The sequence below is a fragment of the Medicago sativa genome, chromosome 2, assembly GCF_051527215.1.
Source record: "Medicago sativa cultivar Bolivia chromosome 2, Bolivia_mono, whole genome shotgun sequence".
Taxonomy (NCBI): Eukaryota; Viridiplantae; Streptophyta; class Magnoliopsida; order Fabales; family Fabaceae; genus Medicago; species Medicago sativa.
The window spans coordinates 61,575,331-61,719,509 of record NC_140750.1 but is presented as its reverse complement, the minus strand read 5'-3'; the positions used below and the strand labels follow the sequence as shown (position 1 = coordinate 61,719,509).

General features: G+C 32.5%; 5 protein-coding genes, 4 long non-coding RNA genes and 3 pseudogenes across 10 annotated transcripts; 4 read left to right on the top strand and 8 right to left on the bottom strand.

Moving 5' to 3' along the window:
- Nucleotides 1-18,431: 18,431 nt before the first annotated feature.
- LOC146949429 (uncharacterized) lies at nt 18,432-19,775 on the bottom strand (annotated as a pseudogene).
- Nucleotides 19,776-33,328: 13,553 nt separating this feature from the next.
- Nucleotides 33,329-36,104, bottom strand: LOC146949428 (geraniol 8-hydroxylase-like). The gene is made up of 2 exons (XM_085745445.1): nt 35,136-36,104; nt 33,329-34,050 (listed from the first exon to the last, which is right to left on the bottom strand). Exons 1-2 carry the CDS (start codon nt 36,054-36,056, stop codon nt 33,469-33,471), a joined length of 1,503 nt encoding a protein of 500 aa, XP_085601571.1. The 5' UTR covers nt 36,057-36,104; the 3' UTR covers nt 33,329-33,468.
- Nucleotides 36,105-54,576: 18,472 nt separating this feature from the next.
- On the bottom strand, nt 54,577-58,199 carry LOC146949427 (uncharacterized; annotated as a pseudogene).
- Nucleotides 58,200-68,243: 10,044 nt separating this feature from the next.
- LOC146949426 (pectinesterase PPME1-like) lies at nt 68,244-70,588 on the top strand. The gene is made up of 4 exons (XM_085745444.1): nt 68,244-68,866; nt 69,394-69,600; nt 69,768-70,009; nt 70,221-70,588. Exons 1-4 carry the CDS (start codon nt 68,372-68,374, stop codon nt 70,378-70,380), a joined length of 1,104 nt encoding a protein of 367 aa, XP_085601570.1. The 5' UTR covers nt 68,244-68,371; the 3' UTR covers nt 70,381-70,588.
- Nucleotides 70,589-72,933: 2,345 nt separating this feature from the next.
- LOC146949424 (uncharacterized) lies at nt 72,934-78,371 on the top strand. The gene is made up of 6 exons (XR_015027259.1): nt 72,934-73,469; nt 73,800-74,795; nt 76,243-76,305; nt 77,080-77,173; nt 77,580-77,755; nt 77,931-78,371. It is a non-coding gene; the product is annotated as an uncharacterized LOC146949424 (long non-coding RNA).
- On the bottom strand, nt 73,956-78,205 carry LOC146949425 (uncharacterized). Of its 2 annotated transcripts, XR_015027258.1 has the most exons (5): nt 78,065-78,205; nt 77,911-77,940; nt 77,491-77,777; nt 77,247-77,404; nt 73,956-73,975 (listed from the first exon to the last, which is right to left on the bottom strand). It is a non-coding gene; the product is annotated as an uncharacterized LOC146949425 (long non-coding RNA). The 2 variants fall into 2 exon arrangements; XR_015027257.1 differs by lacking the exon at nt 73,956-73,975 and having other exon boundaries at nt 77,216-77,404.
- A 3,074-nt stretch (nt 78,372-81,445) lies between the features above and the next one.
- On the top strand, nt 81,446-88,989 carry LOC146949423 (integral membrane protein (Protein of unknown function DUF92, transmembrane)). Its single transcript, XM_085745443.1, has 5 exons — nt 81,446-81,975; nt 82,646-82,899; nt 83,147-83,270; nt 88,006-88,110; nt 88,641-88,989. Exons 1-5 carry the CDS (start codon nt 81,580-81,582, stop codon nt 88,731-88,733), a joined length of 972 nt encoding a protein of 323 aa, XP_085601569.1. The 5' UTR covers nt 81,446-81,579; the 3' UTR covers nt 88,734-88,989.
- A 5,557-nt stretch (nt 88,990-94,546) lies between these two features.
- LOC146949422 (uncharacterized) lies at nt 94,547-98,352 on the bottom strand. The gene is made up of 5 exons (XR_015027256.1): nt 98,085-98,352; nt 97,533-97,601; nt 95,932-97,065; nt 95,220-95,307; nt 94,547-94,948 (listed from the first exon to the last, which is right to left on the bottom strand). It is a non-coding gene; the product is annotated as an uncharacterized LOC146949422 (long non-coding RNA).
- Nucleotides 98,353-100,742: 2,390 nt separating this feature from the next.
- Nucleotides 100,743-103,930, bottom strand: LZF1 (light-regulated zinc finger protein 1). The gene is made up of 3 exons (XM_085745442.1): nt 103,614-103,930; nt 102,101-102,532; nt 100,743-101,367 (listed from the first exon to the last, which is right to left on the bottom strand). Exons 1-3 carry the CDS (start codon nt 103,794-103,796, stop codon nt 101,098-101,100), a joined length of 885 nt encoding a protein of 294 aa, XP_085601568.1. The 5' UTR covers nt 103,797-103,930; the 3' UTR covers nt 100,743-101,097.
- A 7,895-nt stretch (nt 103,931-111,825) lies between these two features.
- NADK3 (NAD(H) kinase 3) lies at nt 111,826-116,263 on the bottom strand. Its single transcript, XM_085745441.1, has 5 exons — nt 115,802-116,263; nt 114,250-114,495; nt 114,079-114,159; nt 112,867-113,018; nt 111,826-112,458 (listed from the first exon to the last, which is right to left on the bottom strand). The coding sequence occupies exons 1-5, from the start codon at nt 115,874-115,876 to the stop codon at nt 112,083-112,085; spliced, it is 930 nt and encodes a 309-aa protein (XP_085601567.1). The 5' UTR covers nt 115,877-116,263; the 3' UTR covers nt 111,826-112,082.
- An 853-nt stretch (nt 116,264-117,116) lies between these two features.
- Nucleotides 117,117-122,323, top strand: LOC146949419 (uncharacterized; annotated as a pseudogene).
- A 2,063-nt stretch (nt 122,324-124,386) lies between these two features.
- LOC146949418 (uncharacterized) lies at nt 124,387-125,335 on the bottom strand. The gene is made up of 2 exons (XR_015025412.1): nt 125,057-125,335; nt 124,387-124,958 (listed from the first exon to the last, which is right to left on the bottom strand). It is a non-coding gene; the product is annotated as an uncharacterized LOC146949418 (long non-coding RNA).
- Between the last annotated feature and the right edge of the window lie 18,844 nt (nt 125,336-144,179).

The window sequence follows — 144,179 nt, the reverse complement described above, 5'->3', positions numbered from 1 at the left end:
ATCTACATACATATATGCAAAGTCCCTGATATGAATTCAAATGAAGGTGTCCAGCATAACAATACTATTATTATTAATTGAGTTAGATTTTACATTATTTTTTTATATATTAAATGTCATTTAAGTTCATTTCACGCATTTTAAAAATATAAATAAAAGAAAGTGTCCAACAATTTTACAAAACTAATTTTTTTATTTTTTACAAAATATATTAATTAGCGAGTGTTAACCATTGTCATAAATAAATATAGAGTATAATATATGCAAGGTCCGGGGTTCAAACCCCGGCCACCACAAAAAAAAAATTAGAGTATAATGAACTTTTGATGTTGTCCATAATAAAGATTTGAAGTAGAGTTAAAATAAAAGGAAATGATAACGTCTTGGAACAAATGTTATGGTACGGAAGATATTATCTATTGAAAATTGTGCTAATTTATTTTTTAGAAGATTGAATTTTATTTTATTTAACCTTTTAAAAAATAAATTAATACAATTTTCAATGTATAATTTTTACTTTTGAAACCTTATCAATGATAAGGTTTTTAAGATACATGTTAACATTTTCTAGTAACGAAAGTTCATTAAAAACATAAAGGCCAGGATAGATGCACATGCATTATATTAGAAGCAGCCGCCACCACAATTTTTTTTTAGGGAATATTTTTATATTTTTTTAATTAGTCATTGAACAGTCGTTTTTTCTATTAAGAAATTACATGTTGTCAACCACTAAAAAGTATTGGATAGTTTTCTTTGTAAACAACCGAATTCATTTTAGATAAATTATTGAATCCATATTCTTTATTAAAATTTTGAATGTTTGTTTGGTCACATACATATTGGTAATGTTGAACAAATATGAATCTGTTTTAGAATAAAAAGAAAAATTTACTAAAAAAAATATACAAAGATACATCGAGAATTAGTATACATGCTTTGTAGATGTTGAGGAATTATCAATTTTCAATATACAATGATATTTTGTAATCTCACTTTTTTTTTTGATAGAATTTTGTAATCTCACTATACAATTATTTTAAAACATTTTTTCTTTCTTATAATGCGACAATCAATATGTACCGATTAAGGAAAAATTAAATAATAATCTATTGGATGCCCCTAAAAAAAATATATCTATAGGATGAACATCAACCTACTTTTAAGAAATATCAATCGGATGTACCATAATCTGCCACCTGTCCTGCTTTCAATTTTATTTTTTTACATTAAAGCCTAGATATGTATTGTAGTTTGAACGATTCATTCCCTAATTTTTATTTCTTTTTGACGTGATTTCATTCACTAAGTTAAGATTCGTTCATTGGGTTAAAAAAAAAAAGAAAAAAAAGAACGATTCAAGCTTCAAACACCACCACCGTTGTCTTCTGTTGGAATATATTCGCTCTTCTCTCGGTCAAAAAGGTATCAATGGTTAACAGTCAATATTGATATATTTGGAATAAAAAATATATATTTAGGCTTTGTTTGGGAGTTTGGAGGGGAAAGGAGGGGAGGGCTTTGGGGGGTTGAAAATATATAGAAAAATGGACAAAAAATTCACATTTTTTGAAAGAACAATTTTTTTGAGAATGATAAACTAATCCTTATGATTAGTATACTTTTAATTTTAATAATATAATAACAACATAGATTGGATTTGAAAAATTCAAATAAACCCTTCATAACCCCACAAAACCCTCCCCCAATACAATTTTTGAGTTCCCCCAAATGAGGGGGATTTTTTATTATGAGTAAAAAATTAACCTCCAAAGCCCTCTCATCCCAATGTCTTCTATTTCTTCCACTTGCTCCTTCCTTTTTTGCAAAACCCTCCCCTCCCCTCCCCTCCAAACTCCCAAACAAAGCCTTAGCTTTGTAAATGGTACAATTTCATTTATTTATACTCGATCCATCCTTATATCTAAGTACCATTTTGACTAAAAATTACCATTTTGACTAAAAATTTTGTGTTAAAATAAAAACTCTTTTTTAAATTATTAGATGTATTTATTATTTTTTCCTAAACATACCCCTAATTAGTACTATTAACTTGTCTTGAAATATAAAAGTTAAATTTAATACACATACAAATAAAGAACAATTTGGTAATATTAACACACAAAATAGACACATTAGTTGTACAAACAACTTTTTTTTTTAAATATGAAAAATACAAAGAGTGCTTACATACAAGGGCGTATAGGGAGTATGTTTTAAATGTGTGAAATGAACTTAAGTGACATTTAATATATGAAAGAATATGTTTTAAATGTGTGAAATTATATTTTTATGTCGAACACCTTCATTTGAGTTGGTATTTTTGATTTCACAAATGTACATTTACATGTAAATGTACTACAATAGGAACAAAAGGAGGGAGGGAGGGAGGGAGGGGGAGCGGGGGGGAGAGAGAGAGAGAGAGAGAGAGAGAGAGAGAGAGAGAGAGAGAGAGAGAGAGAGAGAGAGAGAGAGAGAGAGAGAGAGAGAGAGAGAGAGAGAGAGAGAGAGAGGAGAGAGAGAGAGAGAGAGAGAGAGAGAGAGAGGAGAGAGAGAGAGAGAGAGAGAGAGAGAGAGAGAGAGAGAGAGAGAGATGAGAGAGAGAGAGAGAGAGAGAGAGAGAGAGAGAGAGAGAGAGAGACGGTAGTCTTAGGTTCAACCTAAGGCCTAAGACATTGAAAAGCGATCCGACCGGGTGAACAACGACAGAACAAATTAAATCATAGGTTTCCTTTCGGCAAGGTGGTTCGGGTTTTGGAAGGTTTCAAGGTCAGGGATTTCAAGGATTTGAGAGACGGCATGATGATGACAAACACATGCTTAATTGTAACAGCCACGATCAAGATTTTGGGAAACAATTTTGTTGAAATTGACTCAAAATTTGATGGATGAAAAAGATTGTTGCTAAAAATATAAATGATTTGTTTCAAATATATTTTGTGCTTCCGGAAGATTGTTGCTAAAAAATATATTTATGGACAATAAATATATTTGTATCGTATGAAGGAAGATTTGATGCAAATATATTTTTGGGGTATAAAAAGCAATCCGACCGGGTGAACAATGACAGGACAGATTAAATCATAGGTTTCCTTTTGGCAAGGTGGTTCGGGTTTTGGAAGGTTTCAAGGTCATGGATTTCAAGGATTTGAGAGACGGCATGATGATGACAAACACATGCTTAATTGTAACAACCAGGATATTTTGGGAACAATTTTGTTGAAATTGACTCAAAATTTGATGGATGAAAAAGATTGTTGCTAAAAATATAAATGATTTGTTTCAAATATATTTTGTGCTTCAGAAGATTGTTGCTGAAAATATATTTATGGACAATAAATATATTTTTGTATCGTATGAAGGAAGATTTGATGCAAATATATTTTGGGGTATAAAAAGAAACGTATCATCAACGTGATATCCATTTCAAATTTATGAGTTATATTTCTCTGTTTAAACAGATCTTGTATCTCATGAAATATGAGAGAGTAGACAAACAAGGGTTTAGAAATCAACAACAAAAACTAGAATTTGGAGAGATTTCTCCTGGCACCAAACATTCGGGTTGAGATTGTTTTGATTCACCTTGAACAAAACACTATTAGGATAGAGTCTCATTGTCACGGGAAGAGATTCACCTTTGAAGACTGATTCTTGTAACCATTTGATATCTCTTTTTTAAAGTTACTCATCATGGAACGGAGAGCTGCTCTCTCCCCCCAGTGTAGGTCAGTATTGGACTGAAGGTAAACAAATTTTCGTGTGTCCTCTCTTTCTCCTTTGTTGTTCTATCTTTTGCTTGTGTTTATAACCGTCATCCACGTTATTTTGGTTGCTTGATTAATTTGCTTAACGCATCAAATATTTTATTGGTGTGATTTTTAATGAATTCACAACAAGTTTAATGGGGACAACGGTGATCAAAGGAAGGCATATCGCGATCAAAAGTGGGTCAGACCTCATGGTCGCTCTCTCACCAGAAGGCACAATAGCTTGCGCACTACATCTCCTTTAATGGTTCAAACGACAACTAACAAGCACTTGCACAAATTGTTCAAAAAAAACAAGCAATTGCACAAATTGTTCAAAAAAAAAAAACAAGCACTTGCACAAGACAACAACCTATTATTTCACTAGTATTCCTGATTATTTATAGTACTTTGAGTTGAAGAAGTGGTTTGAGTTATGTGGTATGTTGTCTGATCTTTTTGTTTTACAAAATATTTTGCTTGTGTTTATAACCGTCATCCACGTTATTTTGGTTGCTTGATTAATTTGCTTAACGCATCAAATATTTTATTGGTGTGATTTTTAATGAATTCACAACAAGTTTAATGGGGACAACGGTGATCAAAGGAAGGCATATCGCGATCAAAAGTGGGTCAGACCTCATGGTCGCTCTCTCACCAGAAGGCACAATAGCTTGCGCACTACATCTCCTTTAATGGTTCAAACGACAACTAACAAGCACTTGCACAAATTGTTCAAAAAAAACAAGCAATTGCACAAATTGTTCAAAAAAAAAAACAAGCACTTGCACAAGACAACAACCTATTATTTCACTAGTATTCCTGATTATTTATAGTACTTTGAGTTGAAGAAGTGGTTTGAGTTATGTGGTATGTTGTCTGATCTTTTTGTTTTACAAAATAGAAATGCTCAAGTTTTTGGGTTTGTTTAATAATGTCCGGGATATTGAAAAATTAACGAGCTTTGAATAATGTGGAGGGATGGTGTTGATGTTGGTGTAAGCTCTAGAACTAGAAGCCCATAGTTTTTGTTGGAACATGTATGGAAATTGAGTAAAAAAGACTAAACACAAATTCCCATGTTGGGTAGAACTAGTGTTGTGTGAATTGAAAAAAGTGGAAGTTCCACATCGGATGGAACACACACATTAGTAGTGTTTATATCATAGTTTTAAAAACCGGCTCGGACCGGCCGGTCGGACCGGTTGAACCGTGAACCGGTAGTGTGGCCGGTTCGGTCTACTTGTTGGATCGGATGTGCAGTTGAACCGGTCAGAACCGGCGTGACTCGCTGAAACTCGGTAGAACACGGTGACTCGGCCGGTTTGGTGAACCGGACCGAGTCATTACACAACGTCATTTCAAAAGATATAAAAACTAGAAAATGAGAAAAAGTGAAAGATTATCACACAACAGGAGATCTCGCGATGGAAGGGGAGAAGATGTGAGAAGACAAGAACAATGATTGAACATTTTAGATCTCATATGTGTTTTTCTATTTGAGATCTATTTGGATCTGCTTTTGATTTAGAGAGAACAGAAGAAGATGAAGAGTAATGAAGGTGGCGGCAGTGCAACACAAAAGTAGGGTTATGTCTCCAACTTCAATTGGCATTTAAAGTTCATTTAAAACCTAATAAAATTCTCTCCTTTTTTTAAGAAAAATGGTAAAGTCAACATGTGAAAGGCTAGATATATTTTATACTGTTATTACTTTATTCATCATGCATAAGATATATTATACAGAAATAGAAAAAAGATAGGAAATATTTTAGCTACGTGTGTTATTGTAAATTGGTTTATATTTGAAAAATGAGTTTGTGAAATTATGTTAATTTGGGTAATGATTTTTTAATATTTGTATAAATTATTTCCTAAAAAAAAAATAGTATAAATTACATGAGTATTTTAGAAGTTTTTACTGGCTGAGTCATTCAATTTAATCCGAGTTATACGACCGAGTCAACCGATTCAGTCACGCGGTTCAACCATTGACCCAGTGGTTCGACCAATGACTCAGTGACCCAGTGACCTCACCGAGTCAATGTCCGGTCCGGTTTTTAAAACTATGGTTTATATAGTGGGGGTGTACCTCTAATTAATGGGCGTACGTAAGCACTAGAGGAAAATATATATTGATATATATTTTATTATTTGGAAATGATAAATTAAATAATTAATTTAATCATTATTAGAAAGTGTTTTCTTAGTCCCCAAGTTTTGCTAAAATATTTTGTACTAAATCTAATATATTTTGGTACTCAATTGAGATATTTTTGTACTAGATCTAATATGTGAATTACTTAATGACAAAGTAATGTATTACTTGTTCCCAAAGTTTCTCACTTATTAGTTGTGAATTTTCTCTATAAATAGAGAGCTCACACAGTGCATTCCACACACCAAAGAGTTTCATTGAGTTGTCGGGAACTCTTTCTCTCTTCTCCCTTTCTTGACTTGTGTTGACGAGTCTTTCTTTTCTTCTCCCTCCTTCGACTTGTTTAACAAGTCATTCTCCTTTTTCTACTCCTTTCTGTCCCTTCGGAATTAAGAGTGTTCTTAAGACCATATTCCATTTTCGGTTTAATGTCCCTTCGGAATTAAGAATGGTCTTAAGTTCATAGTCCCTTCGGAATAAAGAGTACTTTTAAGATCATAGTCCCTATTTGGAATAATAATGTCCCTTCGGAATCAAGAATGATCTTAACGGTATATAAATATTATAACAATATTTTTCTATTTGAGGAGAAATGGTGGTAACACCATATTTGAGTGGTCACAGTACCATATTGATAGTTTGGAGAACTTAAGGGTTAGAATGGTGGAAACACCATATTTGAGTGGTCTTAGCACCATAATAGAATGGTAATAATACCATATTAAAGTGGTTTCAGTATTAAAGAGTGGTCTTAGTACCATATTTGAGGGTGTAATTCTCGAACGGTTTTCTACGATGCAGTAGTTAACCGCACAGTTGTAGCTGGGCTTGTTTTATCCTGGAGGCGGCGTGGTTGATAGTCTACCTTGCACAACTTTGGGTAGTGCCACGAAACGTCTTAAAGAGAGCGACCTGGTCGTGACTCAACCTAGTAACAACTTCGGTAGATAATAGAATTTAGAAATTCAAATACAATAGTTTGGAAATCCAAAAAACAACAATTTTAAGATGTTTCGATATGCTATGTCTACTGAAGAAGTTACTTATTGAGGTTCAATTGTCCCTAAATACAAGAAGGATAAATCAAGCTATAAGAAATACATCTTTCGACTGAAACAAAGAAGTGTTTGTTGTTATAACAACAATACTAAGAAATTCAGGTGGGATTTAGTATGGGAAAGGATAGTTTTTTCCCACCATGGGAAAGTAAATATTGACCATTAGATTAAGTAAAGAACATGGTCTTATGGTACACTCTAAACACTAAATTTTTTTTCACTTTAGCTTCCACCACCACTCTCTCTTCCATCACCATTAACCCATCAACAACAACAGCATCAAAATTTCCTTAAAATGAAAACACGTTCTCCACTCACCCACCACCATCAGTAATTATTACACTTCAATCATCATCTTAGTCAATTGAGAGATGAATTACCATTTTCATAAATCATCTTCTTAATCTTCACTCACTCACTTGTAACAAAACCCCAATTTATTATTCTATCACTCACCTTTTCTCATAACTCATCTTCTTGTTTAATTTGATTCTTCTCACTTGAATCTCACATTAAAAATGAGAAATTTTGGAGTGATGGGTTGAAAGGATTTCTCAGGAATATGCTTTATGTGATGATGAATATTGTTGTTGTTCCTAGAATAAAAAACTCTTCAGTATAATGAGCTAGTCTATTTTCATTTTTCAAGCCTATTATCAACAATGGATGTTTCCAGCAATGTTGAAAAGATATTCAGCATCAAACTTAGTATCACTATGGACATGAGTTGAATAAATATCTTGCAAAATGTGTTCATCAGAAAAAGAAGAAAAAATCGTTTCCATTTTCTAGACTTATTTCCTTTTTTGAGATCTTATTCTGTTTGTTTGAGTAGTTTAGTTTTAATTTGATTTATGGAACACATGTGAAGAAGAGTTTTTCTGTTCTGGTTGAAGATTGAACATGACAATGAAGGAGAGATGATGGTGGAAGATAGGGAAAAAAAGATAATCTAGTGTTGAGAGTGCACCATAAGACAATGTTCTTTGCTTAATCTAATGGATAGAATTTACTTTCCCATGGTGGGAAAAAACTATCCTTTCCCATACTAAATCCCACCAGAAATTCACATACACAAGTGAATAAGAACTCCAACAGTTCCTGATTATCATTGATAGTGATAAAACTGACAAGTTTGTTACGAAAAAAAAGTGTCGGATCGAAAAGGAAAATAATGAACTGATGATTGCTTGCAATGGATTCGGTTATTACTTTAAGTGGAAACGGCAAATCCTGTGATCAAGTATTAATAATCTTTGTATAGTGCGTTGGTAAAAGAAAAAGATGCTAGCTTCTAATTTTGAAGGTTGAGTGTACACGTTAGAAATATGTTGTGCCTGCTTTACCAAAACCAACTCCAATTCTAGCACATGAACTCATTTTCTTTGGTAAATTAAAGCATCAGCATATCTTTACGATTTTAACTATAAACTCGAGCACTCACTTATTTTAGGATTTTGATCCTATAAGAACAGGTCTATTGACTTGTATTCGTATTCTTATTGGGAAAGACTACCTTTTTTATGGTATATTCAGAATTAAAATTCTCCTTCTATTTTATTAGTTGTGTGATTTTAATATTTGACATGTGAACAAGCGTTTAATTTTAAACTTGAGTAACTTGGACTTAATTCCAAAGTTATATGATTAGACAATTTTATTTATTGCAGTCAAGATATATGAACCAAAAGTTCATATAAATCAGAATTTAGAGAATATGAATCTCTAAACATAATAGATTATTATATGTGTGAATTTTATGACACATAAACTAGAAATGATAAAATGATATTTTATCATATTTATTGATGACTGCAAATTTTGAAAATAAAATTGATATGCTTGATATGTTCAATTTCTTTAACAAAAATTGAAATTTATGTTGGCCAGAGTACCAAAGTCTAAGACCAAAAATTCCAATTAAGAAATTTTTGAAGAAAAGACAACCTAACTTGTCTTATTTTTGAACTTGGGATTGTCTGACATAAGTTCAGATCTTGAGCCCGAGAGATAAACTCATTAGTAGAGCCTATGAATGTGTATTCATTAGGTATGTTATAAATAACGAAGCATATAGGTTTTATGACCTAAATGTTAAAGTGATCATAGAATTAAAAGATGTTGATTTCTATGAAGTAAGTACCCTTGTATATTAAGAACTAGTGGGGGCACTATATCTAATCACATTCATGTAATTAGAAATAGTTATGAAAACATCATACGAGATGTTATAGAACCTCAAGGAGGTAAGAAAGCTAAAATTGCTAAAGAGTATGAACTTGGTTTATACATTGGAAGAAGATTCATCAAGCCTTAAAGAAGTTATATCCTCATTGGATGCTGAATTATGGCAAAAAGCAATAAACGATGAAATTAGGCATGGCAATGGGGCGGGGTGGGGACGGGTTTTACATTCCCCGTCCCCATACTCGATTCTCATATACTTACCTGTTACCCTACCCATACCCAACGGGGATGGGAAATTGAACCCCATCCCCGTCCCCAACGGGTTCGGGTATCCCCGCCCCATCCCCGTCCCCGCATTGAATAAATTTTTTTAGTAAAAAATAGAAGATTTTTTGCAACCCCTAGAGAAATATTGTAATGCATTATCCAACAATATGTCCACTTTAACATTTGTTAGACCGATTGATTTAGTTGCTCCTTTAAATATCAATCGTAGTTTTTATAACACGATAATTATCAAATAAAATAACATGACATATCAACATAAAATAGTTTTATGCATTCGGGACGGGTTTGGGTATGGGTTCGGGGTGGGTACCTATATACCCGTTACCCGTCCCATACCCGTGTTTTGAAATCGGGGAAAACCCAAACCCAGTCAAAACGGGAAAAACCCGTCAAATTGGGTTTGGTTCGGGTGGATAACCACGGGTATGGGTTTTGTTGCCATGCCTAGATGAAATGAATTTTCTAGAGTCTAACAAAACATGACACTTTGTTGACTTGCCTCATAGTTGCAAACTAATAGGTTGTATTTGGATTTTGGGAAAAAGAACTAAAACCTGATGGTACGGTTTATGAATACAAGGCCCTCCTTGTAATCAAAGGTTTTAGACAAAGAGAAAAATATAGACTTCTTCGACATTCATTCACCAGTCACGAAAATCATATCCATAAGAGTACTAGTCGCTTTAGCCGCCGTTCATAACTCGATAATACTCCAAATGGATGTGAAAGTTGCCTCATTTTATGGTGAACTAGAAGAAGAAATCTATATGAAACAACCTGAAAGGTTTGCGATTCATGGACAAGAAAACATGGTCTGTAAGTTAGATAATTATTTGTATGGTCTAAAATAAACTCCTGAGGAATGACATGAAAAATTTGACATTCTAATGTTATCTAATGCGTATAACGTGAATGAAAGTGACAAATAATATTTGCACAATCATATGTCTCTATGAAGACGATTTGCTCATATTTGATTTAAAGATTCATGTTATGAATTATGTGAAATCATTGTTTATCAATAACATTGATAAGAAAGACCTAGACAAAGTTGAAGTTCTTAAGGAAATATTATTATTTCACCGTAAACTTGCAATCATATATTATGATCCAAGTGTAAGGACACTTGAGATGAAGTTAAACAAATAAAATATGCGAGCATCATTGGCAGTCCTTAGGTAAGCCACTGAATGTATTAGACCCGACATTGCCGATGTCGTAAAACTCTTGTGCAAGTTTACTAGTAGACGGATGAGAAGCATTGCCATGCTATAGAAAGAGTCATGAGGTGCCTTAAGAAAACTATGACTCTAAGATTACTTCACTAGGAGTAACCTATTGTACTTAAATGGTACAAGATATAAAATAGAACATCTTTCAGATGAATATTTAGCGACTAGTGTTTGTATATTGAGCATCACTAGAGGAGTTGTTTGTTAAAACAAATGATATTGACTCAGTCCACTATGGAATGAATCTGAGATGAGAACACTAGAGAAAACTAGTGGAGAAGCAAGTTGACAAGATGCTTGCTAATTGAGATCCCTTAGTGGATAAAACCGTTTTCAAAAGTGTTAAATTGTTGTGATAGTCTGCAGCTATTACAAAATTGAGAATCGTTACCACAATGGTAAGAGGCGATTATTAAGTCATGAACACATAAAGTATTGGAGAGCTAGCTACTCTCAAAAGGAACAGTTAAAGTAGATCATATACGTACTGATAAAGAATTAGTCAATCCTTTGACGAAAGGAATTACTAAAAAGAAAGTCCTAAACACATCCAATAGGATGGGACTAATGCCCAAAGGTCACAAGTGATGGTAACCCGACCTACATGACTGGAGATCCCAAGAAATAGGTTCAATGGTTAATAACAAGTCACAAGTGATAGAACATGCTATGTTAAAAGTAAGAAAGCATGATTCTTGCAGCGATAGAAGGATGAGATAATAGAAACTCTTAATGAGATCTATACTCTATTTGGAGTGGAGTACATAGCTACAGGAGTACTCTTGATAGACTCACCTATACGAATGTGGAACTAAGGGCCGATTCCTATGGGATTCGGGGCAGAATACCTAGAGCGTTCGTTAAACCGGGATACATGTGCAAGGCCATTAACGCACGGGCTTTTAGAATATACCTTATGAAAAGGTTTGTGTGTGGGTTCTATGTCTGAGATAGAGTTCAATGTTGTAAGCAACTCTTGTTAGTCAGAATTTTACTCGCTATGCAAAGGTTCAAGTTGTAGGCGACACCTTTGTTTACTAGCAAATCTTATAGAGACGTCTTTGACGTTATTTCTGAAACCATTTTTTTAAATTCAAGTGGGGGATTGTTGGAACATGTGTGGAAATTGAGTAAAAAAGACTAAACACAAATTCCCATGTTGGGTAGAACTAGTGTTGTGTGAATTGAAAAAAGTGGAAGTCTCACATCGGATGGAACACACACATTAGTAGTGTTTATATAGTGCGGGTGTACCTCTAATTAATGGGGGTACGTAAGCACTAGAGGAAAATATATATTGATATATATTTTATTATTTGGAAATGATAAATTAAATAATTAATTTAATCATTATTAGAAAGTGCTTTCTTGGTCCCCAAGTTTTGCTAAAATATTTTGTACTAAATCTAATATATTTTGGTACTCAATTGAGATATTTTTGTACTAGATCTAATATGTGAATTACTTAATGACAAAGTAATGTATTACTTGTTCCCAAAGTTTCTCACTTATTAGTTGTGAATTTTCTCTATAAATAGAGTGCTCACACAGTGCATTCCACACACCAAAGAGTTTCATTGAGTTGTCGGGAACTCTTTCTCTCTTCTCCCTTTCTTGACTTGTGTTGACGAGTCTTTCTTCTCTTCTCCCTCCTTCGACTTGTTTAACAAGTCATTCTCCTTTTTCTACTCCTTTCTAACCCTTCGGAATTAAGAGTGTTCTTAAGACCATAGTCCCTTTTCGGTTTAATGTCCCTTCGGAATTAAGAATGGTTTTAAGTTCATAGTCCCTTCGGAATAAAGAGTACTTTTAAGATCATAGTCCCTATTTGGAATAATAATGTCCCTTCGGAATCAAGAATGATCTTAACGGTATATAAATATTATAACAATATTTTTCTATTTGAGGAGAAATGGTGGTAACACCATATTTGAGTGGTCACAGTACCATATTGATAGTTTGGAGAACTTAAGGGTTAGAATGGTGGAAACACCATATTTGAGTGGTCTTAGCACCATAATAGAATGGTAATAATACCATATTAAAGTGGTTTCAGTATTAAAGAGTGGTCTTAGTACCATATTTGAGGGTGTAATTCTCGAACGATTTTCTACGGTGCAGTAGTTAACCGCACAGTTGTAGCTGGGCTTGTTTTATCTTGGAGGCGGCGTGGTTGATAGTCTACCTTGCACAACTTTGGGTAGTGCCACGAAACGTCTTAAAGAGAGCGACCTGGTCGTGACTAAACCTAGTAACAACTTCGGTAGATAATAGAATTTGGAAATTCAAATACAATAGTTTGGAAATCCAAAAACCAACAATTTTAAGACGTTTCGATATGCTATGTCTACCGAAGAAGTTACTTATTGAGGTTCAATTGTCCCTAAATACAAGAAGGATAAATCAAGCTATAAGAAATACATCTTTCGACTGAAACAAAGAAGTGTTTGTTGTTATAACAACAACACTAAGAAATTCACATACACAAGTGAATAAGAACTCCAACAGTTCCTGATTATCATTGATAGTGATAAAACTGACATGTTTGTTACGAAAAAAAAGTGTCGGATCGAAAAGGAAAATAATGAACTGATGATTGCTTGCAATGGATTCGGTTATTACTTTAAGTGGAAACGGCAAATCCTGTGATCAAGTATTGATAATCTGTGTATAGTGCGTTGGTAAAAGAAAAAGATGCTAGCTTCTAATTTTGAAGGTTGAGTGTACACGTTAGAAATATGTTGTGCCTGCTTTACCAAAACCAACTCCAATTCTAGCACATGAACTCATTTTCTTTGGTAAATTAAAGCATCAGCATATCTTTACGATTTTAACTATAAACTCGAGCACTCACTTATTTTAGGATTTTGATCCTATAAGAACAAGTCTATTGACTTGTATTCGTATTCTTATTGGGAAAGACTACCTTTTTTATGGTATATTCAGAATTAAAATTCTCCTTCTATTTTATTAGTTGTGTGATTTTAATATTTGACATGTGAACAAGCGTTTAATTTTAAACTTGAGTAACTTGGACTTAATTCCAAAGTTATATGATTAGACAATTTTATTTATTGCAGTCAAGATATATGAACCAAAAGTTCATATAAATCAGAATTTAGAGAATATGAATCTCTAAACATAATAGATTATTATATGTGTGAATTTTATGACACATAAACTAGAAATGATAAAATGATATTTTATCATATTTATTGATGACTGCAAATTTTGAAAATAAAATTGATATGCTTGATATGTTCAATTTCTTTAACAAAAATTGAAATTTATGTTGGCTAGAGTACCAAAGTCTAAGACCAAAATTCTAATTAAGAAATTTTTGGAGAAAAGACAACCTAACTTGTCTTATTTTTGAACTTGGGATTGTCTGACATAAGTTCAGATCTTGAGCCCGAGAGATAAACTCACTAGTAGAGCCTATGAATGTGTATTCATTAGGTATGTTATAAATAACGAAGCATATAGGTTTTATGACCTAAATGTTAAAGTGATCATAGAATTAAAAGATGTTGATTTCTATGAAGTAAGTACCCTTGTATATTAAAAACTAGTGGGGGCACTATATCTAATCACATTCATGTAATTAGAAATAGTTATGAAAACATCATACGAGATGTTATAGAACCTCAAGGAGGTAAGAAAGCTAAAATTGCTAAAGAGTATGAACTTGGTTTATACATTGGAAGAAGATTCATCAAGCCTTAAAGAAGTTATATCCTCATTGGATGCTGAATTATGGCAAAAAGCAATAAACGATGAAATGAATTTTCTAGAGTCTAACAAAACATGACACTTTGTTGACTTGCCTCATAGTTGCAAACTAATCGGTTGTATTTGGATTTTGGGAAAAAGAACTAAAACCTGATGGTACGGTTTATGAATACAAGGCCCTCCTTGTAATCAAAGGTTTTAGACAAAGAGAAAAATATAGACTTCTTCGACATTCATTCACCAGTCACGAAAATCATATCCATAAGAGTACTAGTCCCTTTAGCCGCTTCATAACTCGATAATACTCCAAATGGATGTGAAAGTTGCCTCATTTTATGGTGAACTAGAAGAAGAAATCTATATGAAACAACCTGAAAGGTTTGCAATTCATGGACAAGAAAACATGGTTTGTAAGTTAGATAATTATTTGTATGGTCTAAAATAAACTCCTGAGGAATGACATGAAAAATTTGACATTCTAATGTTATCGAATGAGTATAAAGTGAATGAAAGTGACAAATAATATTTGCACAATCATATGTCTCTATGAAGACGATTTGCTCATATTTGATTTAAAGATTCATGTTATGAATTATGTGAAATCATTGTTTATCAATAACATTGATAAGAAAGACCTAGACAAAGTTGAAGTTCTTAAGGAAATATTATTATTTCACCGTAAACTTGCAATCATATATTATGATCCAAGTGTAAGGACACTTGAGATGGAGTTAAACAAATAAAATATGCGAGCATCATTGGCAGTCCTTAGGTAAGCCACTGAATGTATTAGACCCGACATTGCCGATGTCGTAAAACTCTTGTGCAAGTTTACTAGTAGACGGATGAGAATCATTGACATGCTATAGAAAGAGTCATGAGGTGCCTTAAGAAAACTATGACTCTAAGATTACTTCACTAGGAGTAACCTATTGTACTTAAATGGTACAAGATATAAAATAGAACATTTTTCAGATGAATATTTAGCGACTAGTGTTTGTATATTGAGCATCACTAGAGGAGTTGTTTGTTAAAACAAATGATATTGACTCAGTCCACTATGGAATGAATATGAGATGAGAACACTAGAGAAAACTAGTGGAGAAGCAAGTTGACAAGATGCTTGCTAATTGAGATCCCTTAGTGGATAAAACCGTTTCCAAAAGTGTTAAATTGTTGTGATAGTCTGCAGCTATTACAAATTTGAGAATCGTTACCACAATGGTAAGAGGCGATTATTAAGTCATGAACACATAAAGTATTGGAGAGCTAGCTACTCTCAAAAGGAACGGTTAAAGTAGATCATGTACGTACTGATAAAGAATTAGTCAATCCTTTGACGAAAGGAATTACTAAAAAGAAAGTCCTAAACACATAAAATAGGATGGGACTAATGCCCAAAGGTCACAAGTGATGGTAACCCGACCTACATGACTGGAGATCCCAAGAAATAGGTTCAATGGTTAATAACAAGTCACAAGTGATAGAACATGCTATGTTAAAAGTAAGAAAGCATGATTCTTGCAGCGATATAATGATGAGATAATAGAAACTCTTAATGAGATCTATACTCTATTTGGAGTGGAGTACATAGCTACAGGAGTACTCTTGATAGACTCACCTATACGAATGTGGAACTAAGGGCCGGTTCCTATGGGATTCGGGGCAGAATACCTAGGGCGTTCGTTAAACCGGGATACACGTGCAAGGCCATTAACGCACGGGCTTTTAGAATACACCTTATGAAAAGGTTTGTGTGTGGGTTCTATGTCTGAGATAGAGTTCAATGTTGTAAGCAACTCTTGTTAGTCAGAATTTTACTCGCTATGCAAAGGTTCAAGTTGTAGGCGACACCTTTGTTTACTAGCAAATCTTATAGAGACGTCTTTGACGTTATTTCTGAAACCATTTTTTTAAATTCAAGTGGGGGATTGTTGGAACATGTGTGGAAATTGAGTTAAAAAGACTAAACACAAATTCCCATGTTGGATAGAACTAGTGTTGTGTGAATTGAAAAAAGTGGAAGTCTCACATCGGATGGAACACACACATTAGTAGTGTTTATATAGTGCGGGTGTACCTCTAATTAATGGGGGTACGTAAGCACTAGAGGAAAATATATATTGATATATATTTTATTATTTGGAAATGATAAATTAAATAATTAATTTAATCATTATTAGAAAGTGCTTTCTTAGTCCCCAAGTTTTGCTAAAATATTTTGTACTAAATCTAATATATTTTGGTACTCAATTGAGATATTTTTGTACTAGATCTAATATGTGAATTACTTAATGACAAAGTAATGTATTACTTGTTCCCAAAGTTTCTCACTTATTAGTTGTGAATTTTCTCTATAAATAGAGAGCTCACACAGTGCATTCCACACACCAAAGAGTTTCATTGAGTTGTCGGGAACTCTTTCTCTCTTCTCCCTTTCTTGACTTGTGTTGACGAGTCTTTCTTCTCTTCTCCCTCCTTCGACTTGTTTAACAAGTCATTCTCCTTTTTCTACTCCTTTATGTCCCTTCGGAATTAAGAGTGTTCTTAAGACCATAGTCCCTTTTCGGTTTAATGTCCCTTCGGAATTAAGAATGGTCTTAAGTTCATAGTCCCTTCGGAATAAAGAGTACTTTTACGATCATAGTCCCTATTTGGAATAATAATGTCCCTTCGGAATCAAGAATGATCTTAACGGTATATAAATATTATAACAATATTTTTCTATTTGAGGAGAAATGGTGGTAACACCATATTTGAGTGGTCACAGTACCATATTGATAGTTTAGAGAACTTAAGGGTTAGAATGGTGGAAACACCATATTTGAGTGGTCTTAGCACCATAATAGAATGGTAATAATACCATATTAAAGTGGTTTCAGTATTAAAGACTGGTCTTAGTACCATATTTGAGGGTGTAATTCTCGAACGGTTTTCTACGGTGCAGTAGTTAACCGCACAGTTGTAACTGGACTTGTTTTATCCTGGAGGCGGCGTGGTTGATAGTCTACCTTGCACAACTTTGGGTAGTGCCACGAAACGTCTTAAAGAGAGCGACCTGGTCGTGACTCAACCTAGTAACAACTTCGGTAGATAATAGAATATGGAAATTCAAATATAATAGTTTGGAAATCCAAAAAACAACAGTTTTATTTAAATCTCGTACTTGTATCAAATATTATTTATAAATAATTAAGACATTTCTTTATTATGTTTATGTTTAAAACAATAATGTCCATAGAATAGTTAGTTCTAGAGCTAAAAATGAACCGAACTATCTCGATAATATTTCGAACTCGATTTGACAATTAACTCGTTGAACATGGTTCATGAACTAAATGAGCTGAACTTGAGCTTAAAATTAAGTTCGTTAGATAAATAAACTGAACTTGAACTTTGTATAGTTCGACTCGGTTGGTTCATGAGTTGCCTCAGTAATATATATATATATATATATATATATATATATATATATATATATATATATATATATATATATATATACACAAAGTATTTGCAGATTAGATGGAACCTTATTCATGGTGCTTAACTCACCATGACTTATTTTAAATTAGCCTGACATATACTATCAGAATAAAATATTAAAGACAGAGAAAAAAGAACAAACCTTAAAAGATCTTATGGAATGGATACTAGAGTATTCAGTAGCAAAGAGATTATGAAAACAAAGATTTTATTTATGAGAATATTTTACAACGAGCGTACAAGATGCTGAAGAAAAGCGTGCTTTCTAAAGCACAAAAAACCTCTATATATAGAGGGAAATGGTTCACTATTTGAACCAATAAAACTTGAAAAACCGGTAACCGGTAAACTACATAATTACAAACGACAAAATAAAATGATAAAAGAGTCAATTATTGATGCCGGATGCGCTTTGTGGGCCCCATCGATCACATCAACAAAGACTAAAATAGAAAAATACAACAAACACCAAAAGAAAAAGTAGCCATTGTCGGCAATTGAATTATTTTCCATTATGATGGAATCTTTGAAATATTTTTATTTATTTCATTGGTCCTTTGTCCTTTTGTCCTTTTGAACCATCGGTGTAGATCATTGCATCAAAGAAATCTTCTGGAATAAGTTCATCATCAGGCTGGGATTCGCCTGCTAAATTTGTATCAAAAGATCCTTGAGAGGAGGTTGACATAGAATCATCCCTATTGGTTTTTGTTGAAAAAGTGGAGCAGAATTGTTGCTTCATATACTCTAAAGTTCTGAGCATAATTTGATCTTCAGTTTTAGTGGGATATTTCCTCTGGAAGTAATTCTTCATTTGAATTAATGGGTTAGACTGAGAACTTTGTTCCTTTTCTATATTAATTTGGTCTTCCTTAATAGCGCTTTCAATATTCTTAATTAAGGCTTAAACATCTTCAGTGCTCATTTTGGACCACCATTTATAAAAGAATATTCTTTGAAGAATTGGAACATTAAATTTGTCTCTGGCCACTATAAGTGACCACCTCCATATCCATGGTATTTGGAATTTTATAAAGAACAACATTGGACTTTGTCCCGTAACTAATTTATCTAGTCTAACTTTAGAAATCAGAGGACTATTATCACTCCATTTTTTGTATAATTCTTCGAGATTTTCTGGCAGAATTTCATTAGTAATAGGACCAAATTTAGTCCACCAATTAAGAAACCAATTTGGTATGGGTGTATTGATAATTTGAGGATTAATTGAGAAAAACCAAGAATGTTTATTCTTTGGATTTTGATAATAGAAAGCTTGTGTGAAAGCTTGGACATAGTCCCAATAATTAAAATAAATAATTTTGTCTTCGGCTACTTTAATAGCCTTTTCTCCATTAGGATCTAATCCCCATTCTTTTGGAGATAGTATTTTGGTAATATGACATTTGCTAAAATTTATAAAAAATTTTGGATCACTATTATGATAATAATGAGTGATAGTCACAGATTCTGTGATTTTTAAAAGAATTTCTAAATAAGGTCTAGATTTTCCTGACAATCCAGGATAAGCTCTTGATTCAAGGTATCTGGTTTTTATGAACCAACCATCATTATTGGCCATTTCTACATCTTCTTCTTCAATATGAAAAATATTTTCAGTAACAGGATTTTTGAAATATTCCGAAATCTGTTCTTCATTAACAGCTGCTTCTTTATAAGATATTATCTTATCAGAAGTCTTAGAAGAAGATGCTTCTTCTTTTTTCTGGGTAAAAGATGGTTTACCCTTATTATATGATATCGTGGTTCAATCCCCTATTAAGGGAATGTTTGACTCTTGGTAAGGTAATATATTATTACTCCTACCTCTGCCATAACTTCCAGGGCCACGACCTCTGCCTCTTCCCCTATTAGGGGTTGTCATTTCCCTGTAAAAATTCACGAGTCAAATAGTCAGCAAGAGAATTATTTTTTCCTTTAATAAATTGAATATCAAATTCAAATACAGCTAATTGGGCTTGCCATCCAGCAAAGATTTACTTTGAAACAAGATTTTTTACATCCTTTTCTATTATTGATTTAGCAGAGCTGCAATCAATTCTTAACAAAATTTTTTGATTTAATAAATCACTTTGAAATTTAGAAATGCATTTAATAATTGCAAGCATTTCTTTTTTAATAGTTGAATATTTAACTTGTGTCGGGTTCCATTTACCCGAATAAAATCTAACTAAAACTTCTTTTGAGTTTTCAGGATTAACTTGCTTTAATATGCCACCATACCCAATATCTGAAGCATCAGTTTCAACTATTTTGAAGTGATTGGGATTGGCCAAAGAAAGGCAAGGAAGACATTTTACTTTAGATTTAATTCTTTGGACAGCTTTAGTATGCTTATCTGTCCAGGGACCAGGATTAGTTTTAAGTCTATTATATAAAATAGATGTATCTTTTGCTAAATCTTTGTAATAATCTGAAATATAATTCAGACTTCCAAGAAACCTTTGTAATTGTTTCTTGTCATTAATGATATCTGGAAATTTAGAAGCAAATTCAATACTTCTTTGAATTGGAATAATTGTTCCATTATGAATTTCATGTCCTAAAAATCTAACTTTAGTTTGAAAAAGTTTCATTTTTGGGGCAGATATGACTAACCCATTTCTTTTTATAATATCTTTAAATATTTTTAAATGCTTAATATGTTGATCAATATTTTTGGAAAATACCAAAACGTCATCAATATAAACAATTATAAATTCAGAATAGGCATTGAAAATGTCATTCATAATTTTTTTGAAATTCAGAAGGGGCATTTTTAAGCCCAAAAGGAAGGACAATCCATTCATATTGTCCAACAGGAACTTCAGCAATTTGAATCTGCCAGTACCCAGATTTTATATCAAATTTAGAAAAGATTAAAGCATTGCTTAATCTATCCAATAAGTCCTTTTTATTGGGGATAGGATATCTAATCCATTTTAATACTTTGTTAAGAGGTTTATAATTTATAACTAATCTAGGAACTCCTCGTTCCTTTTCAGCTGCATTATTAACATAGAAAGCTGTACAGCTCCAAGGAGACTTAGATTTTCTAATTAGTCCTTTGTCTAAGAGGGATTGAATTTCTTTTTCACAGAGATCAAGATATTCTTGATTCATTTGAGCTGGCCTAGCTTTAGTTGGAATTTGATTTTCATTAAAATCATCAACCTAAGGTAAAGATTAACATGCTTTTTTCTTTCCTAAAAGCATTAGGAAGCTCGTTACAAACTTCATCATGAAATTGTTTTTCAATAGACTTAACTTGTCTTTTTACCTCATCTCTATTGAGTTGATCGTTAACATTAAGGAAATTAATTTCTTCTTTAAGAAAACATAATTGTTTTTCTTTTTTAAGTAAAATATCTTTTACCTCAATTACTATCAGTATTAATAAGAAGAACTTTTTCTAATTGCATACAAAGATTCCCATCTTCTATTTTATTGAGGGCCTTTTTTGTCCAACATTGATTGGCATAATGGCCAACTTTGCCACATTTATGGCATGTTACATCTAAATTTTTTGCTTTTCTTTTTCTATTATCCTTATTAGGATTCCTATCTTTAAATTTATTTCTAGAAAAATTCTTTCTATGTTTATGTTTCTTCTTATGCGAGGACTTATAAATTCCTTTATTATCTCTATGAGATTTCTTACTAGAAATTTTTTCTCTTCTCTTACCTTTATCAGTAGGAGGTTTTCCTAAATCATAAGCAAATTGTTCACAGAATCTCCTATTTGATGTTTTTCTGTTAATCTTTGCTTTTTTAATTGATTATTTAACTTTATATCATTACATAAAGTTAATCCTTCATTAATACATGTACCAATAATTTGGCCATACGTTAAGTCTGGGTAATTAATATTTATACCATCATTTTTATTTCTTAGAGCCTGCCTAATTCTCTCACCAAACAAATAGGGAAGACCATCTACAAACTTAGATTTCCAATGGTCTGCATTAGGATTTTTTAATTGAAAAACTCTGGATAAAAAAGTATCCTTGTACCATCTAAAATGAGTTAAAGATGAACATCTCAAATTTTGAAGAAGAGTATTTAACTTTTCAGCAATTGGGACATTTGATCCAACAAAATGATGCAGTATAGCAAGACACAGAGTATAAACTGCATCTTCTTCTTCTGTATTCATAATAGTATTACTAGGTCCTTCAACCATAACTATAATTTTTTTATGTCTGAGAATTTCAAGTCTCTGATCTTCATTAAGATAGTGATCCCACCATCCTCTTAATTGACCTACAAATCCAGTTACAATAAACTGGGCTATAGAACTATCAAAGTTTCCTTGCTGTTTACAAACAGTAGAATACATGATCATACGATGTATTATATCCATAATTTGCTTTTCATTTAAGCCATCTATATTCCATTCATAAATGGATTTTCCAGAATAAGAATTTTGATAAAATTCATTTTCTTCAAAAAGAAGATCCTGAGGTGTAGGCCTCTTATAATAGTATTTTTCTAAAGATTTAGAAGTATAAATTGTATTTATTTCTGCTTCATTAAGGTTTTGATTATTAAACATAGCAGTAAGTTGGTCAACATCACCAATATTACTTTCATTATTACTACTTTCAGTATTACTGGAAGTATCAGAAATTTCAGAAATATCCTTTTGAGATACCATATTTATTTTTAATTGACTAAGTTTTTGTTCAAGAATTTTAACAAATTCATCACTTTCTTTTTCCGTTTTAAAACCCTTTATATGTTTTTCAAAAAGATTTTTTAAATTAATTAATTCTTTTTCTAAAGAAATAAGTTGATCTCCTAGACGAGTAATAAAAGCATTAGTATAATTTTGAGCTCTAATTATAGGATTTAGCTCTTGAAGGGTAACTTGATTATTATTATTATTATTATTATTATTATTATTATTATTATTATTATTATTATTATTATTATTATTTATATATATATATATATATATATATATATATATATATATATATATATATATATATATATATGGGTTGCTAAGTTACTCCCACTCTTTCCTAAAAAAAAAAAAAAAAACTTACTCCCACTCAAAAACATGAAGAAGTAAGTTAGCAATCCTACTCACACTAGTATTTTACCAAAAAAACCAACTATTATATATTTAAGACAATGTTAAATGTAAGGATAAATTTGTAAATTGGATTTTATGTTATTTTTTAAATAGAAACAAGTTTCTTGTTGGAACATGACAACATCGTCCACCCCCAAAAACTTTATTACACGCCCCTCAAAATGTTACTGTTTTTCGATGATGTCCTTATACACATACCCCTTTTTAATGATTTTTTTTAATGAATTTGCACAGTATTCCCCATTTTTTTATGAATTTTCTCTGCATTCTTAGATTTTATAGTAAAAAAGTATCGCTTTTAAGCTATAAGAAAAAGTGTTGCTTCACGTTTAATTAAGCTACAGAATATAAACATCACCAAACAAAAATAAGTAACAAAAGGTAACTTGCTTCACGAAAAAAAAAAATTCTTCCAAAAATAAATTAATTAAGCAAACGTGAGGCATAACAAACATTAAGAAGCTAGCACAATTTTGTTTTGCACCGTTCAGCGACGTAAGACATAACAAACATTAAGGAAAAAAGTTTCTAATATTTTTTTATTTAAAAATTAAAATAAATTTATAAATTTACAAATATATCCTTTGTTTAAAAAATGTTTTAAGTGATGAGAATTGGTTATTTGGTCGAAAGCAAGTGGGAGTAGGCTTGCTAACTTACTCCTTCATGTTTTTGGGTGGGAGTAAGTTAGCAGCCCCTTATATATATATATATATATATATATATATATATATATATATATATATATATATATATATATATATATATATATATATATATATTAGTTTACTAAAAATTAATAAAGTACAAGCTTAAATATGTAATTTATTACAAGTTTCCTCTAATATATTAGTTTTTCTCTCTTTATTAGGGGTAATATTTACATTGGATTGACCCGCCATAAGAATGCTACATAGAATGTTATGTAAAAGTCACAAGTCATTCTCATAGTGATAAGTAGTGTATTCCACCCTTCGACCTAAAACCACTGTGTACCCTTTATGTAGAAGTTGGGTACTTTGTTGTCGTATAAACGTCGTTCGTAACAGAATGACTATAAAGTCGGTTGATGGGTACTCGACGAATCATGTTGAGAGGAACGAGTAACCTAGATGGAATTTTACTCTCCTACATAACGAAAGAAATGTCTAAGTGCCCAAAATTGAACTAGACAAAGATGACATATTATACATCGTATTCAAGAAAATGTTTCGTGAGATCACTTGACTTTCTTGTCACTTAGGTAACAGTGATGTATTGCTAGATATAACTTACTGTTTATAATATTAAATATAAAATTTAATATTGTTGTCAATGTTACAAGAATCTACAAGGGCACACACAAAAGGACAACTAAAAGAGAGAAATAAGTGAGACTTATTACTTAGGGTTAAGTTTAGTAATTGGAGCCAATTAGTTAGCAAATCAACGAAAGAGTTATTAGGCTTGCACAAGTTCAATATCGCTTGACTTGCTTAGCACAGAAGTGGTTATATAAATAGAACTCTTGTGTTGGAGCAATTGTATAAACCTGATTTCTATTTATAAATAGAGAGAGGGGACAATTCAGAAACCCTAGATTTTTTAAACTCTAAAATTGTCCCCTCTCTCTAAGCCTTCATTTCGTAGCAGCTAGCACTGTGAGTGGAAGAAGTTGTTCGTGTGGACTAAGTAGAGGTGCCACCAACCAAGTGGTGCCTGTGATTGTCTAGAAAATTCGACATCAAAGGAAATGCATTACATTCGTAAGGATCCATTTAAGAGACAAAATTTTTTGTTTTATCTGTTGCATATATTCTATTTTTGATATACGATTTCCCTTCAATTTAGGGGTCATTAGAGAAAAAAATTGAGTAAAAAAATCATTTACAATGAGAAAAAAAAAGTGAGCTTGATGAGGGTGTGAAAGGCATTATCAGGAGAAAGGAGGAGTTGGAGAAGGTCAAGAGAGAGGCTTGTCGTATTGAGGAGGAGAAGGAAGACGAAAATTGGACATCACTTTTGAAGAAAAAAACGGTTATTGGTAAGTTTCAAGAAACATGGAAGGAGATTGTCAAAGGGGGGAAGGATGTTCCAAAGAGCAACTCGGATGCAGAAACAAGTGAAAATAATATCAAGAATAAGAAATGTTTGATGGAACAGAAAACCGATGTGAAGGTTGTTAGGAAATATTTTTGGCTTAATTACACTTTTGGTCCTCATGTTTTGGCCTACTCATGAAACTCGTCCTGCCCTTTTAAAACAGAACAAAATTGTCCTTCAGTTATCATTTTTGTTACATTTTTCGTCCTACCCCCCATTTTATTCTCCAAAAACGCAGAGAAATAAAAGTTTTAGACCTACCCCCTATGCTCAACCATGAAATAAACAAGGAATAAAGCATGTGGGTACAAAGAATCCACTTTATTCAACACACTAACAAAAAAAAACCTAATTTCTAAGATATGTTTCAAATTAGGGTTTTTTTTGGTTAATGTGTTGAATAGAGTAGATTCCTTGTACCCACATGCTTTATTCCTTGTTGATTTCATGGTTGAGCATAGGGGTAGGGCTAAAACTGCTTAAAACTGCCATTTCTCTGCGTTTCTGGAGTTTGAAAATAGGAGGTATGACGAAAAATGCAACAAAAATGATAATTGAAGGATGATTTTGTTTTGTTTTAAAAGGGCATGACCAGTTTCGTGAGTAGGCCAAAACACGAGGACCAAAAGTGTAATTAAGCCAATATTTTTCTAATAAAGAAGATGTTGGATGGGCATGCAAGGGTTTGGTTACACGTGTCTTGCAAGGTGAAAGAATTCCTTTAGTCCAACAGAAAATTATTGATGCAGGTTTTGAGAAGGTTAGGGTGCATCCTATGGGTGGGGACAACTTATTTTTATCATGTTCTGGAAAGGAAGTTATGTTAGACGTATCTAATGCAACTTCTGATTTTTTCAAAATGTTCTTTTAAGAGGTACATGTGTGGAAAGGTTCAATTGTTTGTGATTATGAACGGGGTTCTTGGTTGAAGTTTTATGGCATCTTGCTTCATACTGGAAATATTAATTTTATTACTATGATTTCTTCTTCATTCGGTAGAATACTGAAAGTTCATCCTTACACATCAAATTTTGCTAGGCTTTATTTTGCTGATTTGTTTATCACTACAAAAGTCTTAGAGGTGATCAATATGATTGAGGAGCTAATGGTTGATGCAATTTTATGCAAAGTCAAGGTAGTGGAGGAAGTAGAGATGGGTTTGGCGAAAGATGCTTGTGTAGACATAGATACATTGGAGAATGAACATGCGGCTTCTGAACATGCTTGTGATCATGATAATGAACCTTTTATCAATTATCTTGTTCAACAGCTGAATGAGGAATGGGAACAATCGACAAGAATTGACATTGTTGTTCAGGGCCGTTCCTATGAAATAGGAGGCTCGGTTCTATTTTTAAAATAGGCCCTAGTAAAATCAAAACGCAATACTTTTTGTGTAGCTAAGCTTCATTAAAAAATCAAAATCAGAAGAACTTTTAAACACGAAACAAAACAAAATAAAATTAAGTGAAAGAGAGATGAAATTTACTTAACGGTGTCGTTTGGAATGTCACTCATACGTCGTAGGAAAGGGGAAAACGAATGGTTTATGTGAAAAAGAAGTAATTGTTGTGATTCTTATTTCAATGGGGTGGGTATTATAATTTTTTTTGAGGCCCATAGTTTTTAGAGGCTCGGTTCGGTAGCGCTTCTTGCACTCCCCATGGTCCAGCCCTGTTCCTCTCGACCAACAGAAGTCTTCACGCATGCATACACCTTATAGTGAATCCGCAGAGAAATGTTTCTGAAAGTAGCAATTCTTTGAAGTGAAAACCAACCAATCTTGATGCAGTCACCAACTCAACTACTCGAAGTAAGTACAACTAAAACTTGTCATCCTAATCAACGACAATCAAATGTTTCCAGGCATTGGAGTTACAAGTGGATTCAAAATCATTGTTCCGAGAAGGTTAAAATATACTCCAAACCGAAAGCCTACCATCTAGATCCATCTTTAGTTAGTTTATGTCAGTTTGCAAGAATCTCGTTTAAGGATCGTCAAGCCTTGTTGCGAATGCTTAAGAGGCAGTCAAAAAATAAAAGGTATGATAAGCCTACTCATTCTTTGACGCTTATTCTTTTGATAAAAGAGTTCCTTTAGATTCTGGAAATTTGGTATTGAATACCAAGAGGTTATTACGAGCTAGGTCTTGATGTCTTGGCAATAGAAGTATGTCAGTTGGCAAGACAACCCTCTTGAGATACCTTGTCTTTCATCATTATTTATTGATTTGATTACAAAGAGGTTGTTGCATATGTATTAGGAATAACAATGAGGCACTGTATTATCATTGCATATGCTCTTTTTTTTGGAAGGAATCATTGCATATGCTCTTAAAGTCAGCCTCAGGGTGAGAGATTTGATTGCCTTTAATATTCAGATGAGTCCATGTAATAGTAGTAGTACTAGCATCATTCTCTAGGGAGGAACCTGCTAAAAGGGTATATATCACGGACAATATTTTGACTCAAAAAAGACTTCTCAGGAAAGGGAACTTCAGAGCTGCACTATATTTTTGTGTGACTCTAAGATAAAGTATCTTGGGTACTATTGTGAAACGAGAGCGACATGTTCGTGACTCAACCTGGTAATTTCTTTGGTGGTGTTCAAGATATTATATTCAATGTATATTTGAATTACAAAACCAACAATAACTTCGATGGTTGAAAATCCGTTTCAAAATATAGACTTTGGAAATAAAAAAACCAACGTAATACATTTTGATTTTTGGGAGTTATAATATATTGATTCTGATTTTTATGATATATAATGTTGTGTTATATTTATTTTTTTTAATAATAGTGTGTTATATATGAAGGTTATATTTTTATCGACTATAATATAAAGTTAAATTTTTTCCAAAGAAGTTTCTTTAAAAAAAATATTTCGAAGACGTTATAATTTTTAGGATTAAATGTACTTTTCTCTTGTCATTAGATTGAATTTAGATTTAGCCCCATATAATTAATTTTTGAGCTTTTATTCTTATAATTCAAAGATTCTTTTTTTTAGAAGTCTGATTGTACAAAAGAACAAAGTGTATTTTAACTTTATTATTTATATATATGAGTGTGGTTATGATATGTACAAGAAAAAGTAATGACTTGTCCCGTAAGCGTAACTCAGTTGGTAGCTACTAGGGATATTATGTGCAGGGCTCGGGGTTCGAACCCCGTATTCTCATTTCTTCACACATAATGTGTGTGAATTTAGCCACTACCTGACAAAAAAAAAAAAGTAATGACTTTGTAACTTCTATTTCATTTGAGTTTTAACTTGTTAATAAAAAAGATACGATTTTATGGAGAAAGGTTCTATTTTTATCAAGTGTAAATTGTTATACCATTATGGACAATGAGCTTTATTTAAGTTGTAACCGTATAGTTGCCTTAATTATATCAGTTAGAAAATGATTGTACCAGTTTTGTCAGCACAGTCTTTGTCCGCAGATAAATCTTTCGGACTTTAGGCCACCAACTACCCTGAGGAAACCATCAAATTGTTCCATGTCTTTGTATAAAAATTTTAATTCGGTCCCTGACTCTATTAATAACTCAAAATGGTTCTTGTCTTTGTCAAATGTTTATAAAAATAGAATATTTTTAGCTGCAATCAAGGCTGATTTGGAGTTGGGGGACGCAGGCCCGGCTGATTCGGTTTTGAAGAACGCAGGCCCGGCTGATTCGGTGTTGAAGGACACAGGCCCGACTGATTCGGTGTTGAAGGCCAGCTGGATCAAGTACAAAAGCACCTCTTCGAACACCTTCCCTTCCCCTTCATCTAGTCTTAAACCTTCCCTTTTATTTCTATGTTATTCGCCATGAGAACCCTCCAAAGATCAAGGTTAAACACGTTATGGGACAATTTAGATTATATAAACCGAAATATTTAAGCTGTGTTCGGGATATACAATATGAACCATCCCAGACCTGTGGGCGGTGGAGTTACACCAGAGGTTTGGAAGGTTTGTGATGTGTTAAACGAGTTTTAAATGCTAAACACGTTTCTTTTGACCCAATTTACACTATTGGGAGATTTTATGGCTATAAATAGTCTTGCATCCTTCAACATTTAAATATGGTTTTTGGAGATTATCTCACTGTTTAAGTACACTTGATATAGAATAAATTCAAGTTAAAAAAATAGGACACATGAGAAACCAATAGGATGGAAAAAGTAATATGCCTCGTAGTTTCATAAGCATTCAAACTAAAGCAGCAGGTAGATACAATCACGCATCCCTTTCTCCTTAGATTATCATATGTGAGGAGTTAGTTGTGCACCAATCACCAGAAAAGAATGAATCTAGAGGGTGGAATATGTTTAGCCCAAATAAGTTTGCACCAATTCTGAGCAGTACTTGGAGGATTAAAATGCTTAAAAGCGATTTTGGCAGAGAGGTCACCTTCCACAAAATTATTCCAGATAAGAGCATCCAAATCATGATCAATATGGATATGTACTTGGGTGATTTGATTAACTATTGAAAGGAATTTGTTGACAAAATACCCTTGAATGCACATCACTAATGTATTTAGAGACATTCATATTCAGACCAGCATGTAGAGCTTTATGTATATTATCGACGAAGAGGGCTTCAAGCCATTTGTATTTCCAGATTTTAATCTTCTTATACCATCACCAATAATCCAAGTGGAGTAAATAAAAACAGTAGAGAATCTCTAGTTAGTCATAGCCATCATATATTTTACTTTTGTTGCAGTTAATCTTCTAACTAGAAAATTCACCATAAAAATGTAATAGCTACATAATGCAGTTGATACTAGATTTGGTGCCCTTTGCCCCTTACAAAAGATTAGCATGCATAAAGGCAGTGGCCAGTGACCCCTACTCATAACATCTTAAGCGAAGCAAAACATAAGAGGGGAGAGGGGATCACCATATCTCACAACTCTTACATAGCTAAAAAAAAGTAGAGGATTTACCATTGATGAATACATATAGTTTGGCTGAATTGAAAAATAGTATTGATCCATTTACAAAACAAATCAGCAAAGCAGTGTAAAACTTTAAGAAAAAAATCTTCATTCCAGTGTATCAAAATCTTTTTTTTTTTGTCTAATAAATTAAAAGCTTCAGAGCAAGTAATAATTCAATCCTGAAGACTTTTATCTTTAGAAAAGGTACTTAGAAAATGCTTAGAAAAGGCGAGGAATATCAACATTATCTACATTATAGACTAGGTGAGGAATATTTCATTCAGGAAGAAAAATACTGCAAGCAATTTAAATAGGAACTCTACCACCCCTTTTATCATGAGCTAAGAATTAGGAATAACTATAAGGCACTATATTATCACTGCATATGCTCTTAAAGTCAGCCTCAGGGTGAGAGATTTGATTGCCTTTAATATTCAGATGAGCCCATGTAATAGTAGTAGTACTAGCATCATTCTCTAGGGAGGAACCTGCTAAAAGGGTATATATCAGGGACAATATTTTGACTCAAAAAAGACTTCTCAGGAAAGGGAACTTCAGAGCTGCACTATATTTTTGTGGGACTCTTAAGGTAAAGTATCTTGAGTACTATTGTGAAACGAGAGCGACATGTTCGTGACTCAACCCGGTAATTTCTTTGGTGGTGTTCAAGGTATTATATTCAATGTACATTTGAATTACAAAACAACAATAACTTCGATGGTTGAAAATCCTTTTCAAAATAGACTTTGGAAATAAAAAAACCAACGTAATATATTTTTATTTTTGGGAGTTATAATATAATGATTCTGATTTTTATGATATATAATGTTGTGTTATATTTTTTTTTTTAATAATAGTAAGTTATATATGAAGGTTATATTTTTATCGACTATAATATAAAGTTAAATTTTTTCCGAAGACGTTTCTTTAAAAAAAAATTACGAAGACATTATAATTTTTAGGGTTAAATGTACTTTTCTCTTTTCATTTGATTGAATTTAGATTTACCCCATATAATTAATTTTTGAGATTTTATTCTTGTAATTTAAAGAATCTTTGTTTTTAGACATTCGTGAAGTCTAATTGTACAAAACTGATCATCTGACATAGATAAACCAAAATTTACTCAAATAACAGAGGTGAAATTACCTTTAATAAATTTTTTTAAAGATTCTTTGTTTTTAGACATTCGTGAAGTCTGATTGTACAAAACTGATCATCTGACATAGATAAAGCAAAATTTACTCAAATAACAGAGGTGAAATTGCCTTTAATAAAAAAAATGATTACACAAAAGTTTAAGAGAGAAAAAACTTTAAAATATAAGGTTGGAATCTCAAAAACTAGATTATCGAAGGTAATTTAAAATTCGTTCAAATGACAAGAACAAGGTGTATTTTAACTTAATTATTATTTATAGAGTAAATTACACTACCCTCCTCTCAAAGATGCTTGAATTATACGCCTTTCTCCTCTTATGTTAAAATATACACTCACATCCCCTCTTATTCAAAACATATTAGAAAAATTTACACTCCCCTCCCTTAAGAGAAGCTTGAATTACATTCCCCTCCCCTCTTATGTTAAATTCTACATTTTACTCCCTCAATATTTTTTTTTATTTCTAATAATCTTGCAAAAAAATAATAATATAACACACTTCCAAAAAAATAGTACTACGGGTCTATTTTAATATAATAAAAAATTGAATACATATTTTTCGCTATATTTATGCACAATTTCATTAACATGTAGTTTTAAACTCTATTATAAAATATGAAACAACCCAAAATAAAATTAAAATATGTGAAAAATTACTAAAGATTATAAAGCATGGTTATTTAAAAGTTAATTTTATACTCTAAATTATAAAAACAATAGCAAAATATTTAAATTTAATTATCATTGACATTTAAATTATAAAGAAGTGAATTAATTTTTCTTAAATGGTAGTTCAAAATTAATATATATCATAAAAATATTTATTTATTTATGTTAAAATAGATTAAAGTGTAATGCATATTTAATCATTAAGGGAGGAGGTTGTAATCAATCATCTTATAAGAGGGGGAAGTATAAATTTTATTTTTCAAGGGAGGGGAGTTTATATTTTAACATAAGAGGGGAGGGGAGTGTAATTCAAGCATCTTTGAAGGGAGAGGAGTGTAATTTACTCTTATTTATATATATGAGTGTGGTTATGATCTGTACAAGAAAAAGTAATGACTTCTAAGATTTCATTTTAGAGTTTTAACTTGTTAATAAAAAAGATACGATTTTTATGGAGAAAGGTTCTATTTTTATCAAGTGTAAATGGTTATACCATTATGGACAATGGACAATGAGCTTTATTTAAGTTGTAGCCCTATGGTGGTGACAATTGCATTTTTAACATCATAAACTTCCTAAAAATATAAGTAAAATACTAAAATATCATCAGCTGTAGTTAACTACCGTGGATTTATAACTAGAAAATCGGCTAACTATCGTTGGGTTTTTTAGTCATTTACTTGTGTTTATGTCCCGTATAGTTGCCTTAATTATATCAGTTAGAAAATGATTGTACCAGATTTGACAGCATAATCTTTGTCCGCAGATAAATCTTTCAGACTCCAGGCCACCATCGACATTCTTGTCCTAATATTGTCCATCTCTTTTGTCGGGCCCCATCACCCTTGCATCTATTTTATTTATTTATTTTTTAAAACAAAAACATATTCTTAAACCAACAACAAACATTTTAGCAATTTAAACCATTTAGACCCACAATAGTTTCACATAGAATAATCTCTTATCGAGTGCTTAGATCGCAACTTAAAGTTTTTCATCTCTCTCCAAGATGTGCATGCAGAGATTGAATCACAAATCTCTTCTCCAACTTAACACACTCTCACACTCATTGGATGTCCAAAACAACAAAAATAATGAAACACTTATCTGAAGGGTGTCCTTAAAATGTGTCACGGACGCACTCGTTAACATTTCCCTTATCTAAATAATACTCCCTCCATCTCACAATATTAGTCAATTAAGGTTTGTGCACGATTATTAAGAAAATGATTAATTGTGTTGATTTCAATGGTAAAATTAGTAGCATTTACGAAAACACCATTATTAATTGTAGTTAGTGAAGTAGTTAAGTTGGATGAAATTCAATAAATAGGGGTATAATAGTGGAAAAAAATAATAAATGCTGCATTGGTATTGTAAAGTGACTATTATTTTGAGAAAAATAACAAAATGTTAAAGAGACAATAATTGTGAGACGAAGGGAGTATCATCAAAAGTTATAGAAAAATTTCATGCATCTCAAATTCTAACAACAACATAACGATTGTCCATAAATTATAATATAAATCAAGTACAACTTAAAGTAACTTAAGTTTTCAACATGGCACACTATTTTTTCTTTTGTCTCACAACAAATGTGCCTTATGCAATTATACATAATATATTACAATATTTGCTCCTTGTTTACTTTGACTGGAATAGCTCGCAAAGGTTGACCAATATCTTTATCTCCATTTTCAAGTTTCCAATCAAAGAAATTAATCAATGATCCTAACATAGTATGCAACATTCTAATAGCAAGTGGCATGCCAGGACATATTCTTCTCCCACTACCAAATGGTGTCAATTGAAAATCATGACCCTTGAAATTAATTTCAGACCCTAAAAACCTCTCAGGTGAAAACAAAGTTGGATTATCCCAAATTTTAGGGTTCCTTCCCATGGCCCATTTATTAATCAAGACTTGTGCACCTTGTGGAATAGTGTAACCTTGAATTGTTACATCTATCTTGGCTTTTCTTGGTAGCAAAAGTGGAGCTGATGGATGCAAACGTAACGTTTCTTTTACTACTGCTTGTAAATATGGAAGTCTAGTAATGTCTGATTCTTCAATGGTATTTCCTATACCAATTATTTCTTGAAGTTCTTCTTTAGCTTTTGACATTGCATGTGGGTTGTGGATTAACTCAGACATTGCTCTCTCTATTGTGTATGAAGTTGTATCAGTTCCCGCAACAAATAAATCCTATAACAAAGTCACAAAATGTAATATAAATTAATATATTTATTTAATAATAAAGAAAGTGAGTATCATATTATCATCTCAATCATATGTTTAAAATTAATATTGTGATTGTATTAAACTAATTCGAAGTTGTAAATTATTACAAATTTCATGTTTTGAGTTCATATAAAAGATATCATAATGAGTACCATGTTTATATATCTTATAATAAGTTATGGCTGACTTCAACTACTCTTTAGTCAAACGACAGTTTTCACTAACTTAGGCTATCATTTTCATAGATATGACACTTTTCAAAAAGCAAAACTAATTTATTCTTTATTCAATTCCTAAGCAAATTGATAAAATTAGTACATAAATTTAAAAATTAATTTTTGTTTTCTAAGTACATCTCAAATGATAAAAATGATACAAGAATATTTAAAATACCGAAGCACAAGTTTGAACATAAAATTCTCTATTTCTCAATATTAATGTGTATGAGTTTCACTGCTAAACTCTTTAGACCAAAAAATATTTGTACGCACCATAAATGTAAAAATATTTTACACAAACTTTTGGCGTGACTCTTTCCTTTCCAATTCTATGCTTTATATAAGCTATTTGATTTATAAATTAATTTTCTTTATTTAATTAAATAATATAATTTTAAAAATATCTATACTTTTATACAAAAAGATACTAAGTTTTTGTATAATATTTGCTGTTTGCTTAAAGCTGTTTTATCATATATTCTTCCTTACCAATCAAATAACTTATTTTTTAAATTAATAAAAAATACAACTTCTATTATTTTTATAGATAAAATTGGAAAGACCAGAGCACGTTATTGGTCATTTCGACACTGGTTATTCATATAAAATATATTCACAAATAATTATATGGTAAAATATTATTGGCTGCATGTATAAAAAAACTATGCCGAAAATAAATAACAATTTAAATTTATAAAAATAGTATAATTAATCAAAAGAATAAAAAAAAATATAAAGTTTTTTAAAGAGAAAAAGTAATATTAGTTATGATAAAATAATAGTAATTAAAATAAAGTTAAAAATAATAAAAAGGGATGGATAGAAAATTACAAGAAACAAATGTTTAATCTTTGTGTTGTCCATCTTTTGGCCATTCTCTTGAGAGATGTTGAGCAAATTGTCTAACATGTCATTATTTGTGACATAATCTTTCTCTTCTCTTAACTTCAATCTTTTGCCAATATATGAATCAATGATTTGCAACAACTTTTCAACATAAGTAGCTGAAATTCCTCTTATACCCTGTGCATCTATCATCTTAAAAACAGGGAAAAAATCAACCAAGTTTGGAGTTCCTATTGCCCTCACAAGGTTTTCAACTATACCTTTATATTCATCAGTTTCACCTGCAGAGTTAACAAAATCCATAGAGAAAAAAGTGTTTGACAAAAAATTCAATGATGTCTTAAAAGCAGCTCTTCCAACATCAACAGCTTCACCAATTAAGCTGCTTTTTTCTATATCACTTAAAAGCTCTTGAAGCTTCTTACACCTAAGTGCATGGCTAGCATCAAGAGTTTGGCTAGAAAATAATTGGTTTTTGCATATTTTTCTTAGGTCTCTCCAAAGATCACAAACTGGCATAAAGGGTAAGCTAAAATAGTCGTGATCGAGAACCGCGACGGCTTGAGGAATTGTTCTATTTGAGAATAAGATATCATGTGTTTGAAGCACTTCTTGTGCAACTTCAGCTGAAGAAATAACTATGGTTGATATTTGCCCTAGTTTCAAATGCATTATTGGACCATGTATTTTTGAGAATTTGGCTAATGAATATTGAGGTTTTTTTCCTAATTCAAAAACGTTTAGCATTATTGTAAAACGTGAAGGCCCTGGTGGAAGATTATAGTTTTGTTTTTTGGTTCTAGAATGGAGTGGAAAAAAGTTTATAGATATGTATGTTAATATGAGAAGGAGCATTGTTGTTGCAAAATACATTTCTGGACTCAACTTAGACAAGTAACTATGCATGTTTGCTATAGAATATGAAGGATGAAATTAAGATATTTTGATGATTGGCACTACTGAACCAATTGATTTATATAGATGGTGTGTCTAAGAGTAAAGTCGACGTTGAGATATTAATTAATATCTATATTTATTTTGTTTAGTGTGTCTAAGAGTAAAGTCGACGTTGAGATATTAATTAATATCTATACTTATTTTGTTTAGTTTTACTTTTATTCCCTCAGTTATTGCAAATAGCATGTAGGTTACCCGTGTTGCACAAGTTAGATGTTTACCGGAGAAAATTCTTAACACAATGTTATTTTTTCTTTGAAAATAATTTAGGGTGAGACTCACTCATTTAAGAGCAGAGAAGTGAAAAACTGCGGATTCGAACTTGGATTCAAAATTTCAAGGGTATTGCTATCTTGTGTCATAAGCACACAAGTTAAAAAATCCAAAATTAAGAGTTTTTTTTTTATAGAAACAACAAATTTTTGAGTCTAAAAAGTTGAATAAAGTTGAATGTACAACTTTTGAGACAATTATTTATATTTTAAATTTCATAGCATGTGTGTTTGGGGCACATGTTAGCATTTGCCTAATTCCAAATATTTTTTCCAACCTTTTTTATACGATCTAAGAAAATAATACGAACTATTTTGTCCGGGGAAAATAATATTATTATTTTTTTATAAAAATAGGAATTAGGATTGTAAGATTTTGCAAAATGAATTATACATAATACCAAATGTGTTAAATATATGTCTAATAATTTACAATAAATTAATTACTATTCAATTTAGGATTTTTTTTTTGCAATAAATTTATCCTAAACACCGGCCAATCTAGGTTAATATAACTTTGATGTCATGTTAACTTTTTATATTGATCATAACTATCTTATTATCGTTTTTTAAGAAAGGGTCAATATTAGTAATAGTTGCTATATAAATAGCTTTCTCTTCAATTTCTAATTGCTGAGTAAGGATCATTTTCATTCGTCAAAATGAATGGAATATGCAATTTAAAGAGAAATAGACACAAAAAATAGATAATGGATCCTACCATTAAGCGGATCCTACGATCATTAATTATTTTATGTTTTTTTCAAACTTTTTATGTCTTTATCTCTTCAAATGAAAAAGATTGAGAGAATCATAAATAGAGAGGATTCTAACTCCTAATTGTTACGTACGAAGAAAAATTGATTGGCAACGGAGAACTGATATGTGTCCCACGAGTTTCTATGCGACGAATAGTCACTAAACGATATTTGAAACTTTACCAATAATATATATGGTAATTAATAAAAAGTAAATGTATTTTTTTCTTTAATCTGATTTTAAACTTGAGACCCTAACTTTTTTAACCTCAAATTAATTAAGATATTTTCTTTAAAAAAAAAAAAAAAGAATTGAGATATTTCTCTGAACGAACGCATTTAATAGTTAAGACCTTATTTATTTCCATATATAGTAAGTGTTCAATTTGGTCCCCATGTTTTTTTTTGGAAGATATAATCCAAAGAGAAATGATATTTTGACAACCACTTTTTGACAACTTTTGGACAACTTTCTCTCTCATACTCACATGATGTTGTTATTCTCTCTCTTCCTTTTTCTCTCTCCATTGTTTTTGACCAATAGGAAGTGAGAAAAACAAGGTTGTCAACAAAGTTGTCATCAAATGGATGTCAAAATATCATTACTCTAATCCAAAATGGTTAATGCAAGATGAAATCGAACATTTGTCACACTTGGAAACTATAACCGATAATATAGACTCTTCTTCTTTATCGAAGTCAATGGTCATAAGTCATAACTCATACTTAATGCATATGTCGATAGTCAAGAGTAGAAAACATGTGCATAGAAATATCAATGGCTAGCTTGATGATGAACTGAATTTCTACGAATACAAGAAGTAATAATGCTTTTTGATTTGACAGAATTGATTTCTATTTTAAACCATATTCGCGGAAGAATTAACATGTCAAGTAAGACGTATTTTGTTGAACAAAGTTTATAATTAATATGATAAGATTTGCTTTGAAAGTACATGTCATAGTAATCTCTTCTATACTATATAATTTATTCGATACAGTGTATAAAGAAAATAGAGAGTTTTGGGTTGGTTTTTTCTTCTTCCAATTACACCTTTAAGTAAATTTATAAGAATGTCATTGGTATTATTCAAAAAGATAAGAATTTGTTATAGTTTTTGAAAGATATTATATTTGTAATGTTGTTAGTATCTTTTAAAAATATAAGTATAGTTTGTTGCAATATAAGAGTGCAAAATACCTATTATCCATACTTATAATTGTAATCAAAACCAAAAGAATTTTAATCAAAATTTCAAAAAAAATATTGTTCGTAATTTTTATGTGTTAGGGCAATAAGAAGATGGCACGGACGGGCACAGAGTACCCGTCTAAATACTAGTATAAAGAGAATACATGAGTTTGGGGCCGACTTTTTCACTTCTCTTAAATAAATTTTTCTATAAAAATATTATATTGGTGTCCAGGGCCGGCCCATAGCCCGTCGGGGCTGGGCTATGGCACCGGGCCTCCAATTTTTTGGGGCCCAAAATTTTTTTTTTAAAATATTTAAGACACTAAATAATGGTTATATATCTATTAAAAGCCAATAATTTCACTATGTTTAGCGTGCTTCAGTTGCTAGGATAGTTTTTGTTGAGTGAGAGGTAATGGGTTCAAATCCCACCAAAGTGTAATTTTTAATAATATTTTTTTTTTCCCACCAAAGTGTAATTTTTAATAATATTTTTTTTTAAAATGACTTATTTAATTTTTTTGGGCCCATAATTTAATTTTTTTTTGCATCCCTTATAAAACTAAAACCGGGCCTATGAATTTGTTAAGACGGCCCTGTTGGTGTCATTCAAAAAGATAAGAATTTATATTATATTATATTTGCAATAGTAGTAGTTGTTGTTTATCAACATATTGTCATGGGTTGTTGATCACTATTTGTCAATATTGTTATGACTATTACCACTACCACCACTATTGCCACCAATAGTAGCAGTAGCAGCAACAGCAGTAGTCGTGGCGGCGGCGGTGGTGGTAGCGGTGGTGATAGTAGTCGTCGTGACAGTGGTGGTGGCGGCAGTGGTGGTGGTAGTAAAGGTAGTCGTGGTGGTGGTGGTGGTGGTCGTGGCAGTAGTAGTAGTAATGGTAGTTGTGGTAGTGGTGGTAATAGTAATAGTAGTGGTGGCAGGAGTAGTAGTGGTACTGTGGTAGTCGTGGCAGTAGTGGTGGTGGTGGTAATGGTGATGGTGGTAGTAGTGGCATGCTAGCAGGAAAGCGAGGCGCAACTAATGTCGTCAGAATCAGCGACGCACATGCAGATGAGGGGAGACAGAGAGAGAGAGAGAGAGAGAGAGAGAGAGAGAGAGAGAGAGAGAGAGAGAGAGAGAGAAGAGTGTGAGTGAGGAGGGTGAGAGAGGATGGGGTGCTTAAGAGTGGGTGAATATGAATTACCTAAACTTTGAGGATATTTTGGTAATTTCTTATGTAAAAAAATATATGTATATTTTTTAAGTGGAGGGAGCCACGACATCCATGGACTAGTCCCAAATAGATCCATTACTGCTCCAAAGAGAAATGATATTTTGACAACCACTTTTTGCCAACTTTTACACAACTTTCTCTCTCATACTCACATGATGTTGTTATCCTCTCTCTTCCTTTTTCTCTCTCCATTGTTTTTGACCAATAAAAAGTGAGAAAAACAAGGTTGTCAACAAAGTTGTCATCAAATAGATGTCAAAATATCATTACTCCTGCTCCAAAAACTCTAACAACACTCGAACTCAAACCTTCGAAATTTAAGATCTATCTTTCTACTATTAGACTAGATCTTTAAAGTAACTATGATATACCGTGCTTTATTTTTTATTTTATGTACTGACCGGAGACAAGGACCCACAACATAATTTTCTGCAAGGCTAAATAAATGAAGGAAAATGTTAACGGGTGCCCCGGGGCATTTGTTAATGAATTATAAAAGGAAATATTGTTTTGAAAATTGTGCATTCTACTTTTTTAAAGTTAAAAAAACGTTCTTTTTAATGCAAAATTTGACTTTGTTTCCTACTTTTAGCACCTTAACTAAAGCCCCCGGAGCACCAGTTAATTTTATTCATGAATGTAAGACGGTAACAAAACACAAATGAATGTAAGACATTTCAAGGAACAAGTTGGCAAATAATAGTCAACAACTCCTTCAGTTGAGTCAAAAGAACTCCTTCAAACAACCTATTCAATTGAGTCAAAAGAACGATCCTTTTTAATGAACTCCTTCGTCTATGGTATGTTTTGAACCTTTATCCTTTCTTTTCGAAATTGTTTATTTATAATTTCTCTTTGCCAAAAAAAATAATTTCTCTTTTTTTTACGCAAATGTAAGTTGTTTCTACATGATATTTTTTTTTGTTTTCCGTGACTTCTTCGAGGAATACGACATTGTTTTGTTTGTCAAATTTTAAGGCATGTGTCAATTTAAATTATGCAAATAATTTAAATGTGCGGCATTTCATATCCTCTTAAGGTTTGCTCAAAAAAAATATCCTCTTAAGGCTTAACGACATCGAATTTGAATAAAATTTTGTTATATTCAAGCAATTCAAATGAATAAATGTTTTTCTTCTAGGTTTATTTATCATTAAGGTGGCATTGCTTTAGTCTCCCACCTTTTTTTTATTTTATATGTTCAATAAATTTTAGGGTGACAAATAAAAGCTGCTTGCTGCTGCATCTTTTTGTCTAAAAAAAGATCAAATGTTTTTCTCCTAAAATAAATTCACCACAACTATAAGGTATAATGTTCCACCCCAATCAATAAATTTTTACCAGAGAGGACATCTTCTCCGTTTGTATTTTTACTAGAAGGTGATCAATGTATACATCTTTATCTTTAGATTCTCTCAGACCCACATAGGGTATTAAACATGGATGGTTGAAAGGATCCATGTCCTTATCACCATATCAAGTTGTTTGAGACCATATACAAAAATCGAACATATATGGAAGAAGACAACTGCCCCACTTAATACAAACTCAAAATGTAGGGCCGATGAATTTTCAAAATTCTAAGCTAGATATTTATAATAATATCTCACAATGAGTTACAGTGGCTGCATGGTGATGGCTGGTCCAAGGGAAATATATATTGGATATAGGGTTCGAACTTCAAATTTCTCACTAATTCATTTTAATGAAAGAAGTTTTAACAAAAAAGACTATTTGATCAAAATAATAATATAAAAACATTGTATCTATCTTCGTGACATGAGTTCATGACTCTCAACGAATTTACTTTAATGAGAGAATTTTTAGCCGATATACTACTTGATAAAAAAAACATCCTATCTTCATGACTCTCAATTACAATTTCCAAAAATAAAATTGATAAAACATTATCTAAAGCAAATATTATTTCAATGAAGATTAAATGAATTAACTTAATTATGGCATGAGATAGTTTTAGACAAAATTACAATAATTAAAAAATGATTTATGTTCTGAAACATCTAAATATATACAATTATAAAATACATATAAAAAATAAAATTTATATGCAAATAAAGAAATTTAATTATTTAAAATACTATTATAGATTTAAATAATACTCATATTAATTTTCTTCAAGAAATAATAATGCAAATAAAGCAATTTATGTATTGAGTTAGTTGTGAGTGTAGTTGAACACATTTTTATTCTCCAAGAAATAAGAATGAATGTTGTTGTGGACGAACTCAAATAGCCTTCATGTCCTTGTAGTTTGAGTAAAAAATAAAAAAGCTAGGCATGGCAAAAAAAATCTATATATGTGGTTATCCGCTCGAACTCATTTCAATTTGATGGGTTTTTTTTTGCTTTGACTAAGTTTGGGTATGAGTTTGAGTTTTCTCCTATTTCAAAACACGAGTGTGAGATGGGTAACGGGGATATAGGTATGCACCTCATACCCATACCCAAACTGCCATTGAAACACGAGTTTGATTACTTTATTGCCATTGAGATTTGACATGTTATAAAAACTGCCATTGAAATTTAAAGGAACAATCAAATTTTTCAGTCAAAAAAATGTTAAAGTGAACATATTGCTGATAATGCATTAAAACATTGTCCTCTAAGTTGGAAAAACTTCGTTTTTTATTATTAAAAAATAATTCAATGTGGGGATAGAGATGAAGCGGAGATACCCAAACCATCGGAGACGATGGTGAGATTCAGGGCCGGACCTTGGGGTGTGCAAATCGCTCAATGGAGCCGGGCCTCCCCAAGGTATAGGCCTAAAAAAATGTATAGTCCAGTAGTACTACTAAGTACTACCCCACTACTCCCCAGGTTTCCACATTCTTTTTCTTTTGTCTTTTTTTAAGCCTATTAGAATCGGGTACTCTTGCTTTTGATGTTAGGTGGATGTTTTTTTGGGATGGTGATTTGAGGTTTCTCATGTATACGGTTGCGATTTTCACCTTTAGGTGTACAACATATATATGACACCTTATATTTATCTTTTTAAAAATTTAAATAAACATATATACGGGTCTCTTTTCACTTATAGAGCCGAACCTTCGAATTGGTATGAACGGCCCTTATGAGATTCATTTTCTTATCCCCACTAAATATGCGTAGGAAAATGGGTAAAACTCATCCCACCCTACCTCATTGTCATGCTTAGAGCATCTCCAATGGGGGTCCTTACTTAACAAGGACCACTCCCTGTTAAGGACCCTCTATTGGAGGAAGAAAAATTGAGTCCCCGTTAAGGAACGGACAACTATATAAGGACCCTCTCTTTCCTGGGTAACTAACTGGTCCCATATTTAAAAAAGTAATAAAATGTGTACTACTTGGTCCCACTTGCATAAAGAAGTAATAAAATGTGTACTCTTGGTCTCACTTGCATAAAGAAGTAATAAAATGTGTACTACTTGGTCCCACTTGTAAAAATAAGTAATAGATAAATTATTTTTGTTTAATAAGTAAAGATAGTGGGGCATATTTAAGTACTTTTCATTGGAGTCCTTATTAGTGTATTGTCATTGGAGTCATTGAGTCCTTAATAGGTACTTTTATTAAAAAATTATAAATAAATGATGTGTCACGTAGGGTCTATTTAAGGAGTCCTTGTTAGGAAACTACCACGGTGGATACTCTTAAACTAGTTTCTTTAGTCAACGGTCAAAATACGACTTCGATTCACTAGACTACTGTGAGTCTTTGACACTAGGTTAATTTAAACGAAAAGTACACAGCATGTGACATCAGTAATCATTTTTATTTTTTTTAGTAAATGTGACATCTGCAATCATATCTACATGTACATACCATTTTTCAAAACGATGTCTATTTCTTTATTCTTTATTTAATGCCCGTTGGTACGTAAGGTCCTAAAGTCTTTTTTAGAAAAAGGAAAAGTTTAGTCCTTAAGTCATCGAAAAAATAGTTAAATTAATCAGAAGAATGGAAGAAAAAAATATGAAGATATAGTATAAAATATAAAAATTTAAAGCGATGGAAAATAATGGTGGCTTCGGTGTGAAGATTCAACTAAGTCCTTGATTGGTGAAGAAGAAAAAATATACAGTTAGATTTGATGTAAAAAAAAAGTGTTTTTTTTAACAAAACAAAATAGAAAATAGTATAACGATAAAAGCAGTCAACCTAAAGCAAGGTGTACTAAAGTAAAATACAAAAGTTTTAACAACAATTACATTACCAACAGAAATAAAGCAAGAAGCAAGGTAGAGAGAAAAACACAAGCTGAAAGACATACACAATAAAGGGTTAAACCATCAAACATGATAATCAAAAGCAAAATTAGGATACTTTATCTTCAACCACCAAAACGAAAGGAACTTCATTTTGTCGAGTAATTATTGTAGTTGTTATTCTTTTTTATTAAATATTTTTCTATTTCGTTCTTTCCATATCATCCAAACACTTGAAAACCAAAAGGTACTTGATTGTCTACCAAAAAGGTACTCGATTGTCTACTTGTCTGACCAAACTGCACAAAATGAACTCGTAAACAATACAGCTCAATCGATGAAATACCAAGCCAATTTTGAATAAAATACCATAAACTTCCAAAATAATTGCAAGGCAATGATCCTCCATACCACACTCGCTAACAAAAAGACTAAAGTCTTGTGGAATTATACCTCTCTTCTGATTATGGCGAAAAAATGATAATTGTTCTTGTCTTGATGGAAATTAGAAAGATAAAAAAAAAATGTCATTTTATTCTTTTAAAAAGTTCTTTTATGTTATTTTACATTTATCAGCTGGTTGAACCATTAATTTTATCAAACATTTCAATTAGTTTATCAGCTACATCATCAGTTATCAGCTATCCGCTGTCTGTTATCAATTATCAGTTAGTTTATGAGTTATCAGCTATTTTTACCAAAGAGAGTCGTATACATATCCCTTAAGTAATGATCTTTAGAAGGATCGCAATTACACTTTAATATGCACAACTTCTTGATGCGGTAAATATTAGCTTCAAATCTTTAAACTTAACATGAAACATATTTCGCATGCAAGCGTCAAACACAAGAAACAAATGGTGAATAATCGTGATCGTGTAAAGCAAACATATACACACAACGAACATTATCATATATCAACGTACTAATTTATAACATTAAAACAATTAAACATTTATTGTTTCATAAAAATAAAACACTATTAAGTTATCACATATTATTTCACAAGAAGATATTTAACACACCACATGTTTCATAATAAAATGTACATTAAACCGTAACAATCATTCAATAAATGTCCACTCGTGTCACACAATGATGCATGAACGCACAAGGTACTCTACCACATGGTACACTTATATTTTCATTGACACTTGGACACTTTACAAGGCACGACGTTGATACAATACAGTCACGTACGGGAATGGATCCTCTCCTATGAGTGGAAGATCCCATGTGATCCTAGCCATTGAATAATAAATACACAGGAGCAATCAAATGTATAATATATTTAAGAGATAAATATGTTTTTGGTCCCTACACTTTGCCCTCATTTGATAAATAGTCCTTACATTTTAATAAATGTTTTTAAAATCCCTATATTTTTCCTCCGTTAGCACAAATAGTCCCTGCTGTCAAATAATTAACGAGAAGCTGACGTGGCAACTAGTGGACCCCATTTTTTAAGGGTTAAATATGTTTTTGGTCCTTATATTTTGCGTGACTTTGAAGAATAGTCCTTACATTTCAATAAATGTTTTTAAAATCCTTACATTTTTCCACTGTTAACAAAATTGGTCCCTGTCGTCTATTTTCACTGACCGGACAAACGGAACATGCCACATAGATGCCACGAAGGATATTTTAGTAATTTCCAATAAAGTGCGGGGGCATAATTCACCTTTACCCAAAACTTTACTCACAAAAATTTCAACTTTAACTCCGATCTAGTCCTCATAGTCGTTGTCACTTGAAGTTTGAATGGTTCCCTGACAGCGTGAGGGAGAAGAGGATGTCGCCGACATCGACATGAGAGAGAACAAATTTGAGCAAATTGATAGTGAAGAGGACGGTGGTGGTTGAGAATGGGTGTGTGAGGCAGATGGTAGTTGGGGAGAAATAGAGAAAACGTGGAGAGAGGAAGAAGACGAGAGAGAAGGTTCAGCTGAAAAATCAATTATGTCCCTGCACTTTATTGTAAATTACTAAAATGTCCTTGGTGGCATCTATGCGGCATGCTTCGTTTGTCCGGTCAACGAAAATGGACGACATGGACCAAGTTTGTTAACGGTGGAAAAATGTAGGGATTTTAAAAACATTTATTGAAATGTAAGGACTATTCTTCAAAGTCACGCAAAATATAAGGATCAAAAACATATTTAATCTTTAAAAAATGGGGTCCACTAATTGCCACGTCAGCTTCTCGTTAATTATTTGACAGCATGGACTATTTGTGCTAACGGAAGAAAAATGTAGGGATTTTAAAAACATTTATTGAAATGTAAGGACTATTTGTCAAAGGAGGGCAAAATGTAGGGACCAAAAACATATTTAACCCTATATTTAATGGTTTGGATCTTTAACTGAAGAAAACTGTACACCCTCCGGTCACAAATATAAGCAAAAATCCATATTTTAGATTCATTCAATAAATGATGTATGTTGCCTACAATAAAGACCACATACATCATTTATTGAATAAATCTAAAACATAGATTTTTGCTTATATTTGTAACCGGAGGGTGTAGATGATTTCATTGAAGGGAATCTTCTCCCACCTAGGTAGGTAACTTGCCAAATTAAACTAGGTGATTCCCCGAGTCACTTAAAATTTTCCACATAATTCCTAAAGTATTTAAGTGATCTAACAAGTAGATCTCCACCACCATGCTCATAATTGTGTTTATGTAGTCATTAGGCTCATCACACCTTACATATATGATGATACATATTATTGGATCATAAATTCATGAACCTCTTTCCCTTCGTTGACTCAAGTTACTCCTTAACAAGAGGACTATCTTTAGTAGGGAATCAATTTGTTCATTGCTTCATATAATTTACATATTCACGTCATATATATAGATTCATATACCAGTTTGATACATATTCTGGGACATTTGATAAAATATGGTGTCTGAGAATTAAATCGAAATTAAGAAAATAAAACACGTCTTAATTTCACTTTTAGTCCCTCAAGTATAATATTAATTGTTTGATTTTACTCGTCCACTTTTCTTGAGAGATTTTGATCCCTTATGTTTTCAAATTTTCACATTAAGGACAGCCTCATTGATTTTCCCTCCATTTTTTCTCACTTTTAGGACTTGTTTCTTAAAGATTAAAAAAATAATTGTTGCTTTGTATTTTTAAAAAATACCTTTTATGATAACTTACTCAAAAATAGTAGAAGATATTTCAAATTCATTTATAAGTTAAAAGAGTAACTTTAACATTCATTGTTAAAGATTTAACATAATTAAAATCATTTCTCCAAGAAAAAAAAAAGCAATAATCAAAATCACATATTTTTTATAAAAAAAAACTCTCAAAACAATTTTTTTATGAGAAACTATTCAAAATAGTTTATCATTTTAAGCTTTTTTTTATTTTATTATCTAAAAAAAGTCTATCAAAAAGATTAAATATTTAAAATGACTTTTTATGAGAAACTATTTACACCAATTTCTCATTTGATGCTTTCTTTGGAAAAAAAAAATGTTAAAAAAATAATAGAAAACAAATAAAACACTATAAAAAAATCAATTTTATAAAAGTCTATTCGGACCCGTTTGTTACGGATTAAAATAAAAGTGGTTTTGACATAAAATAATTTAGAGATTATATTTTAGAGATTTTGTGAAAAATCAGAATCTATTTTGCGTTTGTTTACCGTAATAAAAATCGTTTTTTTAAACAAATAATCTAGTTTGTTTGGATACAACTATATAAAAGGGATTTTTTTGTTACAAAATTAGTTCAATCTTTTAAATCATATTTTCTCTCTCCTCTAAAAAAAAATCTATTTTTTGAGAAGCTACTCTTAACAGCTTCTCATTTGAAACTGTTTTTAGATTATTTTTAGATTCTGATTTTTTAAAAAATCTGTAACAAACGGATGCAAAACTCTTAAAAGTGATTATTTTTTAAAAAAAAGTGATTTTGTTTCTTAAAAAAGCTATAACAAACGGACACTCAATTTGCACAGTAGGATGCTTGCGAGACAAAAAATAAAATAATTAGAGGACCTTACTTACTTTATTGCAAACGGGAAAAACGTGGAAACACTTTCTTTTAGGGGAAAAACGTGAAAGACTAAAATTGCAAAATAAAGTGAAGAAGTACTTTTATAAACATTTTGTCTAATATTACTTCCTCATATAACATTTTCCCCAAACACGTAATATCTCATTTGGGTATTTATAAGACGTGTGCTATTGCATAATCATGATGGTTGATTTTTTTTTTTAAAGGCTAAAATGAATTATATTACCACATCAAAATGTCAATCCTAGCATAAGGTATACCAAATAAGAACAAGAGAGTCAGAAACAATATCTACAAAAGAGGGAAACCGGAACAGACAACAAAAAAACGGAAAAAGTAATAATAACTAGCCAATGCCCAACATAGAGAAAGGACTTAGCCACCATCCATGATGGTTGATTGTCTCAACAACATTATTTGGAACACCGATTCTGGGATTTAAATCACGACTCGACAATCATGAAGAATTAATGATATTAAGAAATTCTTGAGCTTGAATATCATACTATTAATATTTTCACCCAATGTACTTGCCCGGTTAACACTTGAGTATGTTTTTGCGCGGGAACAATATTTACCCAATTTTTTGGCTCCAAAAAATGTTTAAGAGAAGTAACAACTTTAATATATAAATTGGCGGAGATTGAGGGTGTTCATAATGTTAGGCAAGCTGTCTTCTCTCACTTCTCTAGTCATTTTCAGGCGCAGTATGTTGATCATCCTAGCGTGGCGAATCTTAGTTTTAGGAGGTTGTCTGTTTCGGAAGGAGGAGGGCTCATTTTACCGTTCTCGATGGATGAGGTAAAGGAAGCGGTTTGGGATTGTGACAGTTTCAAAAGCCTAGGACCAGATGGGGTGAATTTCGGATTCATAAAGGAATTTTGGTTGATTCTTAAAGATGATATTATGCGGTTTGTTTCTGAGTTTCACCGTAATGGTAAGCTGACCAAAGGTATTAACTCAACTTTCATTGCGCTAATTCCTAAAGTAGATAACCCGCGGCGTCTTAATGATTTCCGCCCCATTTCCTTGGGGGGGAGTTTGTATAAAATATTTGCCAAGTTATTGGCGAATCGTCTGAAGGTGGTGGTGGGTAGTGTTGTTTTAGAGTCTCAGACATCTTTTGTGAAAAGTAGACAGATCTTGGATGGTATTTTGATTGCTAATGAGGTTATGGATGAGGCGAGAAGAGATAAGAAGGATCTTATGTTGTTTAAAGTCGATTTTGAAAAAGCGTATGATTCGGTCGATTGGGGTTATTTAGATGGTGTTATGGAGAGGATGGCGTTCCCGGTGCTTTGGAGAAAATGGATTAGAGAGTGTGTTAGTACCGCTGCTGCTTCTGTTTTGGTGAACGATAGTCCCACCGAAGAGTTTAAGATGTTTAGGGGCCTCCGTCATGGGGATCCCCTCTCGCCTTTCTTGTTCTTGTTGGCGGCTGAAGGTCTCAACATTTTGATGAAAGCTATGGTTGATTCTCAGTTGTTTCAAGGCTATAGGGTGGGGGCGACAAACTCGATGGTGCTGTCTCACCTTCAATTTGCGGATGATACTTTGTTACTCGGTACTAAAATAAAGTTGGGGGAATGTTCGTACTCTCCGTGCTACTTTGCTTATTTTTGAAGCTATGTCTGGGCTGAGAGTGAATTTTAATAAAAGCTTGTTGGTTAGGATTAATATCTCCGATTCTTGGCTTCTTGAGGCAGCGGCGGTGTTGAGTTGTAAAGTTGGTAAGCTTCCTTTCGTTTACTTGGGCCTACCTATTAGGGGTTATCCGCGTCGTTTGTGTTTTTGGGAACCTATTGTGAATAGAATTAAAAATAGACTTTCTAGTTGGAATTGCCGTTTTCTTTCTTGTGGCGGTCGCTTGGTACTTTTAAAATCTGTCCTGACTTCTCTGCCTGTCTATGCTCTTTCTTTTTTCAAAGCTCCATCAGGTATCATTTCTACCCTTGATTCTTTGTTTAATAATTTTTTTTGGGGCGGGGGGGAGAGAGGATCATAGGAAAATTACTTGGATAATCTGGCAGTCTGTTTGTACCAAAAAGGAGTCTGGAGGATTGGGTGTGAGAAAGTTGAGGGAGTTTAATTGTGCTTTGTTGGGTAAGTGGTGTTGGAGGATGCTGGTTGACAGAGGGGGTTTGTGGTATAGGGTTTTAGCCGCCAGATATGGCGAATTAGGTGGCAGGTTGGAGGTAGGGGCCAGAGTGTTTCTTGTTGGTGGAGGGAGGTGAGTCGTCTTTCTGGTAGGGCTGGTGTTGGGGATAGTGGTTGGTTTGAGAGTCAGGTGGTGAGGAGGGTTGGCGATGGGGTTGATACGTTGTTTTGGTTGGATAGGTGGTTAGGAGATGTTCCTTTTTGTGTTCGTTTCAGGAGGTTGTTTGAGTTAACAGAGAACAAATTTGTGTCTGTGGCTAATTTGTTATCTGTTGACTCGGAGCAGTGGGGGGAGGTGTTGAGGTGGAGGCGTAGATTGTGGCAGTGGGAGGAGGAGTTGTTAGGAGAGTGTAGGACTTTATTGCTTGATGTTTTCTTGTCTCCTAATGTTCCAGATAGGTGGGTGTGGATTCATGATCCGACAGTTGGTTACACAGTTCGTGGCGCTTATGATTTGCTAACATCTCAGAACCAGATTAGTGAGGCTTCAGTTTCAGATTTGGTGTGGCATAAGCAGGTTCCCTTGAAGGTTTCGGTATTTGCTTGGAGACTTCTGCGGGATAGGTTACCAACGAAGACTAATCTGATTTATCGTCGGGCGATGGCGGCTGACATGTCCTTGTGTGTGGCTGGTTATGGACAACAGGAAACGGCTCAACATCTATTCTTATTATGTGACACTTTTGGTTCCCTTTGGCATTTGGTTCGTGATTGGATTGGGTGCTGTGGGGTTGATGCTGATAATATTTCCGACCATTTTTTACAGTATACTTATTTGAGAGGTGCTGCTAAGTCTAGGCGTTCTTTTATGCAACTTGTTTGGCTGCTTTGTGCCTGGGTTGTGTGGAATGAACGCGATAATCGTCTGTTTAATAATGTTGTAACCCCCACACCCCGATTATTAGATAAGGTGAAAATGTTGGCTCTAGGGTGGTTGAAAGCTAAAAAAGCTACCTTTGTTTACGGCACCCAACAGTGGTGGTCATGCCCTCTTGTTTGTTTGGGTATTGGCTAATGGTGCCTCTTGTGATTGGTTTGTTTTGTTGTAAACTCTTGGTTCCTTGTGCAGTCGCTTAGGCACTCCTTGTGCTTTTGGGATTGCTGTGATATATAATTTCATTTCGGCTTGTTCAAAAAAAAAAGATGTGAGATCATTTTATTAAAAAAAACATTTAAGAAGGAAATGTGCAACAACTTTTTTAGCTTCAAAAAATTGTTTAAAAGACTTAAGAACTTTTATATATAAGATAACCTTAACAAGTAAATATTCATAATCATTTACCATTAACATTTTTGCTGAGATCACCTGAAGATATTCTCAAGAGTTTGATTCGGCCAGATGAAGATGTTTAGGTAGTATTATTATGCTGTGTCATTATTTTGTTGGATTTTAGTTTAATTCTTGTTAGTTTGATGAAATGTTGGCATTGAAGTGTCTTATACTTAGTGTAAAAGTTTGCAAGTCTCTTTGGAAACTCAAAAGAATGAAGGGAACACATGTTGTATTCTACCGAATCAACTATATAGGTTCTCACATGGAATTTCTTCGTATAATATGAGTGTGACGAACGAGAATGCATTTTTAAGATTTTTTTTTAGCTTGATCATCCTCTGTGAATAGAAATTTGTCTGTTGGCAGGGTAGTAGAATTATATTCAAAAGAATATAGTGAAATGCATTTTTTTTGTCATGACTCATCTTATATGAAACAATTCGATGTGAGAACCTATATAGTTGATTCGGTAGAATACATGTGATGTGTTCTCTTCATTCTTTTGAGTTTTCAAAGAGACTAGCAAATTTTTACACTAAGTATAAGACACTTCAATGCCAACAATTTCGGAAAACTTTCGAGAATTTAATTTAAATCCAATATCATCATGATACCACATATTTAGGGAGAATGTAATGTAATGTAACGCTTCGTTTATTGCCCAATTTGAACGAAAATGAAATTAAAACTAAATAAATTTGATGTATTCTATCATTTTGGAATTGATTTTGCGTACTTGTGTAATTTTAGTTATGATTTATCTTATAGGCTTAAAAAAATAGGTGGTTTGTTAGCTTACTTAAAACCAACACAAGTTAACTCACGTTAACCACCAACAAGATTAACTCATGTTGAATCAACGTGAGTTAAGTAACATTGAATTTACCGTTATGTTGAGGTTATTTTAGACGGTTTAAGTTGGAAATAAGAAAATGTATGTGTTAGAAAATGTTATGACACTTTTCATAAAAGAAAATTATTTAGGGAATAAAAATGATTTATTTTATTTTTATGGAATTCTCATTAAAATGAATATTGGTTTCCTACTCCTATCATTAAAAAAAACTACTCGAAAGTTCATATGATAATCAAAGCGTTTACCTGTCTTCTACATCATTTCCTTTTTGACTATAACCCAGTTTTATAGTCAAAATCACTAGTATAACCCAGTATAAGATTGTTTTAATATTAGTTTTCTCCAACAATATATTTGACTATGTTTTTCAGCAAAAGTAAGTACAAAAGTTAAGATTGTTTTAATATTAGTTTTCTCCAACAATATATTTGACTATGTTTTTCTGCAAAAGTAAGTACAAAAGTTATTGAGAAAACTCTAACTTCCAATTTTGAATATAAAATTAATTAAAAATATTTCCAAATACTTAATAAAGAACGAAATATACTTTTGTCAAAAAAGAGAACAAAATTGTACATTTTAATTTATTTTCTGAGTTTTATTTAATTAAATACAAAGTGAGTTGTTTAGTTTTAAGAGTTTAACTAGTATACTCTGAATATGTAATCATTTAAAAAATGTTTTTATTAGTATATGGTCACGTCAATTAATGAAAATAAAAATTTATATGTATTTATATTTATTAATTGACGTGATAACACATTATTGAATACATCTATAAAATAAATTTTTATTTATTCTAGTTACTCCTTAAATTTTTTTTGCTACACCCCAAAGTGACAAAAATATCTGTAATCTCTTTCCAAATTTTCAACCATTCTTCTTTTGTCTTCCTCACCCTTTAACTATTGTGAATTCAAACACAAAAAATGGAGGATGAACGATTGCATCAACATGTTTGTTCATGGAGGATGAACGATTGCATCAACATGTTTGTTTTTTCGTTTAAACTAAAAAACAAAGGACAATGGGTTTGTTAATTTCTTTCTAGATGGACCCATGACAACATCGTAAGAAGGGTTTATCCTTCATGTCTTTGTGTGGTTGATTTCCCATCTTAATAAGGTGTTTATTTGATCCATGTTGAAATATTAGTTTTGATTCAGTGCATACTTAACCAATGATTGTTTTATGCTATTAAGCAGATTCATTCTTTATGTTTTTAACGACTTTAAATTTGTGTAGTAATGATGTACTATATCATCTTGAATTAATGAATATAGTTTTTTGTTTGAAAAAAAATGAGAAAACTTTTGAGTGAAAAAAATTAACATATTTTTTATATTTAGCTACAAATTTAGATATATATTCGTAAAAAATAAATTAGAGATATAACTTTTTTCGTCTCTAATATTTTGTCATTAATTCAATTTTTAAATAGTTATAAGATGTCAAATTTATTATTTATTTAATAATGCATACATTCATAACTTCAAATTTTTAATTTTAAAAACTTTTGGAGCCATGGTAAGAATGTAACACCTTTAAAGTATAACTATTAAAAGATTTGAGCGTTCCTTAAAAAAAAAAAAATTTGAGCGTTTCAGGGGTCCGTTTATTTGTAGTTGATATATATAATTTACATTATAAGATGGAGAAAATTGATTATTTTATAAATATCAATATTAGCATAGTATTTTCATAAAACATTTTTTACTTTTTATATGCATAAATCCGCTAAACTATAATTTGCACCATGTTCATCATAAATCTTATGTGTTTATATCTGCAGGTATAAATTAAAACTGAAAATGAAATTGCTACTCTTATACAACAACACTACCAAGTCAAAAAGGTCTGCTCTAAAAGGAATTCATGATATAAGTTCCATCACGAGGCTTCCCACTTTAGAGAATTTGAGTTATGGACGAATTGTTTGTAAAGAATTTAAATTTAAATTTGAATTATGACAAAAATAATTTATGTCTTGTTTTATTTTATCTTTCAGATGAACTCTAGATTATCATGACTTCTTCATTTGAGAATTGGAAGATTAACACTAAAAATTATCCATTTTAGAGGGAAAAAGAAATGAAGACATCATAAATAATTCCGCAAATTTCAAGTCTTTGTGCGAGTGGTTGTAGTCAATCGGAAAGTGGGGATTACTTTTCCCACCCTATGCCTTTCCTCGCGCGTCCTATTTTTTTCCAATTTTACCCTCGGTACATTCCGGATTATATAATCCGGAATGCACCAGTGCACAGAACTGAAACAGATTTGCATGTCATTGTGGTTTTTATCATTTTTTTTTCCAATAAATCATTATATATGTTTGTATAAAAGACAATTAACTTAAATATTATATCAAAAAATGATTATATATATATATATATATATATATATATCATTATAAAAAAGTTGAATTTATATCATTACACATTTCACCTAATGATATACATTTCAACTAAACTAATGATATATATCTAATCTATGGCGCCGAAAGATCAATGAGACTATCATCCACTTCAACCTTCACACCAGGAGCAGGACCAGCACCAACCCTCTCATCGGGATCAAGATTTTCAACAATGTACAATTCTTCATCATCTTCTATGACCGCTACACCCGCTGCCCGACTTAGCTCATTATAATCTGCCATCCGGCTGACATATCTATCAGGCCAGGTGACTGCATCCTCTCGATGGTATTGTCTCCATAGAGCGGAAGTGGGAGGAATCGGACAACCATCCTTCAATTTCAAGGTCATAAAATGGTTGTCATTCACATATGCCAGACATATCAACGGATCGATAGTTGGAGGCGGCGGTGGACCACATAGAGGGAAAAAGGTTTCTGATTTCCCAATGGACAACACAACAACCATTTGGCTGAATTTCTATGCGATGAGGAACCCCATATCCGGCATTGTCATCCATTTATCCGGTGGTGCATTGCCAATACCGGAGTAGGATAGAGCGTCTAAGACCTCGTTAAACTGCTTATCATCATTAATCATCTTCCGATAGCGGTCATTTTCTACACCGATAAGCTCTTTGTAAAGGTTGTATCAGACTAATACGTGATCATCAACAGTCAAGTTCCGTAGGACCGCAACTGCTCGGAACCCACAATGGCCATCACCAGGTACATCCGTAACCTTTTCAATAAAGTCATGCATCCAAATTGGGATTTGGTCTTTGTGTGGTATGTGGACTTCAACGGGTGTTGGCTTCTTTGGATTTTCTGGAATTGGCTTAGGAGGAGTAGGAGACATGTTGCTTTTCCGTGCACTCTTTCTACTCGTCCCTGTTGACCGTGTCTGTGAACCCTGTGTTTCTTGCTCCTGGGAGTCAACAATCTCCCATAGGGAAGGGGACCGCCTTGTCGATCGAATGCTTTGCTTATCTTTCTTTGGAGCTCCTTTGGTGGTGACCTTATTTGGCGGTGGATGCATAGAGGTGGTTTTCGGTAAAACAAATTGTCGGAATTGTTCTTTCAAATGCACCTTCATGTTGTAATCGGCGTCCTTGAACCGGACCTACAATGTGTAAAAAACTGTCATTATTGTTGTTGATGGAAAACAGTCAGAAACATGCATTCTGTTACCACTACTGATACAGTCTAGATTTTATTTTCCGAACCACATAAGGTAATCCGGATTATTAAATTCGGAACTTCCCGATACACCCTATGCATGAGCCTTAAATGCACTTGCATGGGGCGTAAATGCTACCTCTCCGGATTATATTTTCCGGAACCCATCAATTATGTCCGGAGTATATAATCCGGATTGCACCAGTACAGAATACAGAAACAGAAATCCTGGGCAGAACATAAACAGAGACAATTTTGAAAAAAAATACATGGAGAATATCCCATTCTGGCAATAGAGAGATGTCTTCTTTTTGAAGCTTCGGGTCAACCTCGTACTCGAACCTCAACCTCTTCCAGTGGGTGTGAATTTCTTTCAAAAGGATGGCAGTGCCGTTCTTGATCTTCAAAGCTATCATAGACGTACACGGTAATCCGTAAGTGATCAAACTCAAACAACCACATCTTGATTTATCCGTACCAATTTCAAGTGCTTTATTGTACTCCACTACGAGATGATGCAAAGCTTCCCTTGAAATGTTCCGGATCAACCCAGACCACAACACCTTGTCTTTGAACCGATGTTCAAGCATGATAATGCTCGCCTGAAACGAAGCATGTATTGTGGTATGTTGCAACTCTAGCATGTCATGAACGGATTTCCAGTTTGTGCTCAAATCACCCATACTACTACTCAGATACTTTTTCAACCGAGCGTGTGCAGATTCAGCTCTGTTTTTTGTAGTATTCCCCATATGAAGGTTTTTGTCAACCCAAAACCTCACAAACTTCTCCTTAACCGGATCCAAAATTGTTTTTTCAACATATTCCAAAAACTTGGGAAATTTTGCGCATACAACTTTGAACCGGGTCCAATTATCAATATATGCTTCCTCCGTTTCGGAGTCCACAATATCCATCTATGCAGCCATCACAGTCTTCACCACCGAAGCCGGCTTGATCGCTTCCCCATTCTTGCCTTTGACATCCTTCACTTTGCAATCCAATTTACACTTTGCTCTCACATTTTGTCCAATGCGATATGAGCACAACAGAGTAGTAGCTTTAGGGAAAACCTTTTCCACAGCATTGATCAAAGCATTGTTCCGATCAGTGACAACTACTTTGGGATGTAGATCTTTGGAGTGCAACATCTCACGGCACCTCTAAAGAGCCTAATAAACATTGTCTTGCCTCTCAGACATCATATAGGCAAAAACAGTAGAGTATGTTTTCATGGTAGAGGTATTACCGACAAACTCAAGCAATGGAAGACGATATTTGTTTGTCTTGTATGTTGAATCCAACACAAGCACCGTGGAGAACGTGTTAAACAACTTGATAGAATCTGGATGTGCCCAAAAAGCATCACTAACTTCATCAGAATCATGATACTTCCTACAATGATAAACGTAACCATTATCAACCAAAGACTTCAAGAGATGTTGCATGTCATTCCTCGTACCCCTAATGGACCGCCTATACCTGTAAGTAGCATTATAAACGTGTTTGATGGTAGTTGAAGTGGTACGGTTCCTCTTCTTTAAGTTGGTAAGCATTTGCCTCGGAGGAACGTTTGATTCCACAATCTCTTCAAGGTGAACACGTTCATTTGGGTTTAGACGACCGGCGGTTTTATGACCTCTCAACACATCTGTCATGCCATGGTTGTGTTTACCATCACCAACTTTGAGGCTCCAATCACCACCAGTCAACAAATAACCTCTCAGCCTAAACGAACATTCACATTTAACCGAACAAGCTATCTTACGCCGACTTTTTCTCTTGTACTCGGTGTATGAACCTCCCCTTTCACATATCAAAGTAACAAATGTGTTTCTTCCGTTGCCACCGTCATCGGATTTACCAATAACAGTGGAAAAACCAAGCTTCCTAGCTTTCTCCCGAACCCACTCCAACAAATCATTGCGTGTTGCAAACCTGTGTTTGGTGGTAAAATTTTCTCGCTGGTCAATACAAACAGCAACAACTGGAGGAATAGGAGGAGCATCCTCTACTTTCGGGGGTGGTGGTAGGGGATTCTCGGATTTGGCATTTCCGGAATCATGCGCATCTTGAAGTAAAAGAAGCGGCAACACAACAGGAGGTTCATTCTGTGATAGATCATCATTTGGGGGATCAACAGGAACAACCATGACTGAAAACAGTGTGAAGCAGAGTCAGAAAATGAACACAGTTTCTGCACTGGTACAGTCCGGAACACGTAATCCGGATCACATGAATGCATTCCGGATTACATATTCCGGAAAATTACTGCAAAGATCATACAACGTGATCAAATGTTAATCGACTAGGGAAAGGTTTATATACACATTACCTTTGCATTTAGTCGAAAATGATGATGTTAACCCCCCTTGATGGCCAGATTGCTGCTCCAAACCATCATTTCGCCCAAATGGAGTGTTTTTTAGAGGTGTGGGGAGTGTTTTTGATAAAGGTGGTCTGCTTCATCTAGGTTCTGGAGAACTATATATAACCTAGCTGTCCGGATTACGTTTTCCAAAAAGAAACGACTACTTTTCCCGCCTGGTTTAAATACAGGGCGTGCGGATTCCCTTCTCCGGAATACAACCATTGTGTCTGGATTATGTTTTCTGGATTGTATTTCACCCTGACCAAAGCCATGTTTCGCAAGTCCCATGGGGCAGGGTGATTTCCAAATCCTTTCGGATTATATGATCCGAATATTGTCCGAATAAAGGGTATTTTGGTCAAAAAAATAGGGCGCGCGAGAAGGCCATAGGGTGGGAAAAGTAATACTCTCAGAAAATACAGATCATTTGTTTTTGGGATGTGCATTCTATGGTAGCACTTGGACGCATATTCAGCGGTGGCTTGGCATATATACGGCGGGCAAACAGGTTACCAATTTTTATCACTTCTAACATTTTACATTTTTAGTGAGCAATCATAAAATTACATTATGCTCTCCATGTGATTTGGTTGTCAACTGTATGCGTTATATGCACGGCCGGATCTTGGAACTGCAAGGAGCTCAATCAAGTCAAACCTCTAAAAATTACGGGCCAAAAAAAAAATTAAGTTTAATACCCACTCTCCACTTAAATTAAAAAAATTACATGTTATTTCTTTTTCTTTCTTCGGTACATGTATGAGTTTTTTTTCTAGACTAGTGACATTTCAAACGACGCCGTTAGTTAAATTTCACCTCTCTTTTACTTAATTTTATTTTATTTTGTTTTATGTTTAAAAGTTCTTCTGATTCTAATTTTTTTAATGAAGTTTAGCTAAAAAAAAATTGTGTTTTTATTTTACTGGGGCTTATTTTAAAAAGAGAGCCGAGCATCCTATTTCATAGGAACGTCCCTGGTTATATGGAAGGATAGGAACAATCGTATTTTCCGACAATTAGATCAATCGTTACAATAACCGGTGGACAATATGAAGTCATCTTCTCTTAGATGGCTACACGCAAAATAGTAACTTAGCATTTGCTTTTCATCGTTGGCGGACAAATCGCTTCCATTGTTTTACCATGCTTCCTAGCTAGCTTTGTTTTTACCGTAGCTCGTTGTGTTTTGGTTCTTTGTTTGTGGAATGTACTTTTTAACTTTTATTGAGTCCTTTGGGAGTGTGTTTCTCCTTAAAGTTTCAGATTCGATTCTCTCCGGTACCAATTTAGGTGCACTAATTTACCTTCTTAAAAAAAACTTTTATTGAGTCCTAACGTAACACTTCTAATGCGGGTGTGGAGGAACTCCTATAATAATATAATCCACTTTGTCTTCTTAAAAGAAAAAATCCTAACAATATGAGTTGTACACAACTGTTTTTAGTCATAAGATATTTTTTATTTGTATTTTTAATGAAAGGGGAAACCAATATTTGAAGATAAAATAAATATCCTCCATGTACATTGTACCAAATAAAAATAACTTCCATGTACAGGAGCCACCTCTCCTATTTTGGTCAATGATCAACCCACGTATGTACAGATATATACAGATATTATAATATAAATCAATACATTTAAAGTTACGGCTCTAAATTTGTTAAAGTAATTTCAGTCAAAAAAATATCTGTTAGTAATTTCAGTCAAAATAACATCTCTTACTGTAGTAATTTTTTCTTGTCAATTTTTGTGGCTGGACTTGTCCTATATGACTGACTTCAAGGAATATTTTGGTTAGACTTGACAATAGAATTTGCCATACACTATGTTTCGAACAAAATAATTGATTTCGTTGAAAAATGTAATTATTTCATGTGTACTCTAGAGTGACTTTTAAAAAAAATGGTTATTTAACAATATATGTTGGAAATATCAACACATTGTTAGACACTTTAATTAATAGTCAAGGTGTTTGGATCTTAATCTTTGAAAGGAAGAAAACATGATCCCAAAAGAAAATTCTGCTTACGCACCTAACAGTATCATAAACAAGAGTGATTTAAGCTAAAACCAAACTTAAACATTTTGAGTCAAATATATTGAGTCATAAGCAAGACTACAATTTAATAGATCCTAAACATTTCTCAAAACAAACTCTTTTTTATTGAAAAATGTTGGCATTACGAATTTTCCATATAATTTCATAACTAGCCATTCAAACCACGTGCAACATTTTATAATATTACATGCTCCAATTCTATAATTCATTTTTTTTAGGGGAAACATGTTTATAGCATTTCATTAATAATAAGAGTTTCAATACAATCGGGTATATCAAAATAAACTGCGGGACTAGCTAAGGACGTGTCCTCTCTTGCAAGAGCATGAGCAACCGCGTTGGCTTGTCACCTAATATAATGCTCCAATTCTATAATTTATAACTAGTCATTCAAACCGCATGCAACATTTTATAATACATGCTCCGATTGAAATATAATCCACCAAAAGCATCCCTAAAAAAAAAAAAAAAAATCCACCAAAAGCATGTTCCAACACACTGGTTAACATGATACAGTTGATACTCATCCAATCCAAAACTAAATTCCAAACATTACTAAAGAATGGGACACTTCACAAATAAATATTGAAAAGTTTCAAATAAACCGCATCAACTTGTGCAATGCAAATCCAAAGAAGTTGCTCCAGAGCGAATAAGATTATCCTTAGTAGAAAGTCTAATCTCTAATAACCTTCACAAAATAATATCGGCATTAACTCATTGGAAGAATTTGATTCCACATGATTTCGCATCGTGAAGACCTTTTAAAGTTCAAGTCTGACATCAAAATTTGATAAGTCATTTTGCAAGAATAAATTGTCCCAAACTACTGGTTACTCTTACAATACTAATGAAATATTAATTTTTTTTCTATCATCTCATTTACTATTTATTCTTTTCACTTCTTTTAATTCTTTTAATTTATTTTTCTCATGTCATTAATGAAAGATAATTTATTAAAGTCACTTATAATTTGTCTTTTTCTTATAAAATTAAGTACATTTCTTAACTTGTGCAAAATAGTCAAAGTGACTTATAATTTAGGAGAGAGTAATTAGCATATTGAGATTTTATAAGCTTTAGAATGGAAATGAAGGAATTGTAGGGCAAGAGTAAAAAGTATTAAGATATGGTGAATTTCATCCCAACTTTTAAAATGACTTAGTACCACCTGATTTAAGAGAAGCTCCAAAACAAAGCTTATCCAACAACGTGTATTTTTGCCGCATAAGTGATAAACCCACCCTTAAAACAAACATACCATTAGTGAGTTCTGGATTAATGTTTATCCCCAAATGTAATTTGGTCAATTTATTGTACATTTTTTCTTCATTTATACAATTTGTGTAAAATAATCAACTATGACAACTTTTGTAGAACGGAGAGAGTAATATATATGATGAGAATGCCATGATTGCACGACACTAACTCTGCATAGAAATGATATTTGTATAATCATTTTGTGATAGTTTTTTGGACAACTCTCTCTCATACTCTCATTGTGTTCTTATTATCTTTCTCTATTACTTAGGTCTTAGTTGCAATACCTATATTTCTTTGTATATCTTTGATTGTCTCATATATTGTCCGAAAAATGGTTGTTCAAATAGTATCATCCCCTTAATTTACATGTCACATTATCTTTTGATCGCGGCTCATCCTCCATGCATTGCTCATAATCTCGCCATCCATCAGAATTTTTCTTTTGATATGGATTTTTTCATTTTGACTATCTCTTTTTTCCACCCTATAGACTTCTCATGTGCCCTGCATGTTTTTTTTTACTAAAATACCTCCGTTTTGATTATGTAATCCACCAAAAAATCATGGTTCAGATTATATAATTTGAAATATGCTTATATATAAGCAACAATCATAACCTTCTCCCATTTCAGTAGTTGCAAATTTTGTCTTTAAAAATCACAAAAAAAAAAAAACAAAAGAAAATGACAAAATCTATCAAATAAAATAATATATATATATATATATATTTATATATAAAGTTTAAAAATCAAATAAAGTTGATGCAAATTTTTTTTTGGATTTTTCAAAGAATATGAAAAAAAAAATTATAATGGGTTTAAACTTTAAACGATGAAATTTTGGATTTTGAGAGAAAGAGTCCCGTAAGAAGTCTCTTTTAATGGATTCTTGTTCCTTGATTTTTTTTTCTTCCAAATCTTCTCACTAAATTTTGGAGTAATCCGATCAAGTAGTCTAAAAACAGGATTTTCTATTAGGACACAGCAGGAAGGAACAAACTAGAGCAGTTGGTTAGTATGGTTCTTAAACTTGTTATCCATGTTACAAACAAGTTCAATCTTTATGCGAATATATGATTTTTTTACACAAGAGAGTGCATAGGGGGTGTCCGGATTTTATATTCCGAAAAACAAGCACTTTCGAATTTTATAATCCGAACTCCCGTCAATACATGCTTCAAAGTAGGGTGTATAAGACGTGTCCGGATTATAAAATCGATCTGAAGTACTTTATTAGGATTTTAGAATTCGAATGGGTGAAAAAAATACTTTTCCACCAAAAAATGAGGGAAAGTCTTATTTCAAATTATATAATCTGAAACTCTAATGGTATTTTTAGAATATCAAAGGGCGCGTGAGAGGTTTGGAGTGTGAATTTGTTTTTTCTTCTTTTCTTTCTCTTATCTTTTTCTTCACTTTGTAGTACAGAACCAATGAAAAGATAGATGGGTCGTGATGTGCTTTTTCCTATGGGCTCGTATCTATTCTCCTTTTTAAATTTTTGATAGGTATACGCCTACTCCTAATAAATATACCTCCCTTTTCTTCATAATCGCCCTTCACACTCTTAGCCTATTCTTTTTACAACTTCTTATTTTCAATGATTTTACTGTGAAAATTGCTTCGTATATTCTACACCGTAAATTTAACTATCTTTTTTACATAAATAAAAAACTAGGTTTGCAGCTAGGTGCTGACAACCCAAAGAAAGCTATTCAAAAATATGTTCAAGTACTTCCTTTCATTTTCCATTATCTAATGTAACTGATGAAATTGTAGACATTTCTAGTTTGGTTGGACGGGAGGGGCACTGATCCATTTATTTTGGAACCTGTTGATCAGCAAAACAAGTCACCATAACTAATTTCTTTTACGATACCTATTCCTCACAGAAGTCTGGTGACGACAAAGGGTGCACAAAATATAGAGGTAGCTGCGCATATTGATCCGCAACTTCAGAAGAAAATTGATCTTGTTAGAGAATATCATATTTGAGGTAAAGATGCTGACGTCCCCTATCCGCCTTATCTGATGAAGAAGCTGAAGAAAAATCTAAGTAAACTATATTCCTACAACACTCGTTCCAAAGATGAACCCAAGGGAGTTTGAGCATCATCTTCTCTTCGAGGTCCATCTTTATTTGCTTTTCTTTTTATTTTTTATTTCATTTTTGTATGCTGCATATGATGGGGTTTTTTGTCATTCAAATTCATCTTGATACTTCACCTATCTCTTTGCCTATAAAACAATTCAAAAATCCGTTAAATATTTGCACCACGTCCATTGTAGATTTTATATGTTAATATATGCGGAAACAAATTTTTAAGTACCGATATGATAAAGTTGACATGATAAAATTATGAAAACTAGTGACTATTTTAAACAAATCAACATTAATGTAGTATTTCCATTAAAAATATATATTTTCTACAAAAAATATCGTTAAATATTTACATCGCACTCGTTGCGGATTCTATTTACTTATTTTTGCGAAAGAAAATTAGTATGCGCATATATGAGAAAATTGATATGATAAAATTTTGAAAACTCATGACTATTTTCAAAAGATAAACTTTGATGTAGTGTTTCTTTTAAATTTTTTTTTTACTTTCTCTGCAAAATACCGTTAAATATTTGCACCACATTCGTTGTGGATTTTACACGCTTATATTTGTGAAAGAAATTTTTTATATAACAATATGATAAAAAAAATTAAAATTAATGACTATTTTCAAAATATTAACATTTATATAGTGTTTCTATTAAATAATATTTTTTATTTTATATTCAATTTAGCGAGATTAAGAGATTAAAATAGACGAGAATAATCGGTCACATAAGAGAGGAGAATAAAATGTTTTCCTATATTTATGCTAATAATACATTCTTTTTCTTATTATTTAATAGCAAATTGATCATGAAGCCCACCAAATTAGTGAGATTAAAAGTCTAACAGAGAATGTTTAAGGAAATTTGATCGACATCAATTTTAATATATTATATAATATATTGACCATAAAGGCAAGGATGATAAAAAAATATTTAATTAAAGATTTCCGAAATATTCAAAAAAATTACGGATTATACTTTCCGAAAAAGATTTTTACCAACTCTAGGCAAGGATGAGTCTTAAGCAATGTTGGCCTTCAATTTTTACGCTGATCAGATTCTATATTCCTAATAGTCTTCGGATTCTAAAATCCGAATAAAGGGAAATTTTAGAAAGCAAAAAAAAAAAAAAAATAGGGCGCTCGAGAATACCGTAGGGTGAGAAAAATAGTAGTCTTAATTTTTTCGGATTTGTGGGCTTGCATAAATGTGGGACTTTTAATCTTGTGGATTTTTTTAGCCCCCTTGCTACATGTGGGTTGGGGCCAACATTTAAAGGCCTCATGATATTGACACCTCTAAATTAATAGGCTTACAAACCATTGGATTGGATTTGTGAGCTTTTAATTTGTCGATTAATATTGGTGATATTTTAGAGGCGTTGGATTGTTTCATAAATCTTCGTTGATGATCGTTGATTTATTTAGATAGAAAAGACTTTTGAGGGAGGTTGAGTCCTTTTTTTTCTCCATTCCTCAAACTTTCGAGTTATTTAATTTTTTTTCTACAACTATCATAAGTTCTTGCATTTTTCCAATGGAGTTTTTTGTTTACCATTTGCATCTTGACTTCCCGTCTCAAAGTTCTTCTATCATATGTTGTTGTTTGTTTTCCATGTTTTAGAGATTTTTTGGAAGCAATATTTCAGAAACTAGGTTTCACATCGGTGAAAAAAATATCTCCGCCGTGAGGGATGTTTCTCTGCTTTTTTTGTGTGGAGGAATCATAATCTTGATGTTTCCTTTATAAATTGCAGTTCAGATTGCATAATGTGTCTAGTGCAACAATTTTTGTACACGGCCCAAATTCTTATTTTGTTTTATTTTTATTTTAAAGACGAAACATTTACAAGGTTAATTCTTGCCGTGTTATTTTTTTAAATTATTGTATCTACCTAATAATATTTTTTTTTAGGAAGTCTACCTAATAATATGTATCATTAAGGTAAGTTATGCAAAAAATGAGGAGTTTTTTATGGGGAGAGATCAATCAATCTCGCAGACTCATTTGGCTGATTGGGATGTTTGTTGTCTCCCTAAGAATGAAGGTGGGTTAGGTAATAAGAGACCTCCTTATGAAAATGCTTTGGAACCTTATTAATAATCCTGACGATCTTTGGTGTAAGGTTCTCTACGGTAAGTATGGCAGGAACAATGACCTTAGAGTAACTATACAATCTCAACCTTATGATTCCCCTTTATGGAAAACTTTAACAGGTATCTGGGATCAATTTCAGCAGGATATTGTGTGGCAGTTAAGAGATGGTAGTGCACAATATCAATTTCTGGTTGGACAAGTGGACTCCGAGTGGAACTTCTCTTATTTCTACAACACTCCCTGTGAAGGAAGTGGTAACCCCTTTAGGAGAGTGGAACTATGATTTTCTTATTTCTAACTTGCCTCATGATGTTGCTTTACAGGTTTTTGCCCTCCCTTCCCCATTAGACACAGACGACTAAGACAGTATTGGCTGGGGAGGAACTAGCACTAGGGACTTCACAATCCAAAGTGCCTACTTTTCGCAATGCTAGCTCCAGGGATCAATCCTATCTGGATGATTGGAAGGCCTTGTGGAATTGGAAAGGACCCCATATAATTCAAACTTTTATGTGGATGGCAGCTCATGAGCGATTGCATACTAATTATCGTAGGAGCAAGTGGGGTGTTGGAATTTCTCCCATGTGCTCCGGATGTGATAGAGATAATGAAACCACACTTCATGTTTTAAGGGACTTCCCCAAAGCAACCCAAATTTGGATCAGGCTAGTCTCGTCCAACCATATTACTAATTTCTTTTCTTTTGATTGTAGGGATTGGATCTTCAAGAATATCAGCAACCAGCTGCATAGAATTCAGAATAAAAAGTGGACAACTATCTTTTTGGTGGCTTGGTGGTACATATGGACATGGAGAAACAAATCTATTTTTGAGGGTGATTTTCAACGACCGTTCAGTCCAACATATACTATCCTTAAGATGGCTGAAGACATAGATAATTGTAATCAACATCCGATGAATCTTCGCCACGGAGACACTATTTTTATTGAATGGAAAAGACCTCAAGAAGGATTTGTAAAGCTTAATTGTGACGGAGCTTATAAGGATACACTGGGTATAGCTGGGTGTAGGGATGGGAATAGGCCAGGCCGGCCTACATAGGCCTACAGCCAAGCCTACGACAGGCCAGGCCAGGCCAGTCTTTTTTCTTAAATAGAGAAGGCCTAGGCTTTTTTTAAGCCTATTTAGCTTAAAAGGTCAGGCCACAGGCCTCTCAAAAAGCCTCTTAAGCCTAATAGGCCGGCCTATTTAAGTAATATGAATAATATTATTTATTATTATATTATATTTTGTACTTTGAATTAAAATATAAGTTTGTAAACTTTTTCAATAATTTAAGCTTTATTAGTATACATTAATTTTTTGCATATGTAAATGTATTATTATAAACTAGAATATAATTATGATACAATATATAGTCGAATTCCCTAAAACCTCGTGTTGATTATCAAAAGAGAGTTTAATCTAATTGAACTATTAGTTCGCTAGTCCATTTAAACTTAGATCACATTGCTTATTTAAAGATGTTCATAAGATATAGGCTTTTAAACAGGCTAGCAGGTCGTATCAGGCTTTCAGAAGGCCAGGCTCAGGCCTAAAATGTAGGCCTATGACAGGCCGCAGGCCAGACTTAGGCTTTAAAAAAATATGGCAGGCCAGGCTTAGGCTTTGCAAAGCCTAGCTCGGCCTAGCCTATTCCCATCCTTAGCTGGGTGTGGCGGTCTCCTTCGTAACTCTGATGGACGATGGCTACAAGGATACTCACGTAAAATTGAAGCTTGTGACGTTCTTAGCGCTGGATGTAGGGGATGTACTTGGGCATGAAGCTTGCATGGAGACAGGGTTTTCACCATCTTCAAGTGGAAAGCGACTCAAAAATGTTGGTTGATATGATCATGGGGACTGTCAAATTCAAGGGTAGACCGCCAACTTTGGTGCACCGCATTCAAGAGCTTTTAAAGTTGAACTGGCAGGTGCATTTCAATCATACATGGCGGGAGGGGAATAGAGGTGCCGATTGGCTAGCTAATTTTAGCTTTTCTCTTAATTCATTTCAAATTCATGTTATGGAGACTCCTCCTAGTGGGATTTCAGATCTCCTTTTTGATGATATTTTCGGGGCTTGCATGCTAGGAATGTTCGTGTAAACTTGTAGTTCTCTTTCTTTTTGGGCTTTGGCCCTCTCTCTCTACCAAAAAAATAAAATAAAAAATTATGCAAAGTCAAGTACAAAATAAAATGCATTAAGTTTCATTAAGCTAATTTGAAGAATTAGTTTGCATCGTACACATTTAAGATTTCTTTTACACTAATAATAACACATAAAAAAATCAATGTTCATACTATTAGAAATATTCCAAAAAAAAAAATTATGTTTGATTAGATTCATTTGATGGATTTAGGGTTTAAGATTTAGACACCAAGGCTAAATTGTGCTAAATTTCCTCTTAATATTCAAGGCCTAGAATCACTATGCCAAACTCCATACAATTTCGATTCACACATTTCTGTGGTTAGAAACCACAATCTTTATTTTATCCTTAAACCCCATGTTTAATTTTAGCCCTATTCACAAAAACAAAATTGTTGGATCAAATTAACTACTTTCTCAACCTATGAAATTGAAATCAATGAACCATAAACACCATGTTTAATTTTAGAGCTCTTCACAAAAAAATGGTTGAACCAAATTAACTACTCGCTAAATTAAATCTCACAAATATCATATAAATTCCAACACAAACCACCAATTCAATCAAGAAAACAAAAACTTAGAAATAAAATTGAAAACAAGAAAAATGATCTCAAAACCAAGAACCTTTATTATCAATATTGCTATCATAGTAGCATTATTCACAACCAATGTTGTATTATCAGATGACACAACTCCAATTCCTGCTGATAGAACCAAATTAGATTCATGGTTTAATACCAATGTAGGTCCATTAGAACAAAGAAAAGCTACCCTTGATCCTGCTTTGGTAACTGCAGAGGCTGGTGCTAAGGTTATTAAAGTAATGCAAGGTGGAGGTGGTGATTTCAAAACCATCACTGATGCCATTAATAGCATACCAATTGGAAACACCAAACGTGTGATTGTGAAAATTGGTGGTGGAAATTATAACGAGAAAATTAAAATTGAGAGAACAAAACCTTTTGTTACATTGTATGGGACACCAGGAAATATGCCAAATTTAACCTATGGTGGCACTGCACAAAAATATGGCACGGTTGATAGTGCTACATTGATTGTTGAATCAGATTATTTTGTAGCTGCTAACATCATCCTATCGGTTTGTTTACTATCTCCTTTATATGACGTCTTTTGTCTGTATTCTCAGTTTCACCGGTCTTTGTTCGTCTTGAGCAGGGATCTGGTAAAATTTGCTGTTAAAAAAAATAAATTGAGAAAATTATTGCTTATATATAATGTTGGGGAAGGAGAAGGATTATTAACAACACTAATGATCATTATTTAAATGTCTTGTAAAAGATTTAAAATATCAGTTTAGTCTCCAAAATTGAAATATTGGTAAAATTAGTCCTTGATAAAAAAATAAAATGACCTTCAATATTTACCTAAAAAGGATTGATTTGACTGATATGTTAGATTATTTTTTTTAGAGAAAAATATTTTAGATTTTTAATGACAAAATTTGTGTTTTCTAATTTTCCGGATCGAATAGGTCATTACTTCTGTAACGGGTTTGAATCTTTACTATAAAATTAATTCAAATCAATAAAAAAATGTCATCGATTTATTATTTGTTTATGGAGTTTTCCTTATGATTGTTTTTTGGTAATGAATTTGGCGGTACAGAATTCTGCACCAAGACCTGATGGAAGAAAGGCAGGAGAACAGGCAGTTGCATTAAGAATTTCTGGTGACAAAGCAGCATTTTATAATTGCAAGATTTTAGGGTTCCAAGATACAATTTGTGATGATCGGCATAATCATTTTTTCAAAGATTGCTTAATTCAAGGCACGGTCGATTTCATTTTTGGAAGTGGAACATCACTATATTTGGTAAGTAAATATAGTCTCTCCATTTCTTGATAAAAGTTGTTCTTCGACCATGTGCACTATTCACATCATATACTCTGATCATATTTTTTAACTAATATATAAAGACAAATGTTAGTATATAAGATGTTGCTCGATTTGTCTCAATTAGGATTAATTTGATGATGCAGAAAAACGAATTGAGAGCGCTTGGTGACGGTGGACCGACAGTGATAGTAGCACAAGCAAGAAAAAGTGCATCAGATGCTGATTTATACTCATTTGTGCATTGTGATATTACTGGAACTGGAAGTACTACTTTCTTAGCTAGGGCATGGATGACTTATCCTAAAATTATCTTTGCTTACTCAACTATGACAAATGTTGTTCATCCCAAAGGGTGGGATAATGGCATGCACCCTGAATTTGACAAGTAACTCCTTAACTTATCAACTTTGTAGTTCTGCATTTTTCATTAACATGTAGATACATCCATTAGTAAATATGTTTGTGTGTGTAGCCAGGGTTTGAGCCCCGGATTTTGCATATATTATGCATTGTCCTTAACAACTGAGCTAAGCTCACGGGGACGTGTGTGTATAACTTAACGTAAATTGTTGATTAATACATGATCTTATCCGCAGAACATCATACTTTGGAGAATATAAGAACACAGGACCAAAATCAGATCCTAAAGGGCGTGCAAGTATCACAAAGCAACTAAGTGAAGCAGAGGTTAAACCTTTCATTACACTTGGAATGATTCAAGGATCTAAATGGCTCCTTCCTCCTCCAAAGGTCTAATTAATATGGCTTGAAGAGATTTTCCTTGCTACCCCACATTTTAGTGAGTGGTGAATGTAAAAACTTTAGGAAGTTGTAATTTCTTTGTTGATTTGTATTTTAAAATTATGTCTGGTCCTTCAAGGAAATGTATTCAAATAGATACACTATTTTTATAGCAAATGTAATATAATGAAGTTAAAATTGTAATACAAATTTGAATAAATTATATTTTTGGTCCCTTAACTATTTAATTAGTATCGTTTTGGTCCCTTAATTAAAATTTGATTTATTTTGGTATCTTAACTTTTTACACATTTTGGTCATTTACGTTAGTTTTAATTCAAAAACGTTAGGGTTTCTTCATCTTCTTCCGTTCTTCTTCATCTTCATATCAACTTCATCAACCTTCAACAACAACCCAGAAAAATTCCGGAAAAAAATGAAGAAACCCTAACGTTTTTGAATTAAAACTAACGGAAAGGACCAAAATATGTAACAGATAGAAAGTTAAGATACCAAAATAAATCAAATCTTAATTAAGGGACCAAAGTGATACTAATTAAATAGTTAAGGGACTAAAAATGTAATTTAGCATACAACTTCTTAGATAAAAAAGAAAAATATTTAAATTATTTGGAATAACACGAGTTTTAATCTTTGCTAGAAAAATAATTGGTCATAGTATAATGAATTAATAATATAAAATAAAAATATGGATCACATATACTATGATAGTTTAAACATAATTTTGTATAAATTCTACGAGAAAAACTTGCTCTCCAAGTCTTGCACGGTTCAAGAAGTTATTAGATTTGAGAAATAGGAAAACAAAGAGAAATATAATCTGAATATATATACCTCATGAGTATTAGTTGATAAGGTGTATATTACATTGCTTATATGGGAAAGATAAACCCAATGTATATATTACTAGTATGTATCCCGTGCGGACGCACGGGTAAATTTATCTTTGATTATCGTAATTAAACAAAATTGTTCAATTTACATCACACAAAATTAATTATTTTTTAATTTACTAATGTCCATAATTAGATGTTGGATTAAATTTTCCATTTTGTTTGAATTTTAGCCAAACGACTCTAATTCCTTATCCCCATACAAAAAAAGTTAACTATAAAAGTTGTGCTCAATCAAGCAGAATTGTGAAATTGAATGGGTATGATTTGGTACAACAAATCAAATAGAAATTTGTTTTAGTTATAGAGCATGTCTAATAACATTTGACCTATTTTTAAGCTACATGTATACGTATTTTGCGACTTATTTGTCATTACATATGTATTGTTCACATAACATTTAAGTAACTTGTAATTCGTCTTTAGTCCGTAAGACATTATATGGCATTCCTTTTTATGACTATAAATTCTTGTATTTTAAGTTGTCAACTACGAATATAACAATTCCAAACCTATTTGTTTAAACTATATAATCAACTTTTCACCGACTCTCAAGCTTAAGTTTGATTATAACTTCTCCAACACCTAATTTCCATGACAACTATCATTTTTTATATATTTACTTGTGTCATAAAGTGATGTACCTTGCAAATCAACATTGTAATCTAGTTGGCGGACTCTAACCATAAAAATATGTTTTGAATGTATTTTTAACACCTTAATTTTTAAAAAATTGCGATTTTAGTATCCTAAAAAAAATAACAATGTTGCCCTTTATTTTTAGAGAAATATGCTATTTTGAACCTTTATCTATATGAAAATACGTTATTTTAGCCCTTTATCTTTAGGGAAATACACTTTTTCCCCCTTATCTTTATAAAATGTTGTGCTTATGGCCCTCTAATTTAAGACATTTGGTGTCTTCTATGTAGTTTTGCAACATTTTGTAAAATGAAAGAGTAAAATTGTTTTTTTTTTGTCAGAAAACAAAACTGCAACTTTTTAAAAATTAAAGAATTAAAAATGCATTTAAGCCTAAAATTATTGAAAAAGTTGAATTTCTTTTGTTACATGTTGGAGGACGGTCTCAAATAAGTTGCACCAAAGTTGCTCTAAGTTTTTTTTTTTTCAATAGGAAAAAAAGAAGAAATAGAAATATTAAAAGAAAGACTTGTGCCATTAGGGCACAAGTTATTTTCAAAAGGAAAAAAAGAAGAAATATAAATATTAAAAGAAATGGTCATGTTAACTTGTGCCAATAGGGCACAAGTTAAGGAGCTTAAAATGGAAATTAAAAATAAATTTTATATTAAAAGTATAACTTTTGCAACTTTTAAGACATTGAATGCACAAGTTTTAAGAAAAACCTTATACGTTTATCTTCTTAACTTAAGCAAGTTAACATTTCCCTAAAAGAAAAGAGAAATGATATTTGTACATCCATTTTGTGACAATTTTTAGACAACTTTCTCTCTCATACTCACATTATATTCTTACTCTCTCTTCATTTTTCTCTCTCCATTGTTTTTGACCAATGAAAAGAGAAAAAAAGAAGGTTGTCAAACAGGTTGTACCAAATGTTGTTCAAATATCATTGCTCAAAATAAAATACTATAATAAACGGACAATGCAAGAGAGTTTATTTAACTTTATCCATTTTTTTTTTTATTTTCGTGTTAAAATATTAGTAACACTTCTTTCTGTAAGGGAGAGTGTGAAATTTCCCATACCCAAATCCCAGCCACCCTCACAATCTAGCCGTCCACCACCATCGTCCTGCAAATTAACCCAAAACAAACGACATATTTTTAATCCTCTCTTTCTGCTCTACCAGTCTATCGGAATTATTTTTTGAAAGAAAACAATCTTAAAAATAGGTCATTTTTTATGAAACTTTCCGGCCACTGTATCCTTTTGCCACACCGCCATCACCACCACTAACTTCCTCTCTTCCTCTACAAAACCTACCCTTTTATTTCTCCAATTTGTCAAATTGAATTTTTGAACCACCACCTCGCCGTCACCACAAGACCAACCACGAAAAATGAGTACCATAATCTTGCTCTCTGACACAAACTCACTCCGCTAAGAGGTTTTGTTTTGATTTCTTGCACACTCTCCGGCGTCCACTGTCCGGAGTTCAAACAGTTGTACTGGAAGTTTTAATTGCCGCCTCTTCCTCTTTTATTGGTAGATATGATTTTTTTTTGTTTCTGTTGTTACATTTTGTGACATTTTTTTTTCCATCTTCTCATCATCAACATATTCATAATTATTTTTTATTGGTAAATGAAACTGAGATTTTCATGATAATTTTGTAGAACTTCATTTCCCTTTCTATGTCAGTTTATTCAGTTTTGAGATTTGGAGATTTTCATGATGATTTTTGTTTCATTTTATGCCCTGTTTTGTTTATGTTTGCTCTTTGTTCTCAATATTTAAACTCCAAATCTATCATTGATACATCTATATGTGATATTTAGTTAAATCTCATTTCTGATTTTAACTTGCGTTTTGCAGGATTTATTGCAATTGTTGGTTATTTTGTGGCTGTTCCTGATTTCTTTGATGGTGAACCCTACAATCCTGAGCACCCTAATAAAAGCCTTTGCCTATTTGGATTAAAGATCATGAAACAGTTGGTTCGTATTTATCCATATGTGGTGCTTTGCAATTTCTGATTGCATAGTTTGTGCCTGCATAAATAAATATTTGCATTGTTATAAAATTATAATGTAAATTATCATATAGCCTTCGTAGCTTCCTTTTACACCACTTCTAATTTTCATATATGATTAGAGCAAGTAATTTCATGTATGAAGTTGTAGTTTTTGTGTGTTTATGCAAATTGAAACGCACCGTTTTGTACTTCAAATTTTTTTTTTTTTTAAAAAAAAAAAATAAATAAATATATCAAATAAAAATATAAAGAAAGCCAACCACTTAACCCCACGATATTTTTTTCTCTTTCTGGAACGTTCCTTTCCTTCTCTTTCCTTCTGATTCACCATCCTTTTCACAAAAACCACACAATTTTCTTCTCAATTCAATTGACCCAATTCCTCCCAAAAAAATTGAAACACTCATGGGATGAATTACATAAATTAAGCAAAGCTTTTCCCTAATTCTAGAAGTACACTTGAGTAATGGTTTGGAAATAGGGTAAATGTTTTAAAGTACATGAGTGCCAATTCATTGGAAGTTAGTAACTTCGACTCTTTGAAGTTTTGAGAAGCTTAGAGCCATAATAGCCAACAAATACAGTGACAAATTATGACAAATTAGTGGGTATATTGGAAGATTTTGGAACCAAGAAGAGTGTAATCTTATGCCACGATTTTTGCTCTCAAAAGAATCCAAAACCATGGTGAATCTTGTTGATGCATTGGAAAAGAAGAAGCTGGGATTGGTTCTTTTCCGTCGCCTTGATTTTTCTGGAAAGGGATATTTGGACAGCTGCTTTGAATGTTTCTCTTACGGTGATAGAAGAGCAGATTTAGTCGATTCGTCATATCGGTGAGTTGATAACGATCATTATCACATATTTTCACTATTAATATTATTGATATTTTGATATTTTTCTATGTTAAAGTGTTTATAAAAAATAGGGAACACACCCTTTGAACATATTTCTTCTCATTGATACTTATGTTTAAAGTCATCGATATTATTATGGTCTCTATTTGGATTTATCTATGACTTCATGAGCAAAAGATTTGAAATTGAGTTTTGGTTGTATATATTATGACATGTGTTTTGGAGATATGGGAAATACGGTTTTGAAATATATGTTTTTGGAAACTTTTGATATTAATATGCGCTCTATTTGAATTTGGATTTACTTGCGATTTATAAAGTAGAGGGATTGAAATGGAGAATTCGATTGTATGTATTTTCATAGTAGTTTTGATGTGTTGTGAAACGTGGTTTTGAAATATGCGTCTTTGAAAGGATTCGATATCAATATGTACGTGATTTGGATTTGGATTTACTTATGATGATAAGTAGTAGACTTTCGATTTAGTTTTGATGAACGTATTGATATAAGTTTTGTTATGTTGCGAAATATGATTTTAAACGTGTATTTTAAGAATGGTGTTTTGAAAATTACGGTTATAATGACGACGACCTAGGTGCACCTAGTATGTAATTTTAATTAGGTAAAGTTACACCATTAGATGGAGCCGCCCCTATGGAAAGGCCGCCATTAGGAGGAGAGGGCTATCAATGAGAGGTAAACTTCCTAATTGAAAATGTTTTACACTTTGTTTTGAGTCGAGAGAAAAGAGCTATCCGTTAGATGGAGCCGCCCCTATGGAAAAGGCCACCATTAGGAGGAGAGTGCTATCAACGAGATGGAGCTAGTTCTCGATTCACTCATTTTGATTATTTTCACTAAATTGAGTTTACTATACTTTAAAAACATTTTTGTTTTGAGTCGAGAGAAAAGAGCTATCCGTTAGATGGAGCCGCCCCTATGGAAAGGCCACCATTAGGAGGAGAGGGCTATCAACGAGATGGAGCTAGTTCTCGATTCGCCCATTTAATTATTTTCATTAATGATGGATTTTATAATTTTCTTCAGAGTTGATTATTTTGGTATTATTAAATGGAATTTGATTTTATATTCTATATGGATTTGATTGATTATTTCGATTCCTTTTTCATTATACGCGATTCTATATTTTCTTTAAAGTTGCGGATTTGGGTTCACTTCTTTACGACATTGGAATTTTGATATAGTCTTATTTGGTTTGATAAAGTCACAAAGATTTTTCGAATTTTCATGGCACACTTGATTGTGAGTTTATTATATTTTTATATGGTTAGTGACTTTGTAAATTAAAATTCGATTTGAGAAAAGTAAATAATCGTGCCTTTGTGTGTTTCCCTTCTGGTTGGTGGTGGTTGTTGTCTCTCACTAAGTCTTTGTGACTTACTCCTTCTTCTTACATTTTTTCAGATTCAAGTAAAGTGCGTAGAAAGCTTGTAGCAGAGTTGAAGATCTATCAATGTCATTCTTTTGGTAGGTCTCCTATATGTATAAACTGAATGGTCGACGCATCTGCAGCTATTGGTAGTCTAGAAATATTTTGTTTTGAGTTGTACAAACATACATTTATGTCACTGAGATTCTGGTGATAATACAAGTATATATACAGGATTCATATCTTGGAAAGTATTCAAAATACAGAGGATACTCTGTCGAAATTTCAGTGGATATCATTTTAAGTGAAAGTGAATTGAGAATTGTTTAAATTATAGCTTGTCAAGTGTCGTCAATAGGCTTGCCGGACTAGGTTGTTCTAGTTCGTGCGCCGGTCACGATTTTGGAATTTTGGGTCGTGACACAAATGGCGAAGAAGTAAGGAACACGTGTTGGGTTTTCGTTTGGGTAAATTTTGTTTGCTTTAGTTCTTTATATAGGATGCAATGCAATGATGTTTTGATGAGAAAGATAGAAAAAGTCTTGCCATTCAACATGAATTCTTCTCCTGCAAAATCACCCCTATCTAATAATGATTTTGGAAAGTTTTTCAAATCCAAATTTAACTATGTTGGGATTGCAACGTGACCTGAATAGATAAGTTGAAAAAAGACAAAAAAGTACAAATCCATGTATTAAGTGTTCTATTGCCATTGCTTTTCTTTGTTTCGAGAATGTGTTCATAATCTTCTGCTAAACAAAATTGCTAAAATTATGTTGTGCTTGTGTATCTTTTAATCTTAGACATGATGTTTTCCTAAATTATCACATTTTCCCAACTTTAACTGTCAACTAACTAAATTTTTTGTGTAGGAAATCTGAAAAGGGTGTAATTGGCATAGCTATTTGGTATCTTTCTCAGATTCCAAATCCAACTAAAACAGTGGGAAGAGCAATTGATTTCATGGTAAGAGCTCCTCTAATCTTTCATGGATTTTAGAATAGAAATGATGAAACAAAAGCATGTAAGTTTTCCTTACTTTGAATAGACGTCTGCAACCTTTTCCTTACTTTGTAAACCAAAATTGTGGACATATTCTAAGTCTATGTTTAAAGTATATTCCACTCAAGGCTCAGCTAACCCTCCAATGTCGATGTCATCGGCTCACTATGTTTCTACAGAGCTAGAACTTAATGCCTGGATCATAAACACAACAACTTGAATATTGTAATATAAATAAAAATGGATCATCAACACAACAGCTTAATTACATAAATATGCACCTGTAATTGTTGTAGTGACTGACTGCTTGGTGCTTAAACAAAAAAACATCCTTGATTAATATAAGTTTTCTTCTTTCTATATTGGACAGATTGCATAAAAAATATCTCTTTGAAGAATGAGAAAAGGAAGGAGAAGAGATGAAAAATTGGTACATGTCATATTTGAAATGGAAAGGAGAAAGTCACCACAGATGCAGTTGTCAATGCTCAAAGCAAAGCTTCTTCTTCATGCATTTATTTGGCATCACCAAGGGACCAAAATCAAGTAAGAATCGTCTTGTGCATGACTACAAATTTGAGTAATGTTTTAGTGGGTACAAATCTTGAAATTAAGATGCATGGATCATCAATACAACATGTTGATTATAATTTATAAATTTCTTAAAAATCATAACTTCTTTCAGTGCAAAACTTGCTAACCTTCATTTTGATTTGTGTAGGATTGCACATCTGGACAAAAGAAGAGCAAGAATTCACTGATGAGTGATAGATTAATCTTAGATTCTTATATGTAAAGAGAAAGAGAAAGAAAAAGAAAAAGAAAGAGGAAGTATGATCTTGCATTTATGCTTACCTTTGGATCAGCCAAGAAAAAATTGAGACATGGATGAGAAGAGAGAAAAACAATGCTTTAAAGAGAGTCAAGGATTGAGAAAAAGTGACTTTGATTTTTGGAATGGAATTGAGTTAAGAATCCACACAGCAAATGGAGAAGAAGCCAATACAACATAGGCAATTTATAGAAGTTGAAGAGCAATGCAACTGAACAGAATTTGAAAGAGGGGGAGAAAATCAAATTCTTCATTGATTTGAAAGGACATGTGATTATATTTTTTTGTAATAAAATATCAACTTCTTCCCTCAATACACGTTAACCCCCACGTTTTTTGGCTTTCCAAAAGAAATACTATAGCAAAGTAAACACTACTATAGCAAAGTAAATGGCTGTCCAATCAGACTTTCCAACAAACAATTCAATTTTCTTTAATAACTCACAATAAAAAACCAATAAAATTTGTTAAAAAGTCAAACCAGCAAAAGTTGGGTTTCCACAGTGGTCGATTTTTTCCCCTCTTGACAAGATTATGGATGGGAACACAAGGAGAATCCAGACTAACTTCATTAACTATAGGAAGGAGACTAACAAAACAATAAACCAAAAATACAAATAACTAAATAGATTATTCTAAACAAAACCTATAAAGTAATTATATTTATTACTCCCTCACAAGTTGAACGATGCACATTGATGAGAACAAGCCTGAAAAATATAATGTAACCATTAGATATCACAAGTGAGACTAGCCAAAGCGCTATATTTTGCTTCTGAAATGGATCTCAACATTGTTGACTGTTTCTTTGACTTCCAAGAGATCAGTTAATTGTCTAAGAACAGTGCAATTCATGTAACTAAGCTTCTTGTAGTAGGACATGTAGCCCAATCACTGTCTGCAAAACCAAAAAGACATTAATCAAAATTGAAAGGATAAAATAAGCCTTGAGCAGGGAAGGATTTTAAAAATATTGTAGGATGCGAGTTGCATCCTGAAAATGCACATGTCTATGCTTAGAAACATGTCACCTAATCAAACTCGTGCAATATCATAATTCTAAATAAGACAATTACCACATATTCATCTTAACTCCTGCCTAGAGATGTCAACGGAATGGGGCAAGTTAGAGGATTACTTCCTGCTCCCCGACTCTACCACCTAAAATTCACCATCTTCATTCCTCACCCTAGGGAATATTCGCCCCCCCCCCCCCCCCCCCCCCCCCCCCCCCCCACAATCCCAATTATTTTCAATCAAATTAGTAGTAAGAATATTCAAGTTTAATCATTAAATAAATTTGATTAAACTTGAATATTCTTACTACTAATTTATATGTGAAAATAGAAATGAATTATAAAGTCCTCGAATATACACACAAAAAAGTTATTTTAAAAAAGTATTCGGGGTCGTGGTCCCCGTGGAGCAGGGTTAAGATCCCGTTCCCAATAACTCTCAGAAGAACTTTTTCCTGTGTCCCCATCCCCACTAGGAAACATTCTCTGCCTTCGAAGTCCCAAATGGGAGAGTCTCTGCATGGATCCCCAATTACGAATACAAATTAACATCCCTACTTCAGCCAATTTCCTCCTTTTTTATTTTGAATTTAATTTTAATTTCAATAATGGTTTTCCTACGTCAAAATTCGTGGATAGATTTAGAGCTCTCGCGCCACGATTTGGAAGAGTGCAAACTTGAAGATTTGAATTATGAAGATAGTCACAACACCATTTGTGACATTGTGGCGAGATTTAGTATTGAAGATCCCTGACACGTAGGATAAATGAAGGATCACGCCACGATCTACGAGTGGCACGGTTGGTGTGTCCCAAGACCAGATCTATAAAAGTCAAACTTCATTTTTGAAAGAGAATTCACATTTTGAAGGTATTGAAGACACTTTGCAACTCCAATCAACTTGATTTTGCGGTGTTTACACCATTCAACTCATAGTTGGTCCTTGTTTTGCGATCAACTGGATTTTGTGGTGTTTACACCATTCAACTAGTTGGTGCTTGTTTTGCATGTAATGTATTCAAACTCTTTAGTTGTTTATGCTTTAACTATGAATAACTAATTTTCATTTGATTAGGTCTTAGATGATTTTGATTTGAGCTGTTTCAACCATGTAATTGTTGACATTGTGTGATGCAATTACAAATATAGTATTATTTAGTATATCTATTTTTGATGCCTTTCATATGTTGACGAATGTATGAACCGATTCTAAGTAGCGAATGATTATTAACACTAACTTTTAAACTTGATATGCTTTGCTTGTTCAATCAAACAATGTCTTTAGAAATATTAGATAATCTGAGTGTGATTCACAAAATTAACGGTTATAAAAATTTTCAATGATTACAAACTCACCTAAGAGAATGAAGATTATATACTAATTTTGAAGATCATTTCCATTAGGGAGTTTTCATGCAATAATAGTCTCCAACAATGCTTTCCAAGAAGTGTTTTGTTGAGGTATCTGAAGTGTCTGAAACTTAAACCTCCGATCTTCTTTAATTTGTAGATTCCTTAACCATTGATTCCTTAACCATTGATTTCTATACGTAGGGTTCTTCATTTTCTTCGTTGTGTATGTGATTGTGGTGTTTGTGTTGTTGGTGTTTATTGATTTTCTTTTCTGTTGTAAATTTCAGAGATAGAAAACCTTTTCGAAGATTTCTACACCAATCTTTAATTTGTTGGCTGAAATCTGAGGAAAATGAAAAATATTGGTTTTTGAGATGTGAGATTTGAAAAAAATTGAAATTTGTCCAGGCAGATGATGTTGAGATTTAAGGTGTTTTTTCAGGTGGGTGATGTTAGATTTTAAGATGCTATTCTCTCTACTTTATATTTGCAAAACCCAGGTGATTCTAATCTTGGAATAGAGGAAGAAGATGAAGATTTGAGTTTCTTCTTCTTTTTCCAGAAGTTGAAATGGGTTTTGTTATCAGTTTCGTCCTTCACCAACATGGACATCCAATGTAAGCATCTGACATGTCAAAACTAAATGACACATAATTAGAGTCAATAGAAGTTTAACGTTTTGGACGTGTAGGACTAACGGAACGAGGGAATTTTTTGGTTCGTTTTCTTGATTCGGGGACGTGTCTGATAGCGACGTACACTTTCAGGGACCCAAATGAGGGTTTACTCCAAAATAGTTTTTGACGTTTAAATAATTCGTTAATATTGTCGTATCAGTCATTCAATATACTTACTTACTTACCGTCGTATCAATCCTTGCATAGAAAGAGTTATGCCAATATTAAAAAACTATTTTAACATCAGAAACTATTTTAACAAACAAAATGCATAATCAAACTGTTTTGAAATTTTGATACAAGGAATCTTTGTTTTGAAAATAACTATTTGCTTTTTTTTTAGTCTATAGTACTATATCCAATTTAGTATATAGAATTAAAATCAAAATTCATATGAGAATGAATCATCATCAAAGAAGTAACAACATCAACTATTTTCTTTCCTCACTCTTCTTTCACATACTCTCACATTCCTTCCCTATACAAAACTGATGGCTTATTCAACACTTCACACATTCACATTCCCTCTTCTCTTCCAACATCACAAACACAAACCCTATTCTCTCTCTCCAAAACTCACATTTACACCAACAACCTTAAACCCTCACATTCTTCGCAACAAAATCCTCAACAACAACATGATGCAATCATCGCGTGTATCAAGTGTTCAAGACGTTGTAGGAGGAGCTATGGCTATTGTCCAATCATCACCTGCCACGTGGCAATCTTCTTTGTTAAGTAATTTGTTGATCTTTGTGTTGGGTTCTCCTATTTTGGTTACTGGGTTGTCGTTTGAAGGGATTGTTGCTGCTTTTTTGCTGGGTACTCTTACTTGGCGTGCTTTTGGTGGTGATGGCTTTCTTCTTGTTGCTACCTATTTCATCATTGTAAGCTCAATTTTCGTTTTTTCTATGGTTTTGTTTTTGTTTATGATTGGTTTTGTTTGTTTTGAAAGTGATGAAATTTGATTGAAAATTTTGATTTTTGTTGGAGTTTTGTGAAATTGGGCAATTGGGTGTGGAGATTTTAGTTGATTTGGTTTCTGGGTTTTGAGAATTTTTGGTGTTTGAGATGAAAGTTTTGTTTTTTGAGTGCAAAATTTGATTTTTGTTGGAGATTTGTGAAATTTTGAAAATGGGTTTAGAGATTTTGGTTGATTTGGATTTTGGGTTTAAGAATTTGTGTTGTTTGAAAGGAAATTGATGTTTTTTGATTGCAAAGTTTGGTTATTAACAGAGTTATGTGAAATTCTGAAAATGGGGGTACCAGTGATTTTAAACTGAAACGTGATTTTGAATGTTTTGTTTTTAGGGTTTAGGATTGGCCTTATCTGAAAATTGATTATTTTTTCTTATTTTATGAAATTCTGGAAATGGGTTTTGAGAGTTTTGTAGAATTTGTTATTCTGGAATTGGGACTTTGTGTTTTTTGAAAGTGTTAAACTTCATTATGATCTATGCTATTATTATGAAAATGGATATGAAAATATTCATTGTTTTTGGTTCTAGCGTTGATGCTTTTTGTACTTTGGAGTTGATTGGTTTGGAGTTTGTTTAGGGTACAGCTGCAACAAAAGTCAAAATGGCACAAAAAATGGAACAAGGGGTTGCTGAGAAAAGAAAAGGAAGAAGGGGTCCAGGGAGTGTTATTGGATCCAGTGCTGCCGGTTGCGTTTGTGCTTTCCTCACAATTTTTGGAGTTGGAGGAGCAGCTTTTTCTCAGCTTTGGAGACTTGGGTTTGTTGCAAGTTTCTGTACCAAATTGAGTGACACAGTCTCAAGTGAGATAGGCAAAGCATATGGAAAAACAACGTGAGTAGTTAACTCTTTCTTTTATTGGATATATATATGTTAGTTTCCAAGGATCAAACCTTGAACTTCATACTCAGAACTCCTTCGATGTCCCCTAGTTTACCAACTGATCTACCGACTTGAGAGACCTTGGCCATGTAGTTATCAATATCTGCTTAACATATTTGCTTGTGAATTTATTCTTCTAGTACATACGTCATTTTAAGTTATGATATCCTTAGTAAAGTTCCGTGTGCTTAATGTCCAGGTACCTAGTTACGTCATTTAAGGTAGTTCCAAGAGGTACAGAAGGGGCGGTTAGTGTTGAAGGAACCTTGGCTGGAATTTTAGCATCTGTAGCTCTTGCCTTTGTCAGTTTTCTTCTGGGCGAGGTACTTCCCTGATCTCTGAATCTGAAATATGTTTATGGGATTACTGTGGGTGGGAAGAATGGATTAATGAGGTAATCAGGTTGCATTGTCCTTTATTCGGAGATTTCATTGATTTTAGTCCTTATATACGATACATTTCTGCGAGAAAATGCTTTATTAGTGGGATCAAACAGTTTGTACATCATTTAGTTTATCCCTAGAAATTAAATAATAAAATTAATTAAATGATCTGTTCATGATGATTGAAATGGTAGGAAAGTAGTTAGTTTGTGATTTAGACTCTAGAGATAGTTTAGTTGTTTATTTCCCTAACAGTTGGATAGGTAAGTAATGAATACAGTTGGTAAAAGTAATGGATTGGGTTTGTAATAATTTTATATGCCGTGTTTCTGTTAAAAATATATGGAGAGAGTAAATGTAGAGGTTCTGAAACAATACTTTCAAATTTTGCTTTTATAATTTTATTTAAGATGGACAGTGGAAACCTCTTAAGGATCTTTGGCTGGTAAAATCTTAAATATAAACCTTAGGGATTTGAGCTGCAAAGTAGGGATCTGACTTGCTTGAGAATTGATTATGAGAATCCTGCGCAGATAGTTGCAAAGTTGGGTGGATTTTCAAGAACAGTCAATGTAGAGTTAGGGATTTCTGCGAAATTAAGTGCTGACAGGGATAAAACAGAGTAAGGATTTGTGCGGTGGGTGTGCGTTTGCGTTTGTATGGGGGTTGGGTGTGCACTTGTTGTTAATTAATATGATATTTTGGAAGTATTTTATCTTTACTTTTGAGGATCATATTGGCATTTCAATAATGTGAGAGACAAAGATAATCGTGTTTACTTTGTGATGACTGTAATATGTTGATACTCCCCCAATAACATCAAGGAATTTTTTTAATAAAAAATTTGAAGAAAAATTAATTATTTTTAAAATGGGAGCCCTTAATATGGACCTTAATTTAAAGGATTGAACCTCAGTGAATTACCAGCTATAAGGGGTACAGACTTTGTAGGACCGGTTTCCATTTTGTGTATACAAATTCTGTACTCTTTTTCACGTGTAAAACTCTTTTCCTTTTAAACCCATCCTCATAATTCTTAAGCCGCTGTACATTAACTAGTTTATCTAGATACATAAATGGCTCTCCAAATCACATAAAGATCTGAATTTTGAACAAATTTAAAACTATCAACAACAGTTTTTTCTCATTTCAAGCAATAATCTTGTGTTTTTTCTCTATATCAACAACAGTTGTAACAATTCCAAACAAGAAAACCTCTTACTTGTGTTGGTACTAGCTGCAATGATAGCTTTAAAGTTGAGATTTTTCAAAAGGAGAAAGATTGAAGCTTTAACTTTCGTTTCAATGGTAGAAGAATTGTAAATGGGAGTGAGGTAAAACTATAAACAGGCCAAACTTTAAGATCCACGACCACAACCAAGTAAGGAGATGGAGGTTTGTGGGTTCGTTACTTTCTCACTCATAGATAGAAACCAGGAACCACACCCATGAAACCATTTCAATGGTTGAACGAAAGAGTGTCATAAAAAATCTGTAGCAGAAATTTCCTTTGTAAACAGAGAGTAATAGGTTTCCTGCAAATAGGATAAAATTTTATTTTTATGATATGAATATAAAAATATTAAATTGGCTATAACCGGTCAGCATCAATGGTCCATAATTGGACCCTTTCAATATGGTCCATATTAGGGGCACCGTTTTAAAATTTATATATTAAATTATGAGTTGAATATTTTTTTAGTCAATATAAAATTATGACATTTGAAATTTAGTCCCTGCATAAGTTTTATTCAACTTTGCTGTATACTTTTATTAACTTTTACAAAAAATGAGTGCTTGTTGTATTTAATTCCTATAAAAATAAAATAATGGCTGAAATTGAACAAAAAAATTGTAAGGACTAAACACATATTTAACACTAAACTGAATCAATAAAAAAAAATATATATATAAGTTTAACTTTTGTAAAATGTAAATTAAATTCAGGGTTTATTGAGATTTGGGGATTTTGAATTTGAAATTTAAGGAAGAAGAAGGAATTGAAAAAATTCAATATTTAGGAGGACATTTTTTGAGATTTTGAATTTTGACTTAAGGAAGAAGATGAGGATGAAGATTTTTTATGATTTATGAATTTCTTTATTTTTAGTAAAGAAAGTATTTTTTAAAAGTAAAGTTACTAATAAAATTATTATTTCAGCATTTTTTTTAATAAAAAAATGGGAAAAAGGACAAAGTTATGCATGTTTTGATAGATAAAGTACCTAAAATCTAAATGGGACAAAAAAATAAATAAAAGACCAATGTGTTGCAACTAAATAAGATAAAGGACTCCTAGTGTAATTTTGCCTTAAAAATATATTATTGGGGTAGCTAAAATAAAAATGCACATACTAAATCAAAACAAATTAAATGTTTTGGGGTAGCCCAAGTTGCCCGATTCTATAAAAAGCCTCCGCCCTGGATCAGTGTTATCAGTATCATAACACTATCAGATGATTCATGTGATTCATATCTCGATTTAAACCAAGTCCAATGTGAAATGAGCACAATCTCTTTTGGACCTGAATCACTGTTCGCTTTGTTGAGTTATGCTGTACAAATTCCCTTTGTTGGTATAGACTTGACCATCCTGGCCGAACAAGAGCTGACCAGACCAGATGATACTAAACTGAACCAGACTGGATTTGAGTTGAACTGAGTTGTGGACCGAAATAGAACGACTCAGAGCAAACTGAACTGAGCCAGGTCGGACAGAGCCAAAATACACCTGTTAAACCAGATCAGACCAAACTAAACCAGGTTGTGGGCCAAATCAGATATTATCCTGATTGGATTTATGGGATTCTTTCCTTGTATTCTTTCTTAGTTGATTCTATTCCCTAATCTATAGGGATTGGTTAGGCCTACCACATGTATATATATTGTAGTTCACCCTCATTCTATCACATAGAGAATACACAATATTTTCAGTCTCAAGTATTTCATGACTGCATTCTTGAATCTCCTATTTGGATTTATCTTCTAATGAAATCATTGGTTAGGTTATGATCCATGGCTACTGTGGGAGAAAATTCACAGCTACTTTCGTTCCTAAACCAAAAGAGAAAGCACATTAGTTGTACACTAAACTGCTCAACACCAAGAAAGGAAACCGTACAATTTCAGATTTCATACTTTGAGTCAAAGCCCTGATTGATATCTGGATCTTTAATGGAGATCCATTTTCACCTCAAGAATATCGTTGAAGGGCTGCCTGAGTATGATACTTTAATCACTCTCATCAGTCACAAACGCGAACCATATGACATTGCAGAAATAGATGCTCTTATCTTGGCTTAAGAAGCACATTTCAAGAAGCCCAAGTAGAATTCTCTTGGTGTCAAAAAGAAAGTAGAATTCTCTCAATTTCATCTTCCACTTAATTTGGGTCAAGTACTAATTGCTACAGGTTTTGCACCTTGCTAAATGCTGTACAAACTTGTTACACAATATTCTGCTTCTTCTCGCTTTAACGCGGTTAAACTTCACGTTATACTTCGGTCATGGAAAAGGTTCATGTGGTTGCAGTGGAATGTTTGTCTGATCAAGAGGTACAAGAGTACACACCTCGTTCCAATATTAAGTATGCTACAAGTTTGGGCATAAAACCTGTGTCCTGTCATCGTGTGACCCTAATTTAACTCAACTCTAGCTGTAATTCTCAATGTCTCAAGCACCATTTCAGCCTGCAGCTTGGCAATACATGGAAGGTGCAAAATACAATTAGCTTGATACTAGAATTGATACATTCCGTGATGGAACATATATACTTGCACTGTCAAGCAGAAGAGCTGGGCTGAGGATCATTAGCTGATTCCTCGGAAACAGATGAAAATTATAGATATTCCTATGAAATTGGAAAATACTACTGGATTTATATAAAACTGTGTTATGTTTAGTTTTTAGGGAAGAGAATCAAAGGAATTTGTATCATGGAAAAGAATTGAAAGAAAACAAATGAGTTCAATGATAACACATTTCTATGTTTCAATAGGCATTGAACAATGTGAGTTCATTCATTTGTTGTCAAGTCGGAACTGTAACATAGGGGGTAAAAAGGTTAACCTAATGTAAGCTATGCATCTAAACATTGTGGATCCTACAAATTGAGGGAAGGGAACATAGGTTGACTTCTATTTGGCCAGTTCATATAAAGAACAATATTTGATAAACCAGATCAGAGATTGAACTGGCAAGACGTGCTTCAGTTTGTTCAAATGGATGGATAGTAAATAAATTAAAAACCAAAAATGTATTAAAAAAATAAAGAAAAAAAACCAGTTGAACCACCCACAATTCAAATAAAATTGAATCAACCAAAAAGCTAATCGTTTCCCAGTTGAATTTGTTGAACCTGCCGGTTTGGTCTAGTTTTTAAAACATGGGTAATTATTAAGAATGTTGGTCCCATTTATTGCTGAAAAGCCAACAAATAAGCATCCGTATGTTATGCATTTAATTGTTCTTGGATAGTGTTCTATCATTTCGGATAATGAAACCAATAAAAGGATGGAACCTTTCGACAGCAGTTTTTCCTTCCTCATTGATTTAAATTCCGAAGTTATTGAAGTATCCTTACTTGTATAGTTTTTGCTTTTTATGGACAGTTGCTTAAAAAGTTAAAGAAAAGACGTGCCAGTGATTTACTTCTTAATTTTTTGTTCTTAAACAGATTGGTTCACATGAAGTAATTATATGTATACTAGCTGCCCAGTTTGCTAATCTTGGTGAAAGCATAATTGGTGCATCATTTCAAGAGAAGGAAGGATTTCGATGGGTACGTTCTCGAAAAACTGTTTTATTTTTTAATTTTTTTTTGGGTTAATTTGTAGAACCATCTCACCATATCTGATGTTGCCGATTTCAGTTGTCTGCTTGTGTTTAAGATATTCAAGTTAAGACAGTGTTCAAATATCAAGTACCTATGATTTGTGATATATGACATTCAAACGATATTGTTTGACTTATTTTTTAAACATACATTGCATGGTAGACTAGATGATACCTACCAACATGTGTTACTTGCATGTATGAATTCACGGTGAGCTTGACAGAATTACAGTGTCGGTATGCCACCATGATTTTAAGAAAAGCTAGCTTTAACAAAATCAGGGTGCCACCGTGATTTCGTCAAACACACTGTCATTCCAAACAAGGACAATGGATTTTTTAATGTGAAAGTGATACCTTTGGGCTGAAAATGAAGGATATCATGATTTGATTCGCCAACTTAATCTGCATATATCTGGTAGCAATATGCAATTCTAAACTATAGTTATTTATGATTGCTTTATCCTTTTTTTGCAGCTCAATAATGATATAGTCAACATCATCAACATATCAATGGGAAGTATCATAGCAGTCTTAATGCAACAAGCACTCCAAAACTTGCATCCCTAAATTTGCTGCAAAATTTTCTCGGAACTCTTATTCATTTATTTATTGCAATATAGAAAACTAACTCAGATATCAATCTAGTCCTAGATGTTTAAGTGTCTTACTAATGCTAACAGAATCAAGTCTCTTATGTTGAAAGCAATGGTTCTTTCAAATTTAAGATTTGAACTTCCCTTTTCTTGTATAAATGTAGACCATGAAAGAAAAGTTTGTGTTACTGTAATCAAGGCTTTCATTATTGTATAGTTAATTTTAGAAATTGATTGTTCTTAATGGTGGTTAAGATGCATCACATCGCGTTCTTGATTCTTCAATGACTGCTTGCAAGTTGCAATGCAGAGGTATTATCTGTATTCTGCACATTATTTGTGTTGAATTAGGATTCACTAAATTTCAAAATCTCCCAAGCAAATGGGGAAAATCTAATTTGTGTCACCCCAATACATAATGCCACTTTTAAGCATTGAAATAGCAGATACCTGTCTTGATTCATTGGATATTTGGATTAATTGGATGTACATGTGGGGGAGAAAAGTCAATTATTGAGCTTTGATGCAATTAGTAACCATTTGATCACACATTCACACTTGTGCCATATTTGATAGTTTCATTTTTGCATCTAGATTAAGAAATTCAATTAAGATACATTTGTAGTAATAGATCTTTTTTTCCTTAATTAATTTGGAATTTTTTATTTTCAATGAAAAGAGTATAAATACTTTTTTTATAACAAGAAAAAGTATACTTCACTAACAATCACAAAAAAATAAATCATCTTAATTATGTTTAAGGTATAGTTGGAAAATAAGTATTAATTATATCTTGATTTTCTAAAATATAATTTTTTTAGCAAATATAAAATGTTGAAACTAACATAAAATTGGGAGAAAGAGGAAAATTGCTCTTTTAAGCCGTCGAAATCGCTATTCTTCACTTCAAAATGACCATTATACCTCAAACGGTAGTTAACTGTTCGATACCTAATAGCAGTTAACTGCCAATGCTCTATTATAAGCAACATTACATAATCATTCATAATTCAATAACATTATACCAATTTGACATTACATTAAAAATACACAAACGATTCAAATCAACAACAATTCAACATTACGGATTTTTGATAGCATATTACACAACATTGCATAAAAAAAACTTAAAAATTCATAAAATGACACCAAATCTCTACTGACAATTTGGTCACTTTCAGTTGAAACGAACACAAAAATAGAGCTCATTATTTTCAACCATCGAGGAAAACTTGGATGCTACATTGTCATCATTCTGAAGAATGTTAGGATGATAAACAATTTTCCAGAGGTTTTCATCTTTATCCGCCTCAGATCTACGCAGTGTACTTGTACAAATACATAAGACACAATTTTATTTTCACAAAGATGGACAAAGTATTTATTAAGTTGTGTCTTCAACTCATCCAGCTTGTCAGCGGGGGTTAAAAAAAGCTTAACCGTCCTCTTGAAAGTTTCGTATCAAACATGAGTCTCAACTTTCCCATCTTGAGACATGATTCACTTCACATAAGTATATACAAGAGAAAATATCAGAATAAAATGGAATGAAAGGTAAAATAAAATGTTGATTAACCGGAGACATATATTTATATAAAGGGAAATACTAACTTGTACCCTTAAGGCACAAGTTAATAAACTAAAGATAGAAATATTTTATTTAAAATTGTGAATTCCATGTTTTAGAAATTTAAAATCTTATCTTTTCAAGACAATATTTATGTTTTAATTCCATTTTTACCCTTAAGGGCACAAGTTAGCATGACCCTTATATAAAATATGATGCAATAATAACCACGTAAACTGTTGGTGCTTTATCGACCATATAAAAGACATATATTTATATAATGTAAGTAATATATTGGCCACAAAAAAATGGCGTTACATCATCGACCATAAAAAAATATGTCGGTGTATTATCGACCAAGAAAGTATGAACTCTGACAAAAAAGTGTCATAGACTATCTAGTGATATTGCATCTTCATCTTCTTCAATAACTTCAAGATCTTATTTTTCTTCATCTTGAGTATCACACAAAAATGGATTGATTTTATTTGATTATTTTTTTCGGTGGTTTCTCTCGTTTTTCAATATCCATGAGGCCTCAAAACCAAATTTGTATATACGAAAAAATATCTTCCCATGTCTCAGCCTCGTGGGTCTTGTGTAACTTCCACTTTGTAGACGATGAAGGTATCATTCAACCATCTTAAAAAAAAAAAAAGTAACAAAATGTTTGGGGATTAAGTCAAGACACATGATGTTGGTAATTGAGTTAGGTGGTGGACTAGCTCTAATTGGGAAAAAGTATAAAAAATACCAATTTTATGATTTGTCAACTCAACTACAACCTTATAGTAACAAGTTGCAACAATGTAACTCATGTTTGATAATGTCAACCACTTATCTTTGAATGCAATTCCACTACTATTTTTGGGAGGATACAAACCATTCATGATATAGTTAAAACACTCCTCAGTCCCAAATACCCGCATATAGTCACTCTTATAATTTTTCATCTTTGTAATAAGTGTTCATTTCACCTTTTGTTCTGGTGAAATTGTGTTCCTTCAACATTGTGCTAGATGTTGCATCTCTGACTTGTCATCTCTGCACGACTTTCTGATTCTTTGACTTGTAATGTACACTTGCTTTATATATCCATCAAGCAGGCAAATTCATCATAATGTTCTTAGGCTGCACCAAACTCTTGGTCTAGTCACCAACAAGCTTTCTGTCTTCCCCTCTTAATCTATCCGCAAGAAGGTGCCCTTCTAACTTTGGCTCCATCTTATGGCTGTGAACTCCAATAAGAATAGCTAACCACCATTCCTTTGTTTCCCTTTTTACATAACCATGCAACCTAAACAGACACCCACATTTTATTGAGCATGTAACCACATTTTCTTGATGTGGAAAAGTAATTGTCATTTTAAGATGCGAGAGAGCAATTTGACGGCTTGGTCATTTTGAGATGCAAGAGAGCAATGAGAGAGAGAGAGAGAGAGAGAGAGAGAGAGAGAGAGAGAGAGAGAGAGAGAGAGAGAGAGAGAGAGAGAGAGAGAGAGAGAGAGAGAGAGAGAGAGAGAGAGTAGTATCAAGTTTCAACAAGCTAATCAGTAATCGCCAACCCAAAGACCAATTGCTTTTCGCAAAAGCGCCGACTTAGCTAAATACCACTCTCTCCGTTTTAGAAAAAGTGTCATATTTTTGTCTAAATATAACTGTTACTTCAAAATACCAATGAATTTGTAACCAAAAAAAAAAATAACAATGAATTTTTGACGATTTTTTTCACTAACATACTCTTAATTATTTTTTAACAATTTACCCATAAGTATATCTCTAACAATTAATGTGTTTTTTTTTTTGTTACAACAATTAACGTGATTTAGTCTTAACATATTATATCACCATTAAAATCAACTCAACTAAATAATCTAAAAAGAAAATCAATTCAACTACTTATTTTTTTAAGAACCCCCATAACTCGAATACGAACTTTTTATGTGACGAAAGAAGATATACCTATCATGGTCATGGAAGAATCATCCTACGTACTCCATCTGTACGTACTGTTTAGCCATAGATATTTAAACTTTTTTGTGAATGAAATTGCAAAGTTTCTCCCACCAAATTATACACATACGTCGCGTTACTTAGGTCCATAATAATCATTGGTTTTTGTCTATGTCGAAGAATCTTATACTGATTTTGGATTTGAAACCAGACCAGTCATCTTTATCTACATGTCAAAATGAACACTATTCTAGAACTTCCTGGTCCATGTGTTAAATAAAAATTCAATCCCTCACTTTCAATGTTTGATGTAGACACTTGAATTGTATAGTTGTATAACTAAGATTATATCCTACAATGAAGGGCCAAAACAATTCAAGTTGCTAACAAATCTGATTCTAAGCATGCAACTTGCCCCCACACGTGTAGGGTATGGTTACAGCTACTAAACGTAGGGTTTGGCTTGATGTTTCATTTTCATTCACACTAGTCGAGATACCCGTGCTACAGCACGGGTAGCGCGGCTTCGCCGCGCTGTATGGCCGCGGCTCCGCCGCGTGTCGCGTCTCGGCTGCGTTTGGCATAGTGATTTTTTTGTCCATAGTGAAAATATGTAAAGTATTTAAAGCATAATAATGTATATATTGATCGGTAGTAATAAAAAAAGACAAAATAATTAAATTTTAATATGAACAAATATATATTAAATTTTAGTATTGACGATATTAATAATGCTAATAAATAAAAATAATCATACATTTTATTTACTAATATGTTTTAATGTTTTAGTGTGAAAAATACTAATATGCATCCCGTGAAAAATCATAATTAATGTATTATATAATACTGCTATCGTAAAATATATTTCATAAATAAACATATACTAACATATTCCCGTAAAAAAATACAGTGAGATATACTAACATATTCCCGTAAAAAAAATACAGTGAGATATATTTTTGTTAATATATAGTCCATACACTCATATATATTTTATCAATATATAGTTCCCATTAGATTTCAGAAATAAGAATATACTAATATATTCCCGTAAAACAAACATATACTCATATATATTTTTATTAATATATAGTCCATACACCCACATATATTTTATTAATATATTAATATAACTTAGGCAATCGCGGTATTTAAATAGAGATATTAAATCCTTCAAAAAAAATAGAGATATTAAAAAAATACTTATTAAAACTGATCACTCGTTGTAGTTACTAAAATGGGTCCCGTGTTACAATTGTACACTCCAACGGGTTTTTTAGTGATATATTTTCAAAAAAAAAAACAACGGAAAAAATTGAAGTATGATTAATCATAGTATATAATTTTTTGTTTTGTTTTAGTATTGACGATAAGAACAACTTCTCCGACCACCGCCGTTCTAAATAATCTATTCTCACCATGTGTATAAAAGAACATTAATATTATACTTATATAAAATCTTTGATTATTCTACATGTAAAAATTTGTTAAAAATAGTCGAACATTTTCCATTGTGAGTCATTGCCGAACCTTACGTATTTTTTTGTTGAAGGATTGAACCTTACGTAGTTAATTATCTAATAGCAAGCATTTGATTGTGAATCATAGTCGAACCTTACGTAGTTAATTTTTTTTTTGTAGTGTTTCGAATACTAATTTTAATTTAATGATAAGTGATAAACACGTGTCTAGTGACATAAATTATACTCACATTTATTTTATTAATATATACCAATATACCATACACTCATAATTATTATCTTTCAAAAAAAAAATATTAATATATAGTTCACATTATATTTCATAAATATACACTATCTCATTTCAGTATAAAATCATATGCATACATATTCCCTGTTTGATAAGTGTGTTACATGAAGTATTAAAAAAAAAATTCAACTTTAATATACTATTTCTATAAAAATCTTTACTTACATGTGAAAATCCGTTTAAATGTTTTTGAATTCGAAATTTAATTTATTGATAAGTGATAAATATAGGTCCCGCGTAAAAACATATATTGATTTGAGCAGATTTTAATGACTCAAACTTTACACCTTTGGTTCTTGAAACATTTCACGTTGGACCTCAAATAATGATAATTGAATTAGAAGTTTTCACAACAGTATATTAAGTAAGTTAAATATTAAATATGTTATTTTGTGCGTTTAATGGACATTATTATCAACTTTGAGTTAGACATTGGAACCTGTCTATTTTATAGTTTTAATAAGAAATCAAAACGAACATCAGTTAATTAAAGTATATTTTCTTAATGGTTTTTAATCTCTCAAATGTATTGTATAGATAAAATAGGGATAATAAATCTTAATTAGGAAATTGGTAATATAACTATTATCCCAACTGATTAAAGAGATCATTACAACTTATGTATATTATTCAGACTGAATAAAGACATCATTACAACTTATGGAAAATATATAGAGTTGTGGAATTATATTTTCACAACTTTGATCACATTTGATGTTGTCTTGTTTACAAAACTCACCCCGAGAGTTTCATTCTTCATAAAACCATTCATCTGAACAAAACTTCGTCAGTCTAGTCCAAGCTTTGTCTTATTCTTATCAGCCCTGACCTTCTTCAAAACATCACTTGGAACCGCTTTCAGGTCCACAAAGGAGTACTTGTGTATCACATGTAATGTCCTAATCAAGAAGTTAATACTGATGTATTGTAATAATATAAGAAGGTTAAGAGTTTAGATTCAGAAACAGGTCATGCATCAAGTTTGAAAATATTGCATTTGCCATAGGATTTTCAATGGGAAACTTAAATGAAGCATTGAAAAGATGTATGAGTCTAGCAATTATCAGTTTTGCAATAAGGAAACTTAGAAATGGTTTACTAATCATAGTTCAAAGTTTTGTACAAATGAAGCATTGAAAAGATGATTGTTGATTAGACAGAAAAGCATACCTTGTTTCTTTTAGCAGAAAGGTTACTGGTTTGATATTCCTTAAACTCTTGTTTGTTGAGGTAACCTCTTGGAAGGCACCAATTGCATCTATTCAATAGACAAATAAATTGAGTATCAAATTATAATTAAGGCAAATGACAAAACAGTGAAATAATCCAAGACATATTTATTACCTTGCCTAAGAGTAATAAGACATATTAATTAAGGCAAATGATAAAACAGTTAATGGAGGATCTCAAGCAATCTTACATTCAATTATTTCTTAATAGAAATAGCTTTATACATGAGCAGTTATATGAATAATGTGTATGTTATAAGCGCTTAATTAATTTTGTCTATTCAAACAAAAATCTAATGGCTCCTAATTTTTTTTGAGTAATATTAGTTTTGCATACCAATCAACATTATCCTGTTAACATGTCCCCATATATATGCCAACAGAAAAGAGAACAAAACACTCATTTAACATAAGATTTTGAAATGGAATTTTAGCTAGTGAAGGAACTCTAAAAAAAAAATTAATAAAGTGAAGGAAAGAGATATCGCACTTACATTTAAAACAAAGTACATACTATGAAAATTATATTTTTAACAATATTGGTCAAACCATTTTTGAACAAAGCTTACGCAGATTCAGCTATTGTAGCAAATTTAAAAACACAGCTTAAAATATAACAATGAAATAATCGAATGAGAAATAATTTCACTAACCTGAACACAAGCATGCAGAGCATTCTTCAAGTAGATGATGTTCCAGAGAATCAGTTTTTGAATTGGTTAAATAAGAACCATAAAACCAAGCAGTTTTTTAAATGGCTTAAGAATCAGTTCAAAAGCAGTTCAACTTGTAAATTTTAAACCTCTGCACCAAACTTAATATTGTTTGGTTCGATTCAACCAAATTGTTTTCTGATTTGGTTTGGGGTTCTTTACTGAGCATGTGTTTATCACAGTCATTTGCTAGAACATTGAAACATTAAGAGGAAAGCAAAATGCCATAACTTAGAAATGTTGTAAGTACAGACATGTGAAATCAATTTGGCATTTTTGTAGTCAGAAGTGAAAATAAAAAATAAAAATAGAGAAGTTAAACTTAAATCCTTAGGTTGTCAATTCTTCAAGTAGAAACAAAAATGCCGCAATTTAAAAATGTTGTTATTACAGGCATGTGAAATCAATTTGACATTTTTGTAGTCTGAAGTGAAAATAAGAAATAAAAATAGAGAAGTTAAACTTAAATCCTTAGGTTGTCAATTCTTCAAGTAGAAACCAAAATGCCGCAATTTAAAAATGTTGTTATTACAGGCATGTGAAATCAAGGTGGCATTTTTGTAATCAGAAGTGAAAATAAGAAAAAAAAAATAGAGAAGATGTTAGTATGACCCTTAGGTTGTGAATTCTTCAAGTATATGATGTTCTTATTCATAAACAAATTAGCTTGATTTTAACTGATTAAAAACCTCCAGTTCATACAATCCAGCTTGAAAAAAATTAAAAACCTCCAAAATGCCGCACTTTAAAAATGTTGTTAATACAGGCATGTGAAATCAAGTTTAGCAATATGACATTTGACAAAATATTAAGCCACAAAGGTTTATTGATACTAATCAAAATTAGATCATACCTATAATTGCAAAGTGAAGCCTGATATGAGAGTTGCTCCCGAATTTGTCCTTGGATCATTCAAAGTTGTTGCTGCTTAACATAAAGAATTCCATTAATTCAAAATTGAGAGGCTACATTGGCCAAACCCATAATCCTTTATTGCATTCCTTGCAATGATGGTGCAGCAGAACACGCCGAAGAAAATTGTGAGGAATGCACCAACCCACCTCTCTGCCTCCGCTACACCAGACGTAAATTCAATCTCATATACACATTCACACCAATGACCAAACACAAAATCTTGAAGAAAATGTTACAATTTACAATACCAAATGACAAAACACAATAACTTCAAAATCATATTTCATAAGCTACCAATTTCTAAAAGAAAAAAGATTAATTTATTAAATTGCATTCTTCGACACCAAACAACATGGTAAATTATATTTTTAACTCCTACCTGGTAAATAAATATGAAAAGCAAAGAAAAAAGAATTATAAACATGTGATTTATAGTTGAAGAATGGCAAATATGGGAGGTGGATCATTTAAAACAGATTAGGGTGATAGATTTGGATAGATCATTTAGAAATTTATCAATACCTATATGCTAGATATGGACTGAATTTATATCAAAACAAATCAAACACAAATAAACAAATTGATTGAAATATTTATGAATAAAAAAAATAAAAACAACATCAAACCTGGTGAGGCTAATTTTGATGAGAATTCACTGCAGCATTTTACCAAACACTTTGAGTGCATATACGAAACTGAAAAAGAGCAACACAAAATTCAAAGAAATTAGTAAATTAGATGTCAAATGGACACACAATCAATATGCATAACAGAAACATCAAAATGAATCAGCAAACTATATATAACTGATGTGAAAATATAAACAAAACTGCAAGATTTGAAGAAGATGCAAGAATGAAAAATATACACAAGAAAACATCAGGAAAAAATAGATTTGTATACCTTTGAAATAACAAAATCATAGTCTGCTCTAACAACAACGCAAAATCAACGAATTGCATAAAAATAAAACAATCAACATAAAATTCAATCACCAGTGAAATCAAGCGGAAAAAACGGAAGAAAACAAAAATCATACAAAACCAAAAGGAAAAAATCGAAGAATATTGTGCAGAATGAAGAAATTGTGAAAAAGAATGAAGAAATTGATGAAGAAATATGGTAATAGGAACAATAGAAGAAGAATGGAAGAAGAGGAAGAGAGAAGAAAATTTTACCTTCTCTGTACAGAGAGAAAGAGAGGAAACCGTGGAAAGAGGGAGAGGAAAGTGTGGGAAGAATCAAAATTGAATTAAAGTGAAATTGTGTGAAATACCCCAAATAGCCTTGATTTATTTTATGCATTAGTTTTCAGTTTTGGACAACATTGGAAGAAAATGAAAAATTATAAATGGAGCAATTCTAAAGCATCTGAGGCGCATGAAATTCCAATTTTATCCTTAAGAAGTAGTAAAAAGTAACTATAAGAAATAGTAGGGTTGGGGACAGTAATATACTTTTGATAGTACATTCTTTTTATATATATATAGTAGATAGACGATATATAAATGAAAAAAATATGGAATTGTTAACTAGGGGTTCGGATTCTCTAGGGTAGCGCAGTTACACACAATAACAAATCTCAACCATTGATTTCAAATGATATGGTACATACTAGGGGTGGACAAAAAAATAAAAAATCGAACCAAACTACTAAATTGAACCGAACCAACCAAAAGAAACTGAATTATTACTAACGGTTCTGAAACTGAATTGAAACAGTTCATTTCGGTTCAAAACTGTTCGATTTGGTTCGAAATAGTTCTCTGCGATAGCGTAGTTACACGCACTAATAAATTTCGACCATTGATTTTAAATTATATCATCTTGATTATTAATTTAGATACTAGCAAGTTGGTGATATATGTACGGATTCAAATGAATTATACTGTTGAGGATATTTATTTTTCTTGTTGAAGGCTAAATGACATGTAGGGTAAGATAAAGTGTGAACACACTTGGTCACATGTAGTATACCAATCTTTGAAGGAGATATTTTTGGTGAAGTATATAATATCATATTAATGACAAGCAGGACTTTTATTATTATATCTTCCAAGGACTATCCTTCTTGTCTTGTAGTTCTTATAAAGATCTACATTTTTCACTATACATTCAAATTATGTGCATATTTTCAATGAAATAATTTAAATATCCTTAGGTTTAACTAGTATAAATATTTTATTTGTTATCAGAAAAAAAAAAGTGTCTCAACTTTGAATTTAATTATGAAAACATAAATTTCTTGAAGAATTTTATCACTTATACAGATTCTTACTAGGTTTGAGAGATTATTATGCAAAAAAAAAAAAAACCAATTTATAAAAAGAAATTATTGTATATGATTTAGACCTCTTTTTATTTGTGTTCTTCCATCATTTGATAAAGGATCATAATCACTTGTAAGTACCTCTATAAGTGCCCTTTGGGCCCAGAGGCGTGCCCTGACCCTGATGGTGACCGGAGCCGAACCCACCTAAACTTTTTGTAACCAAAAAAAAGGATCATAATCACTAAATGTAGTTGGAAAAAAATAATTTAAATGGTGAGACAATGAAAAATATTATTCCACTTGAAAAATCATTAACTTTTTTCTTCTTTAGGGGTAGAATCTAGATGTGACAAGATCAATACATACCAATCCCTTCATTAGAACACTAAGCTAATCTTTGGTATTGCGGTAGTATTTTAAAATTACGGTTACCCAATATGATTTTGTAAAAACTACAAAGTATAGTTTCTAAAAAATTATAAAGAATCACCTAATTATGATATACTCATCATGATATCAAACACATGCTAAATCAATAAACAACTCATTTGTCAAATTTGTTAAAATTTTGATTATGGTAAAAGTTGATCACTCAAGCCAAATTAGTTGAAAGTGTGGCCTCAAATATGTTAACTATTTTTATTTTGAAAGAAAAATCTGTATAAATAACTGTATAAATCTCTTTTATCGAGAAATGACATACACCCTCCGGTCACTATTATAAGCAAAATTTTTCATTTTAAATTCATTCAATTAATGATGTATGTGGTCTTTATTATAGACCACATACATCATTTAATGAATGAATCTAAAATGTAAAATTTTGCTTATAATAGTGACCGGAGGGTGTAGGTACTATTTTGAAACAACTATTTTTCGGACCCTTCTATTGAGAAAAAACAACACAGTTTCACACAATTTTCAATAATAGCCATTGGATTTTATTGGATGGTACTATTACATTTTTGTCAAACCCATCCAAAGGTTGGGATAACAACTGTGTTGTTTTTTTCAGCACTGAATCCATGTCCGTGTTTTTACTCCCTCTCTCCATTGTATTTGTCAAAAAAAAATAGAATAGAAAAAAATTGTCCCAAGATATCTTTACTCATCTCTAAAACACTGTTATCCCCTACCTAACACTTTAGTTATCCCCTACCTAGTACAATTAATTTTTTTCCTACTAACATTAATTTCTCCTTTCCATTCATAAAGGGAGTAGACAAAATATCCCTTTCCACAAATTATAGGTCATAAGTTCCTATCTATCATGACCATTCTACTCCTTTCTTGAACCTAAGTATGATAAAAACAAAATAGATATCACTAGTACCATCTTTTTTCTCTTAACTTTTTTAAGCAAAAATTGAAGTACAAAGACATCACATAACAGAAATGACATCCAAACTACCTTGACATCTCAAAACCGCCGCCCATTATATGCAGCTTTTTTCGCTCGTAACTTCAGATTCATTGCAATAAACTTATAAGAACATAATCAGAATCATTTAAGAATTTATTCAATAGTATATTGGCATATACCATTGTTTTCTTACACATCAAGTAAACAAGATAAACCAAATCTTTTAGAAACTTGAGATGTATAGTGAAGGAGCAAAACTCTTTACAGAACCAACAAAAACTGAACAAGGATCTCTATGATATCCAAATAGATACATCTACATTGGATTCTAGAAATGAAATGAAGATGTTACAATAGCAAAACTTAAATGAAAGCCTTCATCACTCCAATTAAGTGGAGTTAGAAATTTACTCCAAAGAAGAAATTAAAACAACCATGAATAGAAATATTAAACTAATCAACATATATTTTCTCTGTTAAGAGGAAAACACTTAGCATCATAACAAATGAAAGAGCATTGTCTATAAGTTATAGGGAAGAAATCAGAGGAACCAGATTAATGATGATTCCACGGTCTTGAAAAATTACTACTATTCTGAGGGTGTTGCATGCTTGTAAAGCCTATGTCCGGAACAAATAGAGCATTATCGAATGAATACCGAGGGTTTTTCGGCCAGTTTAGTCCCGAAGCTGTAGGTGGTGAAGGGATCTGAGGAACTGTCCAAGACGAATCTGGAACACGGTCCATGTAGTCGTCGTATTCCATTTCCTCTTCATTGGATCTTAAAATAGGAGAATCAGAATCTTCAAGCTTACCACTGTCAGCCTGCACAAACTCATCAGAAGGACCTCATAAGCATTTGACCATAGAGCTTAACACTGCAGTAAGACTGTTAACCACTGCAATAGCTGCCGGATATAAGGTCTGTTTGAATTGGCTTATTTGAACTTATCTACTGACATATGCACTTGAATATATTGCTTGTGAGAGCTTATGAAAACAGTTGATAACATGTCCATAAGCTCCTTTAAACTTATTTTCATAAGTTTTTAAAGATAGCCTGTGAAAACAACTATTAGCTTAAATGAAAACAGTTTGACTTTAATTTTATCATTTGTTATAAAAACAGTTTATGCTTTAAGTGCTTAGTTATAATGTTTATCCAAACAGGGATATATTGTTACTGAAATAACTCATCATCACCTCTACTACTTTCAACATTCATTTCAAAAAAGAAAGTTTATAATATGTTGAGTCAAATGAACATTGCACTTCTAAAAGGTAAAGTTTTCCATAGTTAAGAAGAGCTTGAAAATAAGAGAACTAAAGAAACAAAGCACAAGCACTTCAATCAACCATTCTTAATATTTCTGCATTTACAATGTACATTAGGAAACCAATCTTTGTCAGTGATCCAATCATATGACAATGTTCACAGAGCATCCATGAACAGAGAAGACAGAAATCTACAAATGCTCAATGAATGGCATCCATGATTTGAATAGAAGAAAAAAAAAAGAGAGATTATGAGGGTATAATGCAGAAACTATGAACATACCCTTGAATTTGATGATCCATCCATGTAGTTATAATTCTGACTGAAATCGTTTACGCCGAAAAACTCATCAATTGTCCACTGTGACATGTTTCCAGAGTTAGAACCACCACCATAAGACACCTTGGCTGGTGGAAAATCTCCAAATCCTCCGGCTTCGGTAGGCAACATTTCATTGTACTCAGATGATTGAGGCATTTGCGAAACCTTTCTCGACACAGAAGAAGATTTTGTATCGGAAACTTTCTCACCAGAATCCGTCTTCAAAGAATTTGAGGAAGTGCCGTGATCAGTAGCTTCTAGGCCAACTTTTACTCCAGTGAGAAGAAACCTTTGATGTCCTGAGACAAATGCATTTGCAGTGTGTATTGCCAAATCACATTTTCGACAGAGTAAAGCACGATCCTCTAGACAAAAGAAATAGCCGAATGCTTCCTGAAAGGTTTAAATGACACAATTCAAGTTCTCTCAAACTGAACCAGGACAAATAACAAATTAACAAGGTTCTATCTCAACAAAAATGTTGACAATGGTTTAAGTCACAAAAACATGACAAAAAACAAATTAACAAAGCTCTTGACTCCATACAACCACAAGAAACCTATATAGCACTGACACTTTAGATTAAAGACTTGTTCATCGTTTGACATTAACACAAGTAGTTATATTCAATTACTTCCATTTTCTCAAAATATTACCAATGTTGACGTTCCAATGTTAGTTCCGATTTCTCTGTGTGTCAAGCAAGATACTCCCATATTCAAGGAAAAGGATTTGAATCACAATTTCCACTTTCTAACTTGTCATAGAAGCAAGGTAGTAGTTTACTGTTACTACCACCAACAAGGAAATAGTTTTGAACAAATAGTAAGACACTTACAAATATCTTGCTAAATATCATAGACCAAAAGGGAAATGCTAACGAGCGCCTCTAGACAAAATTTAAGGACCTTAAATGATAAGATTTTATGAAAAATCGTATATACAAGGCATTGAAAATTGAAATATTTGACTTTTGAAAGGAATAATTTCTTCTGGAGCACTCGTTAGCAAGACCCTATACAAAATTATAGATTTCAGTTAGTGATCAACAAATGATTCCAAATATTTTAGTTGTTTCTAATCAATCAAGATCTTCAATTTAGTTCCAGAATCATATAAAGGTTTCAATCAACTCATCAAAATATTACAATTAAAGTTCAAAAATATAAATAAAAGGAATCCCCTCTTTCTAAAACAATTAAAAACTAAAGGAACTCATTACAAATCCTAAAATTGTAAAGTATCAATAAAAAAAACATCTTTGAATCAATATACAAATATTACAATCAAAGAAAAATAAATACACAATAATTTTAACAGTGTCCAATACCAAAACTTGATCATACCAAACTTTTACTTTTTCATGAAATTTACCACTCCAAATAAATATTAAAAAAATACCATTCAAATAAATCAATAAAAACTCTTTAATCCAAAACCTTATACAAAATTAAAAAAAAAAAAATCAAAGTACCTGACAAATATCACATTTAGGCATATGAGAAGAAGAAGCAGAAAGAGGAACTCTTTGATGTTTGCTAGCAAGTTTATTAGCAGCATGAACTTTCTCATCACATTCCCAACACAAAGCAGCTTCATCAGCACAACAAAGAACCTTAGCTTCAGCACCTTCACAAACATTACACTGAATCTTCATCTTTTTTCTTTCTTTCTCTTCCAAATTTCAAATTTTCAAGCAAAACCCACTTCAAGTTTCAATTTTCCCACACCAAAGTTTGAATCTTTAACCTCAAAAGTTGAGAAAAATTATGAATTTTTTTTTGGGTTTTTGAGAAAAGGTGAAAGAAGAAGAGGGTTTAAGAAAGGAAGAAAAATGGAGGATATTTTTGTGGACACGTAGTTGAAGGACACGTGGCAGGAATTTAGTAGTGTCGTGGCATAGGAGACCGCCTTTGCTGGCTTTGTTCATTGTACATTGTAAGAGAAAAATTAAGAATAATATCTTAATAAAAAGAACACAACATAAATATCTTGGTTTTCATTATTCTATTTGTTAGGTATGTTCTTTTTTATGTGAACCTTATATTCTCTTGTAAATTTTCCATCATATTGATATTATTATTCTTTGAACTAATCATATTGATATTCATTTAGGGTGAGTTTCGTTCCCGTGAGCATAGCTCAGTTGACAGGGACATCCATTGTTATATGTAGGGCCGGGTTCGAACCATGTACACTCCACTTATTTACCTTAAAAAAGGTAAGAAAGGCAAGTTCTATTACTACTTACATTTATTCAGAAATTTCATTTTAATAAACCATACTATTTCCTAAAAAAAAATAAAAGATAAACCATACTATTAAAAAAAAGATTATGATTCATGTTATTCATAGATTTAAGATAGTGATTTGATTGATATCAATTCAATATGAACTATAAATTTATTTATATTGTTTTAATCAAATTTGTATTAATTAAGTTACTATTTCAATCGAAAAACCTAAGAGATTCATTAATATCCAATGCCAAGAGACGACGTCTATGATCGTTTGAGTTTTAAATATTTTTAAAGTATAAGCCTAAGGTGGGCATTTATAAAGATGATTCACATTAGAATTTCTCTTTATTTAAATGATAGTTTACTAACAATAAATTTATCTAAATGGACGGGTCTTTAACTTTTAAGCTAGTAGTTAGTGGTTCAATCCTTGATTGTTGTGTATGAAAAAATTATTAGCATATGAGAATCTAACTTATAATTTTTTTTTTTGTGTTGACCATTTGATTGGCATGGAAATGAGACTTTGATATTCGGAGTTTGTCCGCAAGATAAGTATATTCTGATCAAGAATTGTTCCACACAAGAATCAAACTGAGATGCTTATAAACAATTAGTCATTTAATGAAATCTGTTAACCATTTAAACTCAGTCGTTTGATCGAAATTTTTGTACCAATAACATGTAAAAAAAATGAAGAGCTATTATACCTTCTTTTTGTAATAAATGATTGCCTACTTTTTTCTTTGCAGAAGAAAATGATGACCTTTTTTAAGAGTTGTTTTTTGATACTCATTTGATGTATGCGATTTCATTCAATTATGAATACTTGTTCCATGAGATATGGTCAAAACACTTTTCAAAGGTTCTATTATAAAATATTGCAAAAATATTCTCAACTTGTATGAGAAATTCCAAGATTCATTCAATAGGAAGACTTCTCCACATATAGTCGGTACAACCGGTTCAACACTAAATCAACGCTGTTAAACCGCGGTTTGGTTCAAATAATTTTTTTCGAGGTGGTTCAAATAATTTTTATTTTTTGTATTAAAAAAACGTTTAAATTTTATATTTTTGATTTATTCATTTATTTATTTATCACCCAGCTCTAAAAGATATCTCAACGATTCAAATTGCAGTTCTGTTTACAAAACAACAATTATATCCATTAACAATAAATTGAAAAATATAAGATTCCTCCTAACATGTTTAAAGAGAGATAGTCTTGTATAGGCACAAGCAATTAGGCACACACACATAAATTAAAAAAAATTAAAGATAAACAAAATAGTCACATCAATTAATCCATTCAATCCTTTTCTTTTTAATTTTTTTAATTTTATGTGTGTGTGCCTAACATGTAATATTTGGTGTCGTGCCCAACCAAATATTTCTCGTTTAAAGAATTTCATTATTTGGTAGCTTCCTCTATGGTTTCTTTGGTAGTGTGGAGATCTTTAATATCTTACGTCTTAAGATCCAAGCGTTGTTGTATGGTGTAAAGTTATACCGGGAGGAATGTAATAGAAAACTTATGTGTTTCTATTACTCTCTACGTGAACATTAAGTTACAAATTAGCAACTGTGCATTTTTTTAATTTGGAAAAAAAAAACATTTTTCACTATTTCAAGTCACTTTGAAATCAAGATTATTTTGTAAATTTTGATGAAAGTGAGTATTTTTTCTAATAAAGTGAGTGTAAATTAATAAAGTGGGTGTAAATTAACAAATATTTTTAATGAAAGTTACAAAACCGACTCTCAAATTATGAGTTTAAATAATAAAGATGAATGTCATCGTGAGCTTAGCTGAGTTGATATAGATAATGCATAATATATGCAAGTTCTGGGGTTCGAACTCCAAAAAAAAAATGAAAGATGAATGGTTTTCTGTTCAGAAGGTGCATATTTGCTAATTTACATCTTAATATTTGCAGTTCAGTTGTAAATATATAACTTTCGTGATGTTTTCTCTTGTTTTGTGGATAATAAACCGTAGCTTTTTATTTTTCTTTCTTTATATTTTCCATTTGATTTTTTAGTTGACTGGCTGATGATATTTATCCATTTATTTTGGAAAGTGTATTGATTTATGCAAACAAAATTAGATGGCAAAGGGTTTGGTCATGCCTTCTTGTTCCTAAGAAAAAGGGAATGGAAGTTTTGCAAAATTTCACAAGCGTGAACTAAGGTCCCACTGTTTAGGCAAAAGAGGAAGAAATGAAAATGAGTTTTGGATATGAATGGGATATTTTGTAGCATAAGATAAGATACATACAAAAAAGGGAGGGGAAAAATATTAATTTAAAGCTTAGATCTGAGTTAGTGGACTAGATTGATGCATGAACAAGGATATTTTTTTACATTGAAAATGGAAATTCAATGTTTAGATGAGTACATCTATGTGAAGTTATTTTGAGCCACAAAAGGAAATGATAGTTAAATCAGTTGTGTTTTTAAAAGAAAAAAGAAGGAAAAAAAAAATTATGAGTGGAACAGTTCTTGATTGAACTATATGTATATTATGGTCGAACTTTGGATTATTAAGATTTATTCTCTTTAGAAAGCATAGAATTAACATAAAAAAATGAATAATATTAACATTTAGTTTCCATCATATTGTTTTAGTATAAATAGACAAAATCCAAAAGAAAGATGAAGGTAAAAAGAAAATTGTTAAAATTAATATCTTAGAAAGAACGAAATATAATTGTAAACAAAAATGAACAAAATATATCGATTTTACCTTTCAAAAAAATATATTGATTTTAAAAAAATGCTGATGAGTGTAATTAAAGTATTATTTAAGAAACCAAATTTGAGTCCTCATGAGCTTAGCTCAGTTGGTATGGGCAATGCATAATATATGCAAAGGTCTGGGGTTCGAATCCCAGCCACCACCAAAAAAGAAACCAAGTTTGAATTTTTGAATTTTATAAAAAAAAAAAAACAAATTTGGATAACTTTTACATAAAATAATGATGTAATTATTCGACTTAAAGATTAATTTATAAAAAAAAAAACAAATTTGGATAACTTTTACATAAAATAATGATGTAATTATTCGACTTAAAGATTAATTTAAGCTCTTTTTTTCTCCTCACATATGTTATACTCATTAACATTAAATTTAAATCGATCTACTCATAACATAATTAAATTGAGTTGGAATGTTCTAATTTTTTTAAAACAAATTGCTGGCTTCGTTTGAATAGAGAAAGACACAAAAATTTGACGGTGTATTAAGGATTTTTATCATTTAATTCTTTTTCAAATATTAGTAGTGAAATGAAGAGAATCCTATAACCACTTTGAAGAATTTCGTTATTTATATATAATAATGATGTAATTATTCGACTTAAAGATTAATTTATAAAAAAAAAAACAAATTTGGATAACTTTTACATAAAATAATGATGTAATTATTCGACTTAAAGATTAATTTAAGCTCTTTTTTTCTCCTCACATATGTTATACTCATTAACATTAAATTTAAATCGATCTACTCATAACATAATTAAATTGAGTTGGAATGTTCTAATTTTTTTAAAACAAATTGCTGGCTTCGTTTGAATAGAGAAAGACACAAAAATTTGACGGTGTATTAAGGATTTTTATCATTTAATTCTTTTTCAAATATTAGTAGTGAAATGAAGAGAATCCTATAACCACTTTGAAGAATTTCGTTATTTATATATAATAATGATGTAATTATTCGACTTAAAGATTAATTTATAAAAAAAAAACAAATTTGGATAACTTTTACATAAAATAATGATGTAATTATTCGACTTAAAGATTAATTTAAGCTCTTTTTTTCTCCTCACATATGTTATACTCATTAACATTAAATTTAAATCGATCTACTCATAACATAATTAAATTGAGTTGGAATGTTCTAATTTTTTTAAAACAAATTGCTGACTTCGTTTGAATAGAGAAAGACACAAAAATTTGACGGTGTATTAAGGATTTTTATCATTTAATTCTTTTTCAAATATTAGTAGTGAAATGAAGAGAATCCTATAACTACTTTGAAGAATTTCGTTATTTATATATACAGTCTCGTACCACACTATGAACTATGATCAAACTATATTGTGTAGTACAATGCCATGATCATCGGTGAAGTTTATGTTGATTTGTGGACAATAAAATGAGAAATGATATTTTGACAACCACTTTTTGACAACTTTTGGACAACTTTCTCTCTCATACTCACATGATGTTGTTATCCTCTCTCTTCCTTTTTCACTCTCCATTGTTTTTGACCAATAAGAAGTGAGAAAAACAAGGTTGTCAACAAAGTTGTCATCAAATGGATGTCAAAATATCATTACTCCAATAAAATATAGGGGTAATTAAGTTTTTAGTCCCTATAAATATTCACAGTTTTGTTTTTAGTCCCTACAAAATAAAATCACACTTTTTAGTCCCTATAAAATTTTCCATCAGCATTTTTAGTCCCTATAAATTTTTTCATCAGCACTTTTAGTCCCTGTCAAAAATTTCCATCAAGTGTTTTGGTCCCTAAAATGCTTAAGGAAAATGTCATAGGGACTAAAAAGTGTGATTTTATTTTGTAGGGACAAAAAACAAAACTGTGAATATTTATAGGGACTAAAAACTTAATTAATCCTAAAATATATGTTTATATTTTTCGTTTTCTTTGTGTGTTTTAGACTGTCCGAGTCAAGACACAATCCATCAATAGACTAAGTCACCCTTAATCACTAGCTCATAGGTGGATCATCCTACAAACTTGCCCTAGAGGCACACGATAGGATTATTCAAACACTATTAGATTGTACAAGGACTACTGATTAATTGTACAAGAATCGTCAGATTGTACAAGGACTATCAGATGAAGATCAAATCATAATATGTCTACAACTGTCCAAGTTAGGGTTTTACGGTCCCTTGAACCCTAGTCCACCTTATATAAAGGCTAACTCATAACCTCTTCTAATCTCAGGTACACCACCTTCTAACCTAAAAAAAAAAACTCTCACCCATAAGGTTTATTGACTTGACCATCGAAGTGTTTGTAGGTACCGCCCTACCTCCGACGTCGAAGACAAAAATTCCAGTCAAACGCCAACGTCCCAGGAACCTTCTTCCACCGTCCGTTGTTGTTGTGAACCCGAGTTCTAGGATGGAAATGGTGAGGATTTTGTATTTTAATTTTTTTTCTTCTTCTGATTGACTGAGGATATATAACCATTTATAATGGGTAGTGTATTCACTCATGTAAACAAAATGAGAAGGCAAAGGGTTCTGTTATGCCTTCTTGTTCCTAAGAAAAAGGGAATGAAGGTTTAGGAGAATTTGGTTGGCGTGAACTTAGGTCCCAGTGTTTAGGCAAAAGTGGGGAAATGAAAATGAGTTCTGGACATGAATTGGATATTTTGTTGCATAACATAAGTAAGATACACCATAGTTTTAGACAACAAAGAGAAGGGGAAAATATTAATTAATTCAAAGCATGGATGTGAGTTGAAGGAGTGGATTATTGATGCAAGACTATGGATATTTCCTAACATTGAAAATGAAAATTCAATGTTTAGTTAATTAAATCTAAGTAAACTTATTTTGAACCACATAAATAAAAGACAACTTAATCAAGTCTGTTTTCAAAAGAAAAAGTTGAGTAGTATTAACGATATGTTTTTGAGGAAGCTTTTGAAAGGAGAAATGATATTTGAACATCTATTTGGTGACAATTTTTGTGACAATTTTCTTTCTCATACTCACATTATATTTTACTTTATCTCTCTATTGTTATGGTTTCCGTGTCAATACTACTTTTTCTTTGTAAATTATGGTTGTCAATTAAGTTGTCACCAAATTAGTTTTTTTTTGACAAGTTGTCACCAAATTAGTTGTTCAAATAACACTCCTCTTTTGGAAGGCTAAATATATATTTGAAAATATATGTGATATTTTATAATAATAATAATCAAAGAAGATGATTAACGTTCATATACTACTTTAATCATACTTAATTCATTTAAAAAAAAATAACATTTTAAAATTTTCATAATTTAAAAGAGAAAAGTAAACCCTCCCCTTAAAAACCCTTATCCAAACATTCACACATACCCTAGTTTTCATAATATTGTTTTATTATAATATTTTTCTTTGTTAAGTAATCTCGCGGCTATGAATTCATTTTTTTAAAGTGAATAAGACCATCCACAATGCAGCACCCCATTTAGGTGCTTAATTGGGTCCCGACTGTACACGTCATTCGTTTTATAATTAATACGTAATAAGCACTCAATCTCTCCAACCCAGCACCTCAAAATAATTACTAATTGGGTCCCAGCAATAACTCTATATCATTACATTTTAACAATAATTTTTATACTCATTCATAATTATATAATTTTAAAATATTGAAATAATTTAATTATAAATTATTAAAAAAAACAAACAAATTCAAAGAAGGAAAAAATAAAGTAATTAAGTACAGATTTTTTTTTTTAAGGTGTAATTGAATACAAGAAATGTCAACTAAAATTTCCAACAGCTATGTCACAAGCAAATTCAAATTCAACTATTTTTTTTAGGGAATCAAATTCAACTATTATTTACAATTATTATATAATTATTTTTTAATATCAAAATAATACAATAATTAAATATATACAAAAATAGAATTAATTGTACATGTGGGACCCATGAGTAATAGGAGAGAGAGGGTGCCTATACAAGCATCCACCTTCATAAGCACCATATTCATTGGTGTCACAAAGGGAGTGCTTATTTACAATGATGCTTAATAGGGGAAGGACTCCCCATTGTAGATGGTCTAAGTGGGGGTGTTTAAGATTCAAACTCCAACTCCTATATATAATATGCAATTTCCCTACCAATTAAGTATGTTCACCGTGACTATTATAATATTATATTTATAGATAAAACCGAAAAAGAAAAATAAAGGAAAAACTACTAAGTAGTTTTTCCAAAGAAAATACAACATTTTTATTTGCACACCCTTGATTTCTCTACATCCTCCCGTTAACACTTCATTTTTTCTTTATCCCACACTTCATACCACATATCTTACTTATCACATTTTTAACATCTTCCTCCCTCCCTCCCTCCCTCTATTTCTTTCTCTTTTGGTGTAGAACGGATAATGTTTGTACAAAAATAACTTTCGAAGAAAAATGAGATATGCATAAAATATGGCTTTGATCATAGTTTGGAACAGAGGGAATAACAACTTTACTCACCCCACATTTCGATAAGGCAAAATTACATTTATCGTGGTAATAATGAAATCACAAAAATTTCTCACAATAAAAATAAGCCCGATATACAAATAAAAAAGCCTTCTGAGTTACAATGTATTCCTAAATCAACCATTGAAATGCAAAATACATGTTAATCCTGGTGTAAGATGATATCATTAAAAAAAAATCAGCACGTAATTGCTTTTCTTTTACAATAGCATATTATTGGATTGAAAGGCACTATTTACAGCTATTTACAGCAAAATACAGTAAACATGTTTAAAATGGTCCTTTTTTAACTTGGACTGTGTAACAAAACTCTGGATCCCTCCCCAAGTATAAACTGTCCCAGAAAAAGATATAACAAGAAATGCACTATTTATTTTTACTCACACACAAATCCTCCAACAAAATTTGTCTATTCTTTTTATGAAGACATACTGCGAAATTTACTTTACTTCACATCTTTCCTAATTGCAACAAATGATGAGGCAAGAAAACATTCAGACTAGGTGCTTTGGAAGATATCTCAATGATGTCCCCGTCTTGAATGGTGTAGTTGATATGAGAACCATCGATATATATCACACCTTTTCTACAAGTCCACGTAGCGTTCATTTTTTCGTCGTGTTTAATCAATCCATGCATAGAGTCTGACACTGCTGTAGGTGAGATAGGCTCCCTAACCATGTACTGGAGATCCCGAGATAAAATGGGCATTGGAAATCCACCTGCCGATTGCATTGCAGCTGTTGAACCGGCAGCTGTTGAAACTCTTAGACCACTTGATCTACAGTTAACAGGTGGCGAACACGGTTGACCTTCCTTTGTAATTCTGCAAACATACAAGCTTAATTGGCTTTCTTTGTTTTTTACTAGTTTGGTTTTTCATCGCCTTTTTTGTTTGGGCGGTGGGAGGTAAAGAATCAATATAAGAGATGAAAATAAGTAAAAACAGAGTAAATACTCAGTTTAGTCCCCGAGAAAAACTGCAAGACCCAATTTAGTCTTTAAGCAAAATAAAAGTAACTTTTAGTGCCCAAAAAAGAAAAAACCAAGACAACTTAGACCCTAAAACTCAATTTTTGTCTCCTCATTGGGTCTCAAGGACTAAATTGCATAGGTTTTTTTCTCAGGCACCAAAAGTTGGTTTTATTTTTCTCGGACAAAAACATGTTTTCACTCAAATAAAAGGGTACATAATCTGTCATATGGTTTTCATATCTCACATGGAAGCTCTTACCTGAAGGAGAACCTAGAGAGTGAAGCAGGACATGGATGCGCAACTAAGACATCATTGAGAGCATAAGTTGACAGTCGTTGTGCATTTACGGATATCATTACCCTTGTTAACTCGGAAGGAGCAATTCGACCTTCGAGTATACCATCTAAAACCTGGAAAATATTTTGAAAAATAGATAGAAAAAAAAGATCACATTGGAAAACAGCATGCCAGCTAACACAATCATGTGTACACTTGATCAAGATTCGACAAAAGGGATGAAATCAAGTAGAAAAAACACTTTTCACTGTTCAAATGATTTGGATTGAATCACTGTGAATTACTGATAAGTTTCTTCCAAATGATATTAAACTTAGATGGGGCTCTATATAGATCCACAAATTAATTTAATTTTTTCATTAGTATATACACAAAACAAACATGAAGGGCATAAAAGTTTAAAGATATAGCCCATAATGACCAGATGCATCTACATGTATGTGGTAGGAAGTTTATCTTTTCTACAATAATAAGGGTAAAAGAAGTACAGTAAAAAAGCAAAAGCCACTTCTAGTTTCTTCATGTTACTACAAGTCATAAGTTTACTTTTTTTTTTTTTTGCACTTGGCTTCAGTTTCACCTTTCAAATTTCTCTTATAAGTAGAGGAATGTTTTCCATAGAGTTCATATATGAAGGAAAAATCCCTTAATTTGAAGATATAACTAAGGCAATTTATTTCCGTACAAATGAGCATTTGGTGCTGTACCAAGTTTGAACCAGTCTCGCAAAAAATTAGCATAATAATAAATCAACATGTGAACATTAATTTGGAGAAACAACAAATTTGTCAAAATTAGAAAGGGTTCCCTTCAAAGATATTGCTACTTGTGCAGTTGGCGTGCAGTTCATTAACTCATGGACCAGATTGGTATCAAATTATAAGTTCAGTAATAATATTGACACATGCATCAAAGTATTTAGAAAATATTGAAATGGATATTGAACGCGCATTTTTGTAACTTTTTCTCAATTCTCTTCGTTGATTAAGGTATTCTGAACCTAAACCCGTTCTATTTGATATTCCATGCTAAAATAGCTTTGACAAGTAGTTTAGACTATCCCAATTGGCTTCACTACCGGTTCATCATTATGACAACAGCATCATAGAATTTGAAGATATCAGGTTTACAACATCTACTATTTCTTCTAAAGTATTATAGAGTTAATCTTACTTGTTCAAAGTTTTCAACAGTTGCAGCACAAAGATGACCAGTGCTTCTGGTAGCATCAAACTCACCACTGAATTTCTCCACCTATTGCAAATAAAATTAAAATTTAAATTAAATGTCGAAACTCTGAAGCCAAAATATCCATATTAAAACCAAGACTACATGTATATAAACCTCATCAATCCGTGTAGGATCAGAGTTCACTCCAAGAACTGGAATTTTGTCATCGATGAAATGGCTGGCTTGCAGAAGAGTTCCATCACCACCAATTGTAACAACCAGGTCAACATCATTGATGGGCTGTGTCAAATCATTTCGATGTACAGCTTTCCATTCAACTGATTTTTTCCGCAGAATTTCTTGACAAAAGTTTATGGAATCATGGTGCACCTTATTCCTATTATTCAAAAAGTGTAAGACCTGCAATTTTCTAACAGAATTAAAACTTCAAATGACACAAAAAGACCTATAATGATGCCTACTATCCAAGTAAAACATAAGCCAAAACAGCAGAAATATCACTAAGTTAGGATACATGTGAGGGTTGAGTTCCTGAATACTTATCATATATATACGATTCCTCTCTCACACAATTATTTTCTTGGGTCTAGACTCTAGTTCATTTGTAAGAACTACTACCCACTTTTTTCCATCATAAACAAACATATATAGATATCATTTTGAACACTAAACTAATAAAGCTTTTATTGGTTGGAATGAAATGGCCACGTGGAAAATGGAAATGTAGTTGGACAAATAAAATTCATCAAGTTCGCAGATGAAAACTCACGAAGCATCTCATATTAAGTAAGAATTCATTCAAGTGTCGAGTTCTCTCATATACTACAAGAATCAACTCACAAAATTCAGCAAATACAGAACCTCATACTTTATATACTAATTGGCTTTAAAAATTGAGAACATGAGAAGAGGTAATATGACCATATAATATAACCATACACCAATCATCAAGTTCGGTTTTACTCAAACCTAATCTCGACCATATATGTATGGTTTTATGGGTAAAGATTAGCTCATCTCATGCTCTCACACTCTTACCTAATAGACAGGCAAACACAAAACAATTTTCTTGGTTCTAGCTCATTGGTATGAAACTCTTCATGGACACCAGACACGACACTGACACATAGATATTGCTAATAAATTAAGTAAATCAAAGTTCCTGAATGCAACTCTACATGTGTCGGTGTTGAACACACTTTCGATCTCAGGTGTCCAAGCTACATAAATAACTACCTCTTTTTAACCAACACAAGCAAGCAAATATAAATAACCATGGAACATTGAACCAAGATCTTCTGATAGAAGGCGTGTCCGGTATCCGACACCAACGCATATGATTACGTTCAATTTATTTATTTTTTCAAGTTTATACTAATACAGGTGTCAACATATTCGATGCCCGTCTATGTCTCTGTCCGTGCTTCATAAACTAAAACTTTTCTAGGTCGAGGGCAGTTAAAAAATCAGAATGCAACTGCACATATACATAAAAATATTCAATCTTGTGATTTTCCACAAGCCCATTTTGACTCTAACAAAGCACAGTCTCTCACACACCCACACAGACATTTTATCAAACAAGATGCATGCAAATAAGAAAGTTTCAAAAAAAAACAACCACCCATTAACGCTTAGAAGATTCAATAACACAGACAAAACCCACAAAACCATTAACGAGAAGAAGAAGAAGAAGAAGAATTACCTGAGGGTGTGTGTGAGAAGGTTGCGGTGATACAGCAAAGGGTTTAAGGAGAAGTAACAGTTTCTGCATCGCCATTATCTTTTGCTCCTTCAAATGTTTTCAACAACCCAGCTCACCGAATTTGTTCTTTGTTTATATAAAATGGATGTCTAGTTTCGGAAAAATTGATTTTGAATGAATTGATTTAGTAATATTAATTCTGATCCATTAAAAATGAATTAAATCTAAAATGACATTAATACGTTCATATACTATAAATTTGTGTGTAAAACACAATTTTATAATCAAAAGATATAAAACATAATCATATTTATCAATTTTATTCGAAAACAATCAATATGTCATAATCAATTATACATCTTCTACAATACTAATTTTAGCTTTTTAAAAGTGATTTTTAGATAACTAAATCCAATTTAGACTAGGGAGAGAAAGATAAAAGAATGGTCTGAAAAATGTAATAGATAGGTGATAAGATACAATGAGAGAGATTTTGTAAAAAAAAAAAAAGATACAATGAGAGAGATATAAAAAAAAAATTAAGTGTTGGAATTGAATGCATGTAGAAAAATAAGAAGGTAAATTATTTACTCTCTTTTAAGATTTGTATATATAAAAAAAAAAAAAAATTAATTGATGATATGATGTTTGGTGGACATTGGAACGCCAATTTTACATTTTGGATGGATCCACATTCGTGCTCTTTAGGCTTTGTTTGAGAGTTTGAAGAGGATGAGAGAGCTAAATATTGAGAAACTTGATAAATCTTTCACAATATTTTAATGGGTATTTTTTTTAGAGAGTGATAAATTAATGTTTATAATTAATATATTTTTTGTTTTAAGAATATCATAACGGCATATATTGAATCTTACTTAATATAACTTAATGATAAATTGATATTTGTTGAAGATGTTCCTTGCTTGGTTTGGACTCGAAAGGGTTGGTATAGCTGCTGCTTTCGTTGCAGGGGCTTTTGGTTCTTGAATCTCTTTGTGTTGATAGTCGATTCATACACCATTCTCGGGTATCCCAATCATCTTGTTGATTGACATGGGACTGTATGGACTCAAAATAGTCGTCAATGCTTGTTGTCGTTGTTGCAGGGAGTTGATGGTGATCCAATTTGTGTTGATGGTCGATTCATTCGTCAAACTTTAGACCCGCGCTTAATTGTTAAAATTGTTTAGGGTTGACTCCACTTTGTGGATCTTTTTTTGGTTTTGCCCGTTAGGGTTGTTGACTGAGTCAGGTTTTATGTCCCACAGTTTTTATGTAATTTTTCCTTTTTTTAATAGTATATACAAGCAATTGCGGTTTAGCTTTTCGTAATCATGATGAGACTCCATCATCAAGTAATAATGGTAATTCTTTTGTTAACCATAATGAAACTACTAGTGAAGTTTGGAAGAATACTCGTGGAAATCTTGAGCTAACATCTCAAATTCAAAAGGAAATTGTTAGAGTTGATGCCCACGAAACTACTAAAGCAATGCTTCATGATGTAGGAGATGATTTCTTTGCTATTATGATTGATGAATCTCGAGATATCTTAGTTAAGGAGCAAATGGTTGTTGCTTTACGTTATGTTGATAAAAAAGGCAAAGTTGTTGAGCATTTTCTTGGTATTGCTGAGGTTTCTAATACTAGTGTTTTATCCTTGAAATTGGCTTTGGAGTCATTGCTTGCAAAATATGGGGTAAGTTTGTCAAGGATACATGGACAAGGATATGATGGAGCAAGCAACATGCAAGGTGAATATAATGGTCTCAAAAGCTTGATATTGAAAGAAAATTGTTCTGCTTTCTATATTCATTGTTTTGCTCATCAACTCAAATTAGCTTTTGTGACATTAACAAAAAAACATTATGACATTGCAACATTTTTTTAATCTAGTAGCTACTTTGTCTAATGTTGTTGGAGGATCATGTAAGCATCGAGATGCTCTTTGTGAAAGTTAATTTAAAAAGGTGGAGGAAGCATTGAAAGTAAGAGAAATAACTAGTAGGTGTGGCATGAATCAAGGAATTGCGGTTAAAGAAGGCGGGGGATACTCGATGGAGTTCACATTATGGTACATTACTTAGTATAGTTTCTTTATTCTCATCTATGGTTGATGCGCTTGATATGATTGAGGAAAATGGAACAAGCTTAGAGCAAAAAGGTGAAGCAACACTTTTTGTTGAAATGTATGCAATCTTTTGAATTTATTTTCATCATGCACTTGATGATTTTTTTTTTTTTTGTCAATTACTCATGAGTTATCTCAAGCATTACAAAGAAGTGATCAAGATATTGTTAATGCCATGAAATTAGTCAAAATGTCCAAACAAAAGTTACAAACTGATAGTGGTTGGGATTCTTTGCTCCATGAAGTTTCATTGTTTTGTGAACATAATGAAGTTGTCATCCCAGATATGGATGATACCTATCAAACAATTAAAAAGTCAAAACGCAAAGAATTTTTTTAAATTACATTACTTTCAAGTTCAATTCTTCTATCAAGTGATTGATCGAAAACTTCAAGAGTTCAATAATCACTTTACAAAAGTGAATATTGAGTTGCTTCTTTGTGTAGCTTGTTTATGCCCAAAAGATATCTTTTATGCATTTGATAAGGAAAAGTTGATTCGTCTAGCTCAATTTTATCCTTCAGAATTTTTTCCTATTTAACTATTGGCACTAGATTCTCAGCTTCAAAATTATTTCTTAGATGTATGCTCTGAAGATGCATTTTGGGAATTAAAGGAGATTGGTGATTTGAGTATAAAAATTGTGGAGACAAGGAAACATATTGTTTATCCGTTGGTATATTTTCTTTTAAAGTTATCTTTGATATTACCCGTGGCAACTGCAACAGTTCAAATAGCTTTCTCAGCAATGAAGATTATCAAGGCTGAGTTGCGAAATTGCATGGTGATCAATGGTTAAATGATTGTCTAGTTACTCACACACACACACACACACACACACACACACACACACACACACACACTAGCGAAATTATGAATGATGTTTTTTTGTGAAAATTTGATTTTGATTAAAACTAAAATTATAAATGTTTGTTGCTTTTGAATTATAACAAATTAAACTAACCGTGATTATCTATTTCAATGACACCAACAATATAACAAAAAAAATAAATTTTTATTTTTAACGACACCAAAGATGGTCGGATATGGCAAGTGTACCAAATCGTTTACCAAGTAATAAAGTGATAAGTAGAGTATCGTATCCACATGGATTGTCGTTTCGTCCAAACAACTCGCGTTACTTATTTCTGTAATTTTGTCGATATAAAAGATAAGGGTTAGAAAGGTTGCAATTTTTATCCGTTTGCAACAGAGCAAGTTACCTGTTTCTGGTTGCAGAAAAGTAAGCAGCAGTTAGGATTTTTCGAATCCCCCTATTTATATTATTTTATAATAAGTAACAGTGATGTCACATTTATTTATCTTAGGTAGACTATACAAGTGATAAGGTCGTTAAGACGTTCTAACCTAGTGGGTGTTCAAGCTGCACCTGTTGATCGCACGGTGATCCTTACGTGCGGGGTCTATACTATCTCGGTTGATCTAGGTCTATCCCTCCGATTGCTAACTGCACTTGTTGATCGCACGGTGATCCTTACGTGTGGGGTCTTGTTAATTCAAAGGTAATTGAAACATAAACTTAAATTGGCGTTACACTTTTTCCCAAGGCAATGAAGGCCAAATTTTCATTAGGTCAACCCATCTATGAATCTTAGGACACTCATATCACACCCTCTCTACACTCTTAGTAGTTCTACAAACGGGCAGCCCTAATCTACGTCTACCTTACTAAGGGTTTCAAGAGAATGGTTCGATATTATGTTTATTCCCCGGAGACGCTTGTTTCCCTAATTACGAACCAGTTACATCCTAGGTTCGATAGAGTAACCACTCAGTCTTAGTAATGTCACCTTGTAAGTACTTACAACTAGGGTCAACTCTCTTTAGTTATCTTTCGCTAGTTAATAATCACTTACTTCCTAGACATATAGTTACTAGTATAATGCTATAAATATCAAGATATAAGCAACAAGATAGTAGTAACAATGTTAAGCCCTGTCACAACCTAAGTACCTAATCTAGAGTTACGCTCCTTTGAAATAAATCACTAAATCAGGAACTTAATAGCGAACAAAAGAATAAATAAAATAAATGACATATTATATTAAATAAATATCCAACAAAAATAAATAGAGCTTCATCTTAGAACTCTAACCTATTAAGATTTAGTTATACATGGTAACAAAAAACAAATTACTAAAGATAAAAACATACCCTAGAAAATCAAGGAGAAGATAGATCCTCTCCCAAATCTCCAAAGTAGCCTTCCCCTTGAACTACCACAATTCTGAACGAGAAATTCTAAATGAGGAAGGCTAGTATTTATAGTGGAGATTTCTAACTAGGTTTGGGCTAAAAACACGGGCTAAACCCATAAAAACGAATAAAATTACGCCTGCGCCCCTCGCATTTGAGATGCTTGGGGAGCATATAGCATGCCTTAGGTGCATATAATGCAATTTTGCATATGCCCTAGGTGCATATAGTCTTTTTTCCATGCCCTAGGCGCATGGCTGCTCCTCTATTCGGCCCAGTTTCTCCGATTTTTATCGTTTTTAGGTCTTTGTCTTCAAATAATTTGCCTCGAAATTTGGGAACAGGATTCCTTCCTATGTAAAGTCTCCTGAGTCCTCTTGAATCGGCATTCTTGGTTTTCCGAAATTCTTGACAATTCTTCAGATGTTCTTGATTTGCCGATTTGCATGATTTCTTCGTGAATTACTTCAAAACCCCCCTAAAATTGCTATGTTTCGGGAAAACTATAATTACAGACTCAAATATAGAAAACATTACAAAAGTCTCGAAATCATAGGCAATCGTTCTAATACTCCTCCTTTTTGCTGCTAAAACCTACTAAAAATGACTGAAAAACATTCTAAGAATAACGTAAGATGGCCTGTCATCAACAAACGACAATCTTTATTATACAAAAAGTTGTTTAAGGGTATAATTGGAATAAGGAAAAATTAAGTATAGATATACTCATCTAGTTTGTTACACCATTTAAATGATAATGGTAAAAAAATTTGACATATATATGCTCATATAATGTTTGTTACACTTTTATTTTACTATTTGAATTTTTTCTTATCTATTTGTTATATATGTTATTTGTATTGAAACTTGAGGGCAATTTGGAAAATAGAAAAAGCCAGCCCAAAAGTGATTAAATTAATTATTTTCTTTATATCCTTATTTATTAATTTTGTTACGTTTGCAGCAACTTAACCTAATTTTTTCCCGCTCATTTGCTTTATCAGGTTTGCAATTATTTAACTTAACAAATTCCATCTAAAAAAATGCATTGCACACCAATTTCATTCCTATCCTCTTGTCTTTTTTTTTTTTGAAGAAAATATTTTCTACCATATCAATGATCTTACGGGTTAAAGATTATTTATTGGTCTCTATTATAGTTGAGAAAACCCGTGCGATGCACGGGTCAAAAGTCTAGTATATAGTATATATGTGTGGGATCTGGATCCTCTCCATCTTATGTCCCTACAGCAGCCTCTCAATCTAATAAACAAACCATTAGATACATCCAATGGATGATAGAAAAAGACAATAAACTCTTGAGATACACAGAAACGGAAGTGAGCAGATATGAGTTACGAAACGTGAAAAGTCTGTCGACTACCCCAATTTCTCTTTCTCTCGTGTTTTGCTCTGGTAGATGAAAATAACGGAAGAAGTAAGGAAATTACCCTTGTTCCATAGGTTGGGGAAGGCATCGTTTAGGTTGGTCAAATCAAAGCATCAAACAAGAAGCTTATTTGCCTCTTACAGGATTGTTGTGCGCTTTTGGAAGGCATCTTTTTGCTTCTTCCTATCAGTATCACAAAACCTATTATATATTAGGATTCATTAATTTTTTAGAATCCTTCAAAAAAAAAATTTAGAAGGAATAAGAAGTCTAAATCACTGTTCTTGTGACTGATTTAATAAGGGTTATGAAGGACCCGGGGTTAAGAGGATATGATCAACGGAAGATTGCAGAATTTGTCGAGCACATGATCTCTTGTAATGGATTTCTGCACACATTACAGGAATAGTCCAAGAGTTCTTATAACTCAGTGTATTTCATGGGAATTGGGAAAAACCGAGAGAGAGTTGTAGGAAATGTAATGTTGGAAACATTAGAGATTTGATTGTTGTTGGACACATTATAGATTTGTTATATTTTAATTAATATTTAAGATTGGAAGATTGTTGCTTCAACATTTTACCGTCTTTCTTTATGATCCATCGGATGTATCTAGTGGTTTGTTTTTAAGATTGAGAGGCTGCTGTAGAGTGTAAAGATGGAGAGGATCCGCTTGCTATATGTGTGTAGATAGATAGATAGGTATTTATTGAGATTGAAAATGAGAAAATCATTCAATATTTCCAAAAAATGACAAGTCTTAGAGCACAATTTTTTTTTTGAAGGAGGTCGTAGAGCACAATTATAATTGGTATTTCTGATTTAAAAAATGAAATGTGATATATTATTTAATGTTCCAAATTATATATATGATGCCTCCACTAATTAAAATTTCCGGCTCCGCTACCGCTCGTGAGCCCATACAAATGGAAGTGTTCATGATCTTACATAGCAACAACACAAAATCTATAAATAATAATTCCTACTTGGAGCTATGAAAACTCCATCCAGTTGTATCCAAATTGAACATATAACCATAGTTCACGATCCAATTACCATATTCATTATGCAACATATTTAACATGAATTGATTGTCATGCTCATATTCCACCTAAATCCTTTCCTATTAAAAATGTTATGATTTAGCCCCCTACTAAAAAAAAATTGGCCCCCCATGATTTAGCCCATTTGCAAATGTCTATCTTTTTGCCAATTTTGACAGAGTCAACGCACACATGGCAGCGGGTAGGATGCCAAATGTGTATTTTTTGAATTAAAAAAGCCAAGCATGTACATATTGAATAAAAAAAAAAGGCACGTGCAGTCTCTCTACCTCATCTTCTCCCATAAGATCCACCACCCCTCTCTTTCATCTTCTTTCATTCTTCCTGCAAATTCAACATTCACGCACACCACCACCCATTTCCTCTTCTCTCTGTGTCTCTCCTCTCTTGTTACTCTCTCTTCTTGCTCCGGCGACCACCGCACCGGTTTCTAAATGATAAAATACAAGGCCTGAACCTCACGTGCCCATTTTTTTCCTTTCCTTTTTTTAATTTTTTTTTATTCAGTTAGTAAACACCTGGCATTTTTTTTTTAAATATGTAATTACACATGTGACATGCCACACAAACGTTGAAAAGGTTAAAATTGACAAAAAAGATGATTATTGCAAAGGGGCTAAATTATGGGAGGCCAAATTTTTCATTTTTTTTAATAGTGAGTTAAAATCGCAACATTTTAAAACTTAGGGGGCCAAAAGTAAACTTTAGCATAATATTTTTTCACCAACTATCCTTACCATAATCACAAACGCAATTATAATAAAGCAATTACCAGATATTTTACCTTCATTGCATAAATAAACAACAAACAATTCAAACGACCCTAATCATGCTATGACAATAGGCACATGAAAACAAAAAGAAACTTAATCATCCTTTGAAATCACTATATTGATCAATGATTTTGATAAACTACTAAATAACGACGCAACTTGAAAATAATTCCACTCCTCAGAGCCATCAGTTGAGTGTTAGCTATCATTAACTACTTATCCATAGTAGGGTTTAGGTCACCCTACACATATGTGTTTTGATTTTACTCTAATTGTTCTCGATGTAGACTGAATCTTTCCCCCAACTTAAAAATAGAAAAGTGCAACATAACCAATAATAAAGATACTCTAAAAAAGATCACAACAATCTTTGCTAGTAGGCGTAGTTTTGTGGAACGGAAAGGAATCCCTTCCAAGAAGTTTTGAGATTATATTGTATAGAAACATGAAAATAAATAACTATCTATTACAATGCATGTGTGGCAAGTGTCTTCTAACTTCCAAGAGAAACTTCTTTTTGAGTAATCATCAAATGACATTTTTATGAAGTTGTAACTATTTTAATGAGAATAAGAATTTACCTTCAACATTTTTTTTAGCTTCTTTAATACGCTTTAACTTTAAACCGCTCCTTTGCTGAAAATTTTCTCTTTCTTAAAACCTTCTTTCTCTTGCTTAAGAGTAAATGGTTTCACATACTTACCCTTAGTTGTACTTTTGGGATAAGAATAGAGATTGTAACACACTTTTGTTTTAATAAATTATATTTATCGCTTTTCATGTTTTTTTAAATGCATACTAATACTGATTTAGTTTTTATCGATCAAAAATCGTATTTTAAATAGAGAAGTAGAATAAATAATTCATCTACATAGTCATATTGTCTTTATTTATTAAAGTAGCTAATCGTAATTATGTAGTGACTATTTTGTCTCAATGTCTTCTATGAGTGAATGGAGGTAACTTAATTAAATAATATAATAATAAGCATTTGAGCTTGTAAGAGAAATTGTAAGGTCAAAGAAACATAAATATATATGTGAGGGAAATCAATATAGTACCAACATTAGACACAAATAATATTATACAACTACATGTAACATAATTTCTTTTTCAACTTAATTATTACACTTAGACACATGCATGGGCGGATCTTCATTGGGGTGGATAGATGTCATGGAACACCGTAGATATTTTATACATACTATATTTGATGTATCATGACGTTAGTTTTAATCTAAAGTTGATTCATTTTACAACACGAGTTCGTGACACTTGTTTCTATATTTCTATTGTATTTTTATTAAACAAAGGTTTTGCCTGGACTTGAACCCTCACATAGGGGAGATATTACAGCAAAATTAATCATTGCACCAACTATTTATGTGTTTATTATTTGAATATATATATATATATATATATATATATATATATATATATATATATATATATATATATATATATATATATATATTCACTCAAGGACACATATACATATATTCCTAATGCACTCTTGGTGTAAAGGAGGGGAGCACATAGATTTTGGACAATGAGAGTTTCTTTTGCAAAGAATGAAATTTCCTGTAAAATAAGAACAAACAAGTTTTACTAAAACACACGATAAAATATTGTGTATAAAATAAAATTGAAACTTTAAAGTGGTGCAAAAAATGACTTACCGCCGTTGATAACAAGAAGATAAATAAAACGAAAGATGATCAGAACATAAAATAAACTTGAGATTTTAACCATATTTTTCTTCATTTCCATGTGATGAATATAAATTTATTTTACCACACTTTATAAGGAAAAAAATGCATTCTTAACTTTAATCAAATAGTTTTTAGAAGTTAAAGCATGAAAGAAACCATTTATAAAATTGAAAGTATTGCAAATTGTCTCTAAGTTATATCAATGTGTCATTTTTATATCTTTCCATCAATCATTTGATCACTTAACTTTAATAAAGAACTCACATAAAAATTCAGTATTCTCTAAGGTATTTCAATATTTATAATTTATTTCTTATTTAGCCTTTCAGGATAGACAAAAAAACATATCAAAAGAAAAATAATAGTGACGGATGATAAAAAAAAGAGTAGTCAAAATAATGCATTGAAGATGTGACAACTTATTTATTTACCTCCTTCAAAAAAACTTATTTATTTACCAATTCAAAGTGTCATAGGATAATTTTTTTATTGAATAAAAACATAGGATTAAATATAAAACGTATTAAATGTGAAAATTTCACAAGTTTAACCAAAATGTTGTGCTACCTTGTCAAAACAAAGAAAAAGAATTATTTATAGGATATTGTTGACGAGACAAATTTTTTTTGTGCTTTTACAATTGAACAAAAATAAAAACAATAATCAAGTGCATGGAAGGTTTTAGAAAGTAAATAAGACTAAACCAGCCTTGCTCAATACTACAATGTGTCAATACATAGAAAATTACAAGTTCAGAGATACATACATTGATCTGAAAAGAACCTTAAATATTTAACCTATGTTGAAGACCGTTATTAGCCTAAGGCATATGGAAAACATACATGTATCAGTAGTTATGTGAATTTTCTATAAGTATTGGTCGAGGACATTGTAATAAGGATTGCTTAACACATTTAAATCACATCTAATTCTAAAACGATTTTTTTATTATCCTTATTATGTCATTTAATTTTTTTGTCAAATTTATTTGAATGAAATTGATCATTATATGCCATTTATTTTTCTACACATTTAAATTTAATATAATTTTCTTTTCTGCACATTTAAATATTTGTAATTTACTTTTCAAAATCATTTACATTTTTTGAACTTCTCATTTCAACAATTTACTTGCAAAGTCATTTGAGAGTATATTAAGTGGGAACTAACATTATTATGGCATATTAAAAAGAACTTATTAGATCTCAAATTAATGGTCAAGATTAAAAAACCGACAACGTGCTTCCAAATTTGATATGCCATCATCTCCATTGCCATTTTAGCCTCACATGTACCCATTGTCACAACTTAGGGAGTATCATTTTTTCGCTTAACTCGGAACTTGTTGGAGCAATTAAACTATAAAAGTTTCTGCATTCAAAGAATAGAATAATCTAGAATATTGCTTTTCTGACATAGAAAACTTCACAATGACAATAGTAAAATATTTAAATGCCTCCAGCGGTAGTTAACTACCGTTGGATTGATCCGGCGGTAGTTAACTACCGTTGTACACCAACACAGCTTAAAAAAAAAGACATTAAAAAAAAACTCCAACGGTAGTTAACTACCGTAGAGTATAAGGGTTCTGACAGAAACACACCCTTCTTCCTCCTTCCTGGCACACGTTCCATCTTCTCCCAACTAACTTCATCTTCTCTTCCTTTATTCAATCAACATTTTCCAAAACAGATAAACATATTCCTATAGCACTCATTGAAACAAATCCAAGACACATAAACCCTTGTCCCCAATTTAATTTTTCTGTTTTTTATTCCTCATACTAATTATGCAATTTGTTGTTGTGCAGCTGGTTCTCATGATAAATCCAGCAAGGAAAATGACTTTGAACCCAAGAAGGAGAAGGATAATGATTTTGCTGCGTGTACTAATTGTTTTTAATTCTCCACATCCTTCTTCCTCCTTTATGTCATATATATAAAATGAATGTTTTAATTTTCCACCCCTAATTTGCTAAACAATTGATGACATCGTTATATAAAATCAAAAAACATATGAATCATGTGATGAGAATAATTTGGAATAGTTCATACTGGCCCACAAGAGTAGCAAGAGTAGCAAGATTCAGTGGTATATGAAAGTGATCTATAAACAAGGAAAGTAGCAAGATTCAGTGGTATATGAAAATGGAATCGGGTATTGTGTCTGAGCTGAAGGAAGAGAAGAAGGGTGTTGTCTGAGGTGAAGGAAGAGCATAATTTGAAACGTACATATGGTGTATAGACATAAATTGAAAAATGAATTCAGCGGTAGTTAACAACCGCTGAGTGCCAGCGGCAGTTAACTGCTGCCAGTTTACAGAACGGTAGTTAACTACCGTTGAGGGCATTTAAGTATTTTACTTGTGTCATTGTGAAGTTTTCTATGTCAGAAAAGCAATTTTCAATAATCTATGGTTGGAGTGTGACTCAGAACTAGACATAGAGGCCTTTAGAAACCATAATTTGTTTACATATTCTCATAGTTGGGGTGTGAATCTTACTAGAGTGATGCATTTGGACTCCAATTGTACTTAAAAACTATATTAAATAATTTTATGAAATAAAATTCCAAAATTAGTCTTGTTCAAAAATTAGTTTAAAATATATAGCTTACATAAATAAAACTCGATTCCTCAAAAAAAAAAAAAATGCATTCATGCCAACATTTTTTCTCATGTGATAAAATATTCAATCACTATAGGTATATGATATACTGACAGAAAATCCATAGGTACAACGAAAAACGAGCCGTCGGTATATGAATTTTGTGCTGTAGCTACGGTCAATCAACTTTTATCTACGATTTTTGGCTGTTACTAAATGTCAAGTTTCTTGCAGCGAGAGTGTCTTCTAAATTGGATAAATATCTAATGGAGTCAAGATTATCTCTAATTTGGACTTTCTCAATTTCTTTCATTTGAAGATATAAAGATGCAATAAAATTTAAAAATAATTAATAATAGTGGGACCCAATTGTTGATAGAATCCACAATCTATATTTTATGTGTATCTCTTTCTAAATGACAATCTCCATATCTTTATATAATACAAAAGTTTACATCTTTGATCAAAAGTACATATGACATCTTCATACTTCCCATTTCATTTAATGTTTTTCCATCAACCAATCAAAATGGATCTTGACTCATTCATTTTCTATTAGCCAATCAAAACTGAATCATGACTCACTTATTTTTCACCAACCAATCAAAATTGATCATGATACGATTTTTTTCCCTATATATAGACAATTTGATTTTTTATTTATTTCATCTACCTCTTCCTCCCATAAAAAATCACTGTTTTCAACCCCATTATCTTTATTTTTTTATTTTTTTATTGTTTATTTAACATTTCTTATTGTTATGTTCCTTTTTATGTGATTTCTTAGGTTGATGTTTCTTATTCATATTCTCTTTTCATTTTTCTTTTGGTGTTTATATGTTCTTTGTTTTTGTTCGGATCTTTATTTTGGATATGGAAGTCAATCCACGTTCAAATATAATCACTTTCATCCCCCTTTTGTTTTATTTTAATCTCTCAATACTCACAACTTTTTCTATCTATCTATTCTTTTTTGTTTAATTTTTCTTATGTTTCTTATGTTGTTATTTTACTTTTAATATCTTGCTCTTTTATATGTTATTTTGGTTTTTGATTTTTATTTATTTTTTACTTTATGCTTGAGATGAAAACCGGTCAATAGACAAGAAGAAATGCATCCTATTTTCAAAAAATTGATTGAATCGATAACTTTGGAGTGAAAAAGATAAGAAATACATAATCGAAAATCGATTTTATGGCACCTTTGATTTTTGTTTTTTGAGTCAAAAAGTTCCTTTTTCTTTAACTAAAAGGGAGCAAGGTGCTACCCTAAAATTTTAAGTGCATTTTCAAAAAAATAGTAAACCTTGCAATCATTTATATTTTATTTCCTTCATCCTAATTAAATATTTAAATGAGTTTATACTATTTTTAATATTAATATCCTAATTAAAGATTATTAAATTATTATGTTTTTTAAGCGAAAAAATATTATGTTTTATTCGACGTCATATTTTTGTATCCATCATTCATTCTATTATTAAAATTAATAATCACATATGCTTTAAAACTGCATTAATATTTTTATTAATTACCTTATTTATAAGTGGAAAGTTGTAAAAGTCTTATAATGACAAAACTAAATGTATTTTTGATTTCTTATTAATATTTTTCAATGACACTTTGCCCCCTCAAAAAAAAAATGTTTCAATGACAACCATCAAATTATTATCATTGTTTGATTTCTCAACCAATCAAATGGATTCATGCACCCTTTGTCTTAATTTTTTACCAATTAGATTTAACAAAATCATGAAAGGTTTCAATCATACACGTATTTTTTAACAATAAGCTAAATATAATTTTTTTTCCCAACAAATATAATTCTTATAACAAGCAAAATGTATGTTTTTCCACTCAACTTTCAACCATAACATAGCATGTTGACATGACCTTTTTTTTCTACAAAAGGTGCAAAACCATGCAAGAATTTAATGTTATATCAATTGTCTAATTCAATGTATTTATTGGTTTGGTTTGAATGTGTTTTTCCATGATGTTATAGGTTTTTGGTATAAAATTGGATGAAGAAGAAAACAATTAATTTTGTTTCGGGAAAGAAAAAAAATCTAACAACTAATTACTAACATTTGACATTAAAAAAGCATTTGTTTTATAGGATATCTTTTTTCTTAATTAAATATATAACTTTTAAACTATGATAATCAATAAAATCTTATGTCTTTCATTTTAAATAGTATTCAAGACATTTTGCTAATTCCCTAAAAAAATACATTTTGTAAATTTAAAATAGAAAATAATTGACATTTTAAGGATCTACACTAACATGTTTTTTGAAGATAAAAATAAAATTTATGGAGAAAAATAAAGTAGGGGGCGTAAATCTAACCCGATAAAAAATTAGGGACGTAAATCGAATCCAAAAAAAGAGCCAACACGGTCTTTTATATTCATTTCAGTGATAGTCTTTGTCCAAATTGTTGTTTTTATCATCTTGATAGACTTTGTTCATTGATATGACCACATATGCTAAAATTAATTTGTGATAAAATATTTCTAAGTATACAACAATGCCTTAAACTTTTGTAAAAAAATGTCTTAATTTTTTTACTAAAGCCTTAAATATTATACTATATACATTAAATTTTTTTAGCTTATTATAGAAGTTTCTTATTCATACACCATCATCTCTGATTATAATTTACAATTTTTTGTCTTGGACCATGAGAATTACTGCAAAAAAAAAAAAGAAGCAAATTTGTTGCTAATTTTTAAAAAGTTACTTTGAAATTAAACCAAGATTGTATTTCCATTTTTTATTAATATGGAATTTATATTTATATTGTTAATATATTTCATGCACCGACCTCTAACCACAAAAATATGATTAATACCGATATTCAATTGAAATTAAATTTAAATTATAAACATTTGTGAAGTAATTAATTTTTTACCTCTCAAAATAGGAATGTTTTTCTTTGTGAAAAAAATATATTTTTGTTGTAAAGGACTCTTTGTATATCGGAGTTTGATCGAAAGATTGTTCTATTGAAAAATCAAACTCGGGTTTCCTGATTAATTTGGAACTCACTAACCACTTGAGTTCAATCACATTACAATCAATGCTTTTTTAGTAAAAATATTTCAAATAATCCTAATTTCATAATTCATATTAATGCTCAAATAAATTTTACAGTCCTATAATTGCAACTCGGTTGGAAGCTCCATTGATATTGATATGCATGTGTCAATGTTCAAACTTATACCCCTCATTGTGTGAATTTAACCGCTGGAGTACTTGAGAGAAAAAATACAAAATATCTCGAGTATATTCTAATTGCTCTGATTTATATAAATGGAAAGGATATTCTCTCAAAAAAAATGGAAACGATATATTATAAAAACCATTTTAAATATGAATGTCATGAGTGTTGTATGTTTTAGGAGTTTATGAAAATAGAAAGAAAATGCTAATACCAATATTGAATAAATAAATGTTAATTTTTTTAGAGGATAAATAAATGTTGATTAGTAATTGTTGTAGATTCAAACAAAATCACCACGATGTTAAATTAAAAAAACTAAATAAATAAAACAAAAAATTTTGTTCATGTGGTTAATTAGCTCCATCAACGACGAATTATTATGGAGAACATGAGTTTGATTCTAGGTGGAACAGTTAATGGTCAAACTTTACTAACCTCCCGACTTAACTTAAGATTACTAGGACCCCTTTACCTTTAAAGCCATAGGGTTAACACCATAATAAACAGTGGTGGGCCTAATAGAGAATAATGTTTATGAAACGACTCTCTTCACTTTTATACAGATCTAATTAAATAAATTATTTTAAAATAAATAAGTGTGTTGGGATATAACAATATAGTTATTTGTGGAACTCATTTGTTGAAAAAATTACATTCTTATTAAGTATTATTATTAAAAGATAAATGAGTAATGTGTATAAGCGACTCATTCAAAATCTCAAATTGGCGAGAGCTTTTATTCATACAAATTTAATTCATGTTTCATTTAAAATTAATGTTTGAAAGAATAAGAATTATTTGAAAGAAATACATGACATCTAAAAACTTTAAAAAAAAAAATAGTTCATAATTTTCTTACTACCGGGGATCATACATTTAGTTTAATCATCACTTTAAACTAAAAGAAACCACATAGGTGATATTGACGCCACATTTTCACCCTAAATCTTAAGACATTAGATATATTATGTTGCTCAATATCTACTATTGAATTCAATGTTGAACTTTTACTCACATTTGACACAATAACAACTCTCCCACTCGCGCTTCCGCTACAAAAACCGAGTTTTGTTACGACCGTTGAAATTTATGGGGAACTCACGGTGGTGTGGATCAATCCATTGGAGCAAGAGCAATCATCCAAGTGAGAATGATATTACATTTTCACCCAATATTTAAGGTATTAAGTATATGAGTCTTCCAACTTATATGTTGTCCAACCTCCACTCTTTTATTCAATGTTGAAATGTAACTTAAACCTGATACATACAACATTTTTCACTTAAGTATGGTTGAATTCTAGCCCGTGCTTGGCACGGGTATCCATACTAGTATTTTTATAAATGAAGATGATCTTAACTCTAAGCTAATGCATTTAAACGGCATCTTCTAAGTTGGTTCATATCAAATCAACTTTTTCTATTTTTTGGTTAGACAACCATTTTAAAAAGTGGTTAATAAAAACCCTCTCGTATATTTTCCCAAAGTATAACATCCCAATTTTTATAATAAATTGTTTATTATTTATTTGTTTGTTTGATGTGTTTGAATTGTGGAATTAGTTGATTTTTATCAGAGATAGAGGAGTTAAGGGTATTTTGGTAATTTGAGAGTGAAAGGGTATTTTAGGAATTTAAAAGTGGAAGGTAATTTAGTGAAGTTAGTAGAAACTTGAAGAATATTAGATAATAGAAATGTATAAGTAAAAAGGAGGTTTAAGTGAAGTAAATATGCAGTCTTATTTCTATGAGCAAATTTCTATGAGCAAGAATAATGAGTAAGCACAATAAGAGTTAAGTAAACCAAATAGAGCTGTCAAAACGGGCCGGGCCGTACGGGCAGGCCCGTTTAGCCCGATTAATTATAGGGCTTGGGCTTTAAATATAAAGCCCGGATTTTAATAGGGCTTTTTAGCCCGACCCTAAAAAGCCCGGTACCCGTTAGGGCTAGCCCGTTAGCCCGCATAATAAAAAAAGTCCTATAAATTATATATATTTTTCAAATAATTCTTTACTTAGTTGATTATCAAAGTAAAAAATAAAAGTGAAAATTCAATGAATTAACACAAATATAAATGTAATATAAAATTATATTTACTCGTTTCGTTATTTATAATTTTAAAGATCGAATATATAAATATCTATAACCATAACATATCTAATTTATTTAAAATTGTTTTCTTAGCCGTTTTAGTTTACGACGTTTGTACGAAAATGTTTACAATTTTTTTTTTGTGCTAGACATTATTTAAACATATTAAAAATATTATTTATAAAAAAAAATTACAGGAGTATTTTATAGTACGTTTTTTTTTCAAAAAAAATGTAATTTTTAATACGGGCCGGCCCGTTTAGCCCGCGGCCCATGTAGGGCTGAACTCGGGTAGTATATTTCAAGCCCGTTTCCCAACCGGACTTTTTGGCCCAGCCTGATAAAGCCCGAAGCCCGTTAAGGCCGACCCTAAACGGGTCGGGCCGCTCGTTTTGACAGCTCTAAAACCAAACCCAATTCACGTGGATATATAAGAGTGATAGCCTTCACATTTTAGGGTTAGAAAACCATTTGATAAAGTTTTGAGATAGAGGCAAAGAGAGAGAAGAGAGAAGAGAAAAGGGATCTAAGGAGCAAGAAGGGGAAAACTTGAAGAACTAAAGGGAAACAAGTGATTAGAGCTTATAGGAGGCTAGCTTATTAGATTAAGAGATAAGTGGGAATGTTATTTTCACCATCTAGAACTTGTGAACAATTGTGTGGTTGTGGATTATGTGTTGCTTATACTTTCATGAATTTGTTGTTGAATTAGTTTTAATTTCGTGCTCCAATTATTATGGTTATTTTGAGTATGTAAAATGTTGTGAAAACATGTGGGTGTGGTATGAGAATCCACATTTGATTATAATAAGTTGGTGCTTTTGAGTTTTAAGCTTAATTGAATGAAATTCATGAAGTTGTTGATGAATGATGTTAATTTTATGTTCTATCTTCTTGTTATGACATTGGGTATGTGAAGGTTATGTTTCCATGATTTTTAAGTGATGAGTTCATGGTTTAAAAGTGATTATGTGGTGTTATTGAGTTTTTGAAAAAGTGTGTGGAAAATCATGAATTTGGAGGTGTGAATGATGATTTGGTGTGTGTTAAGTGTTTATAATGTAGTGGATAACCAAGGGTAATGTTTTTGAAAGATTAAGATTTGTTGGGTTTGATTTAAGGGCTTTAGAAATGATTATTTTGTGAAAAACTTGTGTTAATAAGCTGATAAAGCTGATATTTTTGAAGATTTGTACTGGTGTAATCAATTACACCTGGAGTGTAATCCATTACACATTGGACCTGTTTTCCAGAATCTTAATTTTTGAACTATGTAATCGATTACACCCTGCCTTAAACCTAAAAAATGCATTTTTCTTCACTCCAAATGATTCCAAACTTGATAGGAGGGGTAAAGACTTATTTCTATCAATCAAAAGAGGGTTTTCATGTATTGTAATCTAAAAAAGATGAGAGAGAATCTAGAGAGAGAAGCTGCGGGGGAAAAGGGCCCATTGGGACAAAAGAGAGTGAGGTTTCAAAAGGTAAGGCTAAGGTAAGGAGTGGGAGGGCGGCGCCGGTAGGCTATTGACACTTAGATAGCACCACCACTTCGTTCTTTTTCTCCAAAATTCCGGACGGGGCACTTACGACGGATCGGTGGAAGGTTTTTGCTAGATTTGGCTATGTAGCTGAGGTGTTCATCCCCAAGAAGTTGGATAAATGGGGTAATAGATTTGGCTTTGTAAAATTCTTGGAGGTGAAGGATGAGGAGGCTTTAGGAGCTAGATTGGAGGATGCCTCGCTTTGGAACACCCATTTGAAGGTGAACCGGGCCAGATTTGGGAGGGAGTCAAACAAGGTGGAGGTGTTGGACAAGAAAGTGGAGAAGTGGAAGAAGAAAGAGGTAGAGGGTGGTAGCTTGGCAGGGCCTTCAGTGCTTCCAGATAAGTCCTTTAAAGCTGCTGTTTCAAAAGATCAGAGTACTCATCCATGCCAGGGGGAGCCGATGGTCAGTCTGGAGGTAACCCCTAGTGTGGATATGCTTCAGATGTTAGAATGCTGCTTTGTGGGTGAACTGGTCATTGATCAAGAGGCAGAAGTGGTTCAGGTGAGTATGGTGATGAAGGGGATATCGCAGGTGAAAGTCATCAATGTGGGGGTTGGAAGGGTATTGTTGAATATGGAGGATCAAGGTGACATTTTTAGATTCAAAAATAGTCATCTTAACTGGTGGAATGCAACATTTAAAAGTGTCAAGAGATGGTCACCGGAGAGGTTTGGTTTTAGAAGGAAGGTGTGGCTAAATGTATTTGGAATCCCTCTACATGTATGGGATGAGCCTCAGTTCAAACTATTGGGATCTAGTTTTGGTACTTTCTTGGATTTTGATGAAGCAACCATAGGCAGGAAACACTTTGATATGGCCAAAATTAATGTTCTTACTGATAAGCAAGGAATCATAGATGAAAAGTTAATTTTGAAGGTTATGGGGGCATAATTCACTATTTGGGCGGTGGAGGAGGGTGCTTCACGGTGGGGCAGTAGGAAGGGTGAAGGAGAAAGGAAGGATGATGTCACCTCCTTGGGGTCACGTGATGGAGGTATGGTGCATGGGGGAGGTGGGGGAGTTTTCTGATGAGGAAGCTATCAATCCTAGGTTCTATGAGTCAGAAAAAATTAGACAGGAAAAGGGGAAGGCAATTGTGAAGTCAATAGAGGTGACAGGAGTACAAAAGGGGAGGCAGGAGATTTTTTGTAAGGTGGATCAACTCCCAGGATCCTTTTTTAATGATGATAGTTTGATCTGCCAAAGGATTGGAGGACATGTGGAAAGTAGGGAGAAGCTGTCAAATGAGAGAGAAGTGGAAATTGACTTGTGTGGGAGACAAGAAGGAGGCTCCCGTGTTGTCTGTTCGGCGAGTGATAGTTTGCTGCTGGGAGGTGAGCCAAACGCGCCTGGGGAGAAAGGAAAAAGGCTGGAGGAAGGATTTGAGGCGCGTGAGGAGTTGAATGGGGAAGCTGGGACCCACGTGGAGCATAATTCAAATTTTAATGCTAATTTGAATTGTTTTGGGCTGGAGGTTATGGAGGCCCAGGTCATTTCTAAAGTGGGAGCTCAGGAACAAAAGTCTAATCAGAGGGGTGCAGGGAGTATTTTTACTAAACAGAATTCTCACATTAGATTTTTTTCTAAGGAATCGGAAGTGTCTGAATTCAGTGATTCTTTAGAAGATTTTGAAGGGAAGGAATATCAAGTTTTGAAAGCTAAGCAGAGATTGCGTAGGAAGAAAAAATTGGGAGCCTCGGAGAAAAATCAAGTGGCTACAGATTTTGGGGAGAGGTTGGAAGGAAGTTCAAAGAAGTGGAGAGGCGAGAAGAAGAGGTTCCAGTCCAGTTCATCTCAGAGGAGGACTATGTCCCAACCGATGTATATTGATGAGCCTAGGAGTGGAAAAGGAGGGGCAGTAGGTCGTGGCACGATATCGGAAGGTGTCGTTCCTGTCAATTGCTCAGGTGTGGGGTTTCTTATGACCAATAACTTGGAGGTGGTTCCGGAAGCACAGTTGAGTAATCAAACTAGTGAGGGGAGGCAAGTTAAAGTAATGGCGGCTAAGAGAGTGTTAGAATTGCAAAAGGATGCGGGTGTTAATTTTGTAGAGGAGGAAGGAGTGACAACGGAGAGACTTGTGGAGCTAGAAGAGGTGGCGGTGAAACTTAAGGCTTCAAGGGAGGAAGGTACGGTGTCTTAATGATAGTGTCGACTTTTAATGTGAGGGGGTTAGGAGGGAGGGTGAAGAGGAGGAAAATTCGTGAATTGGTGAGACAAAATAATGTGGATTTTTTTGCGGTTCAAGAAACTAAGTTGGAAGATATAACTCTGGATTTGTGTTATTCCTTATGGGGTGGTCATGATTGTGATTGGATGTTTAGACCTTTCGAAGGAAATAGTGGTGGTATTCTATCAATTTGGCGGAAGTCAAGTAGTATAGTTTTGTTTTCTTTTCAAGGGGAAGGTTATGTGGGGGTGTGTTTAGAGTGGGGAGCGGAGAAAATTAGATGCCTAGTTATAAATGTTTATTCCAAATGTGACTTGGCATCCAAGAAAAGGTTGTGGGAGAGTCTCTTGGAGGAGCGTCGTAGTAGGGGGAAGGGGTGTGGTGTGTGGTGGGGGATTTTAATGTTGTATGTAGGAGGGATGAGAGGAGGGGTGTGAATGAAGGAGTATCCTCATCGCAACTTTTGGAGATGGATTTGTTTAATAGATTTATTAATGAGGTGGAGTTGGAAGACTTGAATGTGTTGGGGCGGCGTTTTACTTGGTATCATCCGAATGGTAGATCCATGAGTAGAATAGATGGGGTGCTTATTTCGGAGGAGTGGTTTCATGTGTGGGGGGATACTACTCTTTGGGTGTTGCCGAGGGATGTGTCGGATCATTGTCCGTTGGTGTTAAAAAGTGGTGGTTGGGATTGGGGTCCAAAGCCTTTTCGATTTAATAACTTTTGGCTCCAAAACCAGAATTTTAAAGGGGTGGTAGAGGAAGGGTGGAGGAATCAAAACGTAGGAGGGTGGATGAGTTTTGTTCTAAAAGAAAAACAAAAGGTGTTAAAAACTAAGATTAAAGTTTGGAATAAGGAGGAGTATGGTGGTATGGAGGAAAGGGTGGAGAAGTTGGTGGAAGATATTAAGGGTATTGACGAGAAAGGGGAGGAGGGGGTGTTGAGTGATTTGGAGTTGGCTAGCCGAAAATTGAAATTTGAAGAGTTATGGCGGCTTTTAAAGGCTAAGGATTCGATGATTGTGCAAAGATCTAGATCGAAATGGTTAAAAAAGGGTGATGCTAATTCCAAGTTTTTCCACAATTGCCTTAAATTGAGGTCTAGTAGGAATGCAATTAAGGCTCTTAAGGAGGAGGGAGGGTGGGTGGTGTCTCCTACGGAGGTTAGAAGGAAGGTGGTGGGATATTTTAAGGAGCATGTGGAGGCGAGTACTTGGGAGAGGCCGAAGTTAGATGTGGTAAATTTTAATAAGTTGTCCGAAGTGGATAATGTTTTTTTGGTGGCGCCTTTCTCTTTGGATGAAATTGAGGCGGTAGTGTGTGAAAGTGATGGTAATAAAAGTCCCGGTCCGGATGGGTATAATTTTGCCTATGTGAAGGAATTTTGGTACCTAATTAAGGATGAGGTGAGGATTTTGTTCGACCAATTTCATGCCAATGAGTTGCTTCCGAAGAGTATGTTGGCATATTTTGTGGCTCTTATCCCAAAGGTATCGTCCCCGTTGGAATTAAAGGATTATATGCCTATTTCTTTACTTGGATGTCTTTATAAGTTACTTGCAAAGGTGTTGGCTAGAAGATTAGTGGGAGTCATAAGTTCGGTTATTTCTACAACTCAATCGGCATTTCTTAAAGGGAGGAATTTGGTGGATGGGGTTTTGGTGGTGAATGAGATAGTGGATGTCGCGTCATTTTTCGGAGATCAAGGCTATTTGATTAGCTTTTTGACTCACTAAATTTATTTCACGACTTTTGAAAAAAATTATTTAAATTGGGGGGTCCGGGGGTTAGTTACATAAAGGGAAGGTGTTAGCACCCTTTATGTCCGTAGTACTCTACGGGAACCTTTTAGTTTTATTTAAATAATGTGCTATAACTTGCTTATTTTGAAAAAAAGAATTTTAAGTGATTAAAAAAAAAAAAAGAAGACCTAATTATCTACATTTTATTGATTTGGAAGGACAAGTGTCCTCTGCCTACGTACCCGTGAGGGATCAAAACCTCGTAGTTCAGGGTTAAAAAACTGACGTTTGATTGGTTGTGTGTTTTTTATTAATGTTTTGAAAAAAAGTTTTAAAGTAAAAAGCCAAATGGCAAAATGAGTATTTGTTTGTATTTTTTATTAAAGAAAATAGACTCAAAATAAATTAGATTGATTGATATTTGATTAAAGAAAAGAAAATAAAAAAACGTCACTTGATTTAGGATCAAGGTTTATTTAAGAAAATATTTGTGTTTTTTTTTGAACTATTTGCATGTTTTTGTTATTTTTGAAATAATAGTTAAAAATGAAACTAACGGAGCAAGAAAAGATAAAAGCGTGGGTATTTCGTGGTGACTTTGGATCACCATGAAAACCTTTAACCTAATCTAGAAACAAAATAAGAGGCATACACACACGCACGCACACATGCACCTAAACTATTACAAAAAAACCTATTAATACATTCTAGGGTCTGCGGAGGAAATAAACATGCATATTTACATTGAGCCTATATTTACATTCTAAAGTCTGACAAAAATAAATAAATTAATATGCAAAACGATGAAACTAAACCAAAATGCATGAACGATTTACATCAAGGCCTAATATACAAGCTACGTCCATATGATAAAGTAAATAATGAAAATTGAAGTATGCACGATAATAAACCTAAAGATGCATGAATGATTTTTACATTAACCTAATATGCATTCTAATTATTGAAAAATAAAAGTAAGTGACATAAAAAATAAATATGCGATGAACAAATGAATGATGAATATGCATCCTAATCTAATAAATATAGGAATAATAACATGCTAAAGAAATGATAAAAAATGCAAGAGAATTTAAAATGCATGAAGTAAAATAAAAAGTGATGCAAAAGTGGGGTGCGGGAAGCAAGCAGGGGCGTGCAGGATAGTAAAAGAAATGGAATTGGGCTCAAGGGATTCGAACCGCGGGTCGGTTCACCGAGAGGGTCGGGTCGACCCAGTAATGTAAAAGGGAGGTGGGACAGTTTTATTATTTCATTCACACAATTGTTTTCTCCCTCTTCTACACTCCTATTCTCTCGCCTCTCCTTCTCTGTTCTTTCTCTCCTTCCTTCAATTTATTTTCCCCCACCATTCCTTCTCTCTTTGTTCTTCTTTCATTCTTTTTATTTCATTTTTTATGATTTTTCTTTCTTCTTCTAAATCCCTTCTATTTCCTTTTGTATCTAAATTCCAAAGTAATTCACAGCCACACCTAAATCTACGATACAGGAAAAAGAAAAAAAAACATATATATACCCTTTTTAGATCCGGTTTGACTGATGATTGTGGTGATGGTGTTGTTTGAACGCCGGTTGGACTCGTCGACGGTACTGCTGCGTTCGTCCGTTGATCTCGGCTTCGTCGGCGTTTGAGTCGGCAGAGTTCGTGTCCGTGTTGTTCTGTGACGTCGATGCGGGTCCTTTGCGATTGGGTTTGGTTCAACGTCGTCTTTGTGGGTGTGTTGGTCTGGATCGGCTTTGTCCCTGTGTTGTGCGCTTCAAATGGTTCGCTGTCCGGGTTATGGAGTTTGGTGCAATCACGGTTTGAATGTGATGTTTGGGGTTGAGGGTTTCTTGATTTCGTCCCTCCTGCTTCCTGCTGGTGTGCTCGTGACGTGTGTGTGTGGATAGGTATGGATTCGTTGTTTGAACTGGTATGATGTGCGGTTATGAGCGTTGTGTTGGTTTGTTAAATGGTTTAAAGGTTTGAATGAATTGGCTGTGCAGGTTAATTGTGTTGTGAATATTGTGTGCAGGTTTGTGGAAATTGGGGCGTGAATTTGTGCGTTGCAGATGAATGTTTTGGCCGAGAAAATGGTTCGCCTCTTTGTGAATTTCGGTCCCCTTTGCAGATGAATTGGGCGTGTCTTTTATAGCACTAGGATTGTACTGGAAAGCCGCTTGGATTAGGGAAGGGGTAACACATTTCTGTTCCTGGATTTGCTGCAGATGAGTCTGTGAATTGAATTGAGACTGAATGCGGGACAGATTGATGAACGCGTGGGGCAGCTTGCATTTTTTGGATTTTGATCAAATAACATAAATAATAATAAAAATGATATATATAAAAAAAATGAAACAGATAACTATGCGGACTCTTATATTACAAGGTGATTAATAATAAATAAAGAAAAAAACTAAAGTTAACATTAAAAATAAAAGATGGAAATAAAGACCAATAAATAAAAATAAAAATAAAAATAGAGAGATGAGGGCCCGACTCGGAATCAAACATGAGGTATTTTAAAATACCTCTTTGTCGAATTTTTCACTGAAAATCGGAGAATGATCAGGGTCAGGTGACATGTGTCGGTGTATGAATGTAGGATCCTTAGGTCAAAAAATGGGGTATGACAGATGCCCCTATTTAAGTTTCTTCGTCCGGAGATTCGAAGATGGAATCTTTGATTCGATCGGACCGAAGAGACTTAAATACAAAGTACACCAATTTTGGACCTAAGATGCTATGAATGCTTGTGAAATGCTTGTATGAATGCAGGACGACAAAGTTGACTCGACTGAGACGAGAAACAACGACGGGATACCCAAATTCATTGAAGAATGGGATCCGACTCCGCTGGGGGAAGTAGTTTGACTGGGGAAAAGATTGTCTACTACCGTATCGGTTTGAGGCGATAGCTTTAATGAAGACAAGACTTTATAGTGACATCTCTTGGACAACTACGTCGGGGATGACACTTTTGAAATTGACATTGAAATTGATTGAAATTAGAATTGAAATTGAAATAGAAATTGATTAGTGACATCATTAGAACAGCTAACGCTGGGGATAACACTTTTGAACTTGAAATTGAAATTGATTGAAATTGAAATTGAAATTGAAATTGAAATTGAAATAGAAATTGATTAGTGACATCACTGGAACAGCTAACGCTGGGGTTACCAGTGGGGGCCAATCCGAAGAGCTTGTCAACTTGGGAGCCGATGTTGGAAACTTTGTGTGGGAGGTTGAACTCTTGGGGGCATAAATATATTAGTTTTGGAGGAAGGATCGTTCTTCTTAACTCGATCCTAAATTCAATTCCAATTTTTTATTTGACTTTTATGAAGATGTCGGTCCATGTATGGAAGAGGGTTGTTAGAGTGCAAAGAGAATTCCTTTGGGGTGGAGTTGGAGGGGGGAAGAAAATAAGTTGGGTGAAGTGGAAGTCTGTGTGCCAAGCAAAGAAGAATGGAGGTATTGGGGTCAAAGATATTCGGTTATTGAATGTGAGTTTATTGGCCAAATGGAGATGGAGATTACTAGATGGGGAAAAGGATTTGTGGAAGGATGTTCTTGGGGAAAAATACGGTACTTGTAATGAGAGCTTGTTGGAGGGTGTCGGGTCTACTTGGCCGAGGTTCGCTTCGGTGTGGTGGAAAGACGTGATGAAGCTAGATGATTTTGGTACTCAAGGTTGGTTTATGGAAGAAATTGAGCGAAAGGTGGGGAATGGAATGAAAACGAGTTTTTGGAAGGACAAGTGGTTTGGAGGTAGGAGTTTCGCTCTTAAATATCCTAGACTTTATTCAATCTCAACTCAAAAGGAGGTCATGGTGGGGGAACTAAGGGCAGCTACGGAAGGGGGATGTGATTGGAATTTTGTTTGGAGGCAAAGACTCTTTGTTTGGGGGAGGAGTTGTTCACTAGTCTTTTGGAGGATTTGGAGGGCACTAGAAGGTCAAATGAGGAGGATAAGTGGAGATGGAAGTTGGAAGACAATGGTATCTATTCCGTTAAATCGGCGTATTTGAAGTTGGAGGGAGTGGTATTACATGAAGATTTATGGGGAGTGGAGGAGAAACGAGTTTTTGAGAATATGTGGAAGAGTCCGGTTCCATCAAAGTGATAGCTTTTAGTTGGAGGGTTCTCCTTAATAGAGTGCCTACTAGAGATAATCTTGCTTTATGGAATGCTCTACCTCCGGAGGTTTCTTCATTGTGTGTTTTATGCAACTTGAAGGAAGAATCGACTACTCATATTTTCTTACATTGTGATGTTGCGAGCTTGGTTTGGACTACTTTGATGAAGTGGCTAGAGGTTTGTTTTTTAATCCCTCCAAATTTATTTGTACATTGGTAATGTTGGAGTGTAGGTGGGAGAGTGAAGAAGGTAACACAGGACTTTGGCTAGTGTGGCATACAACAATTTGGGTTTTGTGGTCAAAGAGAAATGATAAGATTTTTAAGGGGCTTACGTGTGAGGTGGAAGATTTGATTGAAGAGATTAAGGTGTTGTCTTGGAGGTGGTTGTTGGAAAGGTCTAACACTCCGTCGTGCCTTTTCTATGAATGGTGTTGGAACCCAAGACTTTGTCTTGAGAGATAGTGCTTTAAGGTTGGGAGTTAGGTTGAACTGACTGCTGAATTTAGATCCGGTCTGCTGTTGGTTTTCGACGGATTTTGAGATGGAGCGGTTTTGGTGGTGCTGGGTTGTTAGTTTGCTTATGTCTTCCGTGGCTTCTGTGTTGAGGCTGTTGGTGGTTTTGGTACTGTTTGGGTTCGGTTTCTGTACCAGCCGCGACAGTGCAGTTTTGTTTTTGTTCCTGTTCCGTTGCAGCTGAGTTTTGGCAGGAGTTTTGGCTCTGTTTTGGCTGCTGCTGTGTTGGTTTTAGGGGCGTGGGGGTAGTTTGTGCTGTGGCAGCTTGTCTGTGTGTGGTTTAGGGTCCTTTGGGCAGCCCCTGTGTGGAGATTTTGAGGCATGGGTATGCACTTGGCGCCTTGTCCGTGGTGTATACTTAGGCCCCATTATTAGTCTGGCGTTGGTGGTGTGTTCGGTGATGTTCCATATATATGCGGCATCTTTTTTTGGGTGGTTTTTTTAAGGGATTTTTGTTCGAGCTGGTGTTATTGTGGCAACTGATTTCCCCTTTGTATTTGTTTTTTTTCCCACCCAAGCTTATTAGTGCATCTCACACGGGCTTGTTGGTTAATAATATTTTGCCGATTCAAAAAAAGAAGAAGAGGGTTTTCATGATAAAAACAAAGTAGTGAGACATGTTTAAAGGTAATATGTGTTGGATGGTAATTGAGTGGATGAAATGCTTTATGACAAGTAAAATGAGATGGCTTAATGAAGTGAATGTGAGTTATGAACGATGAGTATACATGAGTAGTTAATGAGGATGTATGTGAGCATGAAACTTGGTTTATGTGAAAATTGAAAAATAGACAGACTTTGTGAATATGGAAAATATACAAACTTAGTGAATGGATGAATTATGGCATGTTGACTTGTAATTAGTTATATGATGATGATGATGATGATGATGATGATGATGATGATGATGATGATGATAAGGTGAATGAAATATTTATTAGCTAAGTGTAAGTGGCGAAATGTCTAAAATGCTAATTGGCTAAATGAAGAGACGCTATTTCATTGATGTTATAATTGTTTGATGATGTGAATGATGATGTAATAATG

Coding starts and splice junctions, on each gene's coding strand:
- LOC146949428 (XM_085745445.1), bottom strand. CDS start 36,056: ATGCATAGTTACTTGTCTAAGTTGAGTCCAGAAATGTATTTTGCAACA. Junction 34,051..35,135: donor AGATTAAACATTTGTTTCTT/GTAATTTTCTAT, acceptor ACTTTGTTATAG/GATTTATTTGTTGCGGGAAC.
- LOC146949426 (XM_085745444.1), top strand. CDS start 68,372: ATGATCTCAAAACCAAGAACCTTTATTATCAATATTGCTATCATAGTA. Junction 69,601..69,767: donor GTGGAACATCACTATATTTG/GTAAGTAAATAT, acceptor TTGATGATGCAG/AAAAACGAATTGAGAGCGCT. Junction 70,010..70,220: donor ATGCACCCTGAATTTGACAA/GTAACTCCTTAA, acceptor TCTTATCCGCAG/AACATCATACTTTGGAGAAT.
- LOC146949423 (XM_085745443.1), top strand. CDS start 81,580: ATGGCTTATTCAACACTTCACACATTCACATTCCCTCTTCTCTTCCAA. Junction 81,976..82,645: donor TTGCTACCTATTTCATCATT/GTAAGCTCAATT, acceptor GAGTTTGTTTAG/GGTACAGCTGCAACAAAAGT. Junction 82,900..83,146: donor AAAGCATATGGAAAAACAAC/GTGAGTAGTTAA, acceptor CTTAATGTCCAG/GTACCTAGTTACGTCATTTA.
- NADK3 (XM_085745441.1), bottom strand. CDS start 115,876: ATGGCGATGCAGAAACTGTTACTTCTCCTTAAACCCTTTGCTGTATCA. Junction 114,160..114,249: donor ATCCTACACGGATTGATGAG/GTTTATATACAT, acceptor TATTTGCAATAG/GTGGAGAAATTCAGTGGTGA. Junction 112,459..112,866: donor CTCTCTAGGTTCTCCTTCAG/GTAAGAGCTTCC, acceptor GTATGTTTGCAG/AATTACAAAGGAAGGTCAAC.
- LZF1 (XM_085745442.1), bottom strand. CDS start 103,796: ATGAAGATTCAGTGTAATGTTTGTGAAGGTGCTGAAGCTAAGGTTCTT. Junction 102,533..103,613: donor CTAAATGTGATATTTGTCAG/GTACTTTGATTT, acceptor TAAACCTTTCAG/GAAGCATTCGGCTATTTCTT. Junction 101,368..102,100: donor ATGGATCATCAAATTCAAGG/GTATGTTCATAG, acceptor GAGTTTGTGCAG/GCTGACAGTGGTAAGCTTGA.